This window comes from Medicago sativa, chromosome 8 (genome assembly GCF_051527215.1).
Source record: "Medicago sativa cultivar Bolivia chromosome 8, Bolivia_mono, whole genome shotgun sequence".
Lineage (NCBI taxonomy): Eukaryota > Viridiplantae > Streptophyta > Magnoliopsida > Fabales > Fabaceae > Medicago > Medicago sativa.
In genome coordinates, this window is record NC_140756.1 from 57,157,390 (window position 1) to 57,301,568 (window position 144,179).

At 34.4% G+C, this 144,179-nt stretch overlaps 8 protein-coding genes, 3 long non-coding RNA genes and 3 pseudogenes across 15 annotated transcripts in view; 7 read left to right on the forward strand and 7 right to left on the reverse strand.

Moving 5' to 3' along the window:
• Positions 1–520, forward strand: part of LOC146899816 (cytochrome P450 94B3 pseudogene) — a 1,714-nt pseudogene extending 1,194 nt beyond the window's left edge. The window contains exon 1 of the transcript XR_015023000.1: positions 1–520. This exon is cut by the window's left edge and continues 1,194 nt beyond it. The product of XR_015023000.1 is annotated as a cytochrome P450 94B3 pseudogene (transcript).
• A 6,289-nt stretch (positions 521–6,809) lies between these two features.
• On the reverse strand, positions 6,810–10,120 carry LOC146899817 (formin-like protein 4). Its single transcript, XM_085733750.1, has 2 exons — positions 8,875–10,120; positions 6,810–8,681 (listed from the first exon to the last, which is right to left on the reverse strand). Exons 1-2 carry the CDS (start codon positions 9,885–9,887, stop codon positions 7,472–7,474), a joined length of 2,223 nt encoding a protein of 740 aa, XP_085589876.1. The 5' UTR covers positions 9,888–10,120; the 3' UTR covers positions 6,810–7,471.
• Positions 10,121–11,183: 1,063 nt separating this feature from the next.
• On the reverse strand, positions 11,184–18,905 carry LOC146899818 (uncharacterized). 3 transcript variants are annotated; one of them, XM_085732699.1, is made up of 11 exons: positions 18,748–18,846; positions 17,818–18,543; positions 17,388–17,439; positions 17,172–17,256; positions 16,378–16,480; positions 16,199–16,291; positions 15,941–16,007; positions 14,837–14,903; positions 14,686–14,739; positions 12,588–12,731; positions 11,628–11,723 (listed from the first exon to the last, which is right to left on the reverse strand). In XM_085732699.1, exons 2-10 carry the CDS (start codon positions 18,539–18,541, stop codon positions 12,600–12,602), a joined length of 1,377 nt encoding a protein of 458 aa, XP_085588825.1. In that variant the 5' UTR covers positions 18,542–18,543; positions 18,748–18,846; the 3' UTR covers positions 11,628–11,723; positions 12,588–12,599. The 3 variants fall into 3 exon arrangements, with proteins under 3 accessions (XP_085588824.1, XP_085588825.1, XP_085588826.1); XM_085732700.1 differs by having other exon boundaries at positions 17,818–18,905; XM_085732698.1 differs by lacking the exon at positions 12,588–12,731 and having other exon boundaries at positions 11,184–11,723; positions 17,818–18,775.
• An 8,512-nt stretch (positions 18,906–27,417) lies between these two features.
• LOC146899819 (uncharacterized) lies at positions 27,418–29,957 on the forward strand. The gene has a single exon (XM_085732701.1). It carries the CDS (start codon positions 27,421–27,423, stop codon positions 29,608–29,610), a length of 2,190 nt encoding a protein of 729 aa, XP_085588827.1. The 5' UTR covers positions 27,418–27,420; the 3' UTR covers positions 29,611–29,957.
• Positions 29,958–46,344: 16,387 nt separating this feature from the next.
• LOC146899820 (SPX domain-containing protein 4 pseudogene) lies at positions 46,345–49,588 on the forward strand (annotated as a pseudogene). Its single transcript, XR_015023217.1, has 3 exons — positions 46,345–46,371; positions 47,919–48,084; positions 48,995–49,588. The product of XR_015023217.1 is annotated as an SPX domain-containing protein 4 pseudogene (transcript).
• A 3,910-nt stretch (positions 49,589–53,498) lies between these two features.
• On the reverse strand, positions 53,499–57,183 carry LOC146899821 (uncharacterized). The gene is made up of 3 exons (XR_015023782.1): positions 57,044–57,183; positions 55,182–55,257; positions 53,499–54,061 (listed from the first exon to the last, which is right to left on the reverse strand). It is a non-coding gene; the product is annotated as an uncharacterized LOC146899821 (long non-coding RNA).
• Positions 57,184–63,581: 6,398 nt separating this feature from the next.
• Positions 63,582–68,959, forward strand: LOC146899822 (uncharacterized). Its single transcript, XR_015023783.1, has 6 exons — positions 63,582–63,711; positions 63,816–64,673; positions 64,748–66,276; positions 66,768–67,115; positions 67,268–67,399; positions 67,952–68,959. It is a non-coding gene; the product is annotated as an uncharacterized LOC146899822 (long non-coding RNA).
• Positions 68,960–69,664: 705 nt separating this feature from the next.
• LOC146899823 (uncharacterized) lies at positions 69,665–71,510 on the forward strand. Its single transcript, XR_015023784.1, has 2 exons — positions 69,665–69,946; positions 70,423–71,510. It is a non-coding gene; the product is annotated as an uncharacterized LOC146899823 (long non-coding RNA).
• A 3,234-nt stretch (positions 71,511–74,744) lies between these two features.
• On the reverse strand, positions 74,745–75,371 carry LOC146899824 (uncharacterized). Its single transcript, XM_085738316.1, has one exon. The coding sequence runs from the start codon at positions 75,230–75,232 to the stop codon at positions 74,858–74,860; it is 375 nt and encodes a 124-aa protein (XP_085594442.1). The 5' UTR covers positions 75,233–75,371; the 3' UTR covers positions 74,745–74,857.
• A 2,456-nt stretch (positions 75,372–77,827) lies between these two features.
• On the forward strand, positions 77,828–80,885 carry LOC146899825 (uncharacterized; annotated as a pseudogene).
• Positions 80,886–81,280: 395 nt separating this feature from the next.
• LOC146899826 (PGR5-like protein 1B, chloroplastic) lies at positions 81,281–85,975 on the reverse strand. Its single transcript, XM_085738315.1, has 11 exons — positions 85,744–85,975; positions 85,367–85,494; positions 85,013–85,109; positions 84,806–84,906; positions 84,458–84,514; positions 83,991–84,067; positions 83,159–83,210; positions 82,637–82,747; positions 82,466–82,563; positions 81,805–81,880; positions 81,281–81,582 (listed from the first exon to the last, which is right to left on the reverse strand). The coding sequence occupies exons 1-10, from the start codon at positions 85,922–85,924 to the stop codon at positions 81,823–81,825; spliced, it is 960 nt and encodes a 319-aa protein (XP_085594441.1). The 5' UTR covers positions 85,925–85,975; the 3' UTR covers positions 81,281–81,582; positions 81,805–81,822.
• An 18,596-nt stretch (positions 85,976–104,571) lies between these two features.
• Positions 104,572–106,829, forward strand: LOC146899827 (uncharacterized). Its single transcript, XM_085738317.1, has one exon. The coding sequence runs from the start codon at positions 105,721–105,723 to the stop codon at positions 106,201–106,203; it is 483 nt and encodes a 160-aa protein (XP_085594443.1). The 5' UTR covers positions 104,572–105,720; the 3' UTR covers positions 106,204–106,829.
• A 25,296-nt stretch (positions 106,830–132,125) lies between these two features.
• Positions 132,126–135,408, reverse strand: LOC146899828 (gibberellin-regulated protein 3-like). Its single transcript, XM_085735192.1, has 4 exons — positions 134,424–135,408; positions 134,269–134,328; positions 133,970–134,009; positions 132,126–133,713 (listed from the first exon to the last, which is right to left on the reverse strand). Exons 1-4 carry the CDS (start codon positions 134,481–134,483, stop codon positions 133,556–133,558), a joined length of 318 nt encoding a protein of 105 aa, XP_085591318.1. The 5' UTR covers positions 134,484–135,408; the 3' UTR covers positions 132,126–133,555.
• A 3,543-nt stretch (positions 135,409–138,951) lies between these two features.
• LOC146899829 (IAA-amino acid hydrolase ILR1-like 4) lies at positions 138,952–143,476 on the reverse strand. The gene is made up of 5 exons (XM_085735193.1): positions 143,090–143,476; positions 141,806–141,931; positions 141,421–141,729; positions 141,175–141,303; positions 138,952–139,536 (listed from the first exon to the last, which is right to left on the reverse strand). The coding sequence occupies exons 1-5, from the start codon at positions 143,453–143,455 to the stop codon at positions 139,159–139,161; spliced, it is 1,308 nt and encodes a 435-aa protein (XP_085591319.1). The 5' UTR covers positions 143,456–143,476; the 3' UTR covers positions 138,952–139,158.
• Between the last annotated feature and the right edge of the window lie 703 nt (positions 143,477–144,179).

Genomic DNA, 144,179 nt, shown 5'->3' on the forward strand with positions numbered 1-144,179 from the left:
TCCTCCGGTGGTGTGGGATTCGAAACATGCCTCTAACGACGATGTGTTGCCGGACGGGACTAGGGTTCATAAAGGTGATAAAGTGACTTATTTTCCTTATGGGATGGGGAGGATGGAGGTGTTATGGGGAAGAGATTGGAATGAGTTTAAACCAGAACGGTGGTTTCATGAATCCGTCAGAGAAGGGGATAATGAAGAGGTTCTGAAATATGTGAACCCTTACAAGTTTCCGGTTTTTCAAGCTGGTCCAAGAGTTTGTCTTGGAAAAGAGATGGCTTTTATTCAAATGGAGTATGTTGTGGCTTCAATTCTGAACCAATTTGAAGTTAGGCCTGTGTCAGTTGACCAACCATCTTTTGTTCCTTTTCTTACGGCTCATATGGCTGGTGGGTTCAAGGTGAGGGTCCATAAAAGGGTTTAAAATGAAAAGTATGGACGCAAAATGAGATCTTAATATGTGTTGTACATGCTATGCTGGCATGCACTTATTTCAATCTCTTATTTTTTTAATCTCTTTATTTATTTTTTCCCATCGTAATTTTTACTGTCCTTTTTTTCAACATTGACCTAACCATCATAATATATTTTTATAAAGATTACTTTTGATTATTATATATCGAATGTAATTCATATGCTTCTAGAAATTAATGTATTGTCCCTAAAAAAAAAGGAAATTAATGTATTGTTTCAAATTTATCACAACTACCCTCTATAATATGAGTGAACTTTGGTTTACCCCCTATTGAAAAAAACTTTGGATTCCAGCCCTGTAATATGAAAATTCTTTGGATTTAAACCTTGATTTAATATGAGTGTACACTTAAGCTTATGTGGCACACTCATATAACATTTTTTTTACTTATGTGGCACCTTGAGTGGGTATTATTAATTCCTTTAGCTATATTTTTAATTCCATATGATTTTTTCATTATTAAATTAAGGGTTAATATGTCTTTACCCCTTGTAATTTGGGCGAGTTTCGATTTACCCCCTGTAAAAAAAAGTTTAGATTTCAACCCTGAAATTTGAAGATTCTTTCGAAATAGACCTTGTAATTTGAAGATTCTTTCGTTTTAGACCCTGAGGTCATCTTACTGTGCAAACATGAGGCCATCTTTTGTTGTTAACTTTTTTATTTTCATTTATATTAATTTTAAAATAAAATAAAAAATAAAAATTAATTTTAAAAATTGAAAAAAATCAGATTATTTTTTTCAAAATTGAAAAAATCAGGAAAAAATAAGATTTTCTTTTGAAATTCAAAAAATAGGAAACAATTTCAGATTTATTTAAAATAAATAAATAAATCTGAAATTAAGATTTTGAAAATTAAAATAAAATCGATTTTTTTTCAGGTTATATAATTTTCAAAATTTTAATCTGAATTATATGAAAATTATATTCAGATTTTAAAATATAAAAAAAAATTCCATATTTTTTATTTTTGGTAGAAAAAATTTTAAAATTTTTTTTTATTTTGAAAAAAATCTGAACTTTTTTTTTAATTTTAAATTTGTTTTTCTAAACTTTTTTTTTTAGAAAATTCAGTTTTTTTCCAAAAATATTGTTTTATATGATTTTTTTATTTTCAAAAATTAATTTTCAGATTTTTTAAATTATTTTTTATTTTTAAATTAATATATTTTCATTTATATTATTTTTTATTTTAAAAAATAGGCAAAAATTTATTTTATTTTTGACTTTGATTTTATTTTTTGGTCAGAAAAACGACAATATTCCTTAATATCTTTGACGTAAAATAGGAAACGATAGAAAAGTCATATGAATAGAGAAAACGATTATATTTTTTTTAAATAAAAAATTACAAACTATTCTTTAATTTAAAATGACTTAACATAGTGGAAATTGGTCTTTGTCATTTTAGTCAAAAACTAACGGATGTATATTGCTAACTTGCTCCTTATTCTTTCTAGGTGAGTGTGAATAGGAGCCCATTATATATATTACTCTTTTTATGATATTCCTTTTTTTATCATTTTGTCTAATATTTTTTACTTTTAAAATCAATTCTTGATAGTGTTTCCTTTTTCACTATTCTCTATTATATTTGTCTCTCATGGTTGGTGACAGCACTACGTTTGCACAACATTTCTAGGATTTTTCTCTACGTTAAAAGTAACCGTTGGGAAAGATCTTAATGCTTTCACATGACCTAAGACACATGAGATAACGGTAAATAATAACTAGAATTAAGGAGGTGAGTTACCTCAGATAACGGTGAATTATTGCTCCAATTAGGAAGTATCTAAGATAACGGTGGACAACCACTCAAATTAGGGAAACTGTCATATCTAGGAAAACGGCGAATGAACATAGAATTGGTCTGAAATCCTAATCTGAACGTTGCATATTAATTTTACTATTTCATCGTTGGTAAGGTAGGCAAGATAAAACTGTCTGTTTGTAGAACTACCGAGAAGAGAGAGTATGATGATGTACTTCTAAGATTCATAGATGAAGGAACCTTTAATTTAAGTCTATCTTTCAATTACCTCTGAGAGAGTACTATACCTCCAGGATTGACGGCCATATACCTTTGACGGGCATATAACCTTAGGTGAATACAGTGAAACTCAACAGCAGGACTAACATTTTTTTTTCTCTTTTATTTTTAGGAACTGACATCTTTATTTTTATTTTTAGGAGTAGTACATTTTTTAAGTAATAATAATTAAAAGTAGTTTTTTTTAGTAGTAGTAACTAGTTACAAACCCGGGCTTCGCACGGGGTGGATTGCTTTTTTTCGGATAATTTTGTTGGCAAACACATATTTGTTAATACGCTTAAAAGTAAACTGATTCCAAATATAGATATTACATGCATATAAATATAAAAAACTATGATCCATAACATATCAAATCCTAGATGGGTCGACCATAAACGAAACCAAAACAGAAGTTATACAACATAGATTCTAAAGTAGTTGTGTTTGATGGATTACAAAGTTAAATTTCCAAAACGGCCTCATCATCTTCAATCCCAAAAGTAACCACTACCTTTCGTTGTTTACTGGCCGCGGATGAATTGAATTTAATTTGCACTTAAGATTGAACTTACCAAGACCCAGAAACTCCATCCACAAGCCCATTGATTCTATCACCTGTGATGCAACCAACTCCAATAACTTCTTCAGCAACATCCATATCTATTGCTTCCAAAGCAGCCAAAGCATTGATTTGTATCTGAATTGGACCTCTATACTGCCCCTCCCCTCTTATAGCAATCAAATCCTTCTCAAAAAGCTTCACCTCAAACTCTTTCCTCTTAGAAGCCAAAGCAAAAACCAAACCACCAATCCCTCCACCAGCCACAAATACCTTAACCTGCTTCTTCATAGGAGTTTGATCTTCATTAATCTCAGCTACACTATGCGTTGACATGATCAGAAGCAACATAACTTTTCTTCAGTATTTGTAGTCCAGAGACTAAGGTTTGAAACCTTGAGTACATCTCCTCAATAGTTTCATCATCCTTCATCTTGAACAACTCATACTGATGTACAAGCATAAGAGCTTTTGCTTCTTTGACTTTCTTGCTGCCTTCGTAGTTAGAACAGAGAGAAGCAAACATAGCTTTAGCAGTGGATTTGTCACCCATCTTCATATACTTTGCTTTAGGTATAGCAGTGACAAGTGCTCCTCTGATAATATGATGCTTCTTGTAGAGTTTCTTCAGAGCAGGAGTGTGTTTCTTTCTGTCAACAGCAGCTCCTTCTTCATCAAGAACCAAGTCACCAACACCATCTTCAAGTATGTCCCATAGTTCTTCATCTAAACCCATGACATAGCTGTAGAAGTTGGTTTTTCACCAAGAAAATTCTTCAAGATCTCCATTAAACTTAGGAATCTTTCCAAAGTTAGATTTCTTGTTGTCACCATAGTAAAATGGAACAACATTGTGCACAGGTCCATCATTGGAGGATTCACCAGACATTTTCTCAGATCTTTTTCTGTTACACTGCTAAGTGTTAAGACAACAGACCAAGGCTCTAGATACCAATTGAAGGTGAGAAAAACACAAGAAGGGGGGTTTAATTGTGTTAGTTTTTTCTTCGTTTTCTCCTAAGCTAAAAACACTAATCAGAAGCAAAGTGAGAACTGCTTCTGAAGTGAGATTCAAGACTAATATGCAGCGGATAAAAACAGAGGGAGAGAAAGAAGAAAGACACAAAGCAATTATACTGGTTCCTTCCACAAACCGGAAGTAGTCCAGTCCCCCTTGCACTTCCAAGGAGAGTTCACTAAAATGTAATATCTGATTACAACTGCTAACTGCTAAACTTAGCAAGAGACTTCAAATTGCTCAAGCACACAAGTAAGAGACTTCCTATGATCCTGAACACAATCAAGAGACTTCTAATGCTCAAGCACACCTGCAAGAGACTTCTAATCAAACAAGATTACAAAGAAAAATGTTTGAGGTTGAACACTTGATATACAATCAGAGGTGCTCACAATACAAATCAGATACAGACTCTTAAGACTCTAGAATTTCTAAGACATGAACTTGAAAACAGAAATTCTAAGTGAACTTTGAATGCAGAACAATTTCAGCAGAGTTTTGGCACTTGTAAATTGTTGTTGAGTCTCTACAAATCTCTAAGTCTTCACTCCAATATATAGAGGTGTGAAAGAGACGTTGTGAAATTGCCAGCACATCAAAAAGAGTCGTTTGAAGCTTGATCAATCACCAATGATCTTTTGCCTGATATGGTTGTTGTCCTATGAAGGATCAATTTCAAATTCATTCCCATTGTGAAGGAACATCGTTGCGGACAGAGTTGTATTCCAGAGCTGTTTTCTTGTCTTGTAGCAAGGATACTGCAGAGTAGTGGAGGTAGTGGTTGTACACTTCGTACAATTGTACTTTGTCAACGCTTTTTGAAGATAAACATCCAATGCCTTCAAATCCTTTCAAAATGACCGTTGTTTTGTATTCCCAGTCTTCTGCATTGCTTTCGAATCCATTAAACAGCTTTTGAAGCTTTAATTCTTCCATCTTGATGAATTTCAGCTTCTGGTGATTTTCAACTTCTGATGAGGTTGCTTCTGATGAACTTCATCTCCTGATGAACTTCAGCTTCTGATGACGTCATCACTTCAGGAGCACTTTCTTCAGGAGCACTTTTGGACTTCAGGAGCATTTCTCTTCAGACGCTTTAAGCTTCCTTTTTGTTGATTTCTTAGCTCTCTTTTGTTCATTCAAAACCTATTTAAGTTGTAAATTTTTGTATATGGTCCTGTACACTTGAACAAGTATTAGCTAGTCCAATTGACAATTTTTAATACCTTGTCATCATCAAAACTCTCAAGGTTTATTGTTATACATATTTTGTTCCAACAGACTTTGCTTTCAATTGGGATTCTACCAAGAAATGCTTGGAAGGTAAGTAGTTGTTATTGCTGACATATATCTTCTGATTCACTATAATTTTTAATCATCATTTTTGGTTGTTTTTTCTTATTCTCTAGTTTCATAATTTGGGACATAGTTTTTCTCATGCTTTATACTAATTTATGATTCGAGCTTGCTTGTACCTTTTCATAAGTCTATCAGGTAAAAACTGCTTGGCAGCTGGCTATTTGTTTACAGTTGCTTTTATCTTGAAGTCTTGTGTAAATTTGAGAAATTTCTTACCTAATTTAGTTTCTATTTATAGGATCAAATGGAGTGTGTTTATTTTCTGTCGGCATTTTTATTCATAACACTAGGACTGGGTTCAGATGGGGTGCCTGCACTTGTTCAGTCTTTAACAGGTTATTCATATGTAATCTTGAAGTTAAGTCCATTAACCTTTACGAGGAAGGATTATCTGTAGGAAGCAGTGTTGCATGTTTGACTTTTACAGTAAGTTGATTTCTGCATTCCTGCTTTTACCTTTTATTTACAGTTATTTTAGGATTTTTGGCAGAAACTGTGCTTTGAAAGAATTCTGAAACAACATAATCCCTGAACAACTAGCATCTGCATTGTGATGGTTCATGCTTCCTCTGAGATACATAGGCGTATCTGTATCAGAAATCGTGCTTATCAGTCTTGTTTTTGATGAGGTAAGAACTAAGAAGAATTTCACATTACTATGTTGATCAGGTTAGCTTAAGTAGAATGCATAACTAGATTATAGTCTTAAACATTGTAATTATAACTTTATAATCAATAAAATTTGTCAAACACTATCAAACAATTGAACGTTCATGCAGAACCTTCTGTCATTAGTTATAACCCAATTTAACCGAAGCAGTTAGGCTTAAGGTTGTTCTTTTCTTCGACTTTACACGTTTATTATCCTGATTATCTTGTTGCAGGTCCAGAACATTGCATTGGGAATTGTATCTCGTTGTGTAAATTGGAAACAACTACTGTTATGGAGACAATTGATAGCAAGTAAAATATAGAAAACTCATGTAGTGATTTAATTTCAAATATATTTGGTCATAAATAAATGTTAAGAGACCGGTGTAAAGAAATGGTGGAGAGGATCCATTTGCATAAGTGAGTGTCAAAAAAATAGATATATGCAATTATATCTTTTTTGAGAGAATATGCAATTATATCTTTTGTAAGTAAGATATTATATTTCATTAAAAATAAGAAGTGATATATATGATTATATGTCATATGTGGTTAGGTAAGAGAATTGGTAGCAATTATGATTTATTCTTTAGGAGAATAAGATAAAATAACATAATATTGTAATGTACAGCATGATTTCAAGTGGCTCATTAAGTCAAACCTATCTTGATTAGACTTGTTCCCTTGTTACCTGCTGTGAAATATGCTAAGTCAACTGCTCTAACATCTTATCCAAATTTTATTATTTTGAATAAAAAAAAATCCATTTATAAAATTTACAAGTGTGTATGTACAATAACAGAAAATCAGAAGAATACAACTTAAGTTCTGGTTGATGGTGTAATATTTCAACAATGATAAACATATAAATAAAAACAAACAAATAATGAATTGTAAAATCATAGCCATCTTCCACATTACTACTTCTATACTATCAAAGGGGAAGCACAGTCTTTAGTCGTAGTCGTAGGTCATCCAAAAACTCTTAGCTTGTTTGGATTAACAACTTAATTAATCGCTTATAGCATAAGTGTTGATCATATAAGTGATGGCATTAAACTATAAGCGGATAACCAAAAAGCAAATAAAGTCAAACTGTTTTCATATAAACTACAAGTTGTTTTCTTAAGTTATCCTGTATAGCTTATGAAAATAAGCTGAAAACAGCTTATAGACATGTTATAGGCTGTTTCTGTAGGTTCCATCAAATAGTTCATAGGTGTTTGTGGCAGTAAATAACCTCAAATAAGCCAATCCGAAGAGGTCCCAGTGCTTTGATCCAAACAACAAAACTCTAGCAATAGTTGAATCACTTAGGCCATTTCTAGAGTTATATGACATTGTATGTTCCAACAACATTTTTTGAAAATCTCAGGACTTACTTGTTCTGATACATCTTAGGATTCTTCTTCTGCATGTCAAGTGCAATTTCAATGCAAACCTGATCAACCATTCCCAAGAAATCCTTAACTATACCAAATAGTTGAAGATTATTTTCTTCTTTCTCTTTTGAATCCCCACATTCATAATACTGTTTTGTTTTACTAAGAATCTGCAACACACTAGTTTCTTTTTCCCTCACTAGTTTCAATTCTTCCGCAGCATTTCCAATAAAATGGTTCATTTCTTTCACAAAATTTCCTCTCTCACCATTCTCACACTGTGAAACAAGTTCTTGAATCTCAATTAGCTTAACAGATAGTGCTGAAATTGAACCAATTAAACTATTATAATCCATATTTGCTGCTTTTTTAACATTGGAAAATTCAGAACTTATTCCTCCTACAATTGATAGTCCTAACATTTTGTATTCCCTTTCTTTTCTTTCATCTGAAACAACATTTGTTTCTAAGTTGCCATTCATGTTGCTGCTTCTGTTTTGACTGGTATTTCTGGTTAGGCTGCTATTCCGGTTAAGAACGGCACGTTTTCCTTCAGAATGGACTACTTCTTCAACTACAAAGTGAAGTAATGTGGTTTTTCCATTGTTGCTTTTGACATCATTGAGTTTCCTTAGTGAATTCAAGTTAAACGCTTGAGCATTACCTCTAGAAGTTCCATCATTCATTCGATTCCCGGCCTTCAGAACTGCTTCTAGAAGCTTCAAAAAAAGCCCTTGACTTCTAAGTTCTTTACATCCCAATTCAATGATTTGCAAAGAATCTTTGATTTCCATAACCTCTGAGTCATAGTTCACCCTGAATAGCATCGCATTCAAGCGCTTAAAAGCCGAAGGAACAGCTTTAAGGATGTGATATAAAAATGATTCTGCTGCAGCAAGTTTTGTTGGATCTTCTCTATAATCAAGGACAAGAGATTTCTCTTCTTCTGTTGGTGAAACTCTAGAAAGCTTTTCAAGTGTATCTGCATTTAGGCCTTTTCCGTCAATGAGTGCATCAAGAATTTCGCCTCGTGGGACCGCTAGTGATTTCAACACAATAGCAATGTTCTGTGATTTTCTAGGGTCAAGAAGGAAAATATTTGTTGAGGCATCATTGCTTGGAGTTGTTGAATGAGTCTTTCGCTGAGGTGATTTTCGGTTTGTTGCAACATAACCAAAGAGAGCTTCCATAAGATCTTGATCAACCCTAAATAAATGAATTTAGAAACAAAAGTTCAAATCCCGACGAAGAACAAAATTACTAAAATAACAACTAATGTACTAATATTGGTCTATCCAAAATAAAACTCAGGAACTTGGGATGATCAAAATAACCAAATCTTGACAAGTGTCAAAATATCTAAATTTATATAACAACATTCAACATATTAGGGTTTTACCTGAACGAACCACGATCGACTTTGTCCCAAACCATGGAATGATCAGCAGCATTAGTGTTCACTTTATCCCAATGCAAAGGCTTCAATTTCACTTGATCATTGTTGGATTCTTGCATCATGCCTTTCCCTGAAGAGTTTCTTTGATTGCTTTGAGGAATAGCTTTTGATGATGAAGTCAAAATACTTGTCTTCATTGGAGGAGGTGGTGGTGGTGCTTGACTCTTCCTAGCTGGTATTGGAGGAGGTGCAGGTGGTGCTGCAGCTGCTGAAATTGATGGTAGAATGGATGGTTGAGATTGAAAGCCTTGTTTCTGAACACCATCATTTTTGGATGGTTGAGATTGAATTGTTGGAATTCTATATAGATCATCCTCTTCTTGAAATATGTGTGAAGCTGAAGATTTTCCTCTAAGAAGAGGTATTTCTTGAATGGACTTAGATTTTTTCACTTGATTTTCTTCATGACTATCTTCTTCAACTTCTTTGTTTTTAGGACTATTCAACACATTTTTATAAAGATCCTTGTTGGAATTCTTCTCTTCAAGCTTTCTCCAATAAATCACATCTAAACCATCTTCATCAACAATTAATCCTCTAACATTTCCTTCAATTCTTTCAAAAACATTCCCTTTAGGCACAACAACTTGTTGCCTATCTCCATCAGAAGCAATGTTATTTATCTCTCCTGATCTCTTTCTTTTTCTTAAACACCTTTTAGCTAAAATAAAGATCAAACCACAAATAACTATAGTGATTGCTACAGTTGCAGCCACAAACTTTGCTATCTTACCGCCATTTGATGAACTACTTTTCGATACCGCAGTTGGTCCTTGAGGTGGTGGTGATGATGGTTGTGCCTTTGGTGGTTGATTTGTTGGTGGTGATGAGGGTGAAGTTTGATTTGGATAGAAAGTTTCTAAGTTTTGTGGAGAATTGTTTTGGCAATAACATGTTTGTAATGAAAAAATATGAAAAACAAGACACAAAAGAATGATCATACTGTTGAAAGCCATAGAGGAAATGAGAAAAAATATAATGTTTTATGTTTTTTTGTGTTCATTGATTGATTTGATCATAACTGCAAGTTTTTTGTTTGTTTGTCTTTGTTATGTTATTGTTTTTATTTTGGTGACAGTTTCAAAAGAGTTGAAGCAGTTAATTGTTGTTGGCCTTCCATGAAATTGAATGTACTTTTAATTAATATGAAAAGTTGGTGTTTGTTAGAGTCATAAAATGGACATGTTCTGCAGCTGAGTTTGAAAGTGATAGATATGTTTACTTTGTCAAACATAAAGTGAATCCACACATGTGAAATGGTGCTTTCATGATTCTATTGTCTTTTTCTTTGCCTTGTATGTTTTTGTCTATGTCAATATTCATTTTTCTTTTTTGGTCCTAAATTTTTTTTCTGTGCAATATTTTAGTTCAGCTTAACTGCAATTTCCATCCTCATATTTTTGCTTGCTTGCGGAATTAATCTTCCCTTTTTTTAAATCCATTTTTTTGGTCCTCTCACAATTGAATTTATAATAGACAATGTCACTCACAATTTTGAATTTAAAAACTTGAGTGAGAGACGAATTCCGTGAGAGTAAAAATAGGATACCAAGTCATCTGAGCTTACAAACCTTGTTTGTTGACCTTACCAATCAAACTCTCACGGTTTGTAATAAACAAATTCAAGTATTTTATAGCTTATCAAATTTATCTCAATTTTACCTTTGCAATCTTTATTGAAAAAAATAAATATTAACTTTTTTTACGCAAAAATAAATAAATAATTAAATACACATTTTTATGTCATTTCATATTTGTAAGCTACTTCAACCGTTAATTTTATCAAATGCTACAAATTCAATCAGCTAACTTCTTATTTTTTACCAGAGAAAAAGGGCTTAAGCCCTATGATATATGTTTGCAGTTCTCGTGATAATCTATCATACAAGAATTAATTTATCATAAATAAAATTGTAGATACTAAAGTTTTTTTTTTAAAAAAAAAGTATATTATAGAGATTAAAACAAAACAAAGATTAAACTGAAACAAAAATCAATACAAAGATTACATCAAAATAATATTATTTTTTTGAAATTATAAAAAGTGGATATATTATAGTATTATAGACACTAATTAATATATATATATATATATATATATATTAGTGTCTATAATATTCTGACTTTAGTTGCCAAAATTAAACTGTTTATTTTTTATTGCCAAAAACGTGTGCAGCTCAGTCTTTAAATTTCTGACTTTAGTTGTTGCCTGCAACAACTCCTCTTAAACTATAAGATTCTCAAGGATTAAATTAAGAAGAAAGGTAACCGATTCCAATATAAAGAATTAGTTGTGACTTAGTAGTCATGATGGGGTCCATCCCGAATATTCAATATTGAGAAATTGTAAAGTGGCTCACCAAATTGGCTTTTAGTTGAAACATTATAATGGCCTAACTAAAAGCCATTACCCACATTTCATTTTAGTTTACAATATTGGATTCTGTCCTCTCTCCTTACTTGGATGATCATGAGGATTACACAGTCACATTCAATTTTATTTTTTTTAGAATATCAAATGTCTACAAGGAGCTTCTTTTCTCACTTCAGAACTCTTAATATCATATGATCATGAGGATTCCATTATCGAACTCGTCCCATTATACTTGAGACTCTTACCACAATGGTCGCATACAGCTATGTTTGCCGAGTTAGGATCTAACGTGAAGTCATTCCAAACAGCAGATCTATTTCTACAGCTTCTAGGTTCTAGACATCTAGATTCTAGACAGTTGGTGAAGGAGAAGCAAACAAATATGTTGAACCAGATAGATCACCCATTTTGATACAAACTGCAAAATAAAATGAACAAACATATAGTGAGATTCTCGCACTGCCTAAGTATCTAGGAGATGTTGTGTAATGTTAATACAAAGAAATTGAAAAACCAAGACAGTCTTATCCATAAATAAGCAAGAAATATAGAAATCATATAAACACTACAAAATCAGTCTATGCATAAATAAATCTGCACTCCTCTTTTCATGCCTAATCTTTAATTCACCGGAATAGCCGGTAGCAACCACAACACGCATTTGCATATCAAACACAATCGATAACAAAAGAAAACATCCTAGTACAGCATGTATGATGTATCCATAAACACACATACAAAAGGAACCCTTAGTGTACCAAGCAGCAGTGCCCTTGGCAAACATGCTCTAATTAAATGAAGCAATCTAATGAAATGGAATGACATTTGTGAGCGAAATTTCAATATGTCCTATGATTAGATATGACGCTAAAATATTTTTCTAGTATAATGCTTTTGGAAATTAATGCAAAAGCTATGTTTTCATGATTTGATATTTGTCAATGAGTGTGTACTTCAATTTTCTGAATGCACATTTTCTAAGCAGGTTAGGAAGCATGTCCTACATTGGTGCTTCCTTAACAATACTGTTTTATACTGCAATGAGTTCAATTAAATTAAAGTATATGAAGTACAACAATGAGATTATAAGCTCAATAAAATAATCCAAATACATCACTATTAACCCAATTCTATTTGGCTGAGATATATTATGTTTCATTCATCCAAAAAACATGTATATCAAAGTAAATAAGGTTATGGGCTTGGGTCTCAAAACAGTTATTATGCACACATCTAAACCTAATTGTAATCGGTCTAGTCCCCACTTCTCTAATCATTGTACCATTATGCAGATTCAATTTGAAATTGTGCTTGGTCGTATCAGAGGCATCACCAAAAGATCGGATATTATAAACAATGCTCTCACGCATTTGATTCTCGAATTGAAACTTCGGAGCTTTTCTAACTTAAGCTTAAATCTCGTCTCCTTGAAAAGATTGAAACATAAATTTGATAGAAACTGAGTCAGAACAAAATTTTGAAAAATAAACTTGGAAGAAAAAAAAAACAGAAACATTTTCATCAATCGAATCAGAACAAAATTTTGAAACAGAAAAATGAAAGAACAAGTTGTCAAGAATAATTTGTAACAATGTTTATATCACCAAGGGTTTGGAAAAATCAAAAAGGGAATTTGTGATTGTAAATAGTTTGTGTTTCTGTAAATATCAATTGGTTAATGTTCCGTATACCAAGGCGACTTTTAATCAAATACCCCGGTAAATGACAACTGTTTTGTAATCAGACCTCATTACAACCTTCAAAAGACCTTAGTGATATGCTATAATAATTTCAAATTTGTATGCTTGGATGAATGCATAACTTGATCTCGATGTATCTCGATGTTAGCATAACTTTCGGATGTCAGTTCCACTTCACATATGTTCTTAATTTCTACTATTTACTTACAAAGAATCATAGTAGATGTGATTCAACATTTAACATGTTATTGACTTGGAATGTATGAGATGAATTTGTAATCAGAACTTATTTCACTACAACAGACATAAGACTTGCATGTGCAATTCACAATTGAGTCGTGCATTATCAATCGTCTTTATCAAAATGATTGATTCACTAAAAAACTTGTGAAACCATTTGCACGTTCAAATCATTTCTTAAAGGTTGAAAGTTATGTTTTTGAGGACTTTTGTTTGAGGTCAAACAAGTTCTAAGTTGGGGAGAGTTGATAAGTCCCAAATTACTGTTATTTTCTGCAACACTTATCAACTTGTTTTACAAGTAATTTAATACAAAACCCCTAATTATATATAAATGTAGTTTATATCGCGACTTGTTTTACAATTAATTTAATACAAACCCCTAATTATATACAAATATAGTTTATATCGCAAAACTATGCCAGAAACCTTTGACGTATATTTCCCACACCTTTTTGTAGGATTTTTGACATGAGTACATCAATGCAGAACAAAACAATGCAAGCACACTCGCCAGAAGCCAAGCCAGAGCAATACAAAGACATATGAGGAAATCACAGTTCGCTAGGCGAGCTAAGCGAAGTAAAAGTAAGCCAAAACAGAGAGTTCTATGGAGAAAATCCAAAGGCAGTTCGCTAGGCAAGATTTGGTCCGTTAAGCGAATTAAGGTGGTTTCAGAAAATACATGAAGACAACAGGCTTTTCCCTTCAAATAAGAAAGCTCGATTCGCTAGGCGAGCATCACTACGCCTAGCGAACTTACCCTTGCAAAATCGCTATAAATAGAGATGTGCGTTGTGTCATTCATTTTTATTGCTTGTATTAGAAAAATAATAGAGAGAAACAGAAAGAGGAAGGCGTGAGTGGCCATAGGAGAGCTAGGGAGCTTGATTCCAAACTTGTTGATGCTTCACCAACATTCATCAACCTACTCTGTTAGTTATGCTCTCCATGGGTAAAACTAAACTTACTTTTATATTGGGATTAGATGTAAATATCTAGGATTCTATGTACTACTCTTAATCTGACTAGTTGCATATGATTTATGCATTTGATATAATCTTAGGTTTAAATCCGTTCTTAATGCTTTTGCCGATGATGTATTGTTCCACAGATAATATTTTAATTTAGTTTGAATAGTGACATGCCCGATTATCTAAGGGACGTGGTGGTATAAATCATGTATATGTGCTATCACTTTAGGAATGGCTACAATTGTAACAAATTTTCTTACTTTGCATGTGCATATGATTTCTCAAATTGATTGCAAGAAGTTTAACAGTTTGATCAAAGCTCCAACCAAATAAGACTAATTTCTTGATGATTAACGTTGACAACACAACATTCGTCAAAAAGTTTAAAAATTAACCCATTATTAAGTAATTTCCATGTCATCAGTTCCAATAAAACAATAAATATTAATAGAAACTCTGAACTCACTGTCTCTAAGCAGGCAGATAGGTATGTCATGCCAGGCAATGCATCAATTCCACACTGCAAAGGGTTAACATGTGTTTTCAAGATATAATACAACTGATACTTAGCAACCATATTATTATTTTGACATGGATGTGAAAGAGACAACCCTCACCTGGCGCTCCACTTTTGTCTTGTAAATGAACCCTCCACAACAAAAAAGTGCCAAGGAGACAAAAAATCTGCCCAATAAAAAGTTCCATTGTACCTGATATATATATATATATATATATATATATATATATATATATATATATATATATATATATATATATATATATAGGGTCTTGCTACAAGCCACCCTTTGGTGGTGTCTTTTAGCAAGTCACACCTCAAGGTGTGATTTTCACTTTTTAGTTATAACTTTGCTAAAAGACACCTTCATAAAAGTAAGTTGGTGTCTTTTCGCAAATGTTCATAGAGTAACTTGCTAAAAGACACCTTCACAAAAGGTGTCTTCTAGCAAAACCCATATATATATATATATATATATATATATATATATATATATATATATATATATATATATATATATATATATATATATATATATATATATATATATATAGGGTTATGTTACAAGACACCTTCATAAAAAGTAGTGTGGTGTCTTTTATCAAGTCACACCTCAAGGTGTGATTTTCACTTTTTTAGTTATAACTTTGATAAAAGACACCTTCATAAAAAGTAGTTGGTGTCTTTTAACAAATGCTCATAGAGTAACTTGATAAAAGACACCTTCACAAAAGGTGTCTTCTATCATAACCCATATATATATATATATATATATATATATATATATATATATATATATATATATATATATATATATATGGGTTATGTTACAAGACACCTTCATAAAAAGTAGTGTGGTGTCTTTTATCAAGTCACACCTCAAGGTGTGATTTTCACTTTTTTAGTTATAACTTTGATAAAAGACACCTTCATAAAAAGTAGTTGGTGTCTTTTAACAAATGCTCATAGAGTAACTTGATAAAAGACACCTTCACAAAAGGTGTCTTCTATCATAACCCATATATATATATATATATATATATAAAGAATAAGATAATGACGTGTATTTAACTATGTATGACAAGACAACGAGAAGTCGCAGTTTTATGAACTACATATAGTATTGAGCCTGTAGTTCTAGGTTTTAGTTCTTCTACTAGGCATAACTAAAAAACAAACAAAATATAAGAGAAAGCTTCTATACATGCAAGAGAGTACTCCAAATATTGCCCATCCTCTTGTGGCACCACTTCCTTGACCTTGTTTATAGTCTGCAACAACGAATAAACAGAGTGACTCATTCATTCAATTAAAATATAAAGAGTTTTTAGAAAGGAAAAAAAAAATGTATCATTGACATAACTTCATAAGCTTTATACTTGATTTGTCTTCCGATTAATTTATTGCATAGAAAAAACAAGGAACGAGTTTACAGTTTTCAGATCAAGATAGTAGCACTCACCGCACATTTTTGTAAGCACAAACTGAATTAGCCCGTATCCTTCAACTAGGATTGTAATGTTAACTTCATATGGGGTGTCACAGGCTACCTTACCTGGAAAAGAGTTGAAAGATGAAAGTTCTACAAAGACAACTCTGCAATACATGACATTAACGCTTCTTAAATAAGTGGTACCCTACATCTCCAATCAACAATCAACGTTGTGGGTAACAAAGTTGTCGGAGGCATCCCACTAGCAGCGGATCCAGACATTTTAACTCCCAAGCCTTTATTTGGATTAACCTAATTAGCAGCAATCAACTATGATCATGTTCCAACTACATAGAATTTGAGAAATGCCAATAACAGTTACCCCAAGGGGTTTGTTTGGGAGGGGTTTTAGGGAGGAAGGGAAAGAGTTATGATCAACTCTTCCATTGTTTGGGACTCTGTTGTCAATAGCGGTCGCGCCGCCCGCTATAGCGGAGCATATCGGAAAAAATCAGCCCACCGCTCCTAGCCGCGTTGGAGTATGTCGTATGTGAATAGCGGTCAAAGCGGCCTGCTATTTAGCAGTGCAGGGCAGAGTCAATGCTGCCAAAGCGGTCGCTACACACACCTCGCAGAAAAAAGGTTTTGCCCATTACTTTAAACCGTTTTAAGGGCTGTTTTGTAATTTTTGAAACGTTAACTTTATGAATTATGAAAACTTCATGAATGTTAAGTAATGTTTAAGGTAGTTTAGTATTTCTTTTTGAACAATATGGTGTTTTAGTATTAAATATATTAGTTTTCGTGTCACAAAATAGCGCCTGCTACGCGCCCCGCTTCCGCGCCGCACCAATTTTTGGGATGGCCGCGCCGCATTTCCGCTTTGACAACGGAGGTTTGGGATGATTTTCAAACAATGGGAAGGGTTTGGTGAATTTTTCTAAGCCCTTCCTTCCCTTTCCTTCCCAATCAAAGCTTGAGACTAAACCAATTATAAAAGTACCTTCAAAATAGGTTTTTGAACCAAGGATGAGAGTGAAGCAACTGCACTAGTAAACAGGACTACTTGAGTTTGTGTTGTCTGAAAGCTGTAAAAGCAAACACAAGCACACATTATTTGTAACAGCTATATTTGAAGCACAAATACATACTGCAACAAATAAAATAAAAATGTCAGTAATTAATTATAACATGCAGCTGTGACAGCAGCAACCCTGACCTAAAATCACGATGAGATCTACAAAACGAAATTGAGTCACGCCATTGTAAACCTACAATTTCATAAAAAATAAAAATTTGGTATGATAAAATTATTGGAAAAGAACTCAATTTCGATCCTTGAAAGAAATCAAAAAATAACTTGGTCCTCAAAAGAATATATACATCAAATTGGATCATGGACATCAAAATAATCAAGAAGTTCTTGCAAAAAAAAAAAAAAATCTAGAAGTTTATTTCCTGGGGCTAAATTTTTTTTGATCAAATAATAAAAACTAAAAGCCAGGAAGGGCCTGAATCCATATACAGATTACATGGAGGAATATCTCTGATAAGGTAAACCTATACCATCCCTATGTAACAAAGGCAAAATAAAATGTGGGGGATCCGTCCACCATTGTGAGTGTAAACTATGACCATGCTTAACCTACTCATTGGCCACAGAGTTACACTCCCTATGGATGTGTGTGAAACGACAAGAAAAAGTCTCGGTAAGGCTATACAATTGCGCCATCTAACTCTCAAAGTCCAAGGAACTGCAATGTGTTGAGCGAAAGCTTTCACCACCAAAAGTGAGTCCGTTTCAATCCATATGTCCGACCAATTCAGCTCCACAGCTTTCTCAATTGCAAACATAGCCGTGCACAACTCAGCTCCGAACGTAGAGGAATGCCCAATATTCAGGACAAAACCTGCCAAAAAAGTTCCCTCCCAGTCACGAACAGCCACACCAATAGCACCACAAGAAGGAGAACCCAAAGCGGAGCCATCCACATTGATTTTCCGACAGCCCCTGTGAGGAAGGATCCAGAAAACCGGAGAGGAAGAAATCTGCCTACTGGGACGAGGGGCTAGCTGGAAAAGCGCACCTATACGTAAGTCAAAACTGGAAGTGTTTCTTGCTCCAAACATCATAGCAGCGCTACACTTTACCTCAGCCGTAACTGTACCAATAAGCTGATACATTTGGGACTCTTTATCACTGAAGTACCTGCGGTTTCGCTCAATCCAAATCTGCCATATAACATGGGAGACTGCAGAGATCAGAACCTGATGAGTAAATCTGCTACCCTTATCAAAGCAACTGGACAGCAGATTCATGCCACTAGAATTGTCCAAATGTTGGGCCACATCTTTCAACCAACTCCACAGCATCCCTGTTTCCGGGCAGTTCAGGAAGATATGATCAGAGGACTCCAATTGGCCTTTACAGAAGCAGCACCTAGAAACAATCACGCACCCTCTCTTCATCAAGTTTTCATCAATTGGGATTTTCCTATGAATAAACCTCCAAAGGATGAAAGCTCTTGTGGGAGGGACATATTTGTTCCACAACCAGTTGCACCAAGAAAATTTCGGACCTGTGCCTTTGATGAAGCTATAAGCTAGTTTGCGAGAGAGGGTTCCATCAGTCGAACTTGTCCAATTAAGTTGATCTGATATGGGATCCAAAGGCAGAGTGATATTTAGAATTTGCTGAACAAAACTTGCATCCTTGCTAGCTAAGTAGGCAGGAATAACCTACTTTCCATTAAGGATGTAGACAGAGACTGTCGTATTGAGAGATTCAGAAACAGAGGAAGGTATATTCAGATAATCAACAATAGCTCTAGGAAGCCAACTATCTGTCCAAAACAGGACCTTTGTGCCATCACCAATAGTCCAAGTTGAATATTGATGCACCGTATTAACATACATCTTCAGCCCATGCCAAATAGAGGAAGAGAGATTATAAGAAACAGGAAGATTGTCCCTCAGATAACGCGCTCTACACATGACTGCCCAGTGCTCATCACTAGTCATAAATTTCCAGCACAAAGTGAGCAAAGATGCTTGATTAACAATAGATGGATCCTTTACCGCTAATCCCCCTTCATCTCACAGCTAAATTGAAAATATCCAATAACCAAAGAATTATCATTTTACAACCAATTAGACCGACGTCAATATGTAAGGAGCAGGTCCTCAATTAAGAAAGATTACATCAGACGACTCTAAGGAATCAAGTGGGCCACCCCCTTAGTTAGGCATTGTCAGTTAAAAGCATGCCTCAAATTACTAATCAAGCAAAAAAATAAATGAAAAAAGTGAGAATGCTAGAGCTGCTCACAAGTTCCCATGATCGCGGATGAAAACCAACAGTGAAGCCTTTGAATATTTGTGGGCCCGATTCATCATATGAAATGGCAGGTTCAATTAAGACCCTGAAAGACAACAAAATTGACATGACTTTTACATATTCAATAGTCACACTTCATCTGCTAACATGGTAAATCAAGAACAGCGAAAAGCACCAGGCATATCTGAAGATAGTAGGATTATAGGCATACAAGCACCACCACCATGATATCGACTTTAATCTCTTCAGAAACAATTTATATGTTCTTTCCCTCGTTCATATTTTAAAACTGAAGGAGCGTGTGTCTATTACACACTTGTAATCTGGTATTTAATACTCCCTCCGTTTCAAAATGAGTGTCGCTTTAGCAAAAAAAAATTGTTTCAAAATGAATGTTTCTTTCAGTTTCCAATGCAATAATAACTTTTTCTTTTCAATTGTACCCTCCAATTAATACTCTCCACACTACTTCCAAAATATTACTTTTAAAACTAACCAATAGTTCCTTCAAAAAAAAAAAACTAACCAATAGTTATTAAGGATAGTTTGGTAAAATAACCATTCTATTTCTTTTAATCATTGCATTTCTTAATATGTGTGTAAACACCTAAAACGACACTCATTTTGAAACGGAGGGAGTATTATATAGAGTAGTTAAAAAACATGGTTATATATACTAGTTCATAACAATGGGCTACGAGTCAATTAGATTACAGTTGTGTGGTCACTAAAGTTGCACATCAATATCTGATTAGAGTTTTAAATCTTCCCCTCAAAATGAAATACATATGTCATAAGCACCAAGGCCCTATAGACTTGTTAAATATATCGGCATAAATGGTTGTAGGATTCAACAAAACCAATTGAAATTTCGATTAAAAGAAGCTTTTCTTGGACAAAATGGCCATCAATATCAATATGTTTGATCCTTCCACGAAACCTTGCAATAAAGCATGCAATATATAATGCAACTTGGTTCTAAGACTATTGTTTTAGCTACATAGCAAGATGTTTCATCAATATGAGTAGTTGAAGACAAAGTAGCAGAAATATATTAAAACCATACCCTTGTTCTTTTTATATTTTCGCAATAAAACCATGTTTAAATAGTAATAGTGTTTGGGACCCTAATTCCCAATTGTCCATATTAATGGTGCCTTTTTCTTCCCATCGACAATCAATCCGGTGGTGACTTTCCCACATATGGATCATATTCGTGGTGCATTTTCTTCACATCAACGATCAATCTGATGGTGACTCAGTCACTATATTCCCACGTATGATTATTAATGGTGCCTTTTCTTCCCGTTGATGGTCACTTGATGGTGACTTGTGTTTTGTTGTAACCAGCTTGGTGCGTATGGTATGCTCCAGCTTGAGGAGGGTGTCAAAATTAAGAATCTTTAGATATTCCTTTAATTGTGCAACTTCCTAGATTGATTGTTAGTACTCCTAGAGTATACAACTTCCTAGGCTAGTGCTTACTAATTAAGCATTCAATGTATTTATTTTAAAACCATTATAAATACAAGGTGTGTGATCTCAACGTAGACACACAGAAATTACATACTTTTACAGTCCCTATATGTCTCTCTGTGTGCACTATTTTGTTTTAAGTCATTTGGATTTGTTTTCAGTCATCTGGATTTTAGTCTAACAAGGAGTAATATCTTAATAAGTGAACTATATGAACCAATCCTTCATAAGGGAGGGTGGGAGCCTTCAAGTTCAAATTGAGAGCAGAGTAAAGTATTACTGCCCCCAAAATTTAAACTTGAAGTAAAGAGCAATCTTGGGTTTGACTCACAAACTAACATTCCAGAATGTTAAAGTAATAATGACCAAATCAGTTTATACAATTGCATTTTACAATTAAAAAAGACAGCTGAGAACAGAGTAAAGTATAAAAGACCTGCAGTTCGACTCATATGCGACATGACATATGCATCCAGGACAACCTGCAAGTCGAAAAAAACTCAAAAGCATGTGATATGCTACTTTGAAAGGGTTAAATATGTTTTTGGTCCCTATAAATATGTCAACTTTTTGTTTTAGTCCCTCTAAAATTTTCCTTCAACTTTTAGTCCCAATAAAATTTTCAATCTTCACTTTTGGTCCCTCTTTTAAAGTAAACTCATATGTAGAATTAATATTAATTAATAAAATTTTCCAGAAAAATTCAAAATATTATAAGAATCACTCCAAAAAAAATTCAGATTTTTTTAACAAAACATGAATTTAATATGAATTTTTATATTTTTTACAGTTAAAAATTCATATTTAATTTGTGTTTTGTTGAAAAATTCTAATTTTTTTAGGAATTTTTTTTTAGAATACTTTACACATTTCTGCACAATTTTATTAAAAAATACAAAAATTAAATTAAAAATAGGGACCAAAAGTAGTGATTGAAAATTTTATAGGGACTAAAAGTCGAAGGAAAATTTTAGAGGGACTAAAACGAAAAGTTGACATATTTATAGGGACTAAAAACATATTTAACCCACTTTGAAATAGTATTGAAGTAGCAAAAGCCATTTCAATGTGGCATTAAGACAACGAATGAGAAACACCATAGAGAAATTTTGCTCTAAATACATCATTCAGTGGTTTATTATAAGCCCCTCAAAAAATTTCCCTCTACTTTCAGCATCTTTTTTTATTCAATACATTCCAATAAACTGTGCTTCTAAACAACTGAATATCTCAAAGATAGATAGTCATACCTTTACATTGTCCATTAGGACAACTCCCACATATGATATTTACCTGAAAGACATGAATGTAACATGAGAAAGGTGCATCACTATCACTAATGAGTAATGAATAACACAATAATTATTATATAGAAAACTGCACTTCTTACAGCTAAACCTTGTAATACCTCTTCATCAGATTTACCCTATTCACATTCTTCCCATCCATCTGTGTTCGGGACTAATTAATAAAATAATGGAAGTTTCAGAGTAGTACCAACCTCTGGGCTGTTCTTCCCATTTTGTCATAACTTTGTTCACAACCCATCAGATCACCATTGTAAAACTCCTACACATTGAGAAAATGGCATGGAAAATGTGTTAAAGAGAAAACAAGAATCAAAATAAAAATGTATAATCAAGTTTGAAACATAATGTTTCTTTTTTTAGTCCAAGTGTCGTGAGACTCTGCATGCACTTACGTAATACCTGTTACTCTCTCCAGAGGCCAATGCAGTCTCACATTGACAAAGGAGATTGCAACATCTTTGAAGCACAGAATTTTTTTCTTAAAATTAATATACCACTTATGTGACTATTAAAATGAGTAAGCTGCTTGCACAGTTTCTGCGTTCAATCTTTGGTCACGTATTTAACATTTTTTTGTGTTTGACTGACACTGCTAGGTTTTCTCACTAGCAAAATCTCAGATAAGAAGTTTTAATAAAATGGACAAAACAAATAATAATAATTTCCTTAAGAATTTTTTTACACCTAAGGAGTATCTTTACTCATGGTTTTTACCTCTAAAAATATAGAATAGAGAACTTACTTGTACAAAATCAGATTTTCCTGAACCAGCAACAAATTAGTTGAACTTATCAAATCGACCAAAATCAACATATCCCTGAATAGGTTTGGGCATCAGCTGATGAAGTGAGAAATATATCACATCAAATTAACATGGACACGCCTTCATAGAAAAAGTACAAAAACTAGAAGAAACTAAAAGAAAAAACCAAGTATCCAACAATAATGACCCACCACATGCACATGACCTATATATCCTGATTGGATTTCAAATTTAAGTAAATTTCTGCCACATACACATAACATATATGTCCACAATTACTGCAACTTAACCTAATTTAAGTTTCTAAAAGTTGCTGTATATTCAAATAGTTGCAAAACAACTCAGGAGAATACTTTGGGGCATTAACCTTATAACGAACATTGAAAGACAAATAAATAACCAATAATCTAATTAAAACCTTCTTTTTAAATAGGGGGTAGAAGCGAGGCACAAGAAACAAAAATAAATAAGCTCAAAAGTATCCTTATCCCTTTGCAAATCTACTAAAAAATCACCCTCAAATAACTAGAAGCAGAAACCCAAATAGAAGTAACAAAAATTAAGCTATTCATTGGAACAAATTTGCAACTTGTGAGTTATCCATTTAGAAATTAGCATATGAATGAATTGTTCAACAAATATATGTAGCAATCATTTCAATATTCACACTGTGACTCCCCAGGGAAAGTGATTTATGGTTTGTATAGTGCCTAGGTGCTTGAAGTGGAATATACTCATAGGGTCAAAAAATGCAAAACTGAGGAAGTTCTTCATCAGATTACACAAAGACTACTCAACACACAAGACTAAACGGATGATGAATGGAACCATAGCATGTTATATATAAGTGCTTAGAAGAATGGTAACATAAATTACCGTTAGCGATCTACTCTCCACGTCTTTGCAAAATCGTACTACCAAATCAGAACCTTGCTGCATCAATACAAAGTGAACAACTTAGCAGTATTCCTAGTAGCTCAGACCAAAATCAAACACATAAACAAAATCATTCATATATTACAACTACAAACGAAGATATAAATAAATTAGTCCCTGTGAGCATAGCTCAGTTGGTAGGGACATTGCAATGCAATATGCAGGGGTCAAGGTTCAAACCCGGGATTCCCCACTTGATCAAAAATAAATAAATAAGTCAATAAACATAACAATAATGAATAATGTGAATGAGAGCATTACCTTCTCATCACACTCAAAACTCAAAAGGGTAACCACTCCAGCCACTCTATTTAATTGGTCAAGTAAAAACAAGCTTAAGATAGGAAATAAAAAATGATAACTAACAAAAGCAATATATTAATCATATCATCAACTAGTCACCACTCACCAGTGTTGCTAATTGAAAATCGCGGAAAATAGTGGTTTGTTCAAACCCCGCTATCGCGGAAAATAGTTGCCATTAAAAAACATTCATACTATAGTAAAATTAAAATCCAATAATGACCCATTTGCAATTAGTAACATTGAAATGCAATGCCTAATAAAAGTTCAAAACTTGAAGCATGTGGAAATGAAGGATACAAAATCAACAATGCGACATGAATTATTGAAAGCGTAGCAATTTGAACTAGGCATCGAAATTGAAAGAGAAGAACAAGGCAAAACAACAACATACCTAGGAGTAAAACAGTTAACGTTGTGGAGTGACACATTTTGTTAGATTCAGAAAACGATTACGGTGAAATTCATTGTATTTCAGAGGGACGAACAATGTCGTTTATTGTTGTAATCCTCCCCTTTACTTGTCGTTTTAGCTTTTTAGGCATTAAGGGAGTATTTGGGTTTGATAAAAATTAAAAACCCATTTTTTCCCTATTTCATTTTTTTCATACTTAAAATATTTAGCGTGATCTAATAAACAATGTAGTGTTTTAAATGAATATTTTTTTTGTTGGTCGAAGTGAACCTTGTATATATTATGCATTGTCCATACCAATTGAGCTAAGCTCACGTGGACGTTTTAAATGAATATGTTCCTCTTAAAAAATGACTCAATAATTGAGGAATAAAAAAATTCCAAAAACAGTGAAGCAAGGAACCAAAAAATTGGTTTTTAAAATATGGGAACTGAAAATATTTTTGTTTAAATAGAGGAGTAAAAATCCATCTAAGCTTTTAGTTATTAAGTTAGTCATTTGTTCTGTTAAGTTGGTTTTTTATGTTTGAAATGTCAAAAATACTTAACTAACCTTTATTTTTTAAGCGGTGTATATTATAAAAAGTTTTACTAGACCATTCAAATAGGTAAAGAGAAATGATAGATATTTGAACAATCATTTTGTCACAACTTTCTCTCTTATACTTACATTATGTTTTTACTTTTTCACTGTTTTAGTTTTTGTGTCAATACTTACATTTCTTTGTAGATTTTGGTTGTCTCATAAGTTGTCCAAAACAATGGTTGTTCAAACCTAAAAGTTGTCTAAAACAATGGGTGTTAAAATAACATTCATAATAGGTCAAATATATATTCAATTCATCAAGAGAAGCGCATTTTTGGATCCACAGTTTATTTGATAAAATTATGGGTTAAATATATTTTTGGTCCCTATAAATATACCAACTTTTCGTTTTAGTCCTTCTAAAATTTTCCTTCAACTTTTAGTCCCTATAAAATTTTCAATCACTACTTTTGGTCCCTATTTTTAAGTTAATTTTTGTATTTTTTTAATGAAATTGTGCATAAATGTGTAGAATATTGTAAAAAAAATTCCCTAAAAAAATTAGAATTTTTTTAACAAAACACAAATTAAATATGAATTTTTAACCTTAAAAAATATAAAAATTCATATTAAATTCATGTTTTTTTAAAAGATTCTAATTTTTTTGAGGAGAGATTCTTATAATATTATGATTTTTATGCAAAAATTTATTTAAAAATATGTATTCTACATATGAGTTTACTTTAAAGGAGAGACCAAAAGTAAAGATGAAAAAAAAATTTAAAGAGGCTAAAACGAAAAGTTGACATATTTATAGGGATCAAAACGATATTTAACCCTAAATTTATGGTGACGGTGTGATTTTGCTTATACGTACCTAAATATACATATACATAGTACACATTGTGCTAGAATAATATTGTCATACTATGGTTTTGCCTATCTCATTCTTAGCGTCAACTGAAAGAGAAAAAGAAAAATTCATGGTGCATTGGTAAAATTGCACTTTAATATTGCTATAGACTGTTATGATCCAAATATAAGCAAAGCCAAGTCATTAAAGTGGAATCAACAATTGGTTAGAGAAAAGGGACATGTGTCACTTGATCCAACAATTAAGGGATAATTCTAATAAGAAAATATTCTATTAATCTTCTATAAAAGGGAGCAATGGTTAACAAGAAGGATAAGAAGAAAAATGATGAAGTCTCTCCTCTTTCCCTTTGGTACTCTCTAGTAGAGTAATGATTAAGTCTTAGACTTAACTCTCTCAAAAAAAAAAAGTCTTAGACTTAATCTTCTTCTATCTTTTCTTTAATGTTCCTATGTACAAGAACATCAATTTTAATTGAGTTCTAATTTATCAAATTTACCTTTCATTTTACAATCAATTCACAATTATCCATATTTCATATTTTCAATTTTGAGAACCCTTACATTGGTGCTTTCATTTTCGATCTCTCACCCGCTAAACCAATTTCAAAGATGGTGATTCCGGTGTTTGATTGTGAAATTGATGCTTATTGGTGGGTGCTTTGCACAGAAAAATACTTCAAGCAATGGCTCATACCAGAGGCAGAGAAGATGACAGTGGCTGCAATTGCAATGAAAGGCCCAGCTCTCACATGGTGGCTTCAATGGTATCCACGTCATCCATGGGTTACTTGGGATGCCTTCACTTCAGTTTTCCTTTGGAAATTTAAACCTGAATGGAGGGTTATTTTACCCCCACCTGATGATGAAGATGATCTGGAATTTGAACCACAACAGTTGCAGCAAGGTGATAGCGTTGATGAACATCCGTCTCCTGTTGTTAGGGATCTCGATTCCACGACTGACTCAAACCGACAGCACAACTCAAGTATGAATGATTATGCACGAGAAATCCGAGAGTCGTGTGCCAAAATTCTTGAGCTGTTGCAAGAGGAGATAGACGCTACCGAGGCGAGCGCGTCCGTGGAACCAATAGAGGAACATTCTGTTACCCGTGAATCATCCCAGGTGAAGAATTTAATCGTCACAACAATTCCTCCTTCAATTGATTTCAATGCTGGAACTACAAATCTACTTGACGCGGATACGAAGAAGGAGGTCACAACAGACATGACAAGATCGATTTCTCGAAACATCGCAACACCAGAGTGAGGTTTTCAGAAGAGCATTGGAATGATCGCAGCGGCGCCGGAATGCCTCCACCGCCGCCAAAACCTCCAGATCGAAGCGTTCAAAAGACGGCGACGACGAAATTTCATTCGAAGTGGAACCTCACCATGCTTCGACCACCACCACACCCACCCGATGACAATTCCAGAGCAGTGGACTCCATACTTTCGTTTTATTGTTTGGAAAGAGCAGTTTGTCCACTACCTGTTTGGAAAAATGTCAGTGTTAACGGTATGTTTCGAATCAATGACTCCTTGGCATCCTTGTTTGATTTCCTTCGTCCTCACACACATAAAATCCTTACAATAATGTTAAATGATAGAATACATGAGATTTCCAAATTTCATTTGGCATTGGTCAAGGTCGAGTATAATGTTTCAGATGATGTACAAGTATTACAGTGTATGGGTTTTGAGGAAGAAGAAAATGCTAAAGTGGTTTACAGAGTTTCAATTTTTGACTGCTATAAAGGGGATTTAGTTGGTATTAGCATTTTTGTGCCACAAATTCTGGTTTTGATATATGGGAATGTACGTCGAAAAGTTGTGACTGTTAAGTGTTTGATGAAGTTTTCTACGAATTTAGCTTATGCTTGGGATGTTTTACTTCATGGTAGTGTTCCCACCTTGCTGAGTAATTGTGGGGTGTTAAGAATTATTGTTGGTGGTAAGGAAATACACAGTGTAATGGGTGAGGAAGGTCTGGTATCTATGTTCATTAAGATTTTTAAATCAAACAGTGACGCAGTTCAGGTGCATTACATATTGTGCATTCATAATATGGTCTCTAGTACTATTCTCAAAGGTTGTGATTTTGTGAATCAGCCACTATACTCTGTTATAATTGGAGATGTTTCAATTCAAGAGTTGGCTATGAATGTGACATTCAAATTCTCTGAAACATCAAAGGAGCATAAGATATCAATGTATAAAAATTCACATTATAAGTCCTCTATTCTCAACTTATGTCTTGGAATTCATGGTAACTTTGGTGGTCTCTCTTGTCATGGAGCAATTACTCTAACAGATGTATTGAATTTAAGGTTTATCATTATTATTATTAGGCAATCTTTTAATCACATTGTGAACATGAGTCAAAATGCAAGTCAATCTTTCAATTCTGGTGACTCAAGGCTGATGGGAGTGGAATGGCTGAGTGCCAAACTCCATGAGGTGGCCATTTTAATTGCCTTGTTTTCTTCATTCACCTCTTCTATTTCTGTACCCAAGATTCAGTTAGTGGAAGAAGCAAATGAGCTATCTATGATATTTGCACTTGTGGGGTCAGTTTATAATGCTTTTATCCTGGGAAAATGCCTAGCCTATGGGATTAATGAGGCGTTTAATTGGGTGCATACAATGGTAGAATATGGTATTGATTCAGTTGTTGTTTGTTACCATATTTTTCTTGATTTTCCTTCTGATAAGGGAATTATGAACTTGTTCATGGTAGAACTTCACATCAATTTGTACCACAAGTCCATAGATGCAACAGGGAATGATTTGTCAGTCAACCCAAGTCTCACTAAAGTTGTGGTAGTGGTGTTATTTTGGATGAGACTACGACAAATGCCATCAGGTTTGACAAAATGGTTTGGTAATGCTATTGTTCCAATTTTCTTCTTTAATGCCCAAACATGTGTTGTTTTTATTGTTGGTGGCTATGTTAATGGTTATGTTGAAGTGAATTGGTTTGGTACCCTGAGTAATGCACCAATAGATGGAGTTCCATATTCTAGTCTCTTTAGTAATAGTGAGAACCTGCACAGTCCACCTATTTCATTTCTATGTTGTATTGCAAAGAATGCTTATGGCTCTAAGAACTTGTTAGGTGTGAGGAGCAATAGCAACTTGAGAAGTACCACTAGTTTGGTTCATGAGAGTGGCCTAAAGTTACAAACATTGGTGGATTTTAGCATGCATTTTATGACTCATCTATTGATGTCAGGGTTAGGAACATATCAAGACACCAAAGGTTCTGTTTGCATGCAACTTTTGCCGCAATGTTTCACTTCTAACATGGTGTTTTTGATTTCAACCGTTCGCTATTTTTTCCATATCAAAAGGTCCTTAGAGTTCAAGTTGTGGGATCCTGGTAGATGTTTTATTGTCCATGTGGAAGTTGCTACTATTATTCTACACCATTATCTTGACTCCAACCTTGAGGACAAGGTTGATTTTAATGGGGGGAGTAATGTTATGATCCAAATATAAGCAAAGCCAAGTCATTAAAGTGGAATCAACAATTGGTTAGAGAAAAGGGACATGTGTCACTTGATCCAACAATTAAGGGATAATTCTAATAAGAAAATATTCTATTAATCTTCTATAAAAGGGAGCAATGGTTAACAAGAAGGATAAGAAGAAAAATGATGAAGTCTCTCCTCTTTCCCTTTGGTACTCTCTAGTAGAGTAATGATTAAGTCTTAGACTTAATCTTCTTCTATCTTTTCTTTAATGTTTCTATGTACAAGAACATCAATTTTAATTGAGTTCTAATCTATCAAATTTACCTTTCATTTTACAATCAATTCACAATTATCCATATTTCATATTTTCAATTTTGAGAACCCTTACATAGACATAATTTGAATTCAACGAACTTCAAAAAATATTTTCTCTCAACTTCAATGTAAAAAATCTTTGATCGTTCAGAATCTGATGTTTGGGCTTAAAAGGCAAACAAAAACTCAAAAACACGACCTAAGTCCTAACGCAACAAATAAAAGGCAAGAAAATTGCTCATGGCACCCAAGTGTGGCTATGTTGCGCCCATGCATAAAACTATAGTGGTCAACATGTCTTCATATTGACAGATGGCACTCAAACATGAAATTGGAGTACCCATGTATGAAATGCCAACTGACAATGGACTATGTGTACTGAAAGCATGCCCAAGCATGAGCATGTAGCGTCCCGGCATAAAATGCCAACTTAGGCTCCTTTTTCTTATCTTCTTGCTTCTATCAGTAACTTAGTAACTTTCAAAGATGGATTTCTAAAACCTTTTCGATATGTGACTTCGATAGAATACAAAAGTAGAACAAATATGAGAAGTTACTACTCAAACTCATACTTTCAGCTTATTACTAATGCATATGTTTGGATCGAGGGAATGACATTTTTTTTTGTGGTGGTCTGGGTTCGAATCCCAGACCTTGCATATATTATGCATTGTACATACCAATTGAGTTAAGCTCACAAGGACTGAGGGAATGGCATCTAGTAACAACCCAAATTTTTAAACCTTTCTCAAACCGATCCATTAGGTAATTTTTCTACGTATCGAGTTGGATAAAATATTTATTTTTAGATTATGCACAATATTTGAAGGATTACATTATAAAAATATACTAAAATTATCAAAAGTTAAAAAAAAATTCTTGTATAGTTTGAGTTGGTAATCTTTTTTTATTACACATGATTCAAATTTATGGCATTTGTAAAGTTAGTGGGAAGTGGAAACTGAGAAGTTACCAACTGGCTTAACTAATAAACTTAACTTCTAATTATATATTATTGGAACTTGGAAGCAGGAACCTCTACTTGTTTGTATAATCAGTGGTTACTAAATTGATGTTCATGCAGCTAACATCATAATCTTTGATGTTGTTGCAACCTACCATGTTGTTACTAAATTGTGACTGAATTTTTCTTTCTGACAGGAATTTAAGAGTATTGTCTATGGAGAACAACACAGTTGATGAGAAGGATGGAAAATGGTTGCATGACGTTGCTTTAAATAATACAATTATTGAGACACTAAATTTTTACCAAACTAACATTTACTCAAACATAACTGATATTTGCAAGGTGGGAATCAACATTCAGGACACTTAAGAATTTTTTTGGATATGCATCTTCTCTAGAAAAATTTGGTGGAGGTCCCTATGATGAAGATCCAGAGAATTATCTTGTTGTATCATTACCAGCAAACTTAAGTCGATTGAGTTTGAAAGATATTTTAAGCGAAGAATTTGTGCTCCCTAATGCAGCCAAACTGATAAAGTTGGATCTTAGCCATGCAAAGTTGGATAAGGCGGGTTATTGTACTTTAATTCAAAGATACCCCGACTTGGAAATCCTCGAGGTAAGATTCTATAATTTTATCAATGATATGTATAATTTGGAAGAGGAAAACATTTATTTTGAATGAGCATGAGTCCATTTGAATATTTATAATGAACTAATAATATTTCCCTCTTGGACAATTAAGGAATGCAATTGGAGACGATGGATTAGTAGCACTTGCTCAATATTGTAAGAAGCTAAAAAAGCTAAGAATCGAAAGTGGGTGATGACGATGATGATGATGATGATGATGATGATGAAGAAAAATACATTGTTTCCCACGTAGGACTAACTGAGTTATCACATTGCTATCAAGAGCTCGAATATCATGAGCATACAATTATTTGCAGAATAACATAAAAAAAATGTAACTGAGACATAACAATAAAAGCACATAAAATTATTTCAACATAGTGGGTAAATTTGTTTCCACATTTGCTTTAAATCTAACATTCAATTTTAAGACAAACGAGGTCCTAGATTAGCAAGGTGTCACTGCAATTTTGAGTGTCCTGTGTAAAACGTGAAGTAAGTGCCCTAAATTTTTTATACGTAACATACATGCATGCTCGCACGCACGCGCGTCTGCAAACACTACACCACACAACAATGCTGATGTATCATTGCCTGATTAATTAAAGGGGATCAATTGCCAATTATTGCGTTGCCTATCCTATATTATGATTGTCAAATGAAACTTTGAGATTATATGTCTTTATATAATTCAAACATGATTTAGTTCCTTTATGCATAATGAGCTAGTAGTGATTTATTCAAAGCCATTTAAGTTAATTATCCTTCTCAATTTCTATTCCTTGTTATTTTTCCTCAAACATCAAAGTGATTCAATCACAAACATAGAGCACATAACAGATTCAGCCACCAAAAAAATCTATGAAAAATAGAATGGTGAACCTAAAGGCTTGTCTAAGCTACTAAGAGTAAGACAAGGCAAGAGAAGGGTTTAAATAACCAAAGCAAATCTCAAATCATGGATACAGCTACACAACAAAAACAATAACCAAAGCTTCAAATGAATAACAAAGTGTTTTCGTACCTTGAGTTTTAGTGAATAAATTTTACATTGAAAAGTGAAGTATGAGAGCTGAAGAACTGCGAACGACGTCGAAACCAGACGACGAAACCCAATTGCACAGAACAGAGATGGCAAAGTTGAAATAAGAAATTACAAAGAATTTAAAAAAATCATGAAATTAACTGTTGACAAACTATTGAAGTGAAGTTACAAACTATTAACAAACTATTGAAATCAAGAAAGCAATAAGTAATAAGTAATTAATACATTCAATTTGAAACTGCTATATTATTACAACTATTTGTAACTCAAATGGAATATATTCTAAACAATATTGGATGAAAAAATGTGTTAAGACAAATTGGTAAGAATGCTGATATTTCACTTTTAGGTTAATTTAAAAATTTGGATTTCTTTGTAGAGACTTGAGAGAATGCATAGAAACTACATGTGTGTGATTATACATGTTCAAAATCCACAATATGGTGGATATCGCTGAACCTAAAATATCCGAAGATGCCCCAACTTAGAAATCCTCAAGGTAAGATTCTAGAATTTTATCAAGTTAATTTTATCAAATTAATCGTACATATATTGATTTGAATCTTTGGTTGGACAAGAAAACATGAAACCGTAAAAATAATAAACTACAATGATAGGGATAATTTGGAAGGGTAAAAACATATATTTTGAATAACCATTAGTACATTTTGAATATTTATAATGAACCATTATTATTTTTCTCATGGACAGTCAACGAATGCAATTGGAGACGATGGATTAGTACATTTTGCATTAGCAAGGTCGTCACTGCAATTTTGAGTGACGTGCGCAAAACGTGAAGTAAATGCCCTAAAATTTGTATACGTAACACACACATGCTCGCTCGGACGCACGTGCGTCTGCAAACACTACACCACACACACTCTATTTGTAATTAATAAGATCTTTAGTTTATTTTTTTTAATATTCATCTTATCATCTGCTTTGATTGGTAATTTCCGTGTGACTTAATCGGATAATCATATTTTTGTTGTTGATTATTTAGCCTATCGATTTAAAGTAATAATGGTTTATATATTACTACAAAAGTTTTAATTAATAGTAAGTAAGGTTAATTCCTTTTAAAAAAAAGGTTAATTGTTATTATTTATACATAGGAATAAAAATATAATGAGAGTGAATTAATAGTTTGGAATAATGATAACATGGATTGGTATAAATAAAAGAAGTTTTTAAGGAAATTATTGTGGATTAATTGATGAAAAATGATAGTGTCTATGGATAAAACAATTGTATGTGACATTAAATTAAATTCATACCTATCCTTATTCTAAACCCTATTTTTTCCCCTTCTCTTAAGAAAAAAATTCATGTTGGGGATCGAACCAGGTATCTTTTACTTCCAATTCACAACTCTTGCCACCAGGGCATTGAAATAAATCCTACTAAGTCTCCTACCCTAAACCCTACTTTTTTCTAAACCCTACTTTTCCCCTTCTTTTAAGAAAAAAATTCATGTTGGAGATCAAACCAGGTATCTCATGCTTCCAATTCACAACTCTTACCACCAGGGCACTGATGATTTTGATGACATGTGAGTTCTTCAATGTTATGTATTCAACACAAATATTGGGTCCTATTTCTTTCATTCTCACAATCCCTAAATCATTTCTCACAACATGCAATTGAACCTAATAACCATAACCACACCCTTTTTGACGGGCCTAAATAATTTTTAAGAAAAATAAGGTATGCGAGGAATTGAATTAGGTTGCACATTAAAAGTTCATTTTTTTAAGTCACTAACGTCATTGCAATTCTTTTTTTTTTTTTTATAGCGGTTCCTTTTCATTATTTTTTTTTCTTTCAATTACCACATAACATTTCCTTTTTATTATTTTTTTTCTATCGGTTACAACATAGCAGTTCCTTTTCATTATTATTTTTTCTTACGATTACCACAAAGCAGTTTCTTTTTCTTTTCATTTTTATAGATTTAACAACATTTGCGGTTAGGACCAATTTTTTGGGGCAGACTTTTGTATATATTTGTTCTTTTGATTTGTTTTTTTTTTTTTATTGCAGTTCATCTTTTGTTTTTGTTGCTTTTTGAGGTAGTTTGATAACATAATACTGAATATAATTTTAGAAGTAATAATATAGTCATTTTCATAGTTATATATGAAGCTCTGCAAAACCCGTGCAGGCAGAGGTTAATTTCTTTTCAATATCTATTCCACTTCCAATCAATTTAACATTCAATTCATTTAGTCTTCTAATTTCAATGCACAAGAATTTTAGTAGACATTAATATTTTTTTTTACTTAATTTTACCAAGGACATATGATATTAACGCACAGTGAGATCAATTATCCAATTCATGCATATATCCATTTTATATATAAACACACACACACATATATATATATATCTCGCCTAAGTCATTAGAAAAATAGTTGGAGATTAAGTCAAGTAAACCGTTACCTATAAGCTCATTTTGCTCACGATCTTTTCCATTTTTTTCTATATACTTCTCGTACTTTAAATACTCAATGGCAGTGCAACTGCATCTTATGAAAATCTCTTAACCAAGTTTTCTAAACTCACAAAAACAAAGCCACCCTTTTATCAACAACCGAAACTACCATTTCCTTGTTAACACTTCCATCTCATTCATATACGCAACCTAGTATAAGCCTTGAGATAAGGACTATTCGATTGTCCTTTCTCTCCCATTCCTTTCATTCCATTCAAAAAATAGGAACCCGAGAAACGACGAGAGGGAAAGCTAAAATATGGTGTAGTAGTGGTTATGTGAAATAAACATAAAAATGGTGAGAGAGATTATGTACACATGGTAGCAGTAGTTTTGAGGAATAAATTCAGTGGAGCAACGATCGACGTGTGTGGATCGAGATATTTTGCTATGAAGGATAAGGTAAGCGTTCTTGTCTTGACCATGATTTAGATGAAAATAATATGTTATGATATTGAAATTGATATGTTTTTTGATTCGAGGAGATTTATTATGTTTTTTCTTTTAATTTTTGCGGTGGATAAATATAAGTATTGGTGAATTGCAATTTTGTTAAAGTATGTGATTTGATGAATGTGTTAATATTGATGATTGTTTATTTGTGAATTGAGAAATGTTGATGCGTGTACGTGATTTAGAGGTTATGTGTAAGTTTATTAATTTTATGAGGTTTTAAGAGTCAAAAGAAATATATATATATATATATATATATATATATATATATATATATATATATATATATATATGAAAGAGTGCATAATATGCATTGCATGGCATGTAGTTGTGTCGATTCGTTGTTATTTTGCCAAATGGGCGCAATTAAAATCATTATGCCAATTGGGGTGATATTCGGATCATGGTCTAGTGGCATTTCATGCATATGCATTTACATCGAGTCTTGTTTCTTCTTTAAAAACATTGGGTCTTGTGTTTGCCTTGACCAAACATTTTGAATGATAAGTATTTTAAAGTAAAAATAAATGTTTTAACATGATTCCTAGATGATGATTGTATATTCTTATTTGATGTCTTAATTTATTATTGATTTTATTTCATGGGTGTTGAAGACCAACCCTTACAACCGATATTTTAGATATCAAAGAAGAGATGATGTGTGCTTGATGTTTTGCTTATGGCACGTACAGGGGACAAAGTTGGATTTTTGATTAGATTGTAATATTTAATAATTTTTAAAGTTGTTCATTTTAAGAATTTTAATTAAATTACCCTTAAGAAATTTAGCTTAAGTTTCTGTTAGGAATTATTATTGAAAAAAAAAATAGTCTTAATTTTCTAAAAGAAAGAAATAAACGTAATGTCTTGGATAAAAAACCCAAGATGTTACACTACACACACTCACACACACTACGTTAAATATTTGGTGCCCATGGAAAAGTGAAGTCATGTGTGGTTGCACCTCGAACACACCCTTAGGGCCACCTATGGCTACAACAAATTGATAACATGGTTCAATGGTACAACAATATATGCAAAATATGATCTCAAGTGGACAAGAGAGTAATATCCAAGAATATGAACCTAAGGCTCATCCACATTATTATTGACGACAACATGCGGATAAGTAATCAACTCAATGTTCCAAATGGGATGAGTCATTGCCAAAAAAATCAAGTTTAGATAGAGATGCACTTAAAAGCAGTAACAAGTGCATACTCACTAAAAAAACAACCTCTCCTTTCAAGTTTCTTAAGACAACGACAACCCTTTGAAAACTTCAAAAGCTCTGCATCAGTTTCTCCTACATTCCCTAATAGCATCCATCTCACATTTTTAATTACCGTGTTGCCCAATTTAACAAAGACCATCATTAGTCAAGCCTCCATGCTGCATATATAATGCAAAACATATAAGTTTATCGCACCTCATAAAAAAACCGTGTAAAATTTGATATTCTCTCTTCGTGACTAAGCAAGACAATGTTAAATATGTTTTATTTCTTATAAAAGTGTGCATCTTTTAAACTTGGTTCCATTCAATTTTTTGTCTTTAAAATTTATAAAAATAAGTTTTTTTTTTTTAACTTTTTGGTTCCCAAAGATAGGAGGATCTGGTAATCCAGAATTTGACAGGAGGTAGATAAAGCTGATTAAAGATTGTTTCATTAAAAAAAATGAATTCAGATTTTGTCAAACGATTTGTCATATTATAGAACTTATAACCACTAAAACTCAATCACTTGGTAAAATAAATGTTTATTTATTTTTTGGGCAAAGTGTTGTTAATTCTTATCTTCTGTTAAAATTTGTGCTTTTAATCTAGGGGAAAGAACTCAATCTCTTCTTTTAATCTCCCAGAAAAATATAAAAGCACATTTTAATCTCTTAAAAATTAACAAGGACAATGTAGTCCCAATCTCATTCTAATTAAAATGTTTAGATGTGAGACCAAATTATCTCTTTTAATTATTTTCAAGGATATAATAATCAATTTTTTAAATTTTTGTTAGAAATAATTGTCTCTTTTTAATAATTATCAAAGACTTATTTCATTTTTTTAAGAAATCAGAAACCTATTTCATGTAGGGATTACGTTTCCCCATTACTTTTTCTCCATGATGAGAATGAATATTGACTAAAAAAATATACCAGATAAACTATCGAAAAAGCAAGGCATACTATGTGTTATCGACAAAAAAAATAAAATTAATGCTTAATAGCAGTTTTGACCCTTTAATATCAGGAAGTTGCGATTTTGGTCTCCTTACAAAATAAAACACAATCCAGCCCCTAAGTACGGCCTCTTTTGCAGTTTTGTTTTGACCATATCAATGCTGACGTGGACGACACGTGTGTAATTTTTTTTTAATTATTATAAAAATAAAAAAATATTTTTTTTGAATAAAAAAATATTTAAAAAAATCAAAATTTTCAAAAAAGTAGTTCTATCATTTCTCATTCTCCATGTATTGCAAGCCACGACACTGATTTATTACTTTTTCAATGTCTATAAGCTGCATAGGACGCATGTACCAGAGCATGGCTAAGAAAGAATTGATAGGTTTTGTTGTTCCATTGCATTATTTCCATTCCTTCCTTATGAGTAATACAAACTAATTGAACTATCTCAAGGTATAAATAAATAAAATCATACGGACACACAATATAAACTATTTCAAACATCATTCTATCGTTTATCTTTCATCCATTATGAGTCTGACTCCTGGGAGCAATCATATGCTAACACTTCAAAAGTGTATAGATCAACAAAAAATAATTGATTCACACACTTAAAGGTTTAATTATTTACGTATTTTGCATATTGCAAGAGGAAAATGCAGACACAAAAGATTGTCACCATTCTATCAGCATCAAATTAAGGTACACTTAAGGTGAGTTTGAACGATACCTTAAATGCAAAAGTGGGAAGACACAGGGGCGGATCTTCCTTGGGACAGGCAGGTGCCATGGTACCCCCAAGTTTTCTATATATATTAGATTAGGCATAATCTAAACACTAGTTCTTAGTCGGTGCAGCGGATATGTAGTTTGTTTTTCTTACGGGGGTCGCGTGTCCGACCCTTCCATCTCTTTCTTTATTTTTTTCTTTATTTTTTTTCTATTTTGTTCAAAAAAAAGCTCTTACGCGGATTCGAACCCACACCCTTGATTCGAACCCGCTTGATTCGAACCCGCACCCTTGCTCTCCTTGCTCTGCAATCAAGCAAAATAAACCACTGGACCAGTTAACCATTATGATGTTTCCATCAAACAGTTTAATATATATTTCATACAATTCTGGCACCCCCAAGAAAATATTTCAAGATCCGCCACTGGGAAGACACAAAGATGGTTGTGAACCTGTGTGACACCTATACAGAATGAAGGGGTTTACCAAGGTATAAGAAATCATATATGTTGTTAACCCTAAATCCAAAGGAAAAGTAGAGGTGAAACATTTCATAATTAAATAGAGGTGCAACATGAATGAATATGAAAAGTAGAGGTGAAATATGAACATTTCATAATTAAATATCCCAGAGCAAACAAGCAAGAAGAGAATAGAAAATAGTAGTCATAATCAGAAAATAAAAGAAAATATTCAAAAAAAAATTTGGTCCTATTTATAAGAAAATGTCACAAATTTTAAGGTGTAGTTATTACTTAAAAGACTTTTCCACCCCTCATGTAATGGTTGTCAATTTAACATCAAGGAGTGTATTTAATGTTTCACAACTTTTTTTTTTTTTTTTTGGTACAAAAGAGGGCCAAAGCCCATGTTTCACAACTTTCTATTAGGGCATATTTGTAAAAATATTTAAAAAGTTAAAACAATTAATGATTGTATTGATTTTGATGTTTTTTTTTTTCTTCTTATAATAAGGATCGGATGGATTATTATGTATAGATCCGATGTGTTTCAAACACTAAATATGGGTATCTCTCCTGTCGGTATTCGAACATTGATTTAGTCACTAGACTTAGCCCCGTTAAAACCTTTTTTTTAAAAAAATTACGTAAATTACCAATAAATGTTGGAAATAATATTTGATATAGATATTATTTATTTTTAAAGAAGTTAAACTAGTCCACCTAAATTGGCATCGGAGAAGAATCAAACTTGAGACTTTAAGTATGAGCATACTCCAATGTACCAAGCCAATGATAAAAATAATATAAAATCATAAAGTTCAAAATACAAGGTATATAAATGTGTATTTATATTTTTAAATTCATGGGTTCGGTTGAACCCCTCAAAACCCCCGGCCTCCTCCCTTACATATAATATACTAGTTTTTATCAATATTTTTTTTTTGAAGGTAGTTTTTATCAATATTAATTAGTGTCCATGTTCTCTCTATCTTTCTCTAAAAAAAACTGTGAAATGTCTCACATTAAATTAAATAAAAATATGTATCACTCATACTTGATATTCATCCATTAATTATTAATATTTGTTTCAATTTGTGGCTAGAAGAAAGTTACATAGGAGAAAGTGTTGTGTTTCTAGAATATTCAAAAGTTATACAAGTCTCAATTAGAATGATTTTGTGAGCGTTTAAGTCCTTATATACATAAATTTTAAAAGGTCTTGCTAACAACTGCCCTAAGGGCATTGTTTAAGGAACCCAAAAAAAGAAACTATGTCTTGAAAATACAAGTCAAACACTTTTTAAAGTCATAACCGTACAATTTTCAATGCAAAAATTGCTACTTTTAGATGCTTAAACAATGCACTTAGGGCACTTGTTAGCATTTTCCAATTTTAAAATATTTTAAGAGTTCAAAATTTACAAGTTCCATATTAGGTTAAAAGACTTAAAATTCACAAAACGATAAACTATAACATGTGAGACGTGTAACTTTGGTAAATTTACCGAGGACAGTTACTTTGGTGGTGACTTCAAAAAATATATAGGAGTATATACTACCACTAACAAATGGGCACTTCATATTTGAACATTATTTTTACGATATAGTAAAAAGATTTGTATAATTTAGTGCAATCATAGGTTTAAATTTGGATTTGGTGCAATTACTACGCCAAACATATTTTAATATCATAATATGATCTCAAATTAACGGTTGAGATCATTTAAAGTTAATTTTAATATTTTGTAATTTGATTTGTCTGATCTAAAATTAATGGTTGTGATAATTTACTACGTGTAAACATATTTTTTTAGGGTGCACAATCTAGATCTTTTAAATTGCGGCATAACAATTGTGGCCTCAACTTAAAGACTTAAAGAATTTTGAACTTTTGCAGTTGCATCAAGATTACAATTGCTATCACGTTAATTGCATTTGTCTTTTTTTTTTTTTTTTTTGCAATATCAAAGATTCAATATTTGTGGGGTGGAGAGGAGAGAGTGTTCGGCAGGATTTGGAAGAGTCCGACTCCGTCTAAGGTGGTGGCGTTTTCGTGGAAGGCTCTTTGGGACCGAATCCCTACAAAAACGAATCTTGCCATTCAGAATATTATTGATCCTAATGTCTCAAAGGATCGTGTTTGGTGCAAGGGAGTTTTGGAAACGTCTACTCACCTTCTTTTACATTGTCCGTTGGCGTGGTATGTGTGGAGTAAGGTGCTGTTATGGCTGGGCGGAAATTTCATTGTTCCGCAGAATTTGTTTGCTCATCATGTGGATTGTTGGATGGGGGAGGCGAGGGGTAAGGCGTTGCGTAAAGGCTTTTGGCTAGTGTGGCATGCGACGATTTGGGTAATTTGGCGTGCGCGGAATGACAAGGTGTTTAAAAATATATTTAACCCTTAATTTATTTTTATTCAATTTAATCTTTATTTTTTGAAAATTGCTAGCTATACACTCTCTAACACACTTTTTTCAACACACATCCCTTTTTCATTTGTTGTAATTCAAATGGATTCTACTAAATTATATAGGATTAAAATAAATTTAGTGGCATTCATATGAATTTTAACTAATAAAAATATGTGTGTTGAAAAAATGTGCTATTAACATTATTTTTAATTTTACTTCTTTATAAATAAAACATAATTTTTATTTATTTATATTACAAAATAAGTTACAACTTTGTTTTTGTTGAATAGTTACAGCTTCTTAATGTATCAAGTTATAGCAAATTGTTTTATTTAAAAAGAAAAGAAAAGAAGGAATGACAAAATTTCTTTTGAATAATGAAAGGACTAGCAATTTGTTGTTCGAAACTCGTGCATGAAAAATTCGTGACAGCCATGCACAAGTAGGGTGGCGAATGTAGTAATGCGTAGTTCAGAATCAGACCGCCCTATATTCCAAGTACTTGGTTCTGTCACAAACTATAGATGAATATGACCACCAATTTTAAATGTACGTAATGCTTAGCATCAGAATCAGACACAAATTTCATATTTTTCTAGTAGATAGGAGTATATAATGTAAAATAGAGTTAACTAAACAAAGAAAGACATGCATATATATCTACATATATGTATGTACCTTTTCATTTGGTACTGCAAATGACTTGTTTTTTTCCACCATCTGCCAAGCAGTTTTATCAGCCATAGGGACCACCAAATCCACATAGTACGTTGCCAGCTTATGAAGAAGGACAATTTTGTACTTAAGAGTAATAAGCTATGTGTCAAAAAAAAAAAAGAGTAATAAGCTAAGAAACACATACAAAGAACGGTATATAAAACTGAAAATTACAAAACACCATTTCTTCTTTATGATCCAATGACCACATTAAACATAAATAAACTATCAATATAAATTCCAAACAATATCATACTTGATGGTGACACAATACCAAAAGGACACTCACGTAAATATAACATATTCTAATTTTTATTGGAATAATATTTTCTTCTTTACAACAAGTACATGTATTTGTTTTTTCCTGATATTTTGTTTCAGAGTACACCCTCCGGTCACAAATATAAGCAAAAGTTCATGTTTTAGATACATTTAATAAATGATGTATGTTGTCTACAATAAATACCACATACATCATTTATTGAATGAATCTAAAACAATTTATATTTGTGACCAGAGGGTGTATATGCTAATATGCCTTGGAATAGGAAAATAGTTATGAAATGAAGGAAATCAAGTACTTTGATGTTATAAATTATACTAACCTTGCATCAATTATTTCAATCAATTTGCTTTGGTACTTGTTGCCAAGAACATGATGAATTATACGTTCAATTAGATAAACAAAATTCCACTTCTTGAAATACAAGCAAAACTATTATTAATATATGATCTATGTATCTTCTCACATGGATTTTGATTTTTGCGGTGGTCTTTGGGTCAAGGAAAGATTTAATAGTGGAATCCAGAACTTGCATTGATGATGAACATGCTATTCAAGGTCTTGTTATTAATTTTTTGACGAATTCTTGGAGTTTTTGTTCTCTTAATTTAGATTAATGAATTGCGCTGTTTGAGCGAACTTATACATATAAAACCAAAAGGCACAAGCCAAAGTAGGGATAAACCTGTCTCTATAATACATGTTTAGAAAAGTGCATAACAAATTTTCTACAGTGCTTCGTTCAAAAAAAAAAAAAAAAAAATCTACAGTGCTTTTGGTGAATTCGATCAGCCTGATGTGGTCCCACATGTTAAAATACAACCAAGGTTCCTCACCTCATATTAGATCCAACGTGGCACCACATGAAAGGTTATAAAGCATCTCATTTTATTCAGGTGGTCCCACCATATCAAATAACCTTGACATGAAGGAATTAGAGCACATGATTGGAGGAAAATAAAAAGGGTTACATGATTGACATGGTTGTGTCGGTTGGTGTCTCACACTTGTGACTACGTTCAATTAATTAATTTTTTTCTTTCAATTTTTTATCTGTGTTGGTGGATTTGTCCTTAGCGTGGCTGACGGCTAAAAAGCCATATTTGTTTTTGGTACTCAGATGTGGTGGTCAAGTCCTTTGGCTTGTTTAGGCATTGACTAACCACCTTGTGTTCATTTTCAGATCTTTGTTTAGATTTTGAATCTTGTTCTATTGTTGTAGTGGTCTTCTAGGCACACCTTGTGCTTGGGAGCTACTATTATTATTGGTATATAATTTCATTTTGGCTTGTTAAAAAAATATTAACTTGGTGGAACGGATAGTGGGTTCTAAGAGCATCTACGATGCTACTTGAAGCATTTTTGTGGGGTCCAAAGATGCTATATATGTATTAAGAACATTCTTCTATTTTTACTCCAATACAAAGAACTTCTTAACTTACATTATAGGGACTTACAATTGACCACACATATTTTTATTTATTTTAATATTTTTAAATTAAAGTACTTAGGTATATATTTTAATCTAAAAAATGTCAAAATTCTATCTATCTATCTATCTATAATAATAATAATAATAATAATATATATGGGGCTTTTCTTTGCATTTGTTTTTGGCTTTTATGTTCAGTTGTACCTACGAAAGGGCATCTTTTTGTTCCGTAGAACATGTTCTTGTGGTGCAACCGTTCTCCACCTTAGATGACATGTGGATGTTCTCCAATGCTAAAAAATAACAAGAACATTTCTTAGGTGTCCTTAAATATGTAGAACATAGCGTTGTAGCTGCTCTAAGCGAACACAAAAGAAGACGAAAAGGTTGGAACCGAGAGAGAAAAGTCATTATGAGAAACACAAATTACGGTTGTGGCTTTTGGAAAACCAATTGGCGGGGGATTTAGCTGACTTTGATCCTCATTTCAGTGTAATTTTATGTGTAGTTATCAATTAGTTTTTAGCTTTTGACAAATATTATGAGTAGCTAATTTTTTCGTTGTTAGGATGAGTTATATTAGCAAAAACCCTGTATGATGGTTTAATTATTTGGAGATTTATATGCTTTTATTTCAGTAATTGGGAAGTCAAATGAAGTTATTGAAGATTGGAATGCATATGAAATTTGAATGTTTTTATGCTTTTATTTTACTTCAAGAATTTGTATGAATCATGTAAGAATCATGAATTTTGTATAGATTAGGTATGATTTATAAAATTTGAATGAATTATGATGTTTAAAAATAGAAGTTTTTTGTTAATTAAAAAAAGTTCTTTATACAAAAAAATAAATAAATTCAAAAAACTAAGGGTACCCGTGAATACTTCAATACCCACGGGTTACCCGTATAGTGGGTACCCACGCAGGTACGGATCAGACATGTGTATCATATTTATTCAACGGGGCAGGGACATATATCATATTATCTGTACCCATGAATACTCATTGACATCCCTAATTTCGACAGTATAATGCAGTCTTTGAGTTCGACACTCGGTTTACCGTTTTAACTTTACTACTTACACGATTTTGTACGCTTGTAAAAATCGTTATCACATATTGCATAAAATAGAGATTTATTCATATTCCGCTACATGACGATGTAAAATGGTCTTCCTTCTTTAACATAATAAAAAATTATATATTTTTGAAAAAGATATCTCTCAAGAATGATTTTGAATAGTTTAGGGGTTCTTTAAAATTTTATTATCCATAAAAATAATAAAAAAATGATAAAATACTTAAAATGATTTTTTTATATAAAAAACTATTTAAATTGATTTCTTATTTGAGGGTTCTTTAAAAAACATTCTCTTTTACAAAATTTATAGCAAAAAGATGAAACACTATAAATTAAAAAAGAAAAAACAAAAACAAATTGGCCTTTAATCCTAAGTGATTTTGGTAGTGATGAATAACAAAAAGCCTCTTATGTAAATCCAAGACCGGTCCAAAGATTTCTGTGTCTCGAGGGAATCAACAAATTTGTGTCTTTTTAATTATTCGAATCTCTTGCTTCTTGCAAGTTTTGTTGCAAAAGATTCATTTATAACATTAAGGTTCTTCAAAAATAGCTTACATGGATTCATTTAATGAACAAGTGGTACTATGAACCGGTATCGAAATCGCAACACGAGTAGCAGTGAAATTTCTCCGCACATATATGGAGGTCACTAACTTTTTATGGCTATGAATCCCAATAGTATGTTGAGAGGAGTTTCTAACAACTAACATCTCATTTCCTTTTCTTCTCAACAACAAGAGCACTGACATCTTTCTCATCTCTCCAATCTTTGAGAGTGGTAGACACGTTTTCATGAGCATCCACTTGGACAAGCAACTTATGTCATTCTCGCTCTTGATATTTTTTTTTTGAAGAAATTCTCGCTCTTGATATTGTAAGTTATTTGTTATATAAGTTCATTCGTTATAATTCAGTTTATCATTTATTTATCCACTATTTTGTTACTTTGTTACTAAGCAAACTCTTAATATCCTCTTATTAGAAAATATAATTTTTTTACACAAAAATTAAAAGCCATAGTAAACAAAAGGCTTAAGTGTACTTCTGGGTGGGGTTTAGTATGGGAAAGGAAAGTTCGTACCCTCTCCGATCTTCGCACTCTCAAGTACTTCCCCCCCTTTTGCCTCTTTTCAAATTTTCATATAAAACTTAAATCTTTTTAGGTTTTTTGTTGAATTTTTTTGGTGGGTTTGTGCAGGGATCAATGAGAATCCAGTGCAGTTTATCATTGGGTATTGTTCAAGGTACTTTTTATGCCGACATTTATCATTGGAGTTGTTTTCAATGCTTCTTCGTGTTTCTTTTTATCTAAGTTAATTGGGAGACCTATTGTTAATTGGGAAGGCTGATAAAGCCTTCGTTTTTCATCGAATAGAATAGTTCAATGACTCTGGGTATTGTGATTGGAATGAAAGGGAAATAGGGTTTCTAGAAAATGGGTTTGGATATGAGGTAGTGATTCAGAACAAACAATGAAATGGAATTGACAACTCACCACCATTGAAGAAACTCCTCAAACATCACTTACTCATGACAACAACAATGACAACAACCACAGTTAAAGGAAGAGTTTGTTATCCAAGAGCTTGAAAACTTCAATGCTTTCTACCTTGACAAAGAGGAAGAGTTTGTAATCCAATTTCAGGTTTTTTTTAAAACCTTTTTTTTATTTTGTTTGTTTCTATTGAATTATGTAATTGGTAATTAGAAATTTAGAAACTTGTGTTTGTTTGCTCAATTGGATATTTCGCAAAGCTCTTATCTTGATCGAACCCTATTTTTTTACGAAGTGATTACATTCAATTATGTCATTTTCTTAAACTACTATAGGTGTCGTGGTGTAGACGTGTCAGTGTCGTGTCTAGTTTCCGGTTTTGGAACATCATATTTTGTTTTGAAACAGAAATATATACAGTTAAAGGACACGATTAGAGTATTAGTGTACACTGGTTTTACCCTAACATCCAATAAAAATTCACTATTTTGGCACTTTATCAATCAACTTCAAAATATAATCATAATTGTGAGATGACTTGACAAAACAATGGACCCTCGTTGGATGTTAGTATAAAATTGGTTTACATTGATATTGTTTGTCATATGAACTCAATTTGTTACTTTTCGAATCTTATCTTCTGTTATATACCATTTTCAATATGCAACGACAAATATACAACAGAAGGAAAATGGATTGATTGAGTCAACAATCACACTGTTGCGGAATTGAACTGTTTGATATCAGTCTATCAGACGATCCTCCGACTTCGTGTAGTGGAACCTTTTGAGAAGTTGGACTATGAGTCGTCTAATTAAGATTAGACCACATGAGACTATGAGCCGTCTATTGCAGGGAAACTAGGTCCTGAATATATGAAAAGTTACCAATAGTTTGGTAGTGATTACTGAGCTCTTCTTTTTAGTTTTGATCAAAATGTGTCATTGCTACTAGAAATTTGAGTTAGCTATTGGGTTTTGATAAAAAAAAAATCTTGGCTTGATCAAGTTTAGACATATAGATACAAAAAAGAAAAAAACACATGTTTTTTCTTTATTTTCTCCTGTTTTTGACTAGATTAATTTAAAACCTCAATTTGTTTGGGAGTTTTGCCTGGTAACACGCCTACAGATACTATATCGGTTTTTTATGCCTTCTTCAGCAATTATACAGAATAATCTGGTTTGAATGAGCTTGGTTTCTTACAAACTGGTACAATAGCTTTTAATGGTTTAAGTTGAAAGGTTCAATAAATGTCATTCTTCTAATATGTTAGATATCTAAAACTTATGTTATTCAATTAGTTGTAACTTCAATTATACTATATTCTTCAACGGTCTTTCTGCAACCTATATATAAACTTCTCTCGTTTAGTGAATTTTTCTCTCACTACTAACGTAGGATACAGAATCTGCAACGGCATAGCTCACCAAACACATAATTTGATAAATGATTTTCAGGAATGGCTCTAATGAATTTGATATATGCTTTTCCTACCTGTGAAAGATCAATATAAAATATTTTTGATTAATTTCTGGAGAATATCTTTCAAGTATAATGTTGTTTGTTGACAACACAGAGTTCTGTTCCCTTCCTGATATCTATCTGAAACTTGGAATAGGAGCTGAAAGAGAGAATTGAGCGTCTTAAAGAAAAAAGCAGCCATTGTGAAAAGTACACTTCTGATTGTGAATTTAGTAAAGAAATGATGGTCATCAGGAAGGACTTGGTTATCATCCATGGAGAGATGGTGCTCCTAAAAAACTGCAGTTTCTTAAACTTTGAAGGTACAACATCTACTTTACATGTATCGGCTTGATCGAAGTATGACATATGTAGTGTCGACACTTCATATTGAAGGTATAGTCAGTGTCTAACATGTGTGTGCTAGTGCCATGCCGAACACCGTTACATGTGGTTACATTCAATCACTTATATTGTCTTAAGGAAAATGCTAATTTGCAAGAAAGTATGCAGCGAAGAAACACAAGAATAAATCCCACCCATTGATTTAATGCCCACTACCCCATGTATTCCGCCAAATACCTACTGAATCACAATCAATTTGTTTAAGATTGTTCCACATGTTCCTTGCCATTCTTGCACAATTCTTTCGTATTATATAGCAAAGTCCTTCTCTTAAACATCACCTTTATCTGCATGTCAGTGTCGTGCACAGGGCCGGCCCATAGTCCATCGAGGCTGGGCTACGGCACCGGGCCTCCATTTTTTTGGGGCCCAAAATATTTTTTTAAATATTTAAGACACTAAATAATGGTTATATATCTATTAAAAGCAAATAATATCAATCTGCTCAGCGTGCTTCTGTGGCACGGGTAGCTTTCGGTGAGTGAGAGGTCAAGTGTACAAAGTGTAATTTTTAATTTTTTTTTTTAAATGACTTATGTATTTTTTTTGGGGCCCATAATTTAATTTTTTTTGCATCCCTTATAAAACTAAAACGGGGCCTATGAATTTGTTAAGACGGCCCTGGTCGTGCACTGTCGGATGCTTTAGAGTATGACTATGTGGAAGTTGCTACTTTAATGTAAGAGTGTAATTTTTGTAAAGTTTCTTGATATTTTGTCATTCAGATTATATGATTCACATATTTGAATATATATTGTATATGTGTGATGAGGTTTCAGTCAGATAATTGTCGATTTTGACGACGTTAACATATTTCCCCTTCAACAGGACTAATTAAAATTCTGAAAAAGTATGATAAAAGAATCGGCGGGTTGTTGCAACTACCTTTTACAAAAATTGTTCTTCGACAACCTTTTTTCACTACTGAGCCTCTGACTAGGCTAGTTCATGATTGTGAGGAAAATCTTGAGCTACTCTTTCCCCTACAAGAAGAAGTAATTCAATCAACTCATCCAGAACACGAGTCTAGACCACCGGTTTGAATACTGTACTAGAGACATCGTCAACTCTTGGAGAGGAAACTGTGCATTTGTATCGAAGCACTCTTGCTGCAATGAGAGCCATAAAGGGTCTTCAAAAAGCGAGCTCCACCAGCAATCCATTTTCATTTTCTTCTCTCTTTAGCAACCAAGACAAAGATGGTACTGGTGCTGTAACTGCTGAAAACTCGGCGGAAAGTTCTCCGGATACCGTGCAAAGTGAGGAAGACAGCGGTAAAGAGGACAATGACTAACTCTTTTACTTTTAGGGTTAAACTGTTTTTAGCCTTGTTAGTTGAAACTAAATGAAATATTATCTCTCTGTCTGAGTAAAGAGTAAATTACACGTAAATAATGAGATGTATTTTCTTTTAGCATCTAACTTTGAAAGTAGTAATTGAACATTGTCTTTTTCCCTCTTCGCTTGTATACTTTTCTATGATTATTCCAGCGTCGTATTGTGATTATGGGTTTCTGCTCCGACGTAATTAAATTTGCTGTGGTGGGGTTCTGTTTCTGTTTCGGCATGGTAGTTTGGTTCCAGCATAATTGGCCCGTTTCTGTTCAGGCTCCGTTCTGTTTCTATTTTAAGGTTTAGTTGTTTGGTCAGTTTCGGCGTGGTTGCAGTTTGTATCTTTGGTGCGCTCTGAAGCCCCGATACTCCAAAAATGGTGAAGTATCGTATCCGACACGTATCCGATACCGATACGCCACGATACGTCCCGATACGCGTATCGGAAAAGTATCGGGCAATTAATATTAATTTTTTTGAAAAACAATGACCAATACGTGTCGGATATGTCCCGATACGCGTATCGGAGAAGTATCGGGCAGTTAATATTCATTTTTTGAAGGAAAAAAAATGATCGGGGATACGACTAATTTGTACTCCGACACAGCTTACTTATACTCCGACACCTATACTTCTGTCTTACATATTTCCTTTAAAAAAAAAGTAAAATAAAATAATAAGAAATAAAACTACAAGTCTGGCAGCGCTATCAAAATCATATTGTCTCTTCTAACCTAAAAAAATAGGGTTTCTCGTCACCACATAGCAATAGCTATTCTCTCTTCTAACCATTACCACTGATTGATTCTCTCTAATGTTACATTTCTTCTGCTGTTTGTTTTCGATATAAATTAGTGTTAACTGTTAAGTAGTCAACATTAGACAAAGATGTTCTTTTTTTTTTATAGTACTTATGATGTTCTCTTTGGATGGTACTAATGATGTTTAGCTATATTCTATCTAATTTGTGCGGAAAAAATATGTAATTGTCACTTGTTTTGATCATTTTCATTAATGTGAATGTTTGTTTATTATCATTTTTAGTTATGTTTATACATTGTGCACTTATATTATTAATTTTAAATTTAATTTTTTAATAACGTATCGAGGCCGTATCGTATCGGGAATTTTGAAATTTTTCCCGTATCGCCGTATCGGTATCGTATCGTATCGGTATCGTGTCAGGTATCGGGGCTTCATAGTTGGTGCGATTTCATCCAATTGTTTCTCTTGCTTTGTTTTTTCATGATGGGTACACTGATAAGTTATATCTTAGGTTGTTACTCTTTGTTTGCTATGGTTAGTGATAAGCATGTCTCTTCAATCTATTATTGTCCAATTCAAAGGACAAAATTATTCTTATTGGAGCTGTGTAATGGAAAAAAATTGAAATAAAAATTGATGGAACTTCTGTTAAGTCCAAAGATTAGAAAATAAGATGGTAAATACGAGAAGAATTCTGCTCTTTACCCAAACGGTTATGCTCATTCCCAAAGTAAAAGTCCAAAATGCCCCTACGCAACTTAAGTTGAGCTAGTGTATTCTGAGCTTATGTTAAGTTGTGGTCAGAATACACTAGCGCAACTTAACATGAGCTCAGAATACACTAGCGCAACTTAAGTTGCGCTAGTGTATTTCTGTTTTGAATACACTAGCGCAACTTAACTTGAGTTCAGAATACACTAGCGCAACTTAAGTTGCGTAGCGCAACTTAACATGTGCTAGTGTATTTCTGTTTTGTTGCTAATAATACACTAGCGCAATTAAGTTGCGTAGGGGCATTTTTGACTTTTACTTTGGGAATGAGCAGAACCGTTTGGGTAAAGAGCAGCATTCATACGAGAATGCTTTGTTAACATGGAATGTTAATAATTTGAAGATCCTTGCTATGATCAATAATTTTGTTTCTCCATCGATAGACATGCAATGCAACTTGCAAAATATGATACTAAGAATGTTGGGGATCATTTGAAACACTTAAATGTTTAGTCTTATTTTGCAAAACATTACCAGTTGGTGATTGATATTCGTGCTCTTGAGAAGAAGAATAATATGATATTCATGAATTTTATATTGTCGTGTCTAATTACGGGAACAATTGAATTGAAAGTTGGTAAAGCGTACACGACTATAGTGAATAGCAACATTTGGTTCAGTTTATGATTGTTACTTTTTTCGTTGTTGAATCAGTTGTTAGCAGAAAAAATTAGACTCAAATTTCACTCTCATTTGCATTAAACAAAAGAAGGAATTCACCCACCACCATTTGTCTTGTATTTGGTGCTCCTTTTAACAAAGGAAAACCTCAAGGGAGAGTTGATGTTGGTACTTATGAATGTGCCTTTTTGCAAGGAAAAAAGACATTGGAAAGCACAATGCTAAAAATTGTTGAAGTTTGGAAGCAAAATTTCTAAGGCTCTATTGTTCAATGTTCTTGCTAGTGAGGTGCCTCTTTTTGTTTGATGAAACATAAATTTGTGATTTCGACGATTTTCATTTTCTTTTTGTTTTCTTCTTTTCCTTAGTATATACATAGTCTTTAAACACAACTCAGTTGATGGTTGCAGTGTAGTTTGTAGAGACATTTGACATGTTAAGACGCAAGTTTGAATTCACGTTTTTCCACACTTAAGACGTGTGATTCTCGCCACCAAGCTATTTGAAAAAAAAAACATGTTTTAATTTCCCTCTTCCCGGATTTTACAAATAAACGAGTAAAAAAGATTTAATATCATTAGCATTTTCTGTACCCAACTTGTGTCTTACTTTTTTCTCTGAACAAAATTAACTGTAAAATCATATAACTAATAGAAATTTCAATATCATGCAACAACGGAAAAAACCTAAAATTTAGTCCTAGTCTTTTTGTCATTTTCAATTCGTTCTTTAAGGTTCTTGAAGGGTAAGGTTTTCATAAATTGATAATTGGAGGAAATTGACATTTCTCTCTGCCCGTTTTTTTATAAAATACTCCCTTCGGTCACATTTATAAGCAAAAATGTACTTTTTAGGTTCATTGAATACATAATGTATTTGGTCTCTATATTGGCCAAATACATTAAGTATTGAGTGAATCTAAAAAGTGCTTTTTTGCTTATAAATGTGACCAGAGGGAGTACAATTTATCCACCAAACAGAAATCAGAAAATTGACACTTCTCTCTGCACGTTTTTTTATAAAATACATTTTCTTCTCTTTTTTAACCAAAACTTGTAAAATTACAATTTTGTTCCCGGTAAGTATATACTTACACGTCAAATTCCGTTCCCTAACTTTGTAAGCATGTTAGAACATTGTAAGAACTTTCACCAAAAATTTTTGGAGTTTTTAAGTGAGGGACAAAATTTTTTTTTGAAGAAGCCAAGTGAGGGACAAATTAATTATGAATTGTCTAAGAATTTCATAATTATGGAAAATGACAATTAATAATTAATTCGTCCCTCTTTTAAAAACTCTAATTTTTTCTTGTGGAGATTCTTATGATGCTATAAACATTATAGCAAAATTAAGGAATATAGTTTGATCGATGAGTATATGCTTATTTGGAACAAAAGTGCAATTTTGCACTTTAGGTCAAAAAAAAAAAAAATAAGTTGAGGATTCTTTAGAATGATATGAAACTTTGCATATCTTCTCTATAAAAAAAATCAGCTCAAACTTCGATTTCTATGTCGAGATTTTCGTTATTTGTTTTTTGTTGAGATTTTGACGCTTTAAAAATTCACAATTAATTCGTCCCTTGTTCGAAAACTCTAATTGTATATAGAAAGTCATATTTTAACATCGTAAACATACATACAAAAAAATCATGAAAAAAAATTCAACCTCTAGGTCTTTTTTTCTAGATTTTATGTCTTCAAGGAAAATTATGAGGGAAAAAATATGAAGAATCTCAAATTATAAGTGTAGAATCTGTTTTTTTTTTTGCATCGCCATTTTTCCGACTTTGTATATATTACATGATCAATTTGAACAATGAAAAGTTTTATATGATTTTTAATTTTTTTTAACTACTTGATTAGATAATAAATATAAATAAAATAGTTTACATGTATGTTAAAATTAGAGTAAAAAAATACTACACCAAAATTCAGTAAAGTATATAGAAAAAAAATTCATACACATTACAATAGTATAATTACTAAAGTGTCTCCCATGAATATCATGAGCACTCAATGTAATTATTCAACTCTTCGAAACCACATTATCATCCTTGCCATGTGATTCTGATTCCGTCAAAGAATTATTCTCTATGTTAGAGACCAAGTCCATCACAGAATTTACCTTTGCAACATTTTTGTAATCTATCTCAGTTCCATTGACATCAAATATTTTGAAATAAAAAATATTATTTCCTTCGTAACAGAATTCCATGGTATGTTGATCAGTAAGACCATAAGCTGACCCCACTTCAAATCCATATGGGAAAACAACACCATGATCCATAATCATTATTTTCCATGTCCAAAGTAGATATTTTGGATCTGTTGCGTAAAATGGTTCTCGTTCTTCCAACTCATATTTCCAATGATGGTAAAAAAAATTGTCAATCAATATTGAATCCTAAAGTACATTAAAACAATACAACTTGAGACAATGTAATTTATATATCTTGAAGAATTTAATTTGTAAATACTCACAATGTATAATAATTTTCCACACACACGCATCAATCTAATCAAATTTTACTATTTAACTATATCATAATATTACTTACATCTCTAAATATAAAACTTTCTATATCATAATACTCCCTCCGTTCCTTTTTAAGTGTCATTTTTGGAGAAATTTTTTGTTCCTATTTAACTGTCACTTTCAAAGTTCAATGCAACAATAAATGTTGTTTTACCAACATTACCCTTAGTTATTTATTGTGGAGAGAGAAATATATGAAATAAGTTATTAAATGATTAAGGCTATTATAGTAAAAGTATAGATTATTGTATAAGAAAAAGTAACATTTATTGAGTGTCTTGGTTTGTGTAAAATGTTAAAAAGTGACACTTAAAAAGGAACGGAGGTAGTACTAAGTATGTCCCTAAATATAAGAGTAGTGATATTTTAACAACCATTTTGGTACAACCTTTGAGACAACTTTGTTGTTCTCTCTTCTCATTGGTCAAAAACAATAGAGAGAGAAAAAGGAAGAGAGAGAATAAAAACATAATGTGAGTATGAGAGAGAAAGTTGTACAAAAGTTGTACCAAAATGGTTGTACAAATATCATTTCTCTAAATATAAAACTTTATTGACATGGCTTCTTTAAAAAAAATAAAACTTTCTAGACATTTTTCTTTTCCCTTGTTATAAGACCCTTTAAATTTTAGACTACATTAGTTATTTATTTACCAACATACCACTACTTTTGTTTTAATTTTTTTTCTCTCTAATAAAAATATTCAGTGATTCTCTCTTTTTAAGGATACAATTTTAAAACAATATCAATTTTCAATAAGTTTAATGTCAAAACCAATTTTTTTAATTCTTGTGATTTACTCAGTGAGACCCTTAATTTAAGGAGGAAGATCATATTATTTACTAAAACATATACATAGCTATTTAAATTGTGAGATTTGATTGGACGTTTATTTAAAACTATTTTACACGGTTAATGTATATTATGCATAAATTAAATTCAACCACAAAATATACGCAACAAAAAAACTATTGTAAATATGTTCACCTTGTATGGATGAAGCTTTGTTTTGAACTTCCTGGACTTGAGAATAGAAGATAAGGGCGTTGGTGTTGACATTCTCCTGATATTAGTAATATGCAAATATTATTGTTAGATTGATAATATTTGAAATAAGAATTTTATTGTTACAGTAAGTAGTATATTTAGTTCATTTTGTTTATTTTCAAATAAAGAAACTAAAATATCACTGATGTGATAAAATTCAAATTGTGTACTAAGTTGAGCCATAACAAAAACATCAAAGGAAGACAATTCAAGAACAAAATATGCACTCATTATCTCTATACATTTGTATATATATTTTTCTTGATAAAACTAATCAATATATTAACTAAAGGTGTGTCAAGAAGAAGGTTACAACATAGCTATTATGAGTAAAACGTATTCAACCAACAAAATTGATCAAAAAGATTTAACATCACAACCATCAACGGACAACAGACAAAACAAACAGGTATACCAAAATGTTCAACAAAACTCCCAAAAAATACTAAAACATCAACAAATACAATGAACAACATTTTATAATCAAAATCAAATTGTTTTATATGTTCTAAACAACAATTCATGTCCATCATTAACTATCCATTTTTCTCCCTTCTATAACTGCTTAACAATTTTTATATTTACTTATTACATTGCGCTTATAATTTATAAAGAAACGAGCATGTCCACTCATTAGAAATAGAAATACAATATATATTGGGATTCTATACCTAATAAAAGTAACCATTACTAACAACGCATACAAATAATCACTTTAATCATAAACTTCATAAGTATCTTACATCTTGGTCATAAAAAAAAATATAAACAACCAAGACATATTTCTTAGTAACAAATTCATACAAACTTTGAAAAACTCCAACATTGACATTATCATAAAATAAATTGAGAAGATGAACATAACTTATAGTCATAATGAGTATATAATCAACAATATCAATGAGTAATAACACAATAAAAATAGGGAGATTAACAGGTAGTTCCACATGAATTTATTCTCATCATCATGATAATTTTATTTCCACCATTTTTTTGGGAAATTTTTTCTATTCCCAAGAATATTTTATACTCGGGAATAAAATTTAGTAAACTTCTACCAAACATGGGCATGTACATTTCTATCATTTTATTTTCAGAAATCTACGAATATAACTTGAAACAAACGCACCCTTATAGATAAAGATCTTATTTGCACCAGCCTCATATTCGGGTGGATATTTGTAGCATATGATTTAGACAAGTTTATAAATATTTGCAAAGCTAATTGCGGGAATCCTTAAATCTATATTACAAAATACCAAACTTTAACATATAAAATAATTTAAAAAAACTATCTTTGTGCTAAATCAATATATTGATAAAATTCAATATTCAACTTTATTATATTTAGACCCATAAATTCAAACAGAAATTCATTTTTAACAAAATTTAAGAGTTTTATTAAAATATTATAAGATTTAACAACAAATATTTTAGTAATTTTATGTAATAGGTTTCTAAATGATCGAACGAATACCATAGTATTCACTCTCTCTTTGTTAACACAAGTAGGAACAAATACATGATGATTTTATCATTGTGTGTCCATTAAAACATACATATCAGATCTATTCTGAATATCATCAACAAATATCTGCAGATCTAGATCTGACTTTTTTTTTGTACATATACACGTATATGTAAGAACATGAAAAATCATAAGAAAATCTAAGAACATTTATTTCACAATACCAAAGGGCAAAACCCTAAATACAACATAAGCATTCGAAGAAAACGATCGCACAGAAAAATGTAAAAGAACGCATAGGGACGATTTAGAGGATGAAAATAAAGAAACATACCAAAGAATACTCACGAAGTAGATGTTAAGAATTTAGTTGAAACACTTGACACAAAAACAAACAAGCTTCAGTCTCGTAGGATGAACATTGTGTGAGTAGTAATATAAGCAATCTTAATACCTTTTCGTAGGTGATAGCCAATAGTACCTAGCCAACATATAAAACGACGTAGTTTATATAATTCGGCAAAATTCGAATAAAATTTGATAATATTATTTGAGAAATGCTAAGGACAAACTCTCAAACACACTCTTTCAACACACTCCAATAACATGTTGACACATCATCCCCATCCTTTGTTTAATTAACCGGCAACCTGATATGAAATTGAAATGTATTAAAAAATATTGAGAATTATTAATCTTTTTATTTTGTTGTTTAATCTTTAACCATCCATCTTCTCCGCTCACCATCTCACCTAAAGCTTTGAGATGTCGACAAACTCCAAAACAAGGTTGCCTTTTTTCTGCAATATCGAACATTATTCACGAGACTAATCACATGTTGTCTGGGTTTTAACCAAAAAAAAAAACGCAGACCCAACAAACTTACGAAAACGACCATGTTCAATTTCAAGGGGTTCAAGCTTTCATCAATGTCGTGGGGAATGACGAACACATGGCCAAATCCTCTGTTTTGGTTTACTGGGTTAGGTGGCTTCTGGTGAGATTAAAAGTGAAGAAATAGATGGACTGAAATGAAAAAGAACATTTTTTGGTAACGCAAAATCCATTGTAACACGTGAAGCAGCAACACGTTTTGTCTTGTTCACATCTGGTACTATGTTTGGAAAAGCCAAAGAACTATTTGTGTAGAAATTAATTCTTACTAGTACTTAGATCTATCATTAACTTTAACACAACAAAGATGAAGAATAAAAGTACTCTGTTTGTTTCTCATGGCAAATCGGTAGACACCATTGGTGTCTTGGAGAAGATGATACAACAATTAAATTTAATTAAAAATAAAAAAAGCAACAGCGTGTGTTTGTCTTTCAAAACTGGCACAACCGGTTACCAGGTTATGGAATAAAAAATTGGGGTGAGGTGGCTTCCTATTATTGGAGTGTGTCAAAAGAGTTTGTTTCAGAGTTTGTCCTTAGCATTTCTCATAAATTAATCATTTTACCTTAAAAATAGCATAAAATATATTTTACTAAAATGGCCTAAGCACGTGATTTTTTTTTTAGTGGTGTCCGGGTTCGAACCCCAGACTTTGCATATATTATGCATTGTCTCTACCAACTGAGTTAAGTTCATGAGGACAAACATGTGAATTTTTTTAATAATTTAAATAGGTCGTGACCGTATTTTTCTTTCAAAATAGATAAAAATCACGCTAAGATATGGATATTCAATAAAATACATTTATCTTTATATAATACAAAAGCTTACTTCTATGGGCAAAAGTACATGTGGCATCTTCACATTCTTCATCACATTTAATGTTTTCTTATCATCCAATCAAATTGAATTATGACTCATTTGTTTTTTTATCAGCCAATCAAGATGGACAATGACTCATTTAGTTTTCATCAACCAATCAAAATTGATCATGCCATGATTTGTTCCCCTATATATAGACAATTTGTTTTTCATTATTTTCATGTGTCTTCCCCCATCAACAAATCATTATTTTTTTCATTATTTTTTATGTGTTTTGTAATCATAGAAGTTTAATCACTTGGTCGTAGATTATGGGGTGGATTTTCTTTTTTATTTGTATCTAATTGATAATGTTACTTTCCCAGGATCTCATTGGAGAGCATGTGTCTACATTCTACGACTTCAAGATGTTCAACATCAACAATATAATTTTTAGTCAAGACAATGTCTTGCATTTGATATAGAATCAAGATGTTAGAGTTTAGATGCCTTAGGTTTATTGAATATTATTTAATGAATTTATATGTCGATAAACTAATCTCAATAAATTGATTTAGCCTTTATCTATATCTATTTTATGAATTTTTGTCTTGCACAAAAACGTATATTACACATGAACTCTTATTTGATGAATCCTACACATGAACTCTTATTTGATGAATCCTAATTGATGATTTTAAACACATCTTCGGACATGTTAAACATCATCATAAAGGTTGCATACAATTGGTTCACATTATCTAATTTGGACAAACCTTTTCTAATAAGAAGACATCTTAAATCATCATGTTTTACTATGACGGCTTTTCACTTATCATAATTTCTTCAATAGAATGTATCAAAAGGTTCAATCAACCATTGAGCAATATACATACACAATCCTTTAAGTGTCATTTCATCTTATTTATTTGACAATCAATATATGACTTTTTTCTCCTTTAATTTGTCAATTAGATAGTTACTATTAAATAAAAAAAAAATTGTGGGGACTACTAAATAATATTGTTAATTTTGTTATCTACCCTTTATTATAAATATCATCCATTTGCAAGCAATTCCACCCACCATTTCAATCAAAAATTGTATTATTTTCAATCTTTTGTCTCAATGTCATGACTTTTTTCTTTTTGTTTTCTTTCTTTTTTTTCCTTTCTAAGTTTCACGTATTTGGTATTTTTAACAAACCAAAATGATTTATTTTTTTTGAGAAAAAAAAATCCATTTAATATAGTTCTCAAATATAACAAAAAAATGAATTATATTAACACAAAATTTTCATGTATTTTTGTATACTTAATAATTTAACATAGTTCTCAAATATAATTATTTTTGCATTTATTAAGGATAATATAATGATAAAGCAATTTAAGAGTAATTAATATGTCATTTAAATTAGAATGATTATATAAAGGTTAAAATGTGTCATTTAATTATTTAGAATGAAAATGCCTCATTTGATGGATCAGACAGGAAACAGAAAAAAAAAAATTAAATGATAGCGTTAATTATAAGGAAACAACTAAACCAAAAAAAAAATATGGAAACAAACAAATATTGAAGTAGTATATTATAAAAAATAAATGGAAGACATTTAAAATTCAAATAGTTCAATTTTCCTATCTGTATAAAAAAATGAATTATTTGAATCTTTTAACCTTTTAATTAATGTTTTATATTCATTTGTTTTAAGGGAATATTTAATTTACATAAAAAAGGTTTTTGACAAATTCACAAAAAAAAAATTCATTAAATTTTGATTTTTTTTTGAATGGATTAAATTTTGAAATTTATATTTTTATAATTTAAAATAATTATATTTTATGTGTCATTTTAATTGGGTTGATCCAATAAATATTAAACTGTGTCGTTTAATAGGTCAGACAAATAATAGACTAAAAAATAAAAGGTTCTTTAAATAATAGTCATTAATGTGGTAATTTAAATTAAAATGATTCTGTTAAAAGTCTAATTTATTTAGTCAGATGAAAAAATGTTATTTAAATGGTACCATTATATGATATCATGTTTTGATTCACTATTTTTGCTACTAATAATACTAATAATAGCATTCCTAATCAAGATTGGTTTTGCTAATAATGAGTTGACTCAATTTCAAGGGTGTGGATTCAATCTCCGCAATTAGCGTGAAGATCTCTTTGACAAGGGATCTCTAAAAAATTTGTAAGTGCTTATTGAGTCATGAGACATGTCCTGACCTTGATGTGTCCTCAATTTTTTTTATGTAAAATTAAAGTCTATTTACCAGATTCTAAAGGAATTTTTTTTTTGTGAAATAATAATAACAAAGATAATTTAAAAGGAGAATTGAATGATATCTAAAATTAAATTTTACCAATAACTCGGTAATTTTTCAAATTTCAATTTTACGAATTTCCTATAATGTTTATCTTGATTTTTTTTAAAATTATGTCATATGTTTTAATAACAAATGCACATAATTGTCAAAAAAAATAACAAATGCACGTAAATGTGTTTTAATATATAAAAAAAACTTTCTCTATTATAAAGATTTGGCTTCAGAAAATGCAAAAGTACACGTGTACATATATGGTGCTTAAGCTCATTAAATGTTATCAAACTAATCCACATCAGCATGTACATTTTCAGTTTTTAGTGAGAAAGGAATGCATTAATATGATATTCAAGATTAGACATTTATCATATCATTAATCAACTATGCATTTATCCTATAAGATATCCATACATTGATCATATCACAAAATTAAAGGGGTAATTGATGTTTTTCTTTTTTGAGGGGAAGGGGGTAATTGAGGTTATTTAATTGATTTTTATTTTATAAAATATTGTTTCTAACTTTCAACATTTTCACACTGTTTCAAAATTCAACGTTCATTCTAAAATTTGAAATTCTTCTCGAATTCTCAAATCCCTTTTACGTTGAGTGGAGAGTTTGGTTTTCGTTTGTGTTCTCCTTCAATATACGTTGACATCTAAATGTAAATTTTACATATCATATTTGTAATTTTTTTTTAAATTAAAAGCACAATTTAAAGAGAATATACGACGTCTCAACTAGACTTTATTCATTTGTGCTTATATATATATTATATTATTAAAAAAGGGGGAGATACAAATACAAATTAGGGGGACATAAACCTAACCCAGTAAATTCACGCAAAAGTGTAGGTCGACCCTAAACGGATAATGCAAAAAATTAAAACAACACAAGTGGGTCAGCTTCTAATTAATCCTAAAACTAATCAAAGGTTTTGCGTATATATGTAACTCATCAAATTATTTCCCTAATTTATCTATCATATATTTTTTTAATAAGCATGTATTTTGTCAACTCAACATATCACATTAGCGTTTTTCCATTTTTAGATTCCTCCAAAAACCAAAAATGAAGGAATTTAAAATAACGCAAAAAAATAAAATGATTTTTTTATATTTAATATAAAAAATTAAGCTAATGATATTAAAAAACTAACAAAATATTTCATCATAATGTTTGAAGTTATGAGGGAGTCTTCAATGGGTTTGATCTTCATATTTGGCTAAGAGAAACCCCACAAATGAGATTGACGCACCCCTAAAAAAAATGAGATTGACACCACATTTCACTTATATGTTGCTCAATATGTACTTTTGCATCTAATGTGTAGAAGTTTAACTCACACACGACACATTAACATCTCTCCCTTAAGCGTGAGACTCTTTGTATCTATGATATGGTGAAATAACCAAATAGAATTCAACAAATGACAGCCAAAAACTGAAACAAAACAATCATCATAATATTATGTCTTCTGTGGAAGCCTACAATGGGTTGTATCATCACATTAGACTAAGACCAATCATATAAGTGAAATTGATATTGCACCAATCGTAAGATATTAGATATATGAGTCACCATACTTATATGTTGCTCAACATCTATTCTTGCATATAATGTGAAATTGTTACTCACAGTTGACAAATTAGCATCTCTCCACTAAGTATCATAGTCTCTGTATACGTGATCCACCACCAAGAACCGCTCCCCCACAATGTTGAACCGGGATATGATACCGTCGTTGGACCTTGAAGGGGAGGCATCACTGGTGTGGATCGGCACATTGGAGAAAGAACAACCACAGAGGTGAGAATTATACCACATCTTCATTCAAAACTTGAAGGTTTAGGTATGAGTTTTTTTTTCCATTTGTTTGTTGTTCAACCTTCATTATTTTATCAAATCTTTAGCTTTAATCGATACATGATACATAATTATATTCTCTACGTCAAGTATAACCAAATTCTAGCCCGTGCTTGGCACGGGTGTCCAAACTAGTTTATCTAATAAATTCAAGAGATAAAAAATTAAAGTTGTTTACCCGTAAATATTTTACTAGAGATCTGTCGCTATCGATGATTGAAAGATAATCCTAAAGACCAAGATGAGACACAAAGAGAAAAAGAATCTTGTCGTATTTGTATAACTTTTTCTGATAACCATTGGAGCAATCTCATTTTTCTCTCTCTTTTTATTAGTCAAGAACAATAGAGAGAAAAACAGAGATGACAAAAACAAAATAAGAGTAAGAAAGAGTTGTTAAAAATTATTATAAAATAGTTGTATATATACACCATTCATCTTTTTTTTTATAATACCTTCAAAAGAGCATTATTTAATCTTTACTAGATAAATTTGTAAGAGGAACAACAATTATTAAGGATAGAGTTAAATAAGTAAATAGTCCCCCAAAATATATCAACATTTAATTTTAATCCCCCTAAAATATTTTTTTAGGTTTTTAGTCCCTCTAAAATTTTCCATTCATGGAATTAGTCCATATTTTTTAGTCAACTCATGTCTAAACATCATATTTTTTAATGAAATTTTTCAGAAATTGGTAGAATATTATGACAATCTTTGTTAAAAAAAATTAGAGTTTTTTAACAAAATATGAATTAAATATAAATTTTTATGTTTTTGGTGCTAAAAAATTCATATTAAATTCATGTTTTGTTAAAAAATACTAATTTTCTTGACAAATATTGTCATAATTTTCTACTCATTTTTGGAAAATTTTATTAAAAAATATGAAGGTTGAAGATGAGTTAGACTAAAAAGTAGAGATTACCTTCATTAATGGAAAACTTTGGAGGAATCAAAAAGAAATATTTTAGGGGGACTAAAATCAAATGTTGTATATTCAGAGTGATCAATCCCCATTTGATTTGGGTGGTGACATTGTCTATCTATCTAAAGCCATTGGTCGTGTTCTACTCTCAAGTCTGCTGTAATGTTTTCATGAGGTATTTGTCTATGTTTTGTTGATTCACAGTCTCCTTCATGAGGTATTATTCTTTCAATGTAACCGAATTCAGTGTAAGTCACAATGCTCCTTGATTTTTTGCAGATTCATGATGCATACAGGCTCAGTTTTGTGAGGATAACCAAACACGCTTACCAAGTTGGTACAACACAGGATGGAACTGTCTGTCTATAACACCTTTGGAGCCATATGCCAACATGAATGAGTACTGGTCTTCTCTGCCTTCAACAAACGACCAGCCTTCTCGATGTTAGATCTGTCACTCAAACCCTCACTTGTTATTTAGAATTTTCTGTTAAATCTGTATCTAGGATCAGATCATATATTATGCCGTTGTAAAAATTGTCTATAAACCATGGGAAACACAGCAATTCATATTTAAGTTCGTGTATATTATATAGCTATGTTTCATTTTTAAGTAAAATCTAGTTCCAAGTCCGCTACAAACATTTAAAGACATGAGTTCTCCATTTGTAAATATTGAAAAAAAGATACAAGATTGATATTTTATCTTCAAGGCCGGCCTTCGACATGGTTGAGTGGACCTTTCTGTTACATGTCCTTTGGAGCTTTGGCTTTATCCCACTTTCCGTAGCTGGATTAAAACTATTCCTCACTCTGCCAGGTTGTCAATATCTGTGAACTGTAAAGTTACCAGATATTTCAGTTATTGCAGGGGCGTGCGACAGGGGACCTTCTGTCTCCTTTACTTTTCTGCTTAGCTGAAGAAGTCATATATCTGATCTTTCTACAAAGGGTAAGCTGTCATTAATGCAAGCCTACAGAAACTTCCTTGTTCCGAGCCATTGTCTTTATGCAGACGAAATTCTCATCTTCTTCAAAGCTACGTTATCTAATATCAAGCATCTCACAAGCTTTTTGAGGACTATGGAGCATATTCAGGGCAAATCATCAATGTTAATAAGAGCAAGCTTTATACAGGTGCGGTTCCTCTATCTAAGCAGATTACCATTGCAAATCTTACGGGTTTCAAACATGTCTTGTGTAAAAAACAGGGTAAGGCTGCGTACAATACACCGAATGGTGGGACCCCTTCCCGGACCCTGCGTATGCGGGAGCTTTGGTGCACCGGGTTGCCCTTTTTTTTCTCTTCAAAGGCAGACCAAAAGCTCATCATTTCCGACCTATTGTGGACAGAATCCAAGTCAAATTGGCTGTTTGGAAAGGCTTGCTGTTATCTATAATGGGGAGAGTACAACTCGTCAATTCTGTGATAAATAGTATGCTGCTGTACTCATTTCATGTTTATCCTTGGCCTGCTAATCTTTTAAAGCAGTTAACCAAGATGATAAAGACCTTTATTTGGAGCGGTGATATCACTCAGTCGAAAATTTGTACGGTGGCTTGGAGGGATTTATGTAAACCAAACGAGGAAGTAGGTCTATCTGTCAAGGACCCAAGGCTGGTCAATTCATCCTCCCTGCTGCAGCTTTGTTGGTCTTTAGTCACTTCTGACGAGCAATGGACACAAATGTGTAGAGCCCGGTACTTAAAGAATGGAAAGCCTATCACCTACAATAGAGCGTCATTAGTTTGGTCGGGAATGAGAGTCCATCTCTCAGATTGATTGCTGAGCAATCCTCGTGGTCAATAGGTAATGGGAACACTGTCAACTTCTGGACAGACAAATGGTTAGAACGATCTATTGTGGAATCTCTTAATATCCCTCTGCACATGCACCCTGCCCTTAATATGAAGGTAGCAGATTACATTCTGGATGGTAATTGGAATATCCCCATTTATCTGATACAAAAGTCTGAAGAGTTAGCAAAGCAAATTCTCACAGTTACCCTTTCTATTGATGATTCCCGTGATAGGCTGAATTGGAGGGCCTCTGTTGATGGAGAACTTACTAGCAAAATTGCCTATAACACCTTGCACATCTCTGGTCCTAAGGTGAGGTGGTGTAAGTTAATTTGGAACAGTTTCGTCCCTCCCTCTAGGTCTTTCATTTTCTGGAGATTAGCTCACAACAAGATGCCAACGGATGAGAATCTTACAAAAAGGGGCTGCAAGATTGTGTCAATTTTCTGTTTCTGGCATCAACATGAAGAAACATCCACTCATATATTCTTCAGCTGCCCAGAAACGTAGAAGCTTTGGCAGAGGTTGTGTACTGGGATTGACCAGGGCCCGGACTGCTCCGGTTGGCTGAATGTGATTGACAGTTGTGTTGCTAATTGGAGCAAACAGGTTCAGCAGGTGTTGATAGAACATAATGATAGATATTTCAATAATAATGCGCATTCGATGGAACATCTGTTTCGGAGTGTTATTGTGGAAGTAGGCTGTAGCTTCAACATAATTCAGGCTTCTAAATCTGTTATGCTGGATGCCAAATTATCACATCTGTTTGACCTATATCTGAGCTGGCATTTAAAAAGGAAAAATTGGATACTAACATAAACTTGCAAATGACAAAGAATTGGGTTGGCTAGAAAATTGTACATCAGTGCCAAAATACATGTCATAAACATGCAACATATTAGCAGGCCAAAATGAAACTTCACATAGGAGCAATATGGTAGGCATTTTCTTTGCACCTGCTGTAAGATTTCTATGTTATAGGTAGTTTTTACCACCTGCAATACATTGCACCTGCTGTAATACTTTACAACCATCCATCAATTTAGTCCATAGAACTAGTCCGTTATAGTTATATCATTTTGAAGCATGTGTATTTTGTCTACTTGAGAAAAAACACGTTACCTATTTTCTCATGAGAAATTAAAATGAAAAGCACGTGCTTTTTTAGGATATTTTTTTGGGGATTTTAGTTTCATTAGAGACTATCATGTAAGTGTGTTCTCTATGTTTTTGCAACGCCCTACAGGGGTACATGGGATTACTACTTCTCTTCATGAGAACACTCCTTAAAGTTTGACTCTTGGGAGCCTTCAGAGTTGAAATATGCATTTATTTTTTAGTTATTTATTTTTTCTTTATTATATTTTGTTTATATCTTATTGCTGCAAGCCAATTTCGAAGTTCTGTTATTCTTATTGAGTTGAACAGGTTAAGGAGCACGAAATTTCTGTGTTTCTCATGCCGTCAGGGATGCTGGGAACCCTTCTTTCTCTGATCGATGTTGTGCCTTTATTTTCTGACGCTCCATGGGGTCACAAAGTCAACGCCGATTTCCTTAATAAGCACATGGGGGCTACACGCAACCAGCCATGGCGGGCAACTACTGACCCTGCAGATGTTCATTCAGGAGACTTCTTAGCCGTGTCAAAGAACTGAGGTAGATGGAGAGGTTTCGAGACACTAGAAAAGTGGGTGACTGCTGATCATACTGCAGTTTGCTTGAAGGATGAAATGGGAAGTTTATGGGTTGGTGAATCAGGGCATGAGAATGAAAAGGTATAAAACATGATGAAGTGTTTTTACAGTTTCATGTACATTATTGGTGTAATGCCTGTTGAATAGGAATGTTATCCTTGCCTAGAAGGTGCTTAGGGTGGTGGCTCACATCTGTTCAATTTTAATACACTGTTTTATGTTTTATGAAACAGGTTTTTCAATTTTAAGTGACATAGTGTTGTAAAACAGGATGGTAACTCAACCCACATGGTTATCACAACATGATATTCAGTTGGATTGACACTGTAGCTTACAACTATTCTCCACCTCTTGATGCTCACTTGGTAGTAAACTTTTCCATATTAGTTAAAAGGCATTGCAAGTATACAATCAAACCTGCGATTATGTGAACAACACTTTTTCTTGTAGACTACGTAATATTTTGTGAAGAACTTATGTTTGAACTAACTGCAGGAAGGTAATTTGAATCTCTAGTGGAAAAAAAAATCTAGGGAAGAAATAATTATTGCCTTTGTTTTAGAAAATTACTTATTTTTTGTGAGACACAGAAGGGTAAGATGACAATTGGTTAGAAGGATTATGTGAGTATCAACGATTTTGATGAAGTTATGCTTATTTGGTCGTGATAGATACCTGCATGACTTTTTTTCTTCCTAGAAGAGAAATTGCATTTCTGTTTCTTTCCTGTCTTTGTGTAACACTAATCCGAGCATTGTATGAAGCAGCTAATTTCTACCCTTTCCTCTCTTCCCTGAAAATCTCAGATTCAAAAAGTAATCTATCTATTTAAATCGTCTTTTTGTTACTAAGCTTGCAATTGAAATTTCTAGTGGTGCTGTGGATGTTTGGTTCTGAAGGACATGTTCTCTTTGCAGGTACTTTCTGTCATGTCGATGTGGACTAGATTGTAGCCAGCTTATTATGCAAATATGTGGAATGGAGCAGTGAATAAGCGGTTAGGGACGGAGGTAAGTCTTGGCACTGGTTTGGACCTTATAGGGTGCTGAGGTTTTTCTGTGTTGTTTTGTGTTAAATTTGGAAATAAAAGAAGGAAATCATTTAGACAAAGAGAAGGGAGGATAAGAAACAATGCTATCAATAGCAGAATGCAGAAACTGGAATAGCTTTCGGTCTACGGCTATTGCCCTATAATAACGAAACTAGGACAGCGTTGCAGCTACTTCACTTTATCGCCGTTATTGGACAACACTGACAAGAAACCCTCCAAAACTAAATCAACCTCCTTAAAAATCTGATAGTTCTATCCCAATTAAATCACCAAGTGTAGTCATTAATATTTTTTGCTTTATGAGGTACGATTCTGAATCAAAGCCAGCAGTGGACTTAACTGAAATTTTGTGTATGCTAATGACCCCTGGATCTATTCACCAATTACAAAAGATTAAATATGGAAATTCTGCAGGTCTTTTAGTTTTAGTTTAGGACTTGCTTGTTGCAAGAGGACTATCTCACACAATTGTTGTCAAATAGAGGTTATAATGCCGCTATAGTGTAGAGGAGTTTGAATAAATCACTATTGTTCTGTGATAAGCTGTTTAGTACATAGTGTCGTCCAATAGCAGCAATCTGTGGTTGACAACATTGAACTTACATACTCTAACAAAACATAAGCAAAAGGGATCTAAAATTTTTGGTCTAACTTTTGGACCAAATAGATTTGACTTTTTGGATCAAGTTTGCTTATATTTTTCCACGGATAGAGTAATTCTCAATTTTGTCTGGAAATTTTAGGTCTAGTGTAAAATATTCAAGTTTGTCACCCTTTTAGATTTGGCTTTTGTGACTTCTATGTTCTTGAGTGTATATGACATGTTGGTTTGTGTAAGTTTCTTGAAAGTTTATTTGTTGCTCTTTTTTATAGTTACGTTTACGAATATCACAATAGCAATACAGAAAACTTGTTACAAGTTATTATTACTAAGATAAATACAAAAAAATGTTGCTTCCGATACTGAATATTTTAAGAAGGGTTAAATATGTTTTTGGTCCCTATAAATATACCAACTTTTCATTTTAGTCCCTTTAAAATTTTCCTTCAACTTTTGGTCCCTTAAAAATTTTCCTTTTTTACTTTTGGTCCCTCTTTTAAAGTAAAATCATATGTAGAATTCATATTTTTGAATAAAAATTTGCATAAAAATTCATAATATTATAAGAATATCTCCCAAAAAATTTTAGAATTTTTTAACATAACATGAATTTAATATGAATTTTTACATTTTTTACAGTTAAAAATTCATATTTAATTCATGTTTTGTTAAAAAATTCTAATTTTTTTTGGGAATTTTTTTTACAATATTATACACATTTCTGAATAATTTTATTAAAAAATACAAAAATTAATTTAAAAATAGGGACCAAAAGTAGTGATTGAAAATTTTATAAGGACTAAAAGTTGAAGGAAAATTTTAGAGGGACCAAAACGAAAAGTTGGTATATTTATAGGGACCAAAAACATATTTAACCCTTTTAAGAATGAGAAAAAATAAAAAACTTATAGCTAAACTTTTAATGGTGGAAATGAAAACCTGGAATATATCCAGAAATTTGTTTTAATGTCGAAACTCACTTCCATGATTACGTCTCTTGTTCTCTCTCTCTCTCTCTCTCTCTCTCTCTCTCTCTCTCTCTCTCTCTCTCTCTCTCTAACAAGTAAATAAATATAGAATGTTCTATATAACCTGTCTCTCTTTCGAAAACACTGCAGTCTTTCCGGTTCAATCGAGGTGTTAAACATTCTTCAGTTCATTTTCCATCACTTAAAGATGTTATATCTTGGCCCAGACTTTGTGGATACAAATGAATTAGTTTCCTTTCTCTCTGGCTGCACCAGGCTGGAAACTTGGCAGGTTTGCTTTTACTTTATTCCTGCAGACTTTGTGACCAAAGTTCTCGTTCCACCTTCCTCCAGCTCCAAGAGCTCGATATCCACCATATTTTTAACATATATTGTGGTGTGGAACTACGTAATTCCATACTAGCAATGCATCCTATTTTTTTTTTTGGATTAATTTATTTTCTCATAAAAATACATAATTAGGATTGGACCTCTGTACTAAACTAAAATATTCTAGTCTTTCCCCTATTCCAATGTTTGTTTCAGGATTTCAATCTTTGCAAGAGTTGAAATTTGCTAGATTTATAAGGTGGAAGAAAGTCATGACTTTTACATGCTTAAAATTTTTATGGAAAATCTTCTAGATTTCACGCCACTTATTGTAGCTTAGTTAACTTCTTCTGTGTACTCTAGTTATTATTGGGAGCAGAAGATATATATATGTATTTTGCATTTTGGTTAGTATGTTTTCCATTCCTCTTATTGTAGAGGATGAAATTACTCTTATTGCATACGGTGACGTCCGGGTATAATCTTGCAATGCTTCTAAAGGCGGAAAGATGTCAGGTATCGGGTGACTGGGGCAGTATCTGGAGATCACAAGTTGCGGCAAAAGTGAGAAATCTAATCTGGAGAATTGGGAGAGGTTGTCTTCCGACCCGGGATAGGTTACAGGCGTGCCATGTTCAGTGTCCAATTCATTGTTCTCTGTGTGATGCATTCGAGGAGTCTGAATGGCATATCTTTTTTGACTGTCCTACTAGTGTTGCGTGCGGGTACGTAGCAGGTCTGTCCCATATAGTGCAGAATCGTTGTATGCGCTTCACTATAGTAGGAGGGGATTTGATGGATATTTGTGCACGCGGGATAGAAGAAGTTGTAGGTAGGATACTAATGGTAATCTGGGGAATTTGGCAGAATCAGAACAACTGTGTGTGGAACCAAACTATGTCCAGCACATCTCAGATTGTTACGGGTGCATAGGTGCTGTTAGCGGAATTGAAATCAGTGCAAAAGGTACAACAGAATGTTGCTGTCAGTACGAGCAATGTTGATATGCAGCCGATTGTGACAGGTACGGAGGTAACTTGTAATGTTGATGCCAGATTTTTCCGAGACTGTCGCACTGGTTTTAGGGCTTGTATCAGAGGTGTAGCTGGTGTTTTTTGTGAAGGAATTGTCTGGCTTGGTGTGCAATGAGATGCAGGTTCATGAAAGGGAATCGCGCTATGTTGAAGGCAATAGAATGTCTGCAGCAACTCGAAATTTCAAGTGTGACCACCCTATTTTCTGACTCCAAGATACTTGTTGATGCAATTCATGCTCGGGTTGAAGGCCTATCTGAATTTAATATGATTGTTAGCCGTATTAGTCCTTGTTTAGAATTGCAATGTAACTTTGAGGTGAAGTTTATACTGAGACAAGCAAATTTGGTAGCTCGTAGTTTAGCTAGGGTTGCCAATTCTTATTCTAGCCACCAAGTTCATGATTATGTTCCTCCTTTTATTTCATCGTTATTTAATAATGAAACAAGTTAAATTTGTTTCCTTAAAAAAAAAGTTAGTATGTTTTTTTTCCGGTTGTCTAGTATATGAAGCTCATAATTATAACCAATACGGTTAGCTGGCCTAGTGATATGCTGTTGAATTTTTTTTTCTTTCTGTGTAAAGTCATTGAAAACCTTATATTTATCACCTTTAAATATGGCCTTTATAGTCACTTGCTTAGGTTTTCTGAAGAAAGTTACCACGCGATATCAGCTCCGTTAATTAAGATAAAATACATTGAATTGAATTGAACAATGCAGACAAATTAACTCAACACTTTAGTTATAGTGTTTCAACTTAAATGATGATCTCTACCAAGTATAAGGTAATATTATAATAATGTTATATTGGGACTGCATTGTTTGTGTCTCTTATTATTTGATTCATTCTAGCAGAAATTTATGGGTGAATGAGGAAAACTGACAATAAAGAGTGATGATAAACAAAACCTTCCATTGAAAACTAGTAATCTAGTGCCTTAGCAAACAGAATTTTGATTTGGGTGCTTTGAAATTCGAACAAATGTACTTTTCAAGTGGACAAGAGGAGAAGGGGTTTTCAATGTCCCATCTTTGTTTTGATCATTCTTATTGTAATTGCTAAACTCGGTTTGTCGTTGTCTCTGTTGTAAGCGATTTTCTTGTCATGTATTATTAATAAAAAAAGTATATTCAATATATTAATTTAATTCCTAACCAGTTCCATCACCTTGCTGGGCAGTGTGGGAGGGATTCATGCATATAAAAAAGCACAAGGTACTGAGGGAGAGACAAATTGCAGGTTTGAATTTAGTTAGAATTTTGGGAAAGACTAGGTCTCATTTCTCTGTGGTTGCCCCTAGTCAGATAACTGCAGCGTTTGGGTTTCCTTCATTGTAGTCTCCAACATCTTCATTGTGTTGGCTTTGTGGGGTGGATTTTAATCCCACATCGCTTAGAGATATGGTCTGTGTAATGTTTATAAAGCATTTGGAATGCCATCATTGAAGCCTACAAAGCCACCAATGGTAAATTTATACAGAACAGTAGCATTGCCAAACTATATCTTCTCCCGTATCAAAGTTCCATTGGATTTTAAATTGAGCACATCATTAACAACTTGATTACAATCAAATTCAAAAATAACATTTTGTAACTAATAAGCTATAATCCATTAGTGATTGAAGCAGGCCACAAGCTTCACATTCAGTTGCTTGGAGTTTATTCTGACACCAATCAAGCAGCCTTGAGAGTCTCTCACGCACATGCCTATTCTGGAGCAAAGCTGTTGTGGGAATTTTCGGCCCAGTTTCTAGCTTCCTTCAAGTAACTGACTTCACGCTAAACCATGATGCTTCGTTATTGATTGAAACTCTAGTCTTTGTATCTAAATTTTTTTCCTAATGCTTACGCATTATTTGCAGTTTACTGATGCATAAACGCTCAGAATTTTCAAGGGCAACCTAACATTCCTAACAACAATATAAATTGCAGTGGCTGCATTGGCAGAACTTTAATACATATATGTTACATTGCTTGTACATCAGTACCTCAATTCATCACATTTATGAGGTTATGCCTAAAACTTCACATAGAAGTACTATGGTCGACATTTTCTTTGCACTTGTTGTAAGATTTCATGTTATGGAGTTTCTCGCACCTGCTGTAAGGTTTTGCTGATATTTCTTTCATTTTAGTGATGTTAAGGATGAGCAGACTTGTGAACAAGCTCTTCTTGCTGAAAGCAGATGATCTTATTTCTTCTCCTGTAATATACTATAGATGTCATTTACCTTATAATTCTTCCCTAAGTTATATACCTTACTTCTTCCTTTACCTTATAATTTATATAGATCCAGTCATCACCATCACATCAAACAAAAGAACTTGGCATAACAGTTAGGCACTTAACTACCTATAAAAATGAACACATGGTAGTGCTTAGCAGAATTATCCAATTAACAACTTGAAACAAATAGATATGAGATTCAAATCTGTAAAAGAGAATACAAGCGCACATGAACAATCATGTGTTTATGGACAAAGCTTTAAAAACACAGAATGAGAGATAGACCTGAGAGATTACTTGTCGAGCCTTTATAATATGCGTAACAGAATCATAGGAAGAGTCATGGTAGCATAAGATCACACTGCTACACAACCACTCAAACTTTAACATAGTGAATCCTTCAATCATGACACTTCTCTAACCTACATATATAAAATTCAACACATCTCTAAACCAAGAATAATTCCCATTTGATTCAATAAATGAAACCTGAAGGCTAAAACCCATATGGCCAAGTGGTAAAGTAATAAGTGAGATAATACCAAGTAAAGGTAAATGCTAGTTGTCTTATTTTTAAATTAATGTTTCAACTTACTGAAATTTGAACTAAGAAAGAAAACCAACTATTCATTTTCAATTTCCATAACTGAATTATATATTTTTATACAACCACTTCAATTCAAATCCTGACAGAGACAAATAAAGAGTGCATTTTCAGTTTTCAGGATAATTGCCCAACTATGATTTGAAGATAAGGATTGTAAACATTTTTAATTATCCAACTTTAGCAACCTGTCTTTTAGGGACAGAAACAAATATGTGTTATATTGAAGAATGGAGACTCTACATTTGCATTTTGAATACCTTCTCAAAATAAAAAACGTGCAGCAGGAGCAATACTTTTTTTTCTTTAGAATCAGCAAAATTTATTCACATCGAGAGTGTGCAAGAAGCACAACAAACTCGCAGGCAAGGAAAACAAAAACAAAGGTCACTGACATACCGGAAAACCCCAAACCAACACCCTAAAAACTCCCAAAATAAAGCCTGCCCTGCTAAAAGCATGACAGTAGCCGAACCTTGCTGCTACGAAACAGAAACTGATGTTGCCATATACCACAGCCTCAGCCTCGAAAGCACAGCAGACCACCAATCCCGTACCACAACAAACATTCTTTTGGGTTCCACTGCCACTCATTGAACAAGCAAGCCGGCGTTTGCAACCGACTTAACCCCCATCTCCACGACAGAACAGAACAGCCAGACATCTTCCCAGTTAAATCCGATTCAATTTCTAAAACATTGCAAACAAGTAAAAAGTTCCAAATGAATTAATTAATTAATCAAACACATATTATACCAGAAAAATTAAACAACCGCTTTTGCGTTCATAAATAAAGACTTTATCATAGAATCTAACAGCATTCAAATCCAACAATAATCACGGCGCTATTAACACCACAGCCATAATTAAAAACGGCAAAAACATAAACACAATTATAAAATTGAATGCACTTTATTAATTCCACTTCTATTACAGTACTTTTTGCACATAATTAAAACGAAAAAACAAAATTCACGCTAAATCTACAAATCTAAACAAAGAGAATTCAATTAGCAGCGATAATATCGCCGCCGCCAAAAGATTCAACACCAAGATCTGCTGAGTCAGCAGCAGCAGGACTACCAGGAACAAAGAAAACCGACTTGGCAGCGACGAGTTTCTTCCGTTGTGGACATCGAGGACCGTAGATCCCGGAGAAGAAGGAAGGGAAACCATCGGCAGCTACGGCTATGGTTTGAGGCTGATCGGAGGGTGGTGGGGGCGGTGGTGAGGCTGGTGGACGGTAGATTGAGATCTGAGAGAGGGAGTTGAGACGGTGAGATCTGGCAGTTATCTTTGAGTCGCGGAGGCGAGCTAGGGTTCCTGGTTTGAGGAATTTGTGGAAGTGGTTTGGTAAAGTAGGTCTTGTTCTCTGCTTCATGGTGATGGAAGAAGGAGAGAGATTTTAGAGCGAGAGAGAATTGGGAGAGAGGTTTTAGATAGAGAGAGAGAGAGAGGAGTGGGGAAAGAGAGAGATAGGGAAATTATTTAAGGAGGAAGGAGAGAGGCGGGAAAGTGGTGAGAGCGGGGGTTTGTGTGATTTTTTGGGTTTAGGTTTTGAAAGACAACAAAACTAGGCGGGATCTTGATTTTTTCTTCACCTTATTTTTATTACTCCCTCCGTTTTAAAATGAGTGTCGTTTTAGCCAAAAAAATTTGTTTCAAAATGAATGTCACTTTCAGTTTCCAATGCAATAATAACTTTTTCTTTTCAATTGTACCCTCCAATTAATACTCTGCACACTACTTCCAAAGTATTACTTTTAAAACTAACCAATAGTTAATGAGGATAATTTGGTAAAATAATCATTCTCTTTCTTTTAATCATTGCATTTCTTAATATGTGTGTAAACACTTAAAACGACACTCATTTTGAAACAGAGGGAGTAGCAGTTTTGGCCCCCTATGTTTACAGAAATTGCGATTTTGACCCCCCTATGTTTTGCCCTCTTTGCACTTTTGGCCCTCTAATCCAATTTTGACCAAGTCAATGCTGACGTGGCACCACATGTGTAATTTTTTTATTTATATTTTTTTAATTAAAAAATTTTAAAAAAAGTTTTTTTTTTATTTTTTAATTAAAAAATAAATTAAAAAAGTATTTTTTTAATAATTATAAAAAATAAAAAAATCAAATGTTGATAATATGATTTGGGAATATTTTAGGGGACTAAAATCAAATGTTGTATATTTAGAGTGATCAATCCCCATTTGATTTGGGTGGTGCCATTGTCTATCTATCTAAAGCAATTATTCGTGTTCTACTCTCAAGTCTGCTGTAATGTTTTCATGAGGTATTTGTCTATGTTTGGAAACACCTTCAAGTTTGGAAAATGTAGTATTTTTCTTGTTTACTTCTGTAGTTATTATATATGGCTATTAGAATGAAAAGGTATAAAACATTATCAAGTGTGTGTTTGTACAATCTCAATTGACATTGTGTTAGTTATCCAATAGAAACTAGGATAGCGTTGTTGCAAGAGGACTGTCTCACATAATGCTCAACTTCTATGTTTGTGAGTGTATAGGGCATGTTGGTTTATGTAAATTTCTTGTTGAGAAGCGTGGGATACCTTTTGATCAATTACTAACCATTCCCGAGCAAGACGAATGGGCGTACAGTGATGGAAAATCAACAACATGCGTTGCTTTTATTCTTTCAATGTAACCGAGTTCAGTGTAAGTCACAATGCTCCTTGATTGATTGGACATCTTGGTCTCTGGATATAATTGTTGATGTTTCTGCAATTTTTGCAGATTCATGATGCATACAGGCTTACCAAGTTGGTACAACAAGAGTCACCAGCTTCCATTCCTCCAGATTATTGGTCAACACAGGATGGAACTGTCTGTCTATAACACCTTGGAGCCATATGCCAACATGAATGAGTACTGGTCTTCTTTGCCTTCAACAAACGACCAGCCTTCTAGATGTTAGATATGTCACTCAAACCCTCACTTGTTATTTAGAATTTTCTGTTAAATCTGTCTCTAGGATCAGATCATATATTATGTCGTTGTAAAAATTGTCTATAAACCATGGGAAACACAACAATTCATATTTAAGTTCGTGTATATTATATAGCTATGTTTCATTTTTAAGTAAAATCTAGTTCCAAGTCCGCTACAAACATTTAAAGACATGAGTTCTCCATTTGTAAATATTGAAAAAAAGATACAAGATTGATATTTTATCTTCAAGACCTTCGACATGGTTGAGTGGACCTTTCTGTTACATGTCCTTTGGAGCTTTGGCTTTAATCCCACTTTCCGCAGCTGGATTAAAACTATTCTTCACTCTGCCAGGTTGTCAATATCTGTGAATGGTAAAGTTACCAGATATTTCAGTTATTGTAGAGGCGTGCGACAGGGGACCCTCTGTCTCCTTTACTTTTCTGCTTAGCTGAAGAAGTCATATATCTGATCTTTCTACAAAGGGTAAGCTAAGCTGTCATTAATGCAAGCCTACAGAAACTTCCTTGTTCCGAGCCATTGTCTTTATGCAGACGATATTCTCATCTTCTTCAAAGCTACGTTATCTAATTTCAAGCATCTCACGAAGCTTTTTGAGGACTATGGAGCATATTCAGGGCAAATCATCAATGTTAATAAGAGCAAGTTTTATACAGGTGCGGTTCCTCTATCTAAGCAGATTACCGTTGCAAATCTTACGGGTTTCAAGCATGGATCACTCCCTTTCACTTATTTCGGCATCCCTCTCTTCAAAGGCAGATCAAAAGCTCATCATTTCCGACCTATTTTGGACAGAATCAAAGTCAAATTGGCTGTTTGGAAAGGCTTGCTGTTATCTATAATGGGGAGAGTACAACTCGTCAATTCTGTGATAAATAGTATGCTGCAGCTTTGTTGGTCTTCAATCACTTCTGACGAGCAATGGACAGAAATGTGAAGAGCCCGGTACTTAAAGAACGGAAAGCCTATCACCTACAATAGCGCGTCTTCAGTTTGGTCGGGAATGAGAGTCCATCTCAGATTGATTGCTGAGCAATCCTCGTGGTCAATTGGTAATGGGAGCACTGTCAACTTCTGGTCAGACAAATGGTTAGAACGATCTATTGTGGAATCTCTTACTCTCTATTGATGATTCCCGTGATAGGTTGAATCGGAGGGCCTCTGTTGATGGAGAACTTACTAGCAAAATTGCCAATAACACCTTGCACATCTATGGTCCTAAGGTGAGGTGGTGTAAGTTAGTTTGGAACAATTTCGTCCCTCCCTCTAGGTATTTCATTTTCTGGAGATTAGCTCACAAGAAGATGCCGACGGATGAGAATCTTACGAAAAGGAGCTGCAAGATTGTGTCGATTTGCTGTTTCTGTCATCAACATGAAGAAACATCCACTCATATATTCTTCAGCTGCCCAGAAACGCAGAAGCTTTGGCAGAGGTTCTGTACTGGGATTGACCAAGGCCCGGACTGCTCCGGTTGGCTGAATGTGATTGACAGTTGTGTTGGTAATTGGAGCAAACAGGTTCAGCAGGTGTTGATAGCAGCAGTTCTGCACATTATCTGGAGGACTTGGATAGAACGTAATGATAGATATTTCAATAATAATACGCATTCGATGGAACATCTGTTTCGGAGTGTTATTGTGAAAGTAGGCTGTAGATTCAACATAATTCAGGCTTCTAAATCTGCTATGCTGGATGCCAAATTATCACATCTGTTTGACCTATATCTGAGATGGCATTTATAAAGGAAAAATTAGATACTATCATAAACTTGCAAATGACAATGAAGAATTGGGTTGGCTAGAAACTTGTATTCACTTGCTCTTAGATCACAACTCAATGTTGCAAATATAAATTGTGGCGACTGCAATGCCAGTGGCTCAATACAGATACGACACATTGCATATAATTGTTGAGACATTGAAGTTTTAGATGTACATCAGTGCCAAAATACATGTCATAAACATGCAACATATTAGCAGGCCAAAATGAAACTTCACATAGAAGCAATATGGTAGACATTTTCTTTGCACCTGCTGTAAGATTTCATGTTATAGGTAGTTTTTACCACCTGCAATACTTTGCACCTGCTGTAATACTTTACAACCATCCATAAATTTAGTCCATAGAACTAGTCCGTTACAGTTATACCATTTTGAAGCGTGTGTATTTTGTTTACTTGAGAAAAAACACTTACCTATTTTCTCATGAGAAATTAAAATGAAAAGTAAGTGCTTTTTTAGGATATTTTTTTGGGGATTTTAGTTTCATTAGACTATCATGTAAGAACACTCCTTAAAGTACATGGGATTACTACTTCTCTTCATAAGAACACTCCTTAAAGTATGACTCTGGGGGAGCCTTCAGAGTTGAAAAATGCATTTATTTTTTAGTTATTTATTTTTTCTCTATTATGTTTTGTTTATATCTTATTGCTGTAAGCCGATTTCGAAGTTCTGTTTCTAACTTTTGTTATTCTAATTGAGTTGAACAGGTTAAGGAGCATGAAATTTATGTGTTTCTCATGCCATTACTGATGCTGGGAACCCTTCTTTCTCTGATCGATGTTGTGCCTTTATTTTCTGACACTGCATGGGGTCACAAAGTCAACCTCGATTTCCTAAATAAGCACATGGGGCTACAAGCAGCCGGCCATGGCGGGCAACTACTGACCCTGCAGATGTTCATTCAGGAGATTTCTTAGCTGTGTCAAATATCTGTGGTAGGTGGGGAGGTTTCAAGACACTAGAAAAGTGGGTGACTGCTGATCATACTGCAGTTTGCTTGAAGGATGAAATGGGAAGTTTATGAGTTGGCGAATTAGGGCATGAGAATGAAAAGGTATAAAACATGATGAAGTGTTTGTACAGTTCCATTTTCATTATTGATGTAATGCCTGTTGAATAAGAATGTTATCCGTGCCTAGTAGGTGCTTGGAGTGGTGGCTCACATATGTTCAATTTTAATACACTTTGTTTTATGTTTTATGAAACAGGATTTTCAATTTTAAGTGGCATAGTGTTATAAAACAAGATGGTTTTATGGTCTGTCTTTCTGCAGGGTGAAGAAATAATTGTGGTAATTCCATGGGAAGAAAGATGGGAATTGGCTCTTAAAGATGGTTCCAATCCATAGATCACCTGCTTCCCCTGCATCCAAAATTGAGTGAAAAATTTAACTCAGCCCAGCATGGGAGTATGCTCGGAGCATGTCAGGAAAGCCATATGGTTATCACAACATGATATTCAGTTGGACTGACACTGTAGCTGACAACTATCCTCCACCTCTTGATGCTCACATGGTAGTAAACTTTTCCATATTAGTTAAAAGGCATCGCAAGTATACAATCAAACCTGCGATTATGTGAACAGCATACACTTTTTCTTGTAGATTGCTTAATATTTTATGAAGAACTTATGTTTGAATTAACTGCTGGAAGGTAATTTGAATCTCTACTGGAAAAAAATCTAGGGAAGAAACAGTTATTGCCTTTGTTTTAGAAAATTGCTTATTTTTTGTGAGACACAGAAGGGTAAGATGACAATTGGTTAGAAGGATTATGTGAGCATCAACGATTTTGATCAAGTTATGCTTATTGGTCGTGATAGATACCTGCATGACTTTGTGCAATACTAATCCTAGCATTGTATGAAGCAGCTAATTTCTACCCTTTCCTCTCTTCCCTGAAAATCTCAGATTCCAAAAGTAATCTATCTATTTAAATAGTGTTTTTATTACTAAGCTTGCAAATTGAAATTTCTAGTGGTGCTGTGGATGTTTGGTTCTGAAGGACATGTTCTCTTTCCAGGTAGTTTCTGTCATGGCGATGTGGACTAGATTGCAGCCAGCTTATTGTGCAAATATGTGGGATGGAGCAGTGAATAAGCGGTTAGGGACCGAGGTAAGTCTTGGCACTGGTTTGTACCTTATAGTGTGCTGAGGTTTTTCTGTGTTGTTTTGTGTGCTAAATTTGGAAATAAAAGAAGGAAATCATTTAGGCAAAGAGATGGGAGGATAAGAAACAATGTTATCAATAGCAGAATGCGGAAAATAGTGTAACACCAAAACTCTCCTATGTTAACAATATATTAGGATAATTATTTATAAAATAAATAATTAAAATAGTACAATATCTAGAATAAGCTAAAATATAACCATGCACACACTTTTTTTTAAGCATACTATGCAAACACTTATCGTCAAACAAATGCACATGAAACTATTTTAGATATTTCAGTGAACATGTTAAATGAACATATCACGCATCATCAGTTTTTTTATCACCCATTAACAGTTTTTTTTTTTATGGCATTGATTAAAGGGTTAAATATGTTTTTGGTCCCTATAAATATACCAACTTTTCGTTTTAGTCCCTCTAAATTTTCCTTCGACTTTCAGTCCCTGTAAAATTTTCAATCGCTACTTTTGGTCCCATATTAAAGGTTAGACTCATTGATGGTGTTAAGCACCCTCATAACTCTTCCAGTAAACAAAGTGTATGCTATACAGAGTCCAGATTACTTTACAAGTATACAAAGCCCATATACTTACAAGTAGGATAGTGACAATATTCAAACATTGAGATCAATCACATTATTATGCGTGGCAGTGATAACATGACACATAATACAGCATGTTTTTTTTTTTTTTTGAAGGACATAATACAACATGGTGCTGATTGATAAATTTGTCACTTTCATAGTAATTCCTATTAATGAGCTCACATTGCTTGAACAATGAATATGGTTCCAGGAATACCTGTATGCATACACAACATAACAAAACATGAGGATTGCCAAATGCACCTATGTTCAAGCGATACCACTATATTTTTCAAAGTAACAAAACTTTTATAAAATTCACTTATAATAGATTTATAACTAGATAGAAATAAAAAATCAATATTATATTGCAACCATATTCAAAACATATATGCTTCAATAGATATGGTAGAGTTATTAGAGTATGCTAGGAATGTACCTCCACTTATGCATTACTTCATTCTGGCAATGTAATCAATCTTGTACCCGAGTCATACACCATTTCAGTTCCACAGCTGGTTCAAATGTTAATTTCGATTGTTAAATTGATGTTATATCATAAATTAAATTAGTTTAAGCATTAAATATGAATCATTTGAAACCATAATAGTTCTATCGGACAGCAGTCAGGCCGGCAATGTTGTATGGTACGGAGTGTTGGGCGGTTAAGAGCCAACACGAGAGTAAAGTAAGCGTAGTGGTTGCGTTGGATGAGTGGTAAGACTAGACAGGATAGGATTAGGAATGACACCATTAGAGAGAGAGTGGGGGTAGCACCTATAGTAGAAAAGTTGGTAGAAAATAGGCTTAGATGGTTTGGGCATGTAGAGAGAAGACCCGTAGATGCCGTGGTAAGAAGAGTAGATCAAATGGAGGAGAGTCAAGTTAAAAGAGGTAGAGGAAGACCTAGGAAAACTATTAGAGAAACCATTAGAAAAGATTTAGAGGTCAATGAGTTGGATCCAAATTTGGTTTATGATAGAACATTATGGCGTCATTTGATCCATGTAGCCGACCCCACTTAGTGGGATAAGGCTTGGTTGTTGTTGTTGTTGTTGAAACAATAATAGTTAATTAGTCAGCAGTATTTTTGTACTTACTCAGAGCATTTGACTTTGTTGTTGGAACCACCACTTGAAATTGACAGTATAGTCCCAAAGAAGGAGGTATTTTCAGTTCCGCAGTTTGGACAGGGACCCTTTTAAAATTTAAATAATCAGTGTATGCAGCAGTTCAATATAACCTACAAAATCGTGTTAAAAAACTCATACCTTTAAAATCACAAAATCTTTGATAATGGCCCTTGTTAGTGATAGAGCTAGATATACAATGAGGGGAACAGCCGCAAACCAAGTGAAAATGAAACTAAAAGGCTCGGGCAGCTGCACTCAACAATCCAAAATATCAATATCTGTTATAGTAGCATGAAGTGTAATATCTTTTTCATTATAATTGGATGAGTTTTGCAAATCTATGGACTGTTATCATGTTACTTTGTACTTTAATAACTTTATTATAAAATATGATTCGCTGGTTTTTTTTCCATCATCAAATGGTAATCCATTGGCATTTTGCTCTCTAATGTTTACCCTGCAGGGGATATTTTTTTCATCTAGAAGATATAAAAACTCCAATGGTGATAAACTGCTTCCATAGATTTAAAAGGCAATAAAATGTTAGAAAGGAAAGGACCTTAAAAATGCAACTACTGTCAGATGCTATGACATTATGGAATCAAATTACACCCAAATAATAAGTATGCAATTCTAGGTACAAGTGAAAAGAGAACATACCTCTAGCAAATAAGTGATCTCAAATCCAGTTATATCATCAAGGAAGAAGAATCTAACAGATCACAGGAGTGGAATTAAAAGTTAAAGGCAAAAAATGTCAAGACCTAAAGCAAAAATGTACTTTCATTCATCATTTCTGATGAAACCTTTGATTTAAGAAAGATGGATGACAAAAATTGGATACTAATATGGAGATTATAAAATATGTAGGAGCATGTAGAATATGACATCAGGTGGTAGATAAATAGATATGTAAAAATCAGCATATATTTTTCATTTCTTGCATTCCTTTCTATCCCTTCCTTAGGGTATGTTTGGGAGGGGGGTTTTGGAGGGAAGGGGAGGCTTGTTTCTCTTTTCCAAATTACGCAAGCAACAAAATGTTTCTAAAAATGAAAAAAGTGTGATTGAATTGTTATATGATCATATATCATGGTATACTTTCAATTTAAAAAAAATCTCAAATGCATATCAAAATATAAACTTATCCCTCCAAAACCCTCCAAAATCACCTTCCCAAATAGACGCTTAAGTCATAGTCATGAGTAAGATATTATTCAATCCTCGAAATCAAATATATGAATGAAACATAAATACATTATGTCAAGTGTGTATTACAACATTGTTTTAGATGTTTCAGTTTCACCATATGTTCTATTTTCACTTTCTGAGACCAATCATATATTTGGCAGAAGTAGGAATCAAAATTTTTACTGGCAATACAGTAGAATGTTGACATCAAATGGTGAATCAAAGGTTTCACCATTATAAATCAACACAAGTCAATATAAATGATAAAACGTATGTAGGGAAACAGGCAAAAGCCACTTACAATCCTAATGCAACCACAGTGGCTGGGACGTTCAGCAGGAACATCTTTAAATAGTCAACAGACAGGTCACTGTAAACCTATAAAAAGACTGTAATAAGTATAGAATAAAGATTGAACACAGAAAGATGCACTCATTGAAATACTCGTCAATCCCAAATGACAGGGTAAAATCCTGAAGGTGAATTCTAGTAAATAAAGAAGCATTTTATTTGACATGAAATGGTCCTCCTATATTTCTTGTCACTACTTGTGAGTTGTAATATGAGTCATATGACTGATATTAGTAGGTTTTACCCCAATCTCAAATATAAACAAATCTCTTAATAACGAAACAAGAAATTTTACTCCTGTATTTATTATTCAGCATTGCAAGAATGACTTAATCAAGAAAACTACTCTATATAACTACATTCTACGACTAACTACCAAAACTGAAATAAGAATATAGATTACATATCAACACTTACCTTTTTACTTCGAAGGCTGCACCTTGGACCCTCAACAACAATTTCACTCCCTTCTCTCTGGAAAACAACCATGAGTTCAGTAAATTATGCCAGAAAGAGGAAGATACAAAACTACTAAATCAATTACAACTGCATTCGAAAAAAATTGTGCCCAGTATAACAAATAGAACTGATACTTAATATCAATTACATGAACTCTAGTAACTAGTTGATCTAACCTTTAATTTGGTCCAAATGATATAGTACTACATCTTATTTCCTTTAATTACCAGTGACACAATGATGACTTCACACCACAAAAAACAGAAGACTTTTCATGAATGAAGTCAAAATAGACAAATAGCAAACCTTTAGATTCAGTTTCAACTTATCATACTCTTTGTCGCTCAAAATTGGATTTCCAGATACATAAGCCATAGAAGCTTCAAGAAATTTTTGTTCATCAGAACCTACACAACAGTAATTCAACAAAGACTTACAAAAATATACTTACATATTAACACTAATCCATTATTCATATATATAAGAGTGATAACAGAGAAAATTACACCATACTTAGCATGACAACACTGCTTCCTTCCCACATAAGTTCCTCCTTGAGATTATCAAATTCTTCATTTGACATAATAGCCTTTCCCTCATAATAGAATGACTGTTAAATAAAACAAAAAAAACAACCACAAATTTTAGTCCAGATATCCAAAAGTTGTGTTGAACAGTATCAACGGTCATAAGCACTTATGAGACTGTTTGGGAGAACTTATGAAAATAGCTTATGACGTGTACATAAGTTGTTTTGAGCTTATTTTCATAAACTCTCCATACAGATTATACGAAAATAATTAAGCTGTTTATCGAAAGAGAGACTTAATGGAAGAAAATAAGAAACAAGTTTGGTGGGATATATACTTGGAGTGCTTGAAGAAATTCTTGCTCAAGTTCACCAACGGATTTCTTCTCCTTTTTTTGATCTATGCTACAATATGGGAGGACATTAGTATCAATAACAGCATCTCCGTCAAAATCTCCAGCATTCCCTGAAAGAAAAATGATAAGTATTAAGTAAAAAGTGGAGGTGTAGTTAGAAAATGAAATAAATACTCAAGAGCACATTGATAAAATAGATAAAATGACATGGTTCTCTCCTAATTTAACCAAGGTCTTGGGTTCGGACTTGCACTCTAAAATGAGTTTGCCACTCATTTTGAGTCGTCCAACAAGACTCAAATAAACGATAATATCCAATTTACACACAAAATAAAATGAAAAATTGATTAAAGTGATACCTTGTTGATCTGCAGTGGCTTTAGGCGAAAGTAGGAGTAATCTGCGGCGAAGGCATACGTGGCGGGAGTTGAAGTGAGGACGAGAAACAGAAGAAAAAGAGAATGGAATAAAGGGAGTTTGGGGTGCAGAACATGGAGGAGGGGGTGTTAAAGTGAAGGCTACTTTGGTAGCAGTGAACATGGTGAATGGTGGAAGTGTGTGTAACCGAGAAAAATTTGTTTTGTTTAATTTGGAGTGTTAAAAAAAATGGGGAAAAATGAAGAGTAGTTGCTTGGAGATAAGGCAATGAGAACGTGTGGAGGGAAATGCAACGGCTTATTTTCAAAGACAGTTGGCAACCGGCTAGGAATAAAAAAACTGGAAATTGATTTTTAACGTTTTTTGTTTCTTCCAGTTACACCCCCCATTTACTGTCTCACCTCATTTATTTCTTTCCAGAACTGTAGTAAGAGGATGAGTCGAGGAAACAGAACCAGAAGAAAGAACGCCTATACCTTCTTCCTCAACCATTCCCAATCCCAATCCTAACCCTAATCCCGATCCCGAATTCGATCTCGATCTGGAACGTCGATTTCAAGCATTCAAAACAAAATCCAAACCTCAACAACCGTTGGATATCAACGCTAGATTCGATGCTCTCAAAACCAAATCGAATCCTGCCGGCGCCACTGTCTCTGCATCGGAAACTGAATTTGGGTATGAAAGTGAAGAGGAAGAGGATGAAGAGGCTCAGATTCGAAAATTAGATTGAATGGGCTAAAGATGCTGCACTTCTACATCCTTCTCCTCCGTTGCCGCCTGTATCCGATGCAGAAGATGATTGCGACGACCCTCCGTCGCCGCCTGTATCCGACGAAGATCACCGCCGCAAACCAGTCAAAAAAAATAATTTTTTTTTTCTTTTCAATTATATCATTTTTTACTGTAGATGCTTTGGTTGATTTTTACTTGCCACTGGTTCGTATGTGTATTAGTATCTGTTTTACTAGGGATTTAAGAAAATTGTTGTTGACACATTGCATATGGCTGTGTCACACGAGTAAAATACGTTTTTGCCTCCTCGACAGTTAACTGCCGAATTATGAAATCGGCTGCAGTTAACTACCGAGGAAAACTTCGACAGTTAACTACCGAGGAAATCTGAAAACTTCGGTAGTTAATTGCCGAGGAATCCTCAAACCCTTTTTTTTTTTTTACAAAAACCATTAATTCATTTTATTCTTTAAATTTAAATTTTCCTTAATTTAATTCTTTAATTCTTTTAAGGAATTAAACATAATTTTTTTTATGATTTCATTCATGTGATTTTGTTGCCATAAAATATATTCATTTTTGAATGGATACCTCATTTTTAACGCTTTTATGACTAAAATGGAGACAGTAAAATGTTAACAATATATTAGGATAATTATTTATAAAATAAATAATTAAAATAGGACAATATCTAGAATAAGCTAAAATATAACCATGCACACACTTTTTTTTAAGCATACTATGCAAACACTTATCGTCAAACAAATGCACATGAAACTATTTTAGATATTTCAGTAAATATGTTAAATGAACATATCACGCATCATCAGTTTTTTTATCACCCACTAGACTCTAACCCGTACGATGTACGGGTTTTGTAGAGTTTCTTATATAAGCATTAAAGTGACTATATTATTAATTTTAGAGTTACATTCAAAGTAATAGAAACAATGAAACTAAGTGATGTTTGAGAGTGATCGACATGCAAAATCTCAAAAAAGAAAATTATAACATTAGTTTGCATCAAGAAAAATGAACATGGAATAAAAGTCATAAATTAAATTATGTGAAATTAATCAAACATGAAAATAAACACAATAAAAATGAGTGTTAGTGGCTTGAAAAAAAGGCCTTTAAGATTACATATCCATTTTAGAAGCAACTATATTTCAATAAAAATGTTAGTGGTCTAGTGGTAAAAGCTCTAAGGTGTTGTTATGGGTAGTTGGTTCAATTCCTTGCAAAACAATTTTAAAAATGGACCGCCATAATACTCCCAAGGGGATTCTATGACCTCCAGAAGGACCATTCCCATGTCATCATCACTTCGCCTTGTCCCAAGACTTGTGCTTGGGGGGCTGTGAATCATCATAATATTCCTAAAGGCTCTTAAACCTTCCAAAAAGGCTCTTAAACCCTTCAGAAGGGCTCGGGCGCCCTTCGTAAGGGCTCCCGAGGCCCAGGTGCGCTTATCCTCTAGCACCGCCTTCTAAACTTCTAGAAACCGCCTAGAAATCACTTAAAATACCTAAATGCCCCTGTTGCTTGGAAACCAAGCAACCAAAACCCGAGCCCATAGCATGCTATAAATATCACTCTTGGGATCATTCTCAAGGCATCTAATCATCAGTCTAAACCCTAACTTACGATTCTTAACCCTAGAATCCCTTACCGTACTTTTTTGCAAGTACAAAAAAAATTATATTTAGACCCGCCAAAAAGGGCGGGATTAGGGTTAATTAAGGTTGATTGGAGAATATCTAACATTTATATATATATATATATATATATATATATATATATATTAAGATATTCGTTCCTTTATAAAAATAAAAAAGATTCGTTAGGATTTTTATATAATTTTTCAAGCATGTGATAGTTTTTTTTTTGTTTTTTTTAAGGAATGTGATAGTTTTTTGTTTCTTTTGTTTTTAGGGAGGTATGTGATAGTTTTATTTTCACGGGATATACCACCTAATAATTTGATTTATTTTTAATTTAGAAAAATATTGATTTACATTATGTCAACGTGTGGAAAGACGTGCATTCACATAGCCGTCTTTTCGTTTTTTTTATTACGCTAACACATATAGATTATGAACGATATTTTATATAAAAAAGTTTATATAGATTAAAATTATAAGTATAAATATTTATGAATTTCAAATGTAACAAACAAAATTGTTTAAGGTATAGTTTGAATAACAAAAGTCAGCCTAAAATCCTCTATTGTTTATAAATATAGTACAAATATATCATTAATAATTGTAACAAAAAAAAATATCATTAATAAGTGTACAACAACTTGTCAAAAAAAAAAATCCACAGAAACAATAGATATGTACAAACGATGACACAACAAGATATGAATAAAAAGCTTATCAGCGAGGAGAAATATTAGGGATTGTTGCATTTTAGAAGGAATTTGTTAGTTTAAATTGGTGTGCTGCATTTTAAATGGAATTTGTTAGGTTAAATTGCTGCTAATCTAATGCAGAATTTTAGAGGGAAATTATTAGGTTAAGTTGCTGCAGACCTAATAAAATTAATAAATAAGGATAAAAAAGGATAAAAAAGGCATGAAATTGGTGGGCATGAAATTGGTGCGATGCATTTTTTTAGATGGAATTTGTTATGTTAAATAATTGCAAACCTAAAAGTGTAGAAAATATTTGATTCAAAAAAAAAAAAAAGGAGGATAGGAATGAAATTTGTTAGGTTAAAAAATAAGGATTCGGCTGGCCAAAATTATAGAAAACTTGATAAAAAAATTCGGCTGGCATTAAGTAAGATGATCAATGGCTAAAATTGAATGGCGCCTAAATGTGTAAGATCCAATGACTCAGAAATGTCGAGGGAAAAATGGAGGGAAAATATTAGGGCAACAATAGCTTGAGGGGTTAAGCTTTAGTAAGTTAGGGTAGAAATTATTTGCTTCATAAAAAAAAAAGGCAAGAGGATAGGAATAAAATTGGTGCGATGCATTTTTTTAGATGGAATTTGTTATGTTAATTAATTGCAAACCTAAAAGTGTAGAAAATATTTGATTAAAAAATAAAGGAGGATAGGAATGAAATTTGTTAGGTTAAAAAATAAGGATTCGGCTGGCCAAAATTATAGCAAACTTGATAACAAAATTCGGCTGGCATTAAGTAAGATTATCAATGGCTAAAATTGAATGGCGCCTAAATGTGCAAGATCCAATGACTCAGAAAAGTGGAGGGAAAAATGGGGGGAAAATATTAGGGCAACAATAGCTTGAGGGGTTAAGCTTTAGTAATTAAGATTAACATTTTTTTTATGTCAAGGAAGCGGGAGATGTCTCGTATGGAAGAGGTATGGTGAATGCTTGTGGAACTACCTAAAACTCCTAGCGTAGTTGGACTGCAAGGACCCTTCGAGAAGGCGGAAGACATTCCGAGGGCTGAAGGGGTTGAGGTGTATACTTGTGAATTACTCTAAAAGCCCAGGGTGATTGGGAACAAGTAAATCTTCAAGGAAGCGGGAGATGTCTCGTATTGAAGAGGGTATGGTATAGTCTTGTAGAACTACCTGAAATTCCTAGTGTAGTTTGGAAACAAGGATCTTTGAGAAGGCGGAAGACATTCCGATGGCTGAAGAGGTTAGGGTGTAAACTTGTGGAGCTACTTGATGTAGTGGGAACAAGGGAAAGAGCAGCAATGTGGTTGATGGTATGGGATCATCACTAATTTAGAGTCAAGGTGGAGATTGTTGTGAAAGTGCCTCAAAATTGAAGAAATTGGAATTCTGGTAGCAGAAAATAGTTGGCCGATTTTCAGAGCATGGTGGCCGATTTTGGACTCTTTTTTTTTCTGTTGGTTATGTAAAAATTGGTGGCGGATTTGGTGAGCACGGTGGCCGATTTTGACAGCAGAAAATAAAACAGAAACGTATTTTCGGGCCTAGATTTGTTCCAGTTTTATTGAGGATTCTTTTACTATAAATATAGACATTGTATCAGTCTAAACCTGAAGATAGAGGGGGCTGAAACAAGGGTTTAGAAATCAAACTAGGGTTTGTATAGAGTTTGTCTCTTGGCAACAAACTAGGGTTTGAAGGTTGATTCACCTTGGGAAACACTATTAGGATTGAGTCTCTTGGTTACGGGAAGAGGCTGGGATTTGGGTAGAATTAGGCAGGAGACTTATTCTTGTAACCCATTGATATCTCTTTTGTAACGTTACTCATCATATAGTGGAACGGAGGGCTGCTCTCTCCCCAGACTAGGTCAATTTGGACCGAACTAGGTCAACAAATTCTTTTGTGTTCTCTCTTCTTTTCTCTCTCGCTGTTTTCTACTTTTGGCTTGTGTTTATAATTGTTCCATACACTTTGATTTTGGTTGCTTAATTATCCCTTGCTCCACACACCAAGTTTGTTATTGGTGTGTTTTCTCATCGAATTCGCAACAAAGACAATTATTTATTTTGGTAATATAGATAATAATGCATTATATTAAAACTTCATATTATAAAGTATACTGGTATATTTTATATCATTTAAGAGTATAAACTAGTATAATTGCGCTCTCTCTCTCCCTTTCTCTCTCTCTGAATTTATACCGCTGCGTTTAACTTTATTTCAGACTTTGAACAAACTCTATTTTGCTTCAGACTCTGAATAGTTTTCACAAACATTTAGAATTTTTTTGAAGAAGGCAACATAATTCAACCCATCTTCTTATGTTTTTCTCACCTTCATATTATATCAATGGTAACATATAATATTAAGTATACCGTATAAGATACTTATATTATATATAAGAGAATACTCTTGAACTTCTGAGAGATTTCACTATAATCACATAAATTACATGTTGTTCAAGCATACAAGCAGGAGACTTTATTTGCTCAATCACACGAGAGAAAGAGACTTCTAATATGCTCAATCACAACTGAAAGAGACTTCTATAATCTAACTTAATCAAATAAAATATTTTTTTGGTTTTTTACTTGATATACAATCAGAAGTGTAATACAATGAAGTTCAAATGGACTCTGAGACTTAAGAATGTCTAAGATATGAACATAGTAAGAATGTCTACTTTTTTTTATGGCATTGTATATCAAGTATAGGATTTTTTTTTTGTGGCCGAGGTTCGAACCTCGTACTTTGCATATTTTATGCATCGTCCTTACCAACTGAGTTAAGCTCATGAGGACAAATATAGGATTCTCTAATCTCTTGACTAAGTTACGATAATTAAGAAACTCGTTAGTAGAATAATTAATGATTTTACCAATTTTCACGTTTAAGTTAGTTTATTTATTTATTTTTACTTAAGTTAGTTAGTTTATATTTTTATCTTAATATTTATTGGGTTTTAAAACGACAAAATTTTACAAATAATCGAGTCCTTGCAGAAGATGAAAAGAAACCGACAAGACTGAAACAACATAATAAATGACGTCATATATAGATGAAACATCCAAAAGAAAACAACATACACCTCGTACTATAAACATCAATAAAGACATCACTCAAGCCGACACCAAAATCAAAATTAAACTCCTGCACAACAATAAAAAACAAACTTGAGTCAAATCCTCAACTCCATGGTAAATGACCTCAAAAACACCTTCCAAACTCCTATTGCCTACTACTCACACCAAAACCCCTCAAAAAAAACCGTCAAACTAGTCAAAGCCTCATATAATATCGCATTACCTTATCGTTACATAATTGAACCTGAATAAACACTTGTACAAAACCTGTTGCAACACTCGTTTGGATTTCACCAACTATCAACCTTCGATCGATCCGTTAGATAAGACACCATAACAAACTCAAAAACTTGAGTCTAAAAACTGACTCCCGATCTCGAAGCAAAGCGATCAGCTTACTAGCTAGACTTGAAAAAACAAATCACTAAGTCAACTCTCAACTCTCGGTCCATCGGAGAAGACATCATAACTAACCCAAATACTTGAATTTAGAAAGTAATTTTCGGTCTCGAAGCAAAAACTATCAACCCATCAAAATCCAAAAGACAAATCACTAAGGTAGACAACTTATTGTTGATTACGAAAAAAATGTGTATAATAAATATGGATACAATAATAAAAAAAATAAGTAAAAGTATTATTAAAAGGAACAAAAGAATTATCAGAAGGGTCTTATTGTTATTATTTATTTACAAAATGAATAGTGTACACATAGGTGAGAAATAACGTTAAAAATAAGGTCATATCTTGTGAAAGCTCTTCTAAAGAATCCGGTCAAACTTTTCTTACAAAACAAGTTTATAGAAATAGTGAAATGTTATTTGAATAATCATTTAGTTGACTAACAATGTATTTATATAACTGTATAGATACAACTTCATTTTTATGTCTTTATATATTAGTCTTTAAATATATGTTCGATCATTTAATAATTTTACTAATGGTTTAAATATATTGTCTAACTGTGTTGTGGTGGAGGTCACTTTGAGGTTACTAGATTTGCTCCTTTCGTCTTCTGATTTTCTTCTTTATATGTTAATAATGTTATTAATGGTTTAATATATTGTCTAATTGTGTTGTGGTGGAGGTCACTGTGAGGTTACTAGATTGGCTCCTTTCGCCTTCTCATTTTCTTCTTTAATAAAAGGAAAAGATGCTTAATCTATGCAAAGGGAGAACACTAATTCAAGTGAAAGGGAGAAAACAAATGTCTTGACAAATCTTAAAATGAATAAGAAAAGTTTCAAAGGCAGTCTAAGATTGAAACATAGTACTTGAATGTGAGTGTGTGTCACAAGTGTTCGAGAACAATAAAATGTATTAATAATTGAAATACCTTCCTTTCACCTTTTGATTGGATACCACATATTTATATTCAATAAAAAAAAAAAGATAACATTTCAATATTTTTATTTTGTTGTTTAAAAAAAAATTATTTTGTAAAAAAATAAAATAACACTTTTATTCTTTTATTAATATGAAATAATGTATTATTATCCATAAAAGTAAATATTCTTTGACGAAATATGAAAATAGATGAATAAATGGAATCTTTTATTTTTAGTACAATAAATAACACCCTTTTGCTTAAAGGGGAGTAGAAACTGGAGTAGAAAACAATTTGTATATTTTGAATGTTTGAATATTTATCCTCTATGTTTGGAAGTTTAATTTTTAAGTAACTTGTGATATAGGAAAATTAGTGGGGTCATTTTTAAAGAATAAAACATATGTTAAGATAAGGAACAAAAGGAAACAACAAAAAGTAAAGCTACTTTGATGGAATAGAACTAGTAAACGAGCGTGTCCTATTCCACATCATCCACCTTATAATTTTCTTACTTAGTGCATTTTCTTACCTAGTGCTTGTTTGGTTTAGCGGTGGAAACTGTTGGATCAAAATGTGTTTAACAATGAACCTTAAAGAGTTTTGATGATAACAAGGTATTAAAAATTGTGAATTGGACTAGCTAATATTTGTTCAAGTGTACATGACCTTAATTAAGAAGTTACATCATTTATTGGTTCTGAATGAGCAAATGAAGAGCAAAAGGAATCAACAAAAATGAAGCTTAGTGCTTCTGAAGGCAACTCGCTCCTGAAGAGAAAAAGCGCTCCTGAAGTAAAGCCGCTCCTGAAGTCAGTATAGTGCTCCTGAAGAATAGTGCTCCTGAAGACAAAGTGTCCAGAAGCTGCGTTATCAGAAGCTGTATCATCAGAAGCTGTATCATCAGAAGTTGCATCATCAGAAGCTGCGTTATCAGAAGCTGTATTATCAGAAGCTGCCTCATCAGAAGTCATTTCACCAGAAGCTGAAGATCAACTGGATTTGCAAAAGATTCAAGGATTGAAGAATCATCACTGCAAAAGCTGTCTATTGGATTCGAAAACACAACAAAAGATTAGTGGAATTTTGCAACGGTCATTTCAAAGGTGTTTGAAGGCATGTGCTTGCAATTTTGGACGAAAGCGTTGACATTGTACTTTGTACGAACTGTACAACCACCTTCTCCACTACTCTGTTTTGTGTCCACGCTACAAGACAAGAAAACAGCTCCAGAATACGGCTTCGCCTGCATAGATGTTCCTTTGGATAAGGAATGGATTTCAAATTGGTTCTTCATAGGACAACAACCAAATTAGGCAAAAGATCATTGGTGAAAGATCAAGCTTCAACAACGACTCTTTGATGTGCTGACAATTTCACAACGTCTCTTTCACACCTCTATATTAAGGAGTGAAGACTTAGAGAATTGGTAATGCTGAACGAAAGACTCACAACATTTTTACAAGTGCCAAACCTCTGCTGAAATTATTCTGCATTCACTTAGAATTTCTGTGTCTCAAAGTCATATCTTAGAAATTCTTAAGTCAATTGAGTCTGTATCTGATTTGTATTGTGAGCACCTCTGATTGTATATCAAGTGTTCAACCTTAAACAATTTTCTGTGTAATTTTGTTTAGCTAGAAGTCTCTTGCAGTTGTGCTTGAGCATGGAAGTCTCTTGATTGTGTTCTTGAGCAAAGGAAGTCTCTTGCTTGTGTGCTTGAGCAAAGGAAGTCTCTTGCTTGTGTGCTTGAGCAATTGTAATCAGATATTACTCTTAATGAAATCTCCTTGGAAGTGCAAGGGGGACTGGACTACTTCCGGTTTGTGGAAGGAACCAGTATAATTGCTTTGTGTCGTTCTTCTTCTCTCTCTCTGTTTTATTCCGCTGCATTTAGATTCTGATAACCACTTCAGAAGCTGTTTCACTTAGCTTCTGACCAGTGTGTTCAATTTTTAGGAGAAACGAAGAATTTTCCAAAACACAATTCAACCCCCCCTTCTTGTGTTTTTCTCACCTTCAATTGGTATCTAGAGCCTTGGTCTGTTGTGTAACACTTAACCGTGCAACAGTCAAAGATCTGAGAAAAACATGTCTACTCCTCCTCCTACTGGATCTGGTGATACTAGCTATAAAAATGTCTCACATGATTATAGTGATAGTAAGAAATCCAGTGTTGGAAAGATTCCAAAATTCAATGGAGATGCTGAAGAATTTTCTTGGTGGAAAACCAACTTTTACAGTTATATCATGAGCCTAGATGAAGAACTATGGGATATTCTGGAAGATGTGTTGGTGATTTAGTCCTTGATGAAGAAGGAGCTGTTGTGGATAGAAAGAAACATACTCCTGAGTTGAAGAAACTCTACAAGAAGCATCATATTATCAGAGGAGCTCTTGTCACTGCTATACCCAAAGCAGAGTACATGAAGATGAGTGACAAATCCACTGCTAAAGCTATGTTTGCTTCACTCTGTTCAAACTACGAAGGCAGCAAGAAGGTCAAAGAAGCTAAAGCTCTCATGCTTGTACATCAGTACGAGTTATTCAAGATGAAGGATGATGAAACTATTGAGGAGATGTACTCAAGGTTTCAAACCTTAGTCTCTGGGCTACAAATTCTAAAGAAGAGCTATGTTGCTTCTGACCATGTGAGCAAGATACTCAGAAGCTTACCTGCAAGATGGAGACCAAAGGTGACTGCCATTGAGGAAGCTAAAGATTTAAACACTTTAAGTGTCGAAGATCTTGTTAGTTCTCTCAAAGTTCATGAGTTAAGTCTCAATGAACATGAGTCTACTAAGAAGAGTAAATCAATAGCTCTTCCATCCAAAGGCAAGTCATCAAAAGCTCTCAAAGTGATTGAATCTGAAGAGGAAGAACAATCAAGTTCAGATTCTGAACCAGATGCTGCTGAAATGGCCATGCTCTCAAACAGACTTCAATATCTGGCCAAGAAGAACAGAAAGTTTCTAACCAAGAGGAGTAACTCCAGAAGCTCAAGGAAAGAAGATTAGAAGGGATGCTTCAACTGTAAGAAGCCTGGACATTTCATTGCTGAATGCCCTGATCTTCAAAAAGAAAAGACAAAGGACAAGTCAAAGAGGTCTACATTCAAACCAAGCAAATTCAAGAAGCAGATCAAGCAGAGTTTAATGGCAACCTGGGATGATTTGGGAAGTGAATCTGGATCTGATAAAGAGGAAGCTGATGAAGATGCAAAGATAGTTGTTGGGTTGGTAGCAACAGCAACTTTAGAAGCTGGATCAGATTCAGACTCAGAAGATGAAAACGAGGTATATTCCAAAATTCCCAGAAATGAACTTGTTGAGTCACTTAAAGAACTTCTTACACATTTTGAAGTAAGAACCAATGAGTTGAAGGATTTAAAAGAAAAATATGTTGATTTAATGAAACAACAAAAATCAACTCTATTGGATCTGAAAGCTTCTGAAGAAGGACTTAGGGGCTTTGACTTCATTTGTAAAACATATGAAGACAAGCTCAGGTTCTTATGTCAGAAGCTACAAGAAAAGTGTAATGAGAAACCTTTAAGCAACCATGAAATTGCTCTTGAAGATTTTATCATATCTGGAATTGACAGAAGCAGAGTGGCTTCTATGATTTATAACATTTACAGAAACAATGGCAAAGGGATTGGTTTTTCAGGAGGGAAACCAAATGAAATCAGTCTCAAAGCATGTTGTGAATGCATCAAGGAAGGTCTGAAAACAGTTTTTGTACCTGAAGGTGCTGAGTTGGAAACTGTTGTTCAATCAGAACCCGAAGCTTCTAGTTCTAAGGCTAAGATTACTTCAAAGCCAAAGAACTCTAAGCCAAAGGCTATGATCAAATCTGATTCCAAGACTTCAAAGATCAGGATCTTGAAAAGATCAGAACCTGTACCTCAGAGTCTGGTGAAACCAAAATCTGAGGTTCTGAAGTCTAAGTTTCAGAGGAAGACAGTTACCGGTTCTGAAGTACCAAAACCAAAGGTAATGGTTAATCAGAAGCAACCCAACTCACATCACAAGGTACAAGGAGTGAAGAGTAAAGCTTTAAGCACTAACCTTTTAGGACCCATAGGACAATGGGTACCTAAATCTGAAAATGTCAATGATGCAGGTATGCCTAAGAGCAGCACCAAAGCAAAGATCATGGTACCTAGACAGCGGTTGCTCAAGACACATGACAGGAGAGAAGTCCAGCTTCCTCAGCTTAACAATGAAAGAAGGAGGAAGTGTGAAATTTGGAGGCAACCAATCTGGCAAGATCATAGGTACAGGAACTATTGGTAATTCCTCTACCTCAATTGATAATGTATGGTTGGTAGATGGTCTTGAACATAACCTTTTGAGCATTAGTCAATTTTGTGATAATGGTTATGATGTGCTTTTTGAGAAAACCAACTGTACAGTAATCAACAAGGAAGACAAATCCATTGTGTTCAAGGGAAAGAGAGTTGGTAATGTCTATAAAATCAATTTTTCTGAACTGACTGATCAGAAGGTGATTTGCCTTCTATCAGTGAATGATAAGAAATGGATGTGGCACAGAATGTTGGGACATGCTAACTGGAGGTTAATCTCTAAGCTTAGTAAGTTACAACTTGTCAAAGGGCTACCAGACATTGACTATCATTCAGATGCACTCTGTGGTGCATGTCAGAGAGGGAAAATTGTGAAATCATCTTTTAAAACCAAAGACATTGTTTCAACCTCAAAACCCTTAGAACTACTCCATATTGATTTATTTGGACCAGTGAGTACTGCATCCTTGTATGGAAGTAAATATGGATTAGTCATTGTTGATGATTACAGCAGATGGACTTGGGTGAAATTCCTGAAAAGTAAGGATCATGCATATGAGGTATTCAGTAACTTCTGCACACAAATTCAAACTGAAAAAGAGTCAAAGATTTTGAAAATCAAAAGTGATCATGGTGGAGAATTTGAAAATGAGCCATTTGAAGCTTTTTGTGAAAAACATGGAATTATCCATGAATTCTCTTCTCCTAGAACTCCGCAACAAAATGGGTTGTAGAGAGAAAGAATATAACTTTACAAGAAATGGCCAGAACCATGATCCATGAAAACAATTTGGCTAAACATTTTTGGGCAGAAGCAGTGAATACAACATGTTATGTTCAAAACAGGATCTATATTAGACCTATTTTGGAGAAAAACAACATATGAACTCTTTAAAGGAAGAAAACCCAATATCTCTTACTTTCATCAATTTGGATGTACATGTTACATTCTAAATAACAAGCTCTACCTAAAGAAATTTGATGCCAAGGCCCAAAGAGGAATCTTCTTAGGTTACTCTGAAAGGTCAAAGGCATACAAAGTGTATAATTCAGAAACACTATGTGTTGAAGAATCTATGCACGTTAAATTTGATGACAAAGAGCTTGAAGATAAAAACTTCAAAGCAAGGTGAAAGTGTTGCAGAGATACAGGTTCCTGAAGCTACTCCAGAACCTGATCAGATAGCTGAATCTGAAGAAAGTCCAGAAGCTGAACCCACATCAGAAGTGCAAGATGAAACTGCTTCTGATGAAGCACAAGATGGCTCACATCAAGAAGATGTTGAAGCAAAAATCTTTTTGATGAATGTTTTAATGATAACAAACCTCGTGGAATAAATAATAAGTTTTATGAATGGTGATCTACTGATGGTTGCACTTGAGTTTTTGTTAAAAGAACAGGAATCACATAAGTGGATAAGCTAGAAGCCACCCACATTGATAAGTGCATCATATCTACTCAACAATGAAAGAATGAGTATATCATCCGTTGAAACAACAAGATCACATCTCCATGAAGATTCATAGCTCAAGAATCATGATGGAAGAACTTGAATCATGTTGGAATAACATACATCACAAGCTGCACAAGAATGTGCTTGAAGTTATGTGACAAAACTCACATTGAGTTTTATGTTATATGATTTGAAGATCCACCATGGGTAAAGAAGATAAAAGTAAATATGCATACAAGTTAGGAAGATTCTCAGAACCTCCTCAAAGTATCACACTTCCAAAGCTTCTGAAGATAAAGAGTTCAGAGTTCAGAATGTTCATATGAACAGAGATCAGAATGTTCATATGAATGGAGTTAATCATGAACATTAACCCTGAATATATCCAGAAATAATAAAGGATTATTTCATGGATAAACAAGAATATTTAAAGTCATCAGTTACATGCAATAATGAACTAGATGCAAAGAAATATTCTTTTGGACTTCAAAGAAAGAATCATCTTGTTTGTCAAAACAAATGATCTCTCATTTATATACTTCAAGTAGTTTTTGAAGGAAATAAATAAACAACATTCATAAGGTTCAAAGTGTTGAAGGACATCAGAATGTTCAGCACAAAGTACAACCGTCAAAAAGGAAGGAACCCAGAAGAAACATTCTGAAGTTCATATGTTTGAACCCAGAAGGAGTTCAGAAGGTTGTTCAGAAGGTTGCTCAGAAGGTTCATTAGAGTAAAACCATAAATCAATGTCCACACCAAGAACATGCAAGAACAGATGTGACATGAACATATCTTATGCATACAATGATTTTGACTTTGGATCAAGAAATCATTAAAGACATCTATGGTGATTAAAGGATTAATGGACTTTGATAGTTCTTGGTATTTGTGCATTCTTGAGTGATTAACCAAGACACAAACAAAGTTTAAATCATACCAAGATACAAGAAATCAAAGTACATTTGAATTCATGAACTAACTCTGAAGTTCAGAAAGTTAGTTCAGAATGTTGTTCAGAATGTTGATCAGAAAGTTGAACGTTCTGATGGAAAGCCAGAAGGGTGTTCATAAGCAAACCCAGATTCATCAAGAACGTGAAGAACATGCAAGTACACTTGACATGAATAAAAGGTCCAGAAAAGTACAATTGCATGGATGTATCAACAAATAAAGGCATGAACAAAGATTTATGTCAAAAGGATTTTTAATGTTCATCCAAGACTATGAACATTAAAGTACTAGGATTATTCCAATGAGAATATCATCCTAGATGTTGCATTCACTGCACTTCAGTCGTGTCTCTACTATTAGGATTGATTACATCAAACGTAGTCTTACAAATCATCCTTAAGTGAGCACAAATGAAACATTCTGATGATCAGAATGTTCACTCCTGTACATGCTTCCAGCCATGAACAGTGTAGTTGGTGGAAAGAAGAAAAAAGGTAGCAAAAGGAGATCTTGCATCAGAGATAACTTGTACTCTGAACAAAATCAAGCAAATCTCCTAGAAGCATGGGCCTGAAGTTGCAGATCCACTATCCTCTCTTTCCTGCACAATATCCAAGGCAGATTTGAATCAAGCTTTATCCTACTTTTCCAGCAACTTTTGATGCATATGGAGAAGCTACTTTTTGGAGGATAAAACTCAAACAAATCTCACATCACGTGCTGGGCAAGCCCAGAAATTCATCCAACATTCATCCATGATGAACCCAGATGAAGAACATCATGAATATCCAACATTCTGATGAAGAACACAGCAACATTCTGATGTTCATCCTGGGAACGCAACAACATTCTGATGGTCAGAATGTTCACCCAGATTTTCAAGTAAAAGCTTGTGGGGCCCAGGACACGTGGCATAACACCATTGGACACCTTACAACGGCTATTTGAGCCCAAAGACTCTATAAATACAGATCAAAGGCTCAGCAAAACTTGCACCATTGCAAAGCATACAAGAAAACAACAAAGTTTGTTTGAAGCTGATCAATCTCTAAGGCTTTTGTTTCCTTAGTGCACATCAATACTCTCTGTTATCTCGTGCCAAGATAACTTTCTCTTCCCTCTCCTCTGTTTGATTCTCAAACATTCAAACTCCAAACAAATTGCAAAGCATACAAGAAAACAATAAAGTTTGTTTGAAGCTTTTGTAAACTTCAATTGATCATCACTGAAGGCTTTCTTCTTACCTTCTTTATAGTGTAAATCAATTTTCTTTCTCCCTCTCTGTTATCTTCTTCACAGATAACTTTTTCCTTCCTCTCTTCTTCTTGTCTGTTTGATTCACAAACATTCAAACCTTCATACAAATTGTAACAAAGTCTCATCTAGCTTTAGGGGTACTAAAGTGTTAGTTTGAGCAAAGGTTGTAAAAGTCTAAGTGGTTAACTTAGCAACAAGGTGCAAGCCTGCTGAGGCTTAGAGAATACAGAGCTGTAAGTGTTCAGGTGAACACAGATTGTAAGGTGCAGGATTTGAGAGGTTATCTCAAGCATCATAGTGGAAAAATCTCACAAGACTGTGAGGAGTAGACTAGCCCACATTGGGTGAACTACTATAAATCTCTGTGTGTTTATTCTCTGTTCCTTATACTCTTTATTTACTGCAAACACAAACACACACATACACATTTAACTTGTTAATCTGTTTCTGCACTCAGACATCAGAACGTTCTGAAGTCTGTCACTAACTTAACCATTCCAAGTAAACTACTTGAGAATCACTTTTAAAGTTGCAAGTTAATTTTTAAAGGGTCACAATTCAAACCCCCCCTTTCTTGTGACTATTTTATCCACTTCAATTGGCATCAGAGCCCGCCTCTATGGTTTGAGCACTTAACAGTGTATGAGGAAAAGATCCAGAAGGAAGTGATGTCAAAGCCTGCAAATCAAAGTGCATGTCACATATGCAACAATGTGGGATACTTCAAAACTAAATGCCCTCTGAAGAAGAAGATGCAAAGATGGCAACCAGAGATGATTTTGAAGTCAACACATGAGTAAAGACAAACACAAGAAGTGAAGAGGTAAGAAATTCTAATCCTTATCTTTTATATAAAGTGTTTAATAATATCTCATATGACTCATGCTTTTTATTATTTTAAAGTAGGAACTTTTTAAAAATAATTTTTCTTGTATAAAGAAAGAAAATGTGAAACCACTAATCTTGAATGAGATATATTTTAAAAACCATTCAAAGATTGCAGAATTCTCTTTTTAATATATTTGAGAAACATAAGATCCTCAATGAGCAAAAAGTTTTAAGATTTAGAAAAATATGAATTTTTGAAACAAAATGTTACTTTAAAAAGGGAAGTAAAAGTTTGAAAAAGGACATAACAAACTTTCTAAAATTTGTTAAGACCTTTCAAAAAGTTGGTTTAGGATTCATAACCTATCACAAACAAAAGTGAGAAGGTAAATGAAAAATGTTCATTTTGAAAACGAATTCAACATTATGAACCTGCATGTTTTTTTTTAAAAATCCTCATTTCAAAAAGACATTTTATCTTAAATTAGAATGATCTAAAAAGGTTGAGATTGGTAAAATATAGTTTTCTTATTTCAACAAATCTGATCATCTTAAATCAGAATGTGGTCATAAGAAAGAATCTCTCAAGAAGAGAAACACTAACCTCCAAGGACCCAAAGTAATACGGGTACCAAGAGCTTTACCAATTTGTGATGCAGGAATGTCTTCTAAATTTCTAGGAAAAGCTTGATTCATGGACAAATTATGTTCAAGAAATATGTGGAGTTCAAAATGACGAAGATTCTGAAACTTCTCAAGATGAAGCTGTGTTGTTCTAGAACAATGGAACAATTTAAAATGAGTTCAAGTCAAAGAGCCAAAACCTCATTTACTTGCACACCTCTAAAAAGCTATCATTTGTCATCACCTAAACATGAACGACAACCTATCCTAGAATACACCAAACCTGATCATGATTCCACAAATCTTAAAGATGTCCCTAAAATCTTCCATAACATAATTAGGCACACTTTACTCCCTAGATGTGGAACCTTTGATGCTGATACTAATTTATGTATCATCTCATGATCAAAACAAAACTCAACCTCTGCTTCATAATCCTTCAATACATGATTGATTCTTGTTTGGCTGTCAAACAAAAAGTTGTTAAGTTACCATATGGGATTCATATGACTCCCATCTTTAAGGTTGCACAAGTATCCCTAGAAGGTGAAGGAAGTAAATACACCTTTATGAGATTCACAACAGAAACCTTAGGACAACTTCACATCACAACCACCAACATGCCTACTCCTCAAAAGACTGGATCAGTGAAGAGACTTTCTGATCAGAAAGTTCAGGAAGTAAAAAAAAGAAACAGGAAGCTGACAAGTCTGACAAGAAGGAGATTGGATCAAGCTCTCACAAAGCTGAGAAAGGCAAACCTACTCCAGCTCCTGAAGTCTTTGCTCATGTTGTTGAACATGCAAGAGAGCTAGTTGAGGCAAGCACTCAACAGTTTGAAGCTATGATGGCTACAAGATATGTTGATAGAGTTGGAGAAACTACTGATGGTCATCAGAAAGTTGAAACAACTCTAAGTCAAGGTGTTGAAGCACCCTCTGAAGATATAAGAGTTGAAGAAAATACTGAGCAACATGCTCAAAAAGTTGATAATGATACACAGGAAGTTACTGAAATCCTAGTATCAAACACTCTTGGAAGTGAGCATCATCATATGGAAATTGATGAAGGAATTCAGTTGAAACAAGATAATGTTGGAGCTCATTCTGACTTTGATCTCAACATTGAATACACTACAAATGATCTCTACAATGAGATCTTTCAAGATGCTCAGGGAGAAGACATTCAGTAAGATGATCAGAATGTTCAAAACAACACTGATCAGAATGTTCAGGAGGATGCAGATCAGAAAGTTCAAAGAACTAGGAAGAAAAGAAGAAGGTTAGAAACCTATCCAGCATACAGAAGGAAGAAGGAGATGTATATCCTATGGAAGATAATGAAGCTCTTTCTCCTCCATCCCTGGGGTTGTTTCAACAAGTTGCTGATCTTCCAAGAAAAGCAGTTCAGATTGCTGCTGGTGAGAATGAAGAACATCTTCAGAAAGAAGATGAAGTTGTTAAAGAAGAAAATGTGCAAGATGAGGTTGTATCTCGAATAGAAGATGATGAGATACCTCAAGAAACTCATATGGCTGCTTCAATCACAGAAGATGATACTCAGAAGGTTGATGATGTATCTCTTCAGAAGAAAGATGAAATTGCTGCAGAAACTCCAGTGAATGCGGCTGAAGAAGAACATCAGAAGGTTGACACACCTCAGAATGTTTAAGAAAACCCTTCTGACCAAGATCAGAAAGTTGAAGAAAATACTGAGCAAGTTTCTAACAAAGTTGATAAAGACACTTAGGAAGATGCAGAAATCTTGGCTTCACAAATAATGAGTCAAGGAAATGCGCAAGTATAAAAAGATGAACACATGAAATTTTCATGTGGTTTTGATCTCAACATAGAAGATCTAAACTCATACTTCAACACTGATGTGTTTCAAGATGCTCACGATACAGTCCAGATTGTTCAAGAAACATCTGAAACTGATGATCAGAATGTTCAAAGTGACTGCAATTCAGAATGTTCAAGAAACATCTGAAATTGAAGATCAGAATGTTCAGGTGTCTACAGATCAGAATGTTCAGGAAAATGCTCCTGATGCTGAAGCTACTCAATCCAAAAAATTGAAAGCTTCAAAGTTCATCCCTCTGTTTTCAAGCAAGGTAGAAATCTTATACTTTGAGAAAATTGGTCAGCAAGAGCTATTACTCAAAGAACATTCAATAACTTTGGAAGGTTAGAGAATGTTGGATCAAACATCAAGGACCTTACTGGTCATAAGAACTGCACTCATATGATGCAAATAAGAGAATTATTTTTGCAAGCTCAAGATTGAAGAATATGGTCTGATCAAAAGACTTGTCTAAACAATCTCTGCATTCACTTGCTACAATAAGTGAAAGTGTTTGAGTATGTCATTAATGTTGATCATATACCATGTTCTCAACATATTGTCTTTCAATCTCAACTACATGTTTTTGCAACATATGATTGAAGAACAAGAAGACTTCTTATATTCTATATGAATTGACTTTCACACTCATATTCAAGCATTTTAAGATGCTTCTGAAAAAGTGAAGTGTATGAGAAGGATTGCCAAATCTTTGACATAAAGAATTTGACAACAATGAGGATCCTCCAACATTGGATCAAGACATCCCTGGAGAAACTTCCAAGAAGTTGCAGACATTGCTAAAGTAGCTGTTCAGAAAGTTGATAAAGCTCAAAATGTTGAAGAACTTCAAAAGGAAGTTGATGTTGCTGAGAATGAAAGTCAGCAAGTTGAAGTAATACCTGTTGCAACCAATAAGGTTCAGGAAGCTGATGCAACTACTGAAACATGGATTCAGAAAAGTTGATGCAGCTACTAAAAGATGGAACTCAGAAAGTTGATGAAGTTCCTGCATAACAACTTCAGAATGTTAATGAAATTGAGGAAGCTTCTGAAAAATACCTCAGAAAGCTAACAAAGCTGGAAGCTTTTATTGGAGAAGGATCCTTTAAATCTTCTACTGATGAAACAATTTCAAAATCTGAAGTGATGTTACAAACATCATGAGTGAACTCCAGTTTGATGAACAAGAAATTGTTCTAGAATCTGATATGGGAAATGATCCTGTGTCATTAAAAGATCCAGATATGCATGATGTTGCTAAAGCTCTAGCCACACACATGCTTAGTGAAAACACTACCACAAAGGAAACTGATGAGGATGAGCTAGCTGGAAATCAAGCTGGTTTTGATCTGAATATGGAGGAATTCAGCTCAGACTTCAATGCAAGTGTCTTTGAGGATTCTAAGATGGAAAATGATGGAACAATTCCTTCAACTCAAGTTCAGAATGTTCAAAGAAACATTCTTTATGAACAAAGCATTCCATCAGTTGATCATATGTCTGCAGATCCAGAAACATCTGGATATGTTAAAAGACACTCAGATCAGAAAGATGGAAAGACTAAGAAGAAGAGAAAGCTACTGATGATTAAGCTGCTTCAGAAGGTTATGCTTATTGATGCTTGGACTTCTCCATTCAGATGAGAAAGTATTTCAAAGAAAGAGAAACATGCTCTCTTCATTGAATCTCAAAGTGAGGGATATCATCGCATAAGGTACACATTTATTTGCACTAATAAATATGATGATTTAGTTTATGAAAATATCATTCCTCAAACATGATTTTAAATGAATCTTATGTTTGAATTAACATTAGAAGATTTTTTATATTCTTGATCTTCATGTTGATGTTGTGTATGATCTTGTTATAATCTTCAAATATTGCTCTAAGGTTTGCATATTTTGTTCTTAAACTCATATTGGACTTGCTTTGAGCATAAAAATTTGTTTTAAGCATTGTTGAATAATTATCTTACTTTAATTGCAAAAATTGAAGACAAAGATAAAGTTGTAAACATCAATGGCATATCAATATGTGTTTGTGCATAAATTTGCTGCATATAATTGATTGTAAACATGTATGTTTTCCACAAATTGTGTCAAAAATTGTTGCTTGTAATTGTTTTCTTTTAAAGAAACTATCTTGCATCAAATGATACTTTGAAGCATTTCAGCTTTTGAAAAAACTCAGCAATATTTTCCAACATGAGAATACTGTAGAGAGAGAAAGATCTTTTCTAAACTCTGATTTCACCGCTTCCACAAATACTTCATTTTCTTCAATTTCAGAAATTGCTGAATAAGATCAATTGATCTTTGCTCTTTTAAAACTCAATTTAGATTAGATAATCATCTTCTAAATTATGAGCATGACTTTGTCAAAATGAAAAACTTATCTGCTATGACAATAAGTAAAAGAAAATAATTATTTTCTTAAAAAATCAAAAGATCTGAAATGTAATAGGATATTCATCTCTAAAACTTAGGGGGAGTTTTCTATACTTGAAGATATCAATCTTTTCGAAAACATTGAAACCAAGGACAAAAAAAACATTTTCTCAATTTTGAGAAAAATATCTCATATTTTGAATATGTTGAAATGGTTGCATATGTTATCATTTTTCATGTCTTGTTTACACAACTGATTGAAATAATTGATCATGATCCTTGCATTGTGTTTTAATTAAACCATGAGTTTGATATGTGAATGCACCTGTGAATTACATGCAATGTCTTATGATTCTTACCTTCCAAGATTATGTCACTTTTCCTTCATATCATCCCTAGTACTTATTGATAGATGACAAAAGGGGGAGAGATATATATATGATGGGAGAAAAACCTAGGTTGGGGAGACATATGTATTATGGGAGAGAAAAATCTAAAATGGATTTAATTAATGAAGAATGTTATGAATTAACTTTTTCCATATGTTGAGGGGGAGTTTAATTAGTTTGATAAGAATTAAACTCTTGCATGTGTTGAGGGGGAGTTTAATTGCATATCCATGAACATTCTTACATTTATTATTATATCCATCATAAAACTTAATATTTATTCAAAAGGTTTGTCATCATCAAAAAGGGGGAGATTGTTGAAGCAAAAATCTTTTTGATGAATGTTTTAATGATAACAAACCTCGTGGAATAAATAATAAGTTTTATGAATGGTGATCTACTGATGGTTGCACTTGAGTTTTTGTTAAAAGAACAGGAATCACATAAGTGGATAAGCTAGAAGCCACCCACATTGATAAGTGCATCATATCTACTCAACAATGAAAGAATGAGTATATCATCAGTTGAAACAACAAGATCACATCTCCATGAAGATTCATAGCTCAAGAATCATGATGGAAGAACTTGAATCATGTTGGAAGAACATACATCACAAGCTGCACAAGAATGTGCTTGAAGTTATGTGACAAAACTCACATTGAGTTTTATGTTATATGATTTGAAGATCCACCATGGGTAAAGAAGATAAAAGGAAATATGCATACAAGTTAGGAAGATTCTCAGAACCTCCTCAAAGTATCACACTTCCAAAACTTCTGAAGATAAAGAGTTCAGAGTTCAGAATGTTCATATGAACAGAGATCAGAATGTTCATATGAATGGAGTTAATCATGAACATTAACCCTGAATATATCCAGAAATAATAAAGGATTATTTCATGGATAAACAAGAATATTTAAAGTCATCAGTTACATGCAATAATGAACTAGATGCAAAGAAATATTCTTTTGGACTTCAAAGAAAGAATCATCTTGTTTGTCAAAACAAATGATCTCTCATTTATATGCTTCAAGTAGTTTTTGAAGGAAATAAATAAACAACATTCATAAGGTTCAAAGTGTTGAAGGACATCAGAATGTTCAGCACAAAGTACAACCGTCAAAAAGGAAGGAACCCAGAAGAAACATTCTGAAGTTCATATGTTTGAACCCAGAAGGAGTTCAGAAGGTTGTTCAGAAGGTTGCTCAGAAGGTTCATTAGAGTAAAACCATAAATCAATGTCCACACCAAGAACATGCAAGAACAGATGTGACATGAACATATCTTATGCAGACAATGATTTTGACTTTGGATCAAGAAATCATTAAAGACATCTATGGTGATTAAAGGATTAATGGACTTTGATAGTTCTTGGTATTTGTGCGTTCTTGAGTGATTAACCAAGACACAAACAAAGTTTAAATCATACCAAGATACAAGAAATCAAAGTACATTTGAATTCATGAACTAACTCTGAAGTTCAAAAAGTTAGTTCAGAATGTTGTTCAGAATGTTGATCAGAAAGTTGAACGTTCTGATGGAAAGCCAGAAGGGTGTTCATAAGCAAACCCAGATTCATCAAGAACGTGAAGAACATGCAAGTACACTTGACATGAATAAAAGGTCCAGAAAAGTACAATTGCATGGATGTATCAACAAATAAAGGCATGAACAAAGATTTATGTCAAAAGGATTTTTAATGTTCATCCAAGACTATGAACATTAAAGTACTAGGATTATTCCAATGAGAATATCATCCTAGATGTTGCATTCACTGCACTTCAGTCGTGTCTCTACTATTAGGATTGATTACATCAAACGTAGTCTTACAAATCATCCTTAAGTGAGCACAAATGAAACATTCTGATGATCAGAATGTTCACTCCTGTACATGCTTCCAGCCATGAACAGTGTAGTTGGTGGAAAGAAGAAAAAAGGTAGCAAAAGGAGATCTTGCATCAGAGATAACTTGTACTCTGAACAAAATCAAGCAAATCTCCTAGAAGCATGGGCCTGAAGTTGCAGATCCACTATCCTCTCTTTCCTGCACAATATCCAAGGCAGATTTGAATCAAGCTTTATCCTACTTTTCCAGCAACTTTTGATGCATATGGAGAAGCTACTTTTTGGAGGATAAAACTCAAACAAATCTCACATCACGTGCTGGGCAAGCCCAGAAATTCATCCAACATTCATCCATGATGAACCCAGATGAAGAACATCATGAATATCCAACATTCTGATGAAGAACACAGCAACATTCTGATGTTCATCCTGGGAACGCAACAACATTCTGATGGTCAGAATGTTCACCCAGATTTTCAAGTAAAAGCTTATGGGGCCCAGGACACGTGGGATAACACCATTGGACACCTTACAACGGCTATTTGAGCCCAAAGACTCTATAAATACAGATCAAAGGCTCAGCAAAACTTGCACCATTGCAAAGCATACAAGAAAACAACAAAGTTTGTTTGAAGCTTTAGCAATCTGAAATTGATCAATCTCTAAGGCTTTTGTTTCCTTAGTGCACATCAATACTCTCTGTTATCTCGTGCCAAGATAACTTTCTCTTCCCTCTCCTCTGTTTGATTCTCAAACATTCAAACTCCAAACAAATTGCAAAGCATACAAGAAAACAACAAAGTTTGTTTGAAGCTTTTGTAAACTTCAATTGATCATCACTGAAGGCTTTCTTCTTACCTTCTTTATAGTGTAAATCAATTTTCTTTCTCCCTCTCTGTTATCTTCTTCACAGATAACTTTTTCCTTCCTCTCTTCTTCTTGTCTGTTTGATTCACAAACATTCAAACCTTCATACAAATTGTAACAAAGTCTCATCTAGCTTTAGGGGTACTAAAGTGTTAGTTTGAGCAAAGGTTGTAAAAGTCTAAGTGGTTAACTTAGCAACAAGGTGCAAGCCTGCTGAGGCTTAGAGAATACAGAGCTGTAAGTGTTCAGGTGAACACAGATTGTAAGGTGCAGGATTTGAGAGGTTATCTCAAGCATCATAGTGGAAAAATCTCACAAGACTGTGAGGAGTAGACTAGCCCACATTGGGTGAACTACTATAAATCTCTGTGTGTTTATTCTCTGTTCCTTATACTCTTTATTTACTGCAAACACAAACACACACATACACATTTAACTTGTTAATCTGTTTCTGCACTCAGACATCAGAACGTTCTGAAGTCTGTCACTAACTTAACCATTCCAAGTAAACTACTTGAGAATCACTTTTAAAGTTGCAGGTTAATTTTTAAAGGGTCACAATTCAAACCCCCCCTTTCTTGTGACTATTTTATCCACTTCAGAAGATCCTCACAGAAACACTTTCAAGCACAAGTCTTCACACCCTGAGGAGCTAATCATTGGGAACAAAGATAGTCCAAGAAGAACAAGATCATTCTTTAGACAAGAAGAATCAATGATTGGACTGATCTCAATGATTGAACCTACAACAGTTGATGAAGCACTTTCAGATGATGGATGGATCTTAGCTATGCAAGAAGAGTTAAATCAATTTCAAAGAAATGATGTGTGGGATCTGGTACCCAAACCTCAGCACAAGAACATTATTGGAACAAAATGGGTATTCAGAAACAAGTTGAATGAGCAAGGAGAAGTAACAAGAAACAAAGCCAGACTTGTTGCACAAGGGTATATTCAACAAGAAGGCATTGATTACACTGAAACATTTGCTCCAGTTACAAGATTGGAAGCAATCAGGTTACTTCTTTCCTATGCAGTTAATCATGGCATAATATTATATCAAATGGATGTCAAGAGTGCATTTCTTAATGGTGTCATAGAAGAAGAAGTGTATGTCAAGCAACCTCCTGGATTTGAGGATATTAAATATCCTGACCATGTTTTTAAACTGAAGAAATCACTATATGGCTTGAAACAAGCTCCCAGAGCTTGGTATGATAGACTAAGTAATTTCTTAATCAAAAATGATTTTAAAAGAGGACAGGTTGATACAACACTCTTCAGAAGGACCCTTGGGAAATATATTCTTGTTGTGCAAATATATGTTGATGATATAATATTTGGTTCTACTAATGCATCTCTTTGCAAGGAATTTTCTAAGTTAATGCAGGATGAATTTGAAATGAGCATGATGGGAGAGCTGAAGTTCTTCCTGGGCATTCAAATTAATCAATGCAAAGATGGAGTCTATGTTCATCAATCAAAGTATACAAAGGAGCTTCTGAAGAAGTTCAAGCTTGAAGATTGTAAAGTGATGAACACTCCAATGCACCCTACGTGCACCTTAAGCAAAGAAGATGAAGGAGCTAAAGTAGATCAGAAGCTGTATAGAGGTATGATTGGTTCTTTGTTATACCTTACTGCATCTAGGCCAGATATTTTATTCAGTGTATGCTTGTGTGCAAGATTCCAATTAGATCCTAGAGAATCTCATATGACTGCTGTCAAGAGAATCTTCAGGTATTTGAAAGGAACAACTAATCTTGGACTCCTTTATAGGAAATCCTTAGATTATAAGCTAATTGGATTCTGTGATGCTGATTATGCTGGTGATAGGATTGAAAGAAAGTCAACCAGTGGCAATTGTCAATTTCTGGGTGATAATCTTATATCCTGGGCTAGCAAAAGACAAACAACTATTGCTATGTCAACAGCAGAAGCAGAATACATTTCAGCTGCAAGTTGTTGTACACAACTACTTTGGATGAAACATCAGTTGGAAGACTATCAGATAACTGCTAACAATATTCCCATTTATTGTGATAATACTGCTGCTATTTGTTTGTCTAAAAATCCAATTTTGCATTCAAGAGCTAAGCACATTGAAATCAAACACCATTTTATCAGAGACTATGTTCAAAAAGGAATTTTAGATATACAATTCATTGATACTGAAAATCAATGGGCTGATATATTTATTAAGCCTTTAACTGTTGAAAGATTTGATTTTATAAAGAAAAATTTGAACATGCACTTTGTGTCTGATTAAATGATTGCTTGCTCCTGAATAGGATTTTAGGTTCTGAAGTTAGTTCAGAAGCAGTAGTCCATCAGAAGCTCTTTATTGAGGTTATGAGGAAAACTCGCTTCTGATGATGACGTCAGCATCTGAAGTCCAGAAGCTGGATTTTATGCTTCTGAATAGTAGAGTTAGTGGAAACGATGTGAGTTACTTTTTGTGGTAACTTCTGGCCCACTAACTTGGTAGTTACTCTGTGAACTTCTGACGTGGCCTGTATGTATTGGTGTATAACTAAAAAGGGCAATGATGATTTAATAGCTTTGATAGTACTTTTCACGCGCCCCCAATTTTGTCATTAATGTTATGTTTGTTTGTCTCTTTTGAATTGCAATCGTTTTACTTTTAACACTTTGTCAATTCACACACTACTCACTCACAACAAACACATTTGCTCTCAAACCTTTTGCGAAGTAAGCGCATTCTCTCAACCCTAGAACCCTAAAATCATCATCTTCTTCAAATCTTCTTTAATCATCAAATGGCATCATCAAGCTCGCAACGAGAAGTTTCAGAATCTACTGCACGAATGGTCCCTGAATATGACTACAGAAGAAGAAGCATGAAATTGGAAGAATGGAATTTAGAGGTTCAGATAGAAAATCCAGTGGATTTTGAATCACTAGCTTTCCATAAGTGTTGGATCAGAAGCTACTATGAAGAGCAAGAACTTTTGGATTACTTCAAGATGTTGAATGGACCAACATACGAAGCATTGGTTAGGCACTTCTGGGTAAGAGCGAAACTCTATAACAAAGAAGCATCTCAAGCCGAAGAGAGTCAAATGGTTTTGATATATCCAGAACTAGAAGGGAAGACTAGAGAAGAAATGGGACTTGAGCCATTTACTGAAGATGAAATCAGGTCAAGCATCTGTGGTATTCCAGTGAGAATTACACAATGGCAGATAGAAGTTGTAATTGGTCGGAAAGCTTCTGGATATTACTCTGGAATTAATCTTTCAAGTGCTGCTGAAAAACGCATTTGGAAAGAAAGAGCTAATTTGGTTATATACAATTCCAAGAAGGAAGGGAAATATGTTGACCTAAACATGGTAAAGAAGATGCTTCTGAAGATTCAGAATGAAGATTTGCTACCATGTGGTGGTAGTGAGAAACCAAATTTGGCTCAGAAAGTCTTTCTTCAGCACTTCATCAAGAAGGAAAAGGTGAACGTGCCAAAATACATGTTCAAGTACTTGATAGAGTGTCTGAAACAGAGTCAGCTGCAGGACAAACCCTGGGTTCCTTATGGAAGACTCTTATCAGAGATATTCTATCAAGGAGGTGTATTGGACAGCCTAAGCAGGGCTCAAGCCTTCACTGATAAGATGATTGACACTAAGACTGGGAAATTCATCAATGCTCATACTCTCTTGAATATGGAGCTAATTAGTGAGGTCACTAAACTCCAAACTGATTTGAGTGAATCCCATGTCAGGTCTGATCTTATGAAAGATTTTCCTCCAATCTGCAAAAAGGATCCTATTGATGTGCAGATGCACTACATCAAGGATCACTATGAGGCAACCAACCAGGTCATCAGGATGGATGAGGTACCTGAGGAAATGTATGGTGGTACAGTGCCTCTGGCAAAAGGCAGAAGAAGAAAAAGAAAAATGACTGCAGAAGAGTATATGGAAGTTGAAAAATCTGCTAAGAAGGCGAAACCTGCTTCTGACAAGCTTATAATTGGTGGTTCTGCAATGCCATCAATTGAAGAAGTGGCTGAAGACATCAACTCTAGTGTGGTCCTGAGTATTGGTATTGCTCCTGAACAACCTGCTATACCAAAGAGGAAGAGGAAGCCAACTTTAAGGAGGACCAAGGATTTTCCTCATATCACCAAGATAGCTAAAGCTGCTTCTGATTTGGATTTAAAGGACTTACAAGGGAAGAAGGCAGAAGCTGAAAAAGTCTTGGAAATTGCTGCTGAGCTACAAGAGTCTGTAGCTTCAGAAACTAAGCAACTGATGCTGATGGCAAGTGAGTCTGCTAAGGAGGATTCTGATCCTGAACCAGAAGAGGTAATCAATATATCTTCAGATTCCGCATCCTCATCATCATCAGATTCTGATGATGATATACCCATAGCTCAACTTCTTCGAAAACCAGTAAAAATCCAGTCAACATAAACCAAAACCAACAAAAAGCCCTCTCAGTCAAGCACTTATGAACCAGATGGTCATATAATAAATCAGAAGTTGGCTGAAATGGCTGAGCAGAGAAATAGAGTCTTTGGTACTATTCTCCGCCATAACCCTCAACCTCTTAACATTCAACCTCTCAACATGATCATACCAGAAGATGTTGAACCCAACTCAGAGAAAGCCTCTGAAGCAACTCCAGAAGCAGCTGCTTCTGAAAATGTTGTTTCAGAAAGCCCCCATCAACAACCGCCTGAATCACACAAACCCACATCACCTCCACAACCACAATCACCAATTGTTAACATTGACCCCCAACTCAACATCCAAACACCAATTTCACCACATCAACCACCAGTCAACACTGAAACCAACTCCCCACTTAACCAACAACCAGAACAAACTTTACCCAAACCAACTCCCATGGATATTGACAATTCTCAAGTCAATGTCCAAGCCTCAACCTCAACTTCACAAACTGCTTCTGACCAGCCATCACTCTCAACTCCATCCCAACAAATCACCATTCCAGACTCCAACCATGTTCAAGATCCTACTCCTAGTGATTCTGACCTGGAAACCCTTGAACAACCACCCCTGGACATCCTGGAATCTGAACATATTGACAATGAGCTACTCAAGATCCTTTCTGAAATGCATGATCTGGTGGATCAAAGAAGGACAATTGATCTCACCAATGCATATGAAGAAGCATGGACATCACTTCAGAACAGAGCTGCAGAGTTAGTAGAAGCTGTAAAAGACAAGTGCATCAGAATCAAGGGAGCTTCTGTCAGAAGGTTAATGGAGAATCTGAAGCAAAGACTCAGAGTTAGAAGTCCTAGACTGCTTCTGGCAAACAAGCCTTTCTTCTCAGAAATGGACTACTTGACCAGAGACACAAGGATGTTCAAGCTTCTGAGGCAAAAAATGACACAGCAACAACAAGAAGCTAAGGCAAGGGAATTAGAGCTTCTTCAGAAGCAACAACTCGTTGAAGATCAGTTGAAGAAGCAAGCTGAAGAAATGGAGATGATGAGGAAACAACTTCAAACCAAACCTTAGTTGCACACCTTAGTGTTTAATTTCTGTTTGTTGTTTGTTTTAATCCTTTTCTATTTCCTGCTTCTGAATACTTCTTGTCTTAAGTTTCTTCTGCTTCTGAATTCTTAATGCTTCTGTTTCTTCAATATCTATATATTTTGTCTTGTTCTTATATATTCTCATTGTTTGATTTACTCAGTTATTCATGCTCTGATTATATTCTTTGATGAGATTATAGGTTTTAATTTTTTTTATATACTCTCTTATTGTTTGAGTTTTTCTCAAATCTTTTTGTCTTTATGTTTATTTTTTTTGATAATGACAAAAGGGGGAGTATATGTGATAGTATTTAAAGGCTCTGAGCCCCATTAATGATATTTGAAAATTTTGAAAAACTTATAACTTTTTGTCTTACCTAAAGAGAGGTGTATCAAAAAGGGGGAGTATCAAATTTCAAATAAAATTAATTGAACCACTCTTCTCATCTATAACTTATTTCATTTTAAGCTCTGAGATTATTATTGCGCGAAAAATGAATTTAATTAACTTGGATAGAACTTAGGGGGAGCTTACAAACCTCACCTTAAAGACTATCAGACTCAGGGGGAGTTTGAGCTTACAAACCTCAGATTTTGAGCTTACAAACCTCAGAACCCCAAAGTCAACTTGTTAATTAGATTAACAACAATTGATCAATTTTAAATACTATTGTTTGTCATCATCAAAAAGGGGGAGATTGTTGGAACAAAATGTGTTTAACAATGAACCTTAAAGAGTTTTGATGATAACAAGGTATTAAAAATTGTAAATTGGACTAGCTAATATTTGTTCAAGTGTACAGGACCTTAATTAAGAAGTTACATCATTTATTGGTTCTGAATGAGCAAATGAAGAGCAAAAGGAATCAACAAAAATGAAGCTTAGTGCTTCTGAAGGCAACTCGCTCCTGAAGAGAAAAAGCGCTCCTGAAGTAAAGCCGCTCCTGAAGTCAGTATAGTGCTCCTGAAGACAAAGTGTCCAGAAGCCACATCATCAGAAGCTGCGTTATCAGAAGCTGTATCATCAGAAGCTGCATCATCAGAAGCTGCGTTATCAGAAGCTGTATTATCAGAAGCTGCCTCATCAGAAGTCATTTCACCAGAAGCTGAAGATCAACTGGATTTGCAAAAGATTCAAGGATTGAAGAATCATCACTGCAAAAGCTGTCTATTGGATTCGAAAACACAACAAAAGATTAGTGGAATTTTGCAACGGTCATTTCAAAGGTGTTTGAAGGCATGTGCTTGCAATTTTGGACGAAAGTGTTGACATTGTACTTTGTACGAACTGTACAACCACCTTCTCCACTACTCTGTTTTGTGTCCACGCTACAAGACAAGAAAACAGCTCCAGAATACGGCTTCGCCTGGATAGATGTTCCTTTGGATAAGGAATGGATTTCAAATTGGTTCTTCATAGGACAACAACCAAATTAGGCAAAAGATCATTGGTGAAAGATCAAGCTTCAACAACGACTCTTTGATGTGCTGGCAATTTCACAACGTCTCTTTCATACCTCTATATAAAGGAGTGAAGACTTAGAGAATTGGTAATGCTGAACGAAAGACTCACAACATTTTTACAAGTGCCAAACCTCTGCTGAAATTGTTCTGCATTCACTTAGAATTTCTGTGTCTCAAAGTCATATCTTAGAAATTCTTAAGTCAATTGAGTCTGTATCTGATTTATATTGTGAGCACCTCTGATTGTATATCAAGTGTTCAACCTTAAACAATTTTCTGTGTAATTTTTTTTAGCTAGAAGTCTCTTGCAGTTGTGCTTGAGTAGGGAAGTCTCTTGATTGTGTTCTTGAGCAAAGGAAGTCTCTTGCTTGTGTGCTTGAGCAAAGGAAGTCTCTTGCTTGTGTGCTTGAGCAATTGTAATCAGATATTACTCTTAGTGAAATCTCCTTGGAAGTGCAAGGGGGACTGGACTACTTCCGGTTTATGGAAGGAACCAGTATAATTGCTTTGTGTCGTTCTTCTTCTCTCTCTCTGTTTTATTCCGCTGCATTTAAATTCTGATAACCACTTCAGAAGCTGTTTCACTTAGCTTCTGACCAGTGTGTTCAGTTTTTAGGAGAAACGAAGAATTTTTCAAAACACAATTCAACCCCCCCTTCTTGTGTTTTTCTCACCTTCAGAAACATCCAACGCTTGTCAAACATGAGTATGAGTTGTTTGGTTCTTAACTTTACTTTCATTGTAACTACGTTTTTTGCTCAGAATTATGCGTCTAGCTGAAGCTCAAATTCCTAGCTTCTCTTGGCCACAAACAATATCTCTATTTTTCCTTTTCATAACTACTTGATCAGTGTTGTTGGTTTGTTTTGCATGTATCTAGATTACAAAATTTATCCTCTATTCTTCTTGCTACATTTTTTGTTGTTTGCTATAATGATATAAAGGGTTTTTTTTTTTGAATCAGCAAAGTTTTATTAAAAATCAGGTCTCTGCACAAGATGAACAGAGACAAGTGTTACAAAAAATACAAACTAAAGACATCGTATATATGCGGAACACCTGAAAAACAAACAGCAACAAAGACACCCCTGCGATCAACACCCACCAAAATAAACATCACCCCCTAAAACTGATTCCTATATTTACCGACCACTGAAGAAAAACGACATCCATAACATTCGTCGCCACTACTCACCTCTAAAGAACACCCCTGTAAAAGAGAAACTAGTTTTCATCACCAACACTGAGCCACATTTGAAGAAACTCCTTTTTCCAAAGATTAATCAGCTTTCACCACCGTGCAACCTCCGGTCCACCGAAAGAACACCAAAAAAAGCCCAAAACCAAAACTGAACCGAAGAACTGACTCCCGATCTCGAATCAAAATTGATCGGCCCACCAGACTTCAGAACCAAATCAGAAGGGCAGCCCTTACCCCTGGTCCACCATAGAATTACGGTGGAGCAAACATCAATCAAAAAGGAAAAAAGCTCAGCTCAAAGGTTACACACCCTCAAAACACCCTAAACGCCTTAGCAACCCAAAACTCAAACAAGAGCTAGTGACAACGAGTATGGACCCGAATAAATAGAAGCGGCCTCCAATAGAAATCACCCACAACAAGCACCTACCTCCTCACCTAAGCAACACCAACCACCACCACACATCATCACCCCACCACCACCACCACGCATCACCACCACCACGACTGAATAACCTCCACCACCACTGCATCACTGTCGCGCATCACCACCGCCACTGCATCACTACGCCGCCAAACAGCCTCACCGAAAAACAGACAGCAACACTAACATAAATCTAGAGGAAGACGAAATCCAATAACAAAACACGGGCAGCGACGCCGGATAAGAGAATGGGCTCATCATTTTGCAGTTCAAATGGTATCTCAATTGATTAACTCATAGAGTTCACTCACCTATTTGGCCTCGATTAGTTTGAAATGATGACAAACAATGGTTTCTTAATTCATTATCTGATGCTTATATCATATTGTACTTTTTTTGGTACAATGTAATTTTATTTTTGAAGGATATATCATATTGTACTTAAAAATAACTTCTATAAAAGAATATTATTTTAAAATGAATTTGTGTGAACCAATAAAATTTTAGGTTTATAACCACATTGTCTCATAACCACTCAAACCTTGACATAGCTAATCCTTCAATCATGACACTTCTCTAACCTACATCTATAAAAGGCAACACATGTCTAAATCAAGAATAATTCCCATTTGATTCAATAAATGAAATTTGAAGGTGAAAACTCATATGGCCAAGTGATAAAGTAATAAGTGATATAATACCAAGTAAAGATAAATGCTAGTTTTGTCCTATTTTTAAATGAGTGATGATATGTGAACACCCCTATGTGGCATCCCTCTTTTGTACACCCTTCCACATGTCTCTATTTATTATAAAATATTCTAAAAAGAGCCACCTCATCATCTGCTTCTCATCCACTAGTCTTCTCTCACTTCCTTTCTTTTCCCAGTTCTCTCCAACTTCTCTCAACCACCATGTTCTTAAATTTTTTCCGTCACACCTCAGCTGCTCAACCCCTTGTCTTCGCCGGCCTTTTTTTCCTCTTCACATCACCCCGTTCAAATGTGTAGGACTTCGCCACCAGCCTCCCTCTCTCTTCCTTCACCCTGTCTTCACTCACTGAACACCACCACTGGTAGCGCCGCACCCTTCACCACCCGTCCCCAGATCCGACGCCATCATCACCCACCGTCCTCGTCACTGTAAGTCCATAACCCACCACCATCATACTCACGACCATCGTATAATTTTATCAATTTGATAATGACTACGGATTTCTGCGAGACTGGATACTTAAAATAGGTTTATTTTATTCTATATGTGTTAATAATTTTACTAAATTTAATTAATTTAATCCGTATGTGCATCTATTAATTTACGAGTGCTTAAAATATGGTTTATTTTATTTTATTTTATTTGTGTGTACTCGTTAAGATATTTGTACCTTGTACCGATTTTGGGTGAATTTTATTTTTGGATATCATGTATGCAAAATTTTGATCATCCTTAATTATATATCTAATATGGAAAATGAAGGTGAGAAAAACACAAGAAGGGGGGGTTGAATTGTGTTTTGAAAAATTCTTCGTTTCTCCTAAAACCTGAACACACTGATCAGAAGCTAAGTGAGACAGCTTCTGAAGTGATAATCAGAATCTAAATGCAGCGGAATAAAACAGAGAGAGAGAAGAAGAACGACACAAAGCAATTATACTGGTTCCTTCCACAATCCGGAAGTAGTCCAGTCCCCCTTGCACTTCCAAGGAGATTTCACTAAGAGTAATATCTGATTACAATTGCTCAAGCACACAAGCAAGAGACTTCCTTTGCTCAAGCACACAAGCTAGAGACTTCCTTTGCTGAAGAACACAATCAAGAGACTTCCTGCTCAAGCACAACTGCAAGAGACTTCCTAACTAAACAAAATTACACAGAAAATTGTTTAAGGTTGAACACTTGATATACAATCAGAGGTGCTCACAATACAAATCAGATACAGACTCAATGGACTTAAGAATTTCTAAGAAATGACTTTGAGACACAGAAATTCTAAGTGAATGCAGAACAATTTCAGCAGAGATTTGGCACTTGTAAAAATATTGAGAGTCTGTTGTTCAGCATTTCAAAATCTCTAGGTCTTCACTCCTTTATATAGAGGTGTGAAAGAGACGTTGTGAAATTGCCAGCACACCAAAGAGTCGTTGTTGAAGCTTGATCTTTCATCTTTTGCCTGATTTGGTTGTTGTCCTATGAAGAACTAATTTGAAATCCATTCCTTATCCAAAGGAACATCTATGCAGGCGAAGCCGTATTCTGGAGCTGTTTTCTTGTCTTGTAGCGTGGACACAAAACAGAGTAGTGGAGAACGTGGTTGTACAATTTGTACAAATGTCAACGCTTTCGTCCAAATTGCAAGCACATGCCTTCAAACACCTTTGAAATGACCGTTGCAAAATTCCACTAATCCTTTGTTGCGTTTTCGAATCCAATAGACAGCTTTTGCAGTGATAATTCTTCAATTCTTGAATCTTTGCAAATCCAATTGATATTCAGCTTCTGGTGAAATAGCTTCTGATGAGGCAGCTTCTGCAGCTTCTGATGATGCAGCTTCTGATGATATGACTTCTGGACCTCTTGTCTTCAGGAGCACTATTCTTACTTCAGAAGCGACTTAACTTCAGGAGCGCTTTTTCTCTTCAGTAGCAAGTTGCCTTCAGGAGCGTCCAAGCTTCAATTTTTTGTTGTTTCCATTGGTCTTTATTTGCTCATTCAGAACCAATGATGATGTAACTTTTTAATTATCGTCCTGTACACTTGAACAAATATTAGCTAGTCCAATTTACAATTTTTAATACCTTGTTATCATCAAAACTCTTTAAGGTTCATTGTTAAACACATTTTGTTCCAACAATCTCCCCCTTTTTGATGATGACAAACAAAAGTATTTAAAAATTGATCAATTGTTGTTAATCTAATTAACAAGTTGACTTTGGGGTTCTGAGGTTTGTAAGCTCAGAGTCTGAGGTTTGTAAGCTCAAACTCCCCCTGAGTCTGATAGTCTTTAAGGTGAGGTTTGTAAGCTCCCCCTAAGTTCTATCCAGGTTAATTAAATTCATTTTTCGCACAATAAAATTATCAGAGCTTTAAAAATGAATCATTAAAAGAATTAATTTATAGATAAGAAGAATGGTTCAATTAATTTTACTTGAATTTTGATACTCCTTCTTTCGTTCATAGCTTATACCAATAAGGTAAAAAAAATGATAGAAGTTTTTGAAAAATTTCAAATGCCATTAATGGGGCTCAGAGCCTTTAAATACTTGTCACATATACTCCCCCTTTTGTCATTATCAAAAAAAATTAAAAAAAAATAAGCATAAAAGACAAAAAGATTTGAGAAAAACTCAAACATGAAGAGAGTATAATAAATAACTAAATCAATCAGAGCAATGTATATGAACAAGAATATCCAGGCATTATACATAAATCAGAAGCAGCTAAGCAGTCAGAACCATTAAGCATTCAGAAGCATAGAGAAATAAAACAAGATGGTTTCAGAAGCAAGGTCTAAGAATTTAAAACAAACAACAAACAAAAGATAACACTAAGGTGTGCAACTAAGGGTTGGTTTGTTGTTGTTTCTTCATCTTCTCCATTTCTTCAATTTTCTTCTGCAACTGTTCTTCAAGAAATTGTTGCCTTTGGAGAAGAGCATGTTCCCTTTCTCTAGCCTCTTGCTGCTGTTGTGCCATCTGTTTCTTCAGAAGCTTACACAACCTTGCTTCTCTGGTCAAGTAGTCCATTTCTAAGAAGAAGGGCTGGTTTGCCAGGAGCAGTGTAGGATTTCTAACTCTGAGACTCTGATTCAGATTTTCCATAAGCCTTCTGACTGAAGCTTGCTTGACTCTGATGCACTTAGCCTTTATGTCTTCAATAAGCTCAGTTGCCCGATTCTGAAGTGATGCCCAGGAGTCTTCATATGCGTTGGTGAGATCAATTGTCCTCCTTTGATCCACCAGATTATGCATTTGAGAGAGAATAGTGAGTAGCTCAGCATCAATATATCCAGATTCCAGGGTGTTTGGGGGTGGTTGTTCAAGAATTTCAGGATCAGAATCACTAAGTTCAAGGTTTTGAACAGGGCTAGAAACTGGAATGGTGATGTGTTGAGTTGGGGTTGAGGTTGATGGCTGGTCAGAAGCAATGTGTGCGGTAGAGGTTAGGTCTTGGACATTGACTTGAGAGTTGTCAATATCCATGGGAGTTGGTTGGGGTTCAATGTGCTCTGGTTGGGTTTCAGTTTCAGTTGGTGGTTGTTGTGGTGAAGTTGATGTTTGAGTGTTGAGTTGGGGGTCAATGGTAGCTACTGGTGATTGTGGGGGTGATGTGGGTTTATGTGGTTCAGGTGGTTGTTGATGGGGGCTTTCTGAAACAACTTTATCAGAAGCAGCTGCTTCTGGAGTTGTCTCAGAGGCTTTTTCTGAGGTGGGTTTGTCTATAGGTAACTCACCTGAGTAGTGGAGAGCAAGGTTGTCTAAGACAGAAGTGTCTTCTGAAGGTTCAGGTGCAGGTGGTTGTGATGAAGAAGGTGAAATGAGGGGTGAGGTAACTGGAATCTGAATTACCTTGTATGAAGAGCCAGCTACTGATATGGTAGCATCTGGTGCACCAACTGAAGGAACAGAACCTGAAGCATCAGCTTATGGAATTCTAGGGTTCTCATTCTGATCCATCTGTCCTTGCTCTTCTCTTTCAAAATCCTTCAGAGCTTTTGCTTCTCGCCTATTTGCTAGGAAATCATCAGAATGTTCCTTAGCCATTCTCTTCATGGCTGAAGTCACTTGAACCATAGAGCTTTTCATATCAAGTGGAGCCTTCTTTCTTTTCAGCTTAGGCTCTGCCTTTTCTTTCTCTATCTCCTCCCAAGCTTCTTCCAACCTTTCTTTATGAAAAACGGTTTCAGCTTTCCCTCTCTTTCTCTTAGCAACCTTCTGTTGCTTGCCCTTATCAGTAGCAGCTTCTGATGCAGTAGCACTCTTAACCTTCTTTACTTTAGCAGGAACAGCTTCCTCCTGAGTGCTTGCATCTTCTTCCAAGACATACTCAGCTACTGATTTAGCCAAGATTTTAGGATTACTTTCCTCAAAGATTGAAGGAAAGTTCCTGATAATCTTAGTTTCTTCTGTAGTCATCTCCAACCACTTTTCATTTTCAGGAGCTTTCTTGATAAACTTCATAGAGAATAAGCTCCTGCTACTGATAGTCCTTTCAGCAGTAGACACTTCAAAGCATTTATCCGAAGCACTCCTTGTATTTCTCAAGAAGTCCAGCACTCTTCCTTGATGAAAGATCTCAGACAATAATCTTCCATAAGGTACTTGTTTTCTTCCTTTAATAGTGCCTTCATTTATAGCCCAGCAGAGATGATCCATTACATATCTTGGGAAGTTTATCTTTTCCAGATTGGTCATGAAGTAAATTGCTAGCTTTTGTTGGTTGTTGGGTTGATCAGACCCTCCTGCTCTTTGAAAAAAGCAATCGTTACTGAATTTCACCAACATTCTGTTGTGAATCTCCATTTCAGAAGGCTTAGCATCTTTGTTTCCACCCAGAAGAGTGTTGTAGTAGCTTTGCAGCAGGACATCTTCCTTCTTGACTATTTCTTGAAACCTTCCTTCTGCATTCATTCTACAAGCTTTAGCTATAACATCCTCAGTGATGGTTATAGGAATGCCCATCACTTCAGACCTTATTTCTAAGCTATCAAATGATGTAGGATTCATATCCATGGTCATTTTTCCTTTCTTTGACCCAGCTTGTTTGCTTACGACTTTTGCAGGCATTTCATTGTACACTTCAGCTTTTAACCAAAAGTCCTTGACCAAGTTCACATATGTTGGCCCATTTAGCATCTTGAAATACTCAGACAGCTTCTGAGTTTCTATCAATCCTTCCATGTTCACTTTGTACTTCTTAAGTGAAGCAAAATCCACCGGTGACTCTACTTGAACTATTAAGGATTTCCATGGAATATACATAGTCTTCTCTTTGTAGACGGACCCAGATTCTGGTACGCTATGCATGTTTGAGGTAGATTCTGAAACTTCTCGTTGCAAACTTGATGATGCCATTTGATGATTGACGAAGATTTGAAGAAGATGAAGATTTTAGGGTTCTAGGGTTGAGAGAATGCGCTTACTTCGCAAGAGGTTTGAAAGCAAATATGTTTGTTGTGAGTGAGTAGTGTGTGAATTGACAAAGTGTTAAAAGTAAAACGATTGCAATTCAAAAGAGACAAACAAACATAACATTAATGACAAAATTGGGGGCGCGTGAAAAGTACTTTCAAAGCTATTAAATCATCATTGCCCTTTTAGTTATACACCAATACATACAGGCCACGTCAGAAGTTCACAGAGTAACTACCAAGTTAGTGGGCCAGAAGTTACTTTTAAAAAGTAACTCCCAACGTTTCCATTAATTCAACTATTCAGAAGCAACAAATCCAGCTTCTGGACTTCAGATGCTGACGTCATTATTATCAGAAGCGAGTTTTCCTCAGAACCTCAATAAAGAGCTTCTGATGGACTACTGCTTCTGAACTAACTTCAGAACCTAAAATTCTATTCAGGAGCAAGCAAGCATTTAATCAGATACAAAGTGCATGTTCAAATTTTTCTTTATAAAATCAAATCTTTCAACAGTTAAAGGCTTAGTAAATATATCAGCCCATTGATTTTCAGTATCAATGAATTGTATATCTAAAATTCCTTTTTGAACATAATCTCTGATAAAATGGTGTTTGATTTCAATGTGCTTAGCTCTTGAATGCAAAATTGGATTTTTAGACAAACAAATAGCAGCAGTATTATCACAATAAATGGGAATACTGTTAGCAGTTATCTGATAGTATTCCAACTGATGTTACATCCAAAGTAGTTGTGTACAACAACTTGCAGCTGAAATGTATTCTGCTTCTGCTGTAGACATAGCAATAGTTGTTTGTCTTTTGCTAGCCCAGGATATAAGATTATCACCCAGAAATTGACAATTGCCACTGGTTGACTTTCTTTCAATCCTATCACCAGCATAATCAGCATCACAGAATCCAATTAGCTTATAATCTAAGGATTTCTTATAAAGGAGTCCAAGATTAGTTGTTCCTTTCAAATACCTGAAGATTCTCTTGACAGCAGTCATATGAGATTCTCTAGGATCTGATTGGAATCTTGCACACAAGCATACACTGAATAAAATATCTGGCCTAGATGCAGTGAGGTATAACAAAGAACCAATCATACCTCTATACAGCTTCTGGTCAACTTTAGCTCCTTCAACTTTTTTGCTTAAGGTGCACGTAGGGTGCATTGGAGTGTTCATCACTTTACAATCTTCAAGCTTGAACTTCTTCAGAAGCTCCTTTGTATACTTAGATTGATGAACATAGACTCCATCTTTGCATTGATTAATTTGAATGCCCAGGAAGAACTTCAGCTCTCCCATCATGCTCATTTCAAATTCATCCTGCATTAACTCAGAAAATTCCTTGCAAAGAGATGCATTAGTAGAACCAAATATTATATCATCAACATATATTTGCACAACAAGAATATCTTTCCCAAGGGTCCTTCTGAAGAGTGCTGTATCAACCTGTCCTCTTTTAAAATCATTCTTGATTAAGAAATTACTTAGTCTATCATACCAAGCTCTGGGAGCTTGTTTCAAGCCATATAGTGATTTCTTCAGTTTAAAAACATGGTCAGGATATTTAATATCCTCAAATCCAGGAGGTTGCTTGACATACACTTCTTCTTCTATGACACCATTTAGAAATGCACTCTTGACATCCATTTGATATAATATTATGCCATGATTAACTGCATAGGAAAGAAGTAACCTGATTGCTTCCAATCTTGCAACTGGAGCAAACGTTTCAGTGTAATCAATGCCTTCTTGTTGACTATACCCTTGTGCAACAAGTCTGGCTTTGTTTCTTGTTACTTCATCTTGCTCATTCAGCTTGTTTCTGAATACCCATTTTGTTCCAATAATGTTCTTATGCTGAGGTTTGGGTACCAGATCCCACACATCATTTCTTTGAAATTGATTCAACTCTTCTTGCATAGCTAGGATCCATCCATCATCTGAAAGTGCTTCATCAACTGTTGTAGGTTCAATCATTGAGATTAGTCCAATCATTGACTCTACTTGTCTGAAATGTGATCTTGTTCTTCTTGGACTATCTTTGTTTCCAATGATTAGCTCCTCAGGATGTGAAGACTTGTGTTTGAATGTGTTTCTGGGAGGATCTGCTTGCTGTGAGTCATCTTGTGCTTCATCAGAAGCAGCTTCATCTTGCGCTTCTGATGTGGGTTCAACTTCTGGACTATCTTCATATTCAGCTATCTGATCAGGTTCTGGAGTAACTTCAGGAACCTGTATCTCTGCAAAACTTTCATCTTTCTTTGAAGTTTTATCTTCAAGCTCCTTGTCATCAAATTTAACGTGCATAGATTCTTCAACACAGAGTGTTTCTGAATTATACACTCTGTATGCCTTTGACCTTTCAGAGTAACCTAAAAAGATTCCTCTTTGGGCCTTGGCATCAAATTTCTTTAGGTAGAGCTTGTTGTTCAGAATGTAACATGTACATCCAAATTGATGAAAGTAAGAGATATTGGGTTTTCTTCCTTTAAAGAGTTCATATGCAGTTTTCTCCAAAATAGGTCTAATATAGATCCTGTTTTAAACATAACATGCTGTATTCACTGCTTCTGCCCAAAAATGTTTAGCCAAATTGTTTTCATGGATCATGGTTCTGGCCATTTCTTGTAAAGTTCTATTCTTTCTCTCTACAACCCCATTTTGTTGTGGAGTTCTAGGAGAAGAGAATTCATGGATGATTCCATGTTTTTCACAAAAAGCTTCAAATGGCTCATTTTCAAATTCTCCACCATGATCACTTCTGATTTTCAAAATTTTTGACTCTTTTTCAGTTTGAATTTGTGTGCAGAAGTTACTGAATACCTCATATGCATGATCCTTACTTTTCAGGAATTTCACCCAAGTCCATCTACTGTAATCATCAACAATGACTAATCCATATTTACTTCCATATAAGGATGCAGTACTCACTGGTCCAAATAAATCAATATGGAGTAATTCTAAAGGTCTTGAGGTTGAAACAATGTCTTTGGTTTTAAAAGATGATTTCACTATTTTCCCTCTCTGGCATGCACCACAGAGTGCATCTGAATGATAGTCAATGTCTGGTAGCCCTTTCACAAGTTGTAACTTACTAAGCTTAGAGATTAACCTCCAGTTAGCATGTCCCAACCTTCTGTGCCACATCCATTTCTTATCATTCACTGATAGTAGGCAAATTACCTTCTGATCAGCCAGTTCAGAAAAATTGATTTTATAGACATTGTCAACTCTCATTCCTTTGAACACAATGGATTTGTCTTCCTTGTTGATTACTGTACAGTTGGGTTTTTTAAAAAGCACATCATAACCATTATCACAAAATTGACTAATGCTCAAAAGGTTATGTTCAAGACCATCTACCAACCATACATTATTAATTGAGGTAGAGGAATTACCAATAGTTCCTGTACCTATGATCTTGCCTGACTGGTTGCCTCCAAATTTCACATTTCCTCCCTCTTTCATTGTTAGGCTGAGGAACATGGACTTGTCTCCTGTCATGTGTCTTGAGCAACCACTGTCTAGGTACCATGATCTTTGCTTTGGCACTGCTCTTAGACATACCTGCATCATTGACACTTTTAGATTTAGGTACCCATTGTCCTATGGGTCCTGGAAGGTTAGTACTTAAGGCTTTACTCTTCACTTCTTGTACCTTGTGCTGTGAGTTGGGTTGCTTCTGATTAACCATCACCTTAGGTTTTGGTACTTCAGAAGCAGTAACTGTCTTCTTCTGAAACTTAGATTTCAGAGCCTCAGATTTTGGTTTCACCAGACTCTGAGGAATAGGTTCTGATCTTTTCAGGATCCTAACCTTTGAAGTCTTGGAATCAGATTTGATCATAGCCTTTGACTTAGAGTTCTTTGGCTTTGAAGTAATCTTAGCCTTAGAACTAGAAGCTTCAGGTTCTGATTGAACAACAGTTTCCAACTCAGCCCCTTCTGGTACAAAGAAGGTTTTCAGACCTTCCTTGATGCATTCACAACAAGATTTTAGATTGGTTTTCTCAAGTTTCACTTCTGGAAAACCAATTCCTCTGCCATTGTTCTTGTAAATGCTATAAATCATAGAAGCTACTCTGCTTCTGTCAATGCCAGATATAATAAAATCTTCAAGAGCAATTTCATGGTTACTTAAAGATTTTTCATTACACTTTTCTTGTAGCTTCTGACATAAGAACCTGAGCTGATCTTCATACGTTTTACACATGAAGTCAAAGCCCCTAAGTCCTTGTTCATAAGCTTTCAGATCCAATAAAGTTGATTTTTGCTGTTTTACCAAATCAGCATATTTTTCTTTTAAATCCTTCAACTCATTGGTTCTTACTTTAAAATGTGTAAGGAGTTCTTTAAGTGACTCAACAAGTTCATCTCTGGGAATTTTGGAATATACCTCGTTTTCATCTTCTGAGTCTGAATCTGATCCAGCTTCTGAAGTTGCTGTTGCTACCAACCCAACAGCTACCTTTGCATCTTCATCAGCTTCCTCTTTATCAGATCCAGATTCACTTCCCAAATCATCCCAGGTTGCCATTAAACTCTGCTTAATCTGCTTCTTGAATTTGCTTGGTTTGAATGTAGACCTCTTTGACTTGTCCTTTGGCTTTTCTCTTTGAAGATCAGGGCATTCAGCAATGAAGTGTCCAGGCTTCTTACAGTTGAAGCATCCCTTCTGATCTTCTTTCCTTGAGCTTCTGGAGTTACCCCTTCTGGCAAGAAACTTTCTGTTCTTCTTGGCCAGATACTGAAGTCTGTTTGAGAGCATGGCCATTTCAGCAGCATCTGGTTCAGAATCTGAACTTGACTGTTCTTCCTCTTCAGATTCAACCACTTTGAGAGCTTTTGATGACTTGCCTTTGGATGGAAGAGCTATTGATTTACTCTTCTTAGTGGACTCATGTTCATTAAGACTTAACTCATGAACTTTGAGAGAACTAACAAGATCTTCGACACTTAAAGTGTTTAAATCTTTAGCTTCCTCAATGGCAGTCACCTTTGGTCTCCACCTGGCAGGTAAGCTTCTGAGTATCTTGCTTACATGATCAGAAGCAACATAGCTCTTCTTCAGAATCTGTAGCCCAGAGACTAAGGTTTGAAACCTTGAGTACATCTCCTCAATAGTTTCATCATCCTTCATCTTGAATAACTCATACTGATGTACAAGCAGGAGAGCCTTTGCTTCTTTGACCTTTTCGCTCCCTTCGTAGTTTGAACAGAGAGAAGCAAACATAGCTTTGGCAGTGGACTTGTCACTCATCTTCATGTATTCTGCTTTGGGTATGGCAGTGACAAGAGCTCCTCTGATAATATGATGCTTCTTGTAGAGTTTCCTCAGTTCTGGAGTATGTTTCTTACCATCCACAGCAGCTCCTTCTTCATCAAGGACTAAATCACCAACACCATCTTCCAGAATATCCCATAATTCTTCATCTAGGCTCATGATGTAACTGTAAAAGTTGGTCTTCCACCAAGAGAATTCTTCAGCATCTCCATTGAATTTTGGAATCTTCCCAACACTGGATTTCTTACTATCACTATAATCATGTGAGACATTTTTATAGCTAGTATCACCAGAACCAGTAGGAGGAGGAGTAGACATGTTTTTCTCAGATCTTTGACTGTTGCACGGTTAAGTGTTTCACAACAGACCAAGGCTCTAGATACCAATTGAAGGTGAGAAAAACACAAGAAGGGGGGGTTGAATTGTGTTTTGAAAAATTCTTCGTTTCTCCTAAAACCTGAACACACTGATCAGAAGCTAAGTGAGACAGCTTCTGAAGTGATAATCAGAATCTAAATGCAGCGGAATAAAACAGAGAGAGAGAAGAAGAACGACACAAAGCAATTATACTGGTTCCTTCCACAATCCGGAAGTAGTCCAGTCCCCCTTGCACTTCCAAGGAGATTTCACTAAGAGTAATATCTGATTACAATTGCTCAAGCACACAAGCAAGAGACTTCCTTTGCTCAAGCACACAAGCTAGAGACTTCCTTTGCTCAAGAACACAATCAAGAGACTTCCTGCTCAATCACAACTGCAAGAGACTTCCTAACTAAACAAAATTACACAGAAAATTGTTTAAGGTTGAACACTTGATATACAATCAGAGGTGCTCACAATACAAATCAGATACAGACTCAATGGACTTAAGAATTTCTAAGAAATGACTTTGAGACACATAAATTCTAAGTGAATGCAGAACAATTTCAGCAGAGATTTGGCACTTGTAAAAATATTGAGAGTCTGTTGTTCAGCATTTCAAAATCTCTAGGTCTTCACTCCTTTATATAGAGGTGTGAAAGAGACGTTGTGAAATTGCCAGCACACCAAAGAGTCGTTGTTGAAGCTTGATCTTTCACCTTTGATCTTTTGCCTGATTTGGTTGTTGTCCTATGAAGAACTAATTTGAAATCCATTCCTTATCCAAAGGAACATCTATGCAGGCGAAGCCGTATTCTGGAGCTGTTTTCTTGTCTTGTAGCGTGGACACAAAACAGAGTAGTGGAGAACGTGGTTGTACAATTCGTACAAATGTCAACGCTTTCGTCCAAATTGCAAGCACATGCCTTCAAACACCTTTGAAATGACCGTTGCAAAATTCCACTAATCCTTTGTTGCGTTTTCGAATCCAATAGACAGCTTTTGCAGTGATAATTCTTCAATTCTTGAATCTTTGCAAATCCAGTTGATATTCAGCTTCTGGTGAAATAGCTTCTGATGAGGCAGCTTCTGCAACTTCTGATGATGCAGCTTCTGATGATATGACTTCTGGACCTCTTGTCTTCAGGAGCACTATTCTTACTTCAGAAGCGACTTAACTTCAGGAGCGCTTTTTCTCTTCAGTAGCAAGTTGCCTTCAGGAGCGTTCAAGCTTCAATTTTTTGTTGTTTCCTTTGCTCTTTATTTGCTCATTCAGAACCAATGATGATGTAACTTTTTAATTATGGTCCTGTACACTTGAACAAATATTAGCTAGTCCAATTTACAATTTTTAATACCTTGTTATCATCAAAACTCTTTAAGGTTCATTGTTAAACACATTTTGTTCCAACAGACAATGCCACGTAAATATATCAATAATATATTTTTTTAAGAAAAATATATTGGTAATACTTATTTTTTTTTTGAAAGAATATTGGTAATACTTATTACCCACCACAACATGTAATCTATAGTACATTAACCTATAATTACAAGTTAATAGTAACGTCCAAAAAAATAAATTATCCAACAATGTGTTCACTTTAACATTTGTTAGACCGAATGATTTAGTTGCTCTTTTAAATATCATTGTAGTTTTTATGACATGAAAATTATCAAACAAAATAACATGGCATATCAACATAAGGTGATTTTCTACATTCGGGACGGGTTTGAGTATGGGTTCGGGTGTACCTATATACCATTACCCATCCCATACCCATGTTTTGAAATCGGGAAAAAAAACCAAACTCATACCCAAATCCAATGGAGATAACCCGTCAAATTAGATTTAGTTCAAACGGGTAATCGCATGTATGGATTTACCGTGCGTAGGCATTGGCACCGACTATAAACCCTCTTTATCTTTGTAGCATTCTACACGGTCCTCACATTTTCAACAACCATCCAAAACTTGCTTCGAGCGAAACTTGCTCCAAAAAATGCTGGCTTGGTTTTGTTTTATTTTTAAAACTGATTTGCAAAAGCCCACTGATTTCTTAAAACTGGTTGGGTGGACAAACGGACGGGTTCGGTCGGTGACGGACCGAAAACCCAAATCCGAGCCAATCCACGGTTGCCACCGTGAGGTCCAATTTCGTCCGTTATACAAAACGGTTTACACGGGTTACGGTTTTTCGGTTACGGCGGCTTTTCGGTCGGATTTTCACGGTTTATTGAGATGGAAAAAAAAATGTCAGCTTCAAAGAAAGAAGATACAAAGAAGGAAAAAATGGATAATAAAAACAAAATTTTTGAGCTTGAAGAACAGTTAATAATGTTAATGAAGCTTCACAACTACCACCAAACAAGCAGATCTGGTGAGAAAATGTTGTAGATCGTGTGACAAACTGCAAGCTCCAACTACAAGCGGAAATGTTGAAGCAGGTTGTTGAGTGAGGTGGAGAATGAAGTATACTTTTTAATGACCATCAAAGTGCAGCACCTGGTTATTCATCATGATGAGGAACAAAATGTTTGTGCATCTGAGAGAGAAAAGAGACTAAGATTGAGTAAAAGAAGTTGTTTTTGTGAAGTCTAATGGAAGAGATGGAGACTTGATAGAAAATGTTTGAGGAAGAAAGATTAAAAATGAGTGAAGCACCTGGTTTATTTAGGGGAAGAGAACATTGAGAAAGATGAAAAATGAAAGTTGTGTTTGTGTGTATGTACTGTGTGATGTTTTTGACTCTTTGCTATGATAGAGATAAGTAGGAGGAAGAGTGGTGTCATCACCTTATTGGTGAGAAGAAAAATAGAAGGGTAATGTGTAGTAATATTAATGAATATTGTGTGTCTCAAGAGTGTATGTGTCAGCAAAACATCAACTTTTCAGTGGGTTAGCAGGAAAAAAAGCATCTTATCAGTGTAATTGGACAAGCTATTGGTAGCAGACTAGAAACAAAGATAAGCATCGGACGGTTTCGGTTTGAAAACGGGTTCATATTGAACATCCGAACTCGACCCTTGTAGTCCAGTAAAAACCGTAAACAGTCACCCGCCGACCCGACGAACCGATCCGACCCACCCATTTGCCTATTTTTTAACACGGTTTTGTCGGATTCGGGTCGGAAACGGTTATTTGTCCACCCCTACCTGGGGGAACACACTTGCACCTTAAACAACATGTTCCACAAGCTCTCATACAAACATTTGGTCTTGAATGCACACTGCACCTCACATTGCACCTTGTTCCACAATCTTCATCCCAATATACATAAAAAAAAAAAAAAAATCATTTATTAGAAAAATTGACTTAAACAACAATAACGTTTTTTTAAACAAAATTAAAGGCATGAAACTCTTAAATGACAATATACAAAATTTTATACTCATATTGTCCTTTAAAGTTAAACTCTTAAATGTGTATTGAAGCTAAAACCAAATTAGTTAAGGAAGATATAGTAAGTGTAAAAAATTATATAAAGTGAAGAAAGTAAGCAAATTGAAATCATACCCACAAATGCCAAAAGCCTTCTATTAGGTCCTTTTACCACCTACTCCCTCCGGTCACATTTATAAGCAAAAAACACCTTTTTGGATTCATTGAATAATTAATGTATCCGGTCATATTTATATGTTAGATACATTAGTTATTCAATGTACCTAGAAAGTTATTTTTTGCTTATAAATGTGACCGGAGGGAGTACAAAGCAGTAACCAATATTCACAAGGTTATTATTAAAATATTAAATAAAATAAAATTAATACAGAAAACAAGGTGGCTAGCTAGCTAGAATTGAGAAGACATGCAACCTCAAAATGAGCAAATTGGTCTTGAATGTGCACACTAGAATCACTATCAGCACATGATACCTGCAAATTAAGCTCAAAGAAATGAAAATATTGGTAATTTTTTTTTTAATTAAAATGAATATAGAGCAAGTGAATAATTTTTGTAGCACTCTTACCTTAGTCATGCAGAAGAGCAAAGCAACCATCACAAGCAGCAATGTTATTTTCCTCTCCATTTTGAAAATAGCACTATCTACCAGTTGTATACCTTAATATGTAAGGAGTGCTTTGTTAAGGAATAGGGACATGGTTTTATATTATTGATTCTCCTACTGTAATTACAATAACACCCTTTTTATATTTGTTATTGTTTGGCGAATTTTTTGGGATGTGTAAATTGAAAATGGAAGTAGGTACAACTTAATTTTAGTTGTGTTGCAAATGTTTAATGCTTTTAATTTTGTGATATGTTGACAGTAGATAGGTGGGTGACGGTGGAGGAGATGGCGAGGAGGGGATGGGAGGAAGGGGGAAGTGCTTGGGTGTGGAGAAGACGTCTCCTAGTCTGGGAGGAGGAGAGTGTTACAGAATGTACTGTTTTGCTGCATGATATTGTTTTGCAGGATAATAATATTGACAGGTGGAGGTGGCTTCTCGATCCTATTAACGGTTACTCCGTTAAGGGTGCTTATCATTATCTTAGATCAGCAGACACACCTCGTGATCAAGGATTGCTTGATGATGTTTGGCACAAACAAGTTCCTCTTAAGGTTTCATTATTCATCTGGAGACTTCTTCGCAATCGGTTGCCTACCAAAGATAACTTAGTTCGGCGACACATAATCATCGCCGAAGACAATACTTGCATGGGAGGGTGCGGTTCTCAAGAGACCGCGAATCACCTTATCTTTCGTTGCGACACTTTTAGCAACGTGTGGTTCGCGGTGTTGCAGTGGCTTCATCTCTCTTTTGTTGCTCCTGCTAGCTGTCAGGATCATTTCAGTCATTTTGGTCATTTGGCGGGGTTACCTCGTTCGACTTATTCGTTCCTTCAACTAATTTGGATGGCTTGTGTCTGGATTATTTGGAAGGAACGAAATAGCAGAGTTTTTCATCAGAAAATTACAGATTCTCAGACCTTAGCCGACAAGGTTAAACTGCTATCTTTCCAATGGCTAAAAGCAAATATGCAAACTTTTGTTTTTAGTTATCATGATTGGTGGCTGCACCCTTTGTTATGTATGGGTGTCAGGTTGTAATCATCTTGCTCGGTACTTTTTATTTTGGTGTTTTTTGTTGAAGCACATGTGAACTGACATTGTACTTTTCGGGGGGTGTTTATCTTTTGCACAACTTGTGCGGGATAAATCACCACAGTTGATCTATATATTTCATTTTGGCTTGTTCAAAAAAAGAAAAATTTGTGATATGTTTTTTCATGTACTAGCAATTGTCAATGCTGCTCTATGTTGGACCAATTGATTAGGGTGGTGGGCCAGGGCGTGTAATTCAGCTCTTTCATCTCATACATTACGGGGCAGCCTCTCATTCCATATTTGGTCTCAACTTTCATGCATAGCTCGACATGGCATTAACTAATGCTAGCTGTATTTGTGCTCTAGTGAATGACAGATACATTTTATTTAATTTTTGGTCGACATATGTCTTTTTTGAAACTTTCAATTATGCATGCAACGATTCCTCTTAGAGACATTCAGACATATGTATATGTATGTATGTATTGAAATCAATGTAATGACCGAGATCAGGGCTATCAACAACTTCAAAAGAGAAATGGGTGATCACAAAAACTAATGTGCTATGAAATGACCATGATCATGATTCATAAGCAAATTCTAGGGTGGAGAAGAAACACATGATTCAATGATTCAGACGCACAAAATTTTGTAGGATAAAAACAATATATAACTAGACCTAACAAGTATTGGAAAGATAGGATGTAAAAACCTTGAGGATGAAACAAAATTAGAATTAATTATCCATGTCCCACATCGGATAGATAAGACTCTTGATAGGAGTTTATATAGAGGAGGCAATCCTTTCCTTCTAAGCTGGTTTTGTGGGGTTGTGTTAGGCCTAACCACGAATTCTAAGATGGTATCAGAGCCTGTCGAATTCAAGGGATCAGAGCCTGTCGAATTCAAGGGCCACCACCACCTACCGATTCACGCACCTAGCCCAAAGAGTGTTGCTGGGCGTGACAACCGATTCACGTACCAAGCCCAACATTGTATAACCCAAAGAGTGTTGGGCGCGACGATTTCTAAGATGGTATCAGAGCCTGTCGAATTCAAGGGATCAGAGCCTGTCGAATTCAAGGGCCACCACCACCTACCGATTCACGCACCAAGCCCAAAGAGTGTTGATGGGCGTGACAGCCGATTCACGTACCAAGCCCAAAGAGTGCTGAGCGCGACGGCGATTCACGTACCAAGCCCAAAGAGTGCTGAGCGCGACGGGGGTGTATCGGGGGCGTGACGGCCGATTGCTGGGCGTGACAGCCGATTCACGTACCAAGCCCAAAGAGTGATGGGCGTGACGGGGGTGTATTGGGAAAAAAACTCATGTCCCACATCGGATAGATAAGACTCTTGATAGGAATTTATATAGAGGAGGCAATCCTTTCCTTCTGAACCGGATTTTAAGGATGAGTTAGGCCTCCAATTTCATTAATCCTGTAATACACTGCATGAAGGAGATGTAATTATATAATATAGCATTCTTTTTTACTTGAAATTAATCCTGTAATACACTGTATGAAGGAGATGTAATTATATAGCATTCTTTTTTACTTGAAATTGGTCTATTGAAGAGATGTATGAAGGAGATGTAACATATACAGCATTCTTTTTTACTTGAATGATGGGCGTGACGGGGGTGTATTGGGAAAAAAACTCATGTCCCACATCGGATAGATAAGACTCTTGATAGGAATTTATATAGAGGAGGCAATCCTTTCCTTCTGAACCGGATTTTAAGGATGAGTTAGGCCTCCAATTTCATTAATCCTGTAATACACTGCATGAAGGAGATGTAATTATATAATATAGGATTCCTTTTTACTTGAAATTAATCCTGTAATACACTGTATGAAGGAGATGTAATTATATAGCATTCTTTTTTACTTGAAATTGGTCTATTGAAGAGATGTATGAAGGAGATGTAACATATACAGCATTCTTTTTTACTTGAAATTGGTCAAGTGAAGAGATGATTGATGTAGCATATATGTTGAGTTGAGCATCATTTTTTACTGTTACTGTGTTAGTACAATAATACACCAGTAGGCATCTTAAGCTGGGCGTGACAGCCGATTCACGTACCAAGCCCAAAGAGTGTTGGGCGCGACGATTTCTAAGATGGTATCAGAGCCTGTCGAATTCAAGGGATCAGAGCCTGTCGAATTCAAGGGCCACCACCACCTACCGATTCATGCACCAAGCCCAAAGAGTGTTGCTGGGCGTGACAGCCGATTCACGTACCAAGCCCAAAGAGTGCTGGGCGCGACGGGGGAGTATTGGGGGCGTGACGGCCGATTGCTGGGCGTGACAGCCGATTCACGTACCAAGCCCAAAGAGTGCTTGGCGTGACAGGGGTGTATTGGGAAAAAAACCCATGTCCCACATCGGATAGATAAGACTCTTGATAGGAGTTTATATAGAGGAGGCAATCCTTTCCTTCTGAACCGGATTTTAAAGATGAGTTAGGCCTCCAATTTCATTAATCCTGTAATACACTGTATGAAGGAGATGTAATTATATAGCATTCTTTTTTACTTGAAATTAATCCTGTAATACACTGTATGAAGGAGATGTAATTATATAGCATTCTTTTTTACTTGAAATTGGTCTATTGAAGAGATGTATGAAGGAGATGTAACATATATAACATTCTTTTTTACTTCAAATTGGTCTAGTGAAGAGATGATTGATGTAGCATATATGTTCAGTTGAGCATCATTTTTTACTGTTGCTGTGTTAGTACAATAATACACCAGCAGGCATCTTAAGCTGGGCGTGACAGCCGATTCACGTACCAAGCCCAAAGAGTGCTGGGCGCGACGATTTCTAAGATGGTATCAGAGCCTGTCGAATTCAAGGGATCAGAGCCTGTCGAATTCAAGGGCCACCACCACCTACCGATTCACGCACCAAGCCCAAAGAGTGTTGCTGGGCGTGACAGCCGATTCACGTACCAAGCCCAAAGAGTGCTGGGCGCGACGGGGTGTATTGGGGGTGTGACGGCCGATTGCTGGGCGTGACAGCCGATTCACGTACCAAGCCCAAAGAGTGCTGGGCGTGACGGGGGTGTATTGGGAAAAAAACCCATGTCCCACATCAGATAGATAAGACTCTTGATAGGAGTTTATATAGAGGAGGCAATCCTTTCCTTCTGAACCGGATTTTAAGGATGAGTTAGGCCTCCAATTTCATTAATCCTGTAATACACTGTATGAAGGAGATGTAATTATATAGCATTCTTTTTTACTTGAAATTGGTCTATTGAAGAGATGTATGAAGGAGATGTAACATATATAGCATTCTTTTTTACTTGAAATTGGTCTAGTGAAGAGATGATTGATGTAGCATATATGTTGAGTTGAGCATCATTTTTTACTGTTACTGTGTTAGTACAATAATACACCAGCAGGCATCTTAATCTTAAACGTTTATCACATGTATGTGCCCGAACTCCTGAAGCATAATTAGCTTCCATCTAATATGTTGGGCTAATTTCTCAACAGAATTTTGTCCTTCTGAGATATTTAATAGTACAATGGTATTTAATATTTAATAGTAGTTTGTAATAGCAAGGTTCATCAAATTTAACATGCCTCTATTATAATTTCTCTTCTGATATCTCATATTATTAATTTTAAGAGTTACTAAACTAAAGATAAGAAATTGTTGAATGTGAATGATATGAAAGAGCAAATGCTGCATGTATCGGAGCACCAATGGGAAGAACATCTTCATCAATAAAATAGTGAGGACTATGAGCTGAATATATGGATCCAACCTTCTCATTGTGAATACCTAAGAGGAAAAATGAGCCGGGCACTTTTTCCAAGTAAAATGCAAAATCTTCACTCGCTGTGTAGGTTGGTGCTAATTTTATGTTCTCTTCTCCAACAATCATACTTGATGCTTGTCTTCCAAGTTGGTGTATTCTCTCATCATTTGTAGTTGGAGGGATTGTTGGATGTTCTTTACCAAAGAACTCAACCTCTGCAGTGCACCTATGTACTTTTGCTTGCCCTTTGATAACCTGTACAAAAAAGTCAAACAAATCAAAACACACTTTTTGTATGCTCTTTCTTTCCTTCCTTCTTTGATGATTGTGTGTGTGTGTGTGTGTGTGTGTTTCTCAGTTAGTTCATGATGAACATGTTAATGTGACAATCTACGAAGCACTAGCACAGACACGACATCGACACCAATAACAATTTGAAAAATTGTTTGTAACACATGTACCGGTGTTGGACGCCATACACGCCCATAATTTGAAGTGTCACTGCTACGTATGTGACAATAATGAAGGCTCTAAATTACGGTTGCTTATGTTGTGATTCTTGATATTGGGATAAAGTTCGGTCAAACGCGATCGATGTGTCTGCAATTGCAGTTGTGGAGGCCTCCAAAACCTATAAATTATAGACTGCACTTTAAAACCATGACAACAATTGTGGTTATGAACCTTGATAAAGTACTGTCAAATGTGACCTATGTGGCCACAGCACAATTGCAGTCGCGATGCAGTGTTCCTATTAAAAGGAGGAGATTAACTGCTTGTGTCAAGGCAGAAAAAAGCCACATCACTGAGAATTCTTCAGTAGGTTTGGGATCGGATAAACTGGGATTCTCTCGTTCTTCTAGCTTTCGAGATGCCAACCAAAATGTTTGTGATTCAGTTAGTCATCAGCAGCAGCAGAAAGAAAGTTTCACTGCTTCTTTAGCAGACAGAAGTGTGGAAGAGAATGATGAAAAAGGCATTCTCAAGGACTGTTATCAACGCAAGAGTGTTCCTTGCGTTCAAGTTGAGAAATGCAAATCTTCCACCTTCAATAGACCCAAGGTTCCATCGAAATCTGTAAATATCAAAACAATGGCGACGGCGCCAGAGGAAGGTGAGCATGGCCTAGAGGCAAATGATTCATGTCTAGCATCTGCTACTCAGGAAATAGTTGAGCAGCCTTTGAGAACACCTTGTGATGTTGATTCTTTGGAACAACAGCCTGATATAAATCCGAGGAGACAGAGCACTAGAAACAGATCATTGACAGTTAGTGCATTGGAATGTATTGCAAATGAATTTTTGCATGTGCAAAGTAGACATAAAAGGAGAGACACACACTAAGATCCTTTCAATCCTTGCGGCAAGGCTCGTACAAGAGGCGAAACAATGCCGCGTCGTCATTGTTCAGATCATGGGAATGCAGTTTTAGTACAAGAAGAAAGGTATTTGATTGAAGATGGCAGTGTTGGCTAAATATTGCACAAACGTGTAAATATTTTTTTCTTAAGAAAGAATATATTTATTTTTACAGATAAATTGTTAATCAGATATAGATTCTTCAATACGAATTCTCTCAAGTAGCTATTCTTCGATAACAATCTCTGACAGTGCAACTCTTGAAGAATCAAATTGAGTTCAGACTTTCTTGAGACACTATATCATTGAGACACCATTGGTAGAGGTCTCCAAAACCTTTTACTGTAAACTGCACTCTAAAACTATGACAATAATTGCAGTTGTCATGATCCTTGATATTGTTGAAAATTACAGGAAAAACACGGCCGATACAACCTCAATTATAGTCATGATGTAGTTGTGGAGATCTCCAAAACCTTGATCTTCAGACTATGACAACAGTATGTAGTACATATAACGAGACAAGATACTTACCTCTTCTATCCTTTGCCTTAGTGCATTGAAGCTCTTTTTGCTGATTGCTCTATAAGTGCCTCCAAATGTTACTGAATCAGGAATGAGTTCATGAGAAGACTCTGAGTGGACCATTGCCACAGAAAGGACCTGCAGAATTTAGCTTCATATGTAAATATTTTTACAGCACTCAAACACAAACATAATCAATCATAAGAAATAATGTGTGAAAACTTGGTCTTGCAATTTTTTAGTGTTTGACTCAACCTGGGAATCTAAAGGATCCACCTCCCTTGAAACAATGTTTTGCAAGCTAATCACCGACATTGAAGCGGCCAAAACAGGATCAAGACAATGCTGCGAAATTTCTGCTAAACCCCCTTTGATCTTTGCTTTGAAGCTTCCACATCCTGCTAAAAAATCCCCCGGCCGTGATGCAACAACGCCTAAGGGATACTGTGTCGCTAAATGCAATCCAAAAATAGCCACTACATCTTCAAGCACATTTTCTTGGATCAAGTCTCTCGCACCTATGCCTTTTTCCTCAGCTGGTTGGAATATAAGAACAATAGTAGCCTGCATGTGAAGGATTTAGTTTTCAATGGAAGATTTCCTATAAAACTTATTTAAATAATTTCCAATTCCACTTTACCTTTAATTTATCTTTCATTTCTTGCAGTATCTTTGCAGCACCAAGAAGCATCGCAACATGGGCATCGTGTGCACAAGCATGCATTTTCCCATCTACTTTGCTCTTATGATCCCAATCAACAAGTTCCTGTTGGCAGGAAGTATACCAGATTAAGGATTTGATGGGAACGGACTTATTGTGCTATATTTCTTGGAAGCAATTACGGCCAAATTAGTCCTAGAAGATTAAACCACCTGTATACTTAGCTTAAGCAAGCGTTGTACTTTCAACCGTAAATGGTAATATTAAACTATCAGACCCCCTTCACTCATCAATGAGCTTATATTGATTAATTTTATTGTAAGTGACACCAACTTGCAATATAAAAACAAATCAGATGTTATAGGACATAGTAAGAGGATGAATCATGTTTTCAAATTCCAGTCACAATTACGCTGAAACCGTGCGGGCAAAATGCGCAGTTGCGATGTCAATGCAGAGACCTCAAAATCGTTTATATTGAGGATGCAAATGCGGTTGCGGATCGAAATTTGAAACCATGAATTGGTATTACAAAAGAAAAATTAGCTGATTTAATCCTCAGGTACAATATTAATAGAAAAGGTTAAATTTTATGTACAGTATTTTAATTACCACTTTCCTTAATAAAAAATAATTGACATTAGTTATTTGCCACTGTTTCTTTCTCCATTCTCAATTACATGACAAGACAAACTTCAGAATTAATGCAGGTGCCTTAATTTTACTGTTTTTTTTTTTCATCAAACAACAAAATTAACCCCACAACTTGAAACTCTTCAATTAAAACCAACACTACTACCCTACTTATGAAGAATGATGACATAATTGAACAATAAAACCACTTTTCATCTTTTCTCATACAATTTTTGCTTACCTATATGGGTAATAAATAGTAACTACTTTGTTAAATTCCTTCTCATTTTTTTCCTCAAATTTTTTACAAAGATCAACAGTTGCATGCACAATCCATAGCATTATATCAAACATGCAAATGTCCATAATGTTTCTGCATGTTTTGATTGACAGTGAGTTTGTTAGAATCACTGTCTTGCACCGCGATTTTTGCAAAAATTATACTTTGAAACTTCAACAAAATCACCATGGTGCCTTGATTTCGACAAACTCAAAGTGTTTCTAAACATGCATGAATGATCTTTATTCATAAATTGAAAACAAAGAAGATAAAGTAAGAAACAGAACAAAATCTTAATAAAAAACACAAGAAAGTGAAATTTTGGCAACATGTATTTTTATTTTTGTTACCTGGATTGGCAAAGCATCCATGTCAGCTCTAAGAGCAATAAAAGGAGGAAATCCAGAACCGATTTTAGCTACAACTCCAGTTTTAGCAACATGCCACTGGTAAGATACTCCTAACTTGTCAAGCTCACGCCTTATGACAGAACTTGTCATGAACTCCTCATATCCAAGTTCTGGATATTCATGGATTTCTCTTCTTATTTGCTTCATCCATTTCACTGTGTTCGGGTTGTTAGCAACCTCAAGAATCTGATTTTTCAGTGATGAAGTTTGATTTGAACATTCATTTGCTTCAAAATTGAAAGATAAGCACATGAAGATGAGTAGTAAGAGAATAACAAGTCTTAGATGATTGTTTAGGTCCATCATTCATGTGGTAAAGTGGTAGATAAATATTGAAAAAGTGATTTGTGTATATATATTTGATTTGATGAAACTATATATAGTCTTTGTTTCAAACATACTTTAATATATGATGCTACAAATATCATACGAGATTAGTATACTTTATTATATTGGCCAGAAAACTTTTTTGGTACATTCAAACTATGTTTTTTTCTTTAAACTACCAAAACAAAACTATTTGATTTTTTCGTTCAAAAAAAAAACTATTTGATTTTTATTTTATTTTATTTTGAGGAATTAAAAACCATTTGTTTTACTTTGGTAAAAGGCTCTTTGCTTTTGTCAGTGATTAAGTAATGTCACCAAACTATTTGTACCATTTATAGGGGAATTTTAAAGGGGACCCACTATTATATGTGGTTGACAGGTTGAGGCATGTTTATAGTATTTGAGTAAATGTTTTTTATAAGCACGTTTAATAAATGGGTATAACTCGTACTCCTCAAAATCCATCACAATTACGAAGGGAAAATATCAAACATTTGAAAGGTACGGATCCACCAACTTGAAAAGAAAAAAAAAATCTTTACGCCCGTCCTACAAATAAATTAAGACCATGATAAATAAATTCAGGCCAAACATATGGGCATAGGGTCAAATGAATCGATCAAGGGTTTGAAAAAATTCTTTGAATCCTATCAAAGTGATACGAATCATAACATGGTTGAATCGTATCATATGTCATGGT

Bases quoted from the DNA above. Each gene is read 5' to 3' on its own strand.
- LOC146899824 (XM_085738316.1), bottom strand. From the start codon at position 75,232: ATGAAGCAGAGAACAAGACCTACTTTACCAAACCACTTCCACAAATTC.
- LOC146899829 (XM_085735193.1), bottom strand. From the start codon at position 143,455: ATGATGGACCTAAACAATCATCTAAGACTTGTTATTCTCTTACTACTC. The intron at 141,932-143,089 runs GTAACAAAAATA...TCCTGCCAACAG, and splicing joins TGGATGCTTTGCCAATCCAG to GAACTTGTTGATTGGGATCA. The intron at 139,537-141,174 runs GTAAGTATCTTG...TTTTTTGTACAG, and splicing joins TAAGGCAAAGGATAGAAGAG to GTTATCAAAGGGCAAGCAAA.
- LOC146899818 (XM_085732700.1), bottom strand. From the start codon at position 18,637: ATGAAGAGAGGGTGCGTGATTGTTTCTAGGTGCTGCTTCTGTAAAGGC. The intron at 17,440-17,817 runs GTAGGTTAAGCA...ATGAAATTGTAG, and splicing joins TGTAACTCTGTGGCCAATGA to GTTTACAATGGCGTGACTCA. The intron at 16,008-16,198 runs GTGAGTGCTACT...TCGTTGTTGCAG, and splicing joins TGTGCTTACAAAAATGTGCG to ACTATAAACAAGGTCAAGGA.
- LOC146899827 (XM_085738317.1), top strand. From the start codon at position 105,721: ATGAGTGAACTCCAGTTTGATGAACAAGAAATTGTTCTAGAATCTGAT.
- LOC146899828 (XM_085735192.1), bottom strand. From the start codon at position 134,483: ATGGAGAGGAAAATAACATTGCTGCTTGTGATGGTTGCTTTGCTCTTC. The intron at 134,010-134,268 runs GTTGCATGTCTT...CGGAGGGAGTAG, and splicing joins ACCAATTTGCTCATTTTGAG to GTGGTAAAAGGACCTAATAG. The intron at 133,714-133,969 runs GTATGATTTCAA...ATTGGGATGAAG, and splicing joins AAGGCTTTTGGCATTTGTGG to ATTGTGGAACAAGGTGCAAT.
- LOC146899826 (XM_085738315.1), bottom strand. From the start codon at position 85,924: ATGTTCACTGCTACCAAAGTAGCCTTCACTTTAACACCCCCTCCTCCA. The intron at 85,495-85,743 runs GTATCACTTTAA...TTTTTCTTTCAG, and splicing joins AGCCACTGCAGATCAACAAG to GGAATGCTGGAGATTTTGAC. The intron at 84,907-85,012 runs GTATGGTGTAAT...ACTGTTGTGTAG, and splicing joins AAGCAGTGTTGTCATGCTAA to GTTCTGATGAACAAAAATTT.
- LOC146899819 (XM_085732701.1), top strand. From the start codon at position 27,421: ATGCCTCCACCGCCGCCAAAACCTCCAGATCGAAGCGTTCAAAAGACG.
- LOC146899817 (XM_085733750.1), bottom strand. From the start codon at position 9,887: ATGGCTTTCAACAGTATGATCATTCTTTTGTGTCTTGTTTTTCATATT. The intron at 8,682-8,874 runs GTAAAACCCTAA...TCATTTATTTAG, and splicing joins GTCGATCGTGGTTCGTTCAG to GGTTGATCAAGATCTTATGG.